Source organism: Camelus bactrianus, chromosome 31, assembly GCF_048773025.1.
Source record: "Camelus bactrianus isolate YW-2024 breed Bactrian camel chromosome 31, ASM4877302v1, whole genome shotgun sequence".
NCBI lineage: Eukaryota > Metazoa > Chordata > Mammalia > Artiodactyla > Camelidae > Camelus > Camelus bactrianus.
In genome coordinates, this window is record NC_133569.1 from 21552390 (window position 1) to 21692702 (window position 140313).

General features: G+C 54.6%; 1 protein-coding gene across 2 annotated transcripts; it reads left to right on the plus strand.

Annotated features, from left to right (window-relative positions):
• Nucleotides 1-27740: 27740 nt before the first annotated feature.
• On the plus strand, nt 27741-110388 carry GFRA2 (GDNF family receptor alpha 2). 2 transcript variants are annotated; one of them, XM_010955016.3, is made up of 9 exons: nt 27743-28538; nt 33664-33978; nt 39696-39779; nt 58850-59204; nt 96656-96765; nt 97446-97586; nt 99557-99729; nt 108128-108181; nt 108971-110388. In XM_010955016.3, exons 1-9 carry the CDS (start codon nt 28499-28501, stop codon nt 109094-109096), a joined length of 1398 nt encoding a protein of 465 aa, XP_010953318.1. In that variant the 5' UTR covers nt 27743-28498; the 3' UTR covers nt 109097-110388. The 2 variants fall into 2 exon arrangements, with proteins under 2 accessions (XP_045372639.1, XP_010953318.1); XM_045516683.2 differs by lacking the exons at nt 33664-33978; nt 39696-39779 and having other exon boundaries at nt 27741-28538.
• Nucleotides 110389-140313: the final 29925 nt, after the last annotated feature.

Genomic DNA, 140313 nt, shown 5'->3' on the forward strand with positions numbered 1-140313 from the left:
GTGGAGACAGCCACCGACGAGGGAGAGGGGGTGAGGCTGTGGGGCCATTTATTTGACCACAGGCCTCAGTGCTTAGAATTTCCCCCTTTCCTCCCTGCTGATGGCAGCTCTGTCTGGTTGTGGCTTTTTCCTCTAGAAAGGCTGAGATGTTTTCCATCACACCCTCCGTCTGAGCCATCTTCATCTGCCAGTAACTGTGCCTCCCTCCCTCCCTCCCTTGCCGGTAGGTAGGTCTAAGGGAGACCCACCCTGACAACTGTCAGCACCTGAGGCCTCCGTCCTGCTCCCCGTTTCTTCTGAGGGCGACTCAGTGTCTCTCTCTCTACAAAATGGGGAAAGTTACACGGCTTCCTGGGCTGAAGCAGAACAGGGTCTCCTGATACCCCTCTGCTGTGTCCTTTTCCATGGCTCCATCTCCTTGCCGAGCCCCTTCCCTCCTCCTCAGCTGGGAAGGCGCATTCAAAGCAGGTGTACATCAGTTGCGTGTGTGTGCATGTTCGTGTGCGTGCGTGCACAGACACACAGGTAAGGTCAGCCTGCTAAGCACACCCTCTGTCTGCCAGTGGCCCCATTTGCAGGGTCCCCGTCCTTCCACCTTGCATCACACCCTTATCAAGCTTTCAGAGCAAACAAGCCACGGCGAGGGTTTCTAGGCTGCATCCATCTGGCACTCTCGCCTGCTCCCCCCGACCTGTCAGGCTCCCCCAAGGCCCACATCACGCCCGATTTCTCACAGCCCTCTCCTTCTGGAATGCTGCTGCTGGAAGTCCCTGGAAAGACCTGACCCAGCCCCTTGCACTTCACGGGAGGATGCTGAGGCCAAGGGAGGGATGCAGCTTTCTGAGGTCAGAAGCTGAAGCCTGGGCCTGGACCACAGATGTACACACCCAGGCAGGGTATATTTTGGTGCCCTTCAGACGGGCTTTGTGAAATACCCTTTTTAAGGGAGATTGGTGCCGAGAGGAGTGGTGAGGGCTCCCACTCAAGCCTGTCCATTTCAGGGGGAGTGGGGACCAGGCTACTGAATAAGCCGTGTAGAGAGACCTGAGTCATTTGGTGCCACTTCACTTCTTTGTCCCGTGGATGTTTCTGTGTCCTTTACAGATTTGCGCCCAGTCGACCTGCCACGTACGTAATGCAGCCTTGGTGGCATAAGAACGCCAGACCCCTGACTCATTTCTCCAGTGCCACTTCTCTCAAATGGCAGCCTCTTGCCCAGGGCACTGGGACACTGTGTGCTACGTCCCTCTGCACCACTGTTCTCTTTCTGAGCTGCTCTGAGCTCTAAGAGGACGTGTTCACCTTCTTCTAAGCTCCTGTCCCTCTGTCCATGGTTTCTGTCATTCCCCGCACTCAGGAATTTCTTCTTGGTGGAGAGAATTAAAACTGAGAGGTCTGTTGCCTTTATTACCTCCTTAACCTTCTGGGGATGAAATTGTGAACAAGGCGAGTCAAGAGGTTATGAAATGCTCTGTTTTTATTTAGCACAGTGAGATTTATGTGCATTTGAATCATTGCTAATGTGTCCTGATCCTGGGCTGGGTTTGTGATCTGATTTAGGGAAGCATCATTTTTCTTCTAATATCTCAAACCTGTGGAAGAAGCGTCCGGGTTCACTCCTCACATCCCAAACCAGCGCGTGGTCCCGTTCGGCCCTGATCTGGTCCCGAAAGGCAGGTTGGGAAGGAGCAGGGATGCGCCTCACTTCACAGAGGGAAGAAAGTCTTGCTCAGAGAGGAGGCAGCCTGCCCGAGGCTTCACAGCCAGTCCCCAGCAAAGTCGAAAAGCAGAGCAATGTCAGCCTGCTGAAGGGTTCCATTGCCGAATCCTTGCAGGGACCCCAGGATTCCAGCGGAAGTCCAGACCCCATGCCAGCAGTTACTTCCGCTTAGCAACAGGCTTCCCCCAGCCCATCTTCTGTGAACCGCCTTTACCGACCCTCCCCTCTAGGCAGAGACGTGTTCTCACTATTTCTTGTTTCCAGATCTTCACATATGCTGTTTCCTCTGCTCAGAATGCCTCTCCTTTTCCTTCCTTTTCTAGATGGTATCCATGTTTGAGGTCCGCACAAGCCCCGGCTTCTCCATGAAGCCCTTCCTTCCCGGCCGTCCGGGTGAGTCTCCCCTTCCTCCGACTCCACAGCTGCCGTCGTCCGGAGCCCTTGCTGACGGTGGACACTAATGACACATTGTCTCATTACACCCAGTGCAGGCATTCAGCGTGCCCTGAGATCCCTTCCTTTCACTGAAAGGTCTCATGGGCAGGAGACCTTAGCAGTCTTTGTGTCCACGTCACACTCAGCCCAGCGCTTGTATGAGGAGGCTCTCAGTGACTTCTGCAGGCAGCTGGGAAAGAAGGAAGAAGGGAGGGAAGAGGGAAAGGAACAATGCTCAGTGCTGAACACCTTCCTGCCAATGTGTTGTCTCTAGGGAAGGACATGAGTGGGGAATGGGGGTGGGGAACGGGAAGGATCGGCTCTGTTCTGGCTGGTCTGGTGTACAGAGTGTGAGGGAATGTGTGGAGGGAAGTGGGGGGAGGTCCCCTTCCTCCCGTCACTGTATTTCTCCTGTCGTGGTGACTGCAGCTGGGCTGGGGGCAGGGGCTAGTGGCTGGGGTTGGGGGCAGGTGTTCACGCCTTTGGTGACAGGAGATAAATGGGTCCAGCCTAAAGAGCACCTCTGTTTCTAGAAATGTAGTAGCTCAGCTCTTGACTTCACGGCCTTGGGGTTTTAATTAAATGTCAAATATAATTTAGGACCGGAGCGCTGATAGGTGTATGGACACGAAGTCTAATGTCTCATCTTTGTGGGTCTCCCGGGTTCGTACCTAATTTGGGGGTTTAACTGGTCACTATTTGAATGCCACATGAGAAAACATTTGATTCTCCCTCTCCCCTCATCTTTGGTTTTGAAATAATAGTTGAAAGAGTTAAAAAAAAACCCCAAACCCTTGCGTATATGTTGTATATGTGGAACCAGATGGGGGCCTGGGTAACCTGAGGCCTATAGAAATATGTGTATTGGATCTGCAGTTTTTCTTTCCCATATCAGGTTTGGCATGGCATAGCTCCTGACCTATTTTCTCTGCTCAGTGCTTGGTGACTGAGGACCTGGCTAAAGCCACCAACCTCCCCTGCTCGTTTTATGAGAATAAAGAGGAGGGAGCCTGGCTGCCTCCCCTGCTTGCCGGGTGCAGCCAGTCGTGGTCCCCAGGATTATTGCAGAGAGTGAGGCTAAGTCCTGCACTTTCCTAGTGTGGATGAGGATGCTGAGGTCTGGAGAGGGAAGTGACACGGCCAAGGCCGTAAACTGGGTTAGCCCGAAACACACCTGAAACCTACCTGCATAGCTTCGGCCATTGATTGAAGCAGCGTATGGCACAGGGAAAGAACGAGGGTAACTCCATGGCAATTCAATTCAGTAAGTGTTAAATGGTGGCTGTACTGGAGGCTGCAGAGAATACAAAACAGGCCTGGGCACCACCCACCGGAGATCATCTATGTCTTTAAGGGGGTGATGGTTCTTCTTTTATGTGACTGATACAGTTATGTTTTGAAACATCTCATTTCTTTGCTCGAAACTCTGTAAACTTCTTTGAACTCCTTTGCATGGCAAAGTGGGCCTTTTATATTGTCCTTAACCTTCCTCGGTAGCTGCTTTCCCTCCAGTCTGTAACGCACACACCATCCTCCAGCCAGACCAAACCTCCCACCAGCCCCTGGTGTGACTGAGACAGGCACGAGTGTCCCTCTGCCTGAAGCCGCCGCTTGGGTTGGTTGGGATTGCGTTGGGCTGCAAGGAGAAGCCGCTGGAATAAGCGGGGCTTACATCTGGAGGACCTTAGACTTTTCACATGACATGAAGTTGCCAAACACTGGCTGTTCAGTAATACTGTCCAGGTCCCAAGTCCCTTCTGCATTTCCATGCTGCCATGCTTAGCGTGTCAGCATCTGCATCTTGTCCTCCTGCTCAACGCCTGATGGTTGCAAGATGCCTATAGTGGCTTCAGGCATCACATTTGCATTCAGGGCAAGAGGAGAGGAAGGGCCAGCAGCAAATCCATCTGTTCTTTGGCTCCGGAAAGCAAATGCTGCCTTAGGGCCCTCCCCAGCTGATCTGCTTTTACTTCCCACTGGCCAGACCAGGGTTACGTGACCACTGCTCGGTGCCAGAGAGCCTGGAAAACCAAGAATTCAGCAAGAGGATGAGGATTTCATAACTGGCTTATGGGAATGTGTTGCTAAATACTTGCGCTCCTTTGCCCTCATGTGGGGGTCATTTTGAGGTGTGCTTTGCACTATTTCCCAAAGCTTCTTCCTGGAATTGAGCTCAGATACCCACTGAGGTAGCTGGCTTCATAAAATGCATCTCCTGGTTCGCTTCCCTCTACCTGGCTGGTGCTCCCTGCACCGCCCCCTCCCCCCCCCCCCAGTTGGCCACGTGTGCTCTGGTCCTTGGCTCAGGGTCTCCTTCCTGGGTGATCCAACTCAAGGCACTGTCTTGGTCATCTCTGTATTTCCAGAGGCCAGCACAGTGCTTACTTTAGAGCAGGCCCCCAGAGCCCCGTGAAATGAATAACGGGGCGGGTGCAGAGGTGAGGTCTACACACAGAGTTAAGTGTGGCTAAGTAACAAGGCAACGGGCTCCCGCAGTGTTGTGGCAGAAACATTTACTGTTCTCCTGACATCTCTGCTTCTCTGTATTGCCCATCTTCTTTGCAGTCAGATGGGAGCTATGTGACAAGTCCTGGCCAATGGCTGGGAGGGGAGGTGACGTGTCACTCTGTGCAACATTCTAGCTCTCTCTTTCCTGCTATGGTTGCCTGGAACCCAAGCACGGATGCAGCAGGCTGTGTGATATGATGCAAGCGGCCCAGATGTCCGAGCTCCTGCTTGGAGGACCCCTGAACCATGAGTAGGAAACAAGCCGTGTTAAACCATGGAGATTCTTCTTTTGTTGTTAAGTAATCTAGCCTCACCTGCACCATCCGTTCACCTTTGCTTACTTTCAAACTCCTGCTATTTGGTTCTAGGTGCTGGAGAGAAAGGTACGGGGAGCGGCTGAAGCCCTGCCCTCGTGAGTCTGTCACTGTCACTGATGGGCAGTTCTGACAGTGTTTTACCAGCTTCCACTTTCTCTCCCAGGTGGGAGAGCCTCCAGCCTGCCCTCTTCCTCCTCTCTTCTCCATGACCTCCCTGCTGGCATCTCTGATGGAGTTGTTAGCTAGATTATAGGTTCTTGGTACTAGTGAGGGTGGAAGGCGTTACTAACCAATGTTTGTCAAAGAGTTTAACTGCAACTACAGTGAAAAAAATTTTTTTTTCCTCTGTTGCCTGCGCTGGGGTCCTGGAACCTGTGAGCCCAGATCGGGGAGCACACTTGTGGGGCAGGGACAGCTGGCTGGGTCCCCAAGTGCCACACCCTCACCTGCACCTGCCGCCGAGAACTAGATTTTGCATCACATCCTTGTGCAACACATGGACATGTACATGTGCATGGGTACGCCAGGATCAATATCTATCGCTGGCAACATATTCTGATAGTTTGTGTTCTATTCAATTTTGTTAAATACTCATGGTGACCCACTGAATTGATTTCTATGACCCTTAGTGATATATAACCTGCAGATTGAAAAAAAAATCAGTCTATGCAACAGAGACTTTAGGGAGCTGGAAAATGTTGGTAAACACCGTGGGTTAGGATGGTCTAGAAGGGCTTCCTGTAAGAAAAGGCCCTTGGCCAGGATCCGTGAGGATGGGCAGGAACTGGATCATTAAGGGAAGGTCATTCTAGGAGAGAAGGCTGAGCAAGGCCTTGGAGGATGAGCCTAGATGTTTGCTGAATGGTGGTCAGCCTACCTGTAGGGGAGTGAGCATATGCGGGTGAAGGGAAATATGGAAACAGGCAGGGGTGATATTCAAAACAGATAATGCCTGGAACAGCTCTGATTCCTGGAGGAACGTGGGCGTTGACCATCAGAACAAGTACCAGCTGTGCCCTCCTCAGAGCAATAATCTCAGTGTAAGCCTGACCGTCTTTCTGGAAATAAGATAGGCAAGGAAAAGAATTAGTTGTGAACGGGGGTGGGGTGGTGGCAGCAGAGTTGGAAATGGCAGGGTTGCTTACCGGAAGGCCCTGTGGGATAGAAAAACATCCCTATATTGTGCTCCTTTTAAAGGCGCAATCTGAGCATCCTTGCATACAATTCCAAACTCCTCAAGGTTCTGAACATCTCATCCCCAGGCGAGGGTCCCATTAGGCTGAAGCCTGGGAGAGCTGCAGGGCTCAGCAAAGGGTTGGGGGTGGGGGTACCAAATAGGACCCCCTGTGTGTGCCAGGGCAGGTAGGCAGGCGTCTGCTGAGCTGTGAGTGCTCAGGGTCTCTGACTACGGGCTGAGCGGGGCACCGGGGACCTGGCTTTAGGTCCAGTAACAAACTTCCTTTCGTATGAGTTTCAGCATTTAATAAAAGAAGTGTATTGACGTCTGCCCCACTGACCTCAGAATTATACTGTGAGCATGTGATGAGGCGCCGTTAGAAATCACCTTGAAATGAAGAATTGTGTTTTATGAGCATAAGCACCGCCTCGGGCTGGCAGAGGGAGCCCTTTCCTCCCAACTTGCCCGAGAAGGCAAATTTTTGTTTAAATAACACAAATGTAATAGAACTGTCCAAAGCACACGGTTCCGGCAATGAAATCTGTGGGACCTAACTCATGGTTCTCTTAGTTTTATAACAGTGTAAAAATAATACATTTTTCATCAGGATGGAAATAAAAACAATAATAAAAATCTAACATTTATTGTGTGCTGATTATGTGCCAGCCATGATAGCAGGTACTTTGTACCTTGTTTAATCCTCACAACCAACCAACCTGGGCGGTGCATGCTGTTACCATCCTCATTTTGCAAAGAAGAACCATGAGAAAGCTGCAAGAACTCAACCGACGATGACATGGCAACGGTTCCAACTTGTGGAGAGAGCCAAGAAAGCAGTGCCCCTCCGTCCACAAACGTTTGGTGGTGCGATGTCTATGTCATCCCTCAGCCCCACTCCCAGGTTGTGCAGGGCAGTGTCTTCCTCATAGATAGCCACCTTCTGTTCCCACCCCTCTCTCCCTCTCCTCCGTTTTCTCTCTGCAAGGCCTCTTAACTTCCCAAGAGCTTGGGCAAGCGCGTGCTGGATGGAGCCAGTGCCCCAGGAGCAAAATAATCTGGCCGCTTTCTCTGAAGTCTGAGCAATCCTCCTGTCCATTCAGAAGGGGGCGATGGGAAACGGGGAGGGAGTGGGCAGACATCTGGGAGTTAGACTGGGAATCTGCATTCCTTCTGTTTCCCTAGGAATAGCTGCCAACACCACAAGGCGTCTAATGGATCTTACTAGGTCTTCCTTGAGATGCCATCAATGCCAGGGTCCTCCCTGCTTCTATCTGACTTTCCAGATCCTCTCCCCTGAAGGTCAACTTCCAGGCATACCTTCTTCATGATCCCTTTCTCATCTCTTGTACTCAGGTGCATCTCTCCCTCCTGACCCTGTGTTTGATGACATTTGGCCACATGTGGTCCTTAGCGTGAAGGACATGTTGAGTTGAATGTTATCAGTGGAGACCCGTAGCTGGGACCGAGCTTTCACAACTTCTCCCACTGGGACCCTCTCCTGTGTTCACAAACCCGCTTAGACTTGCTCTGTCTGCCCTCAATGGACATTGTGAGAAAGAACTGTGTAATGAGCTTGAGCCCCCCGTCAATCACTCTCTGCCTACGTGACCTTGGGCAAGTCACTCCCTGCTCTCAAAACTGGAAATAGTGGATGTAAAGCACCCAGCACAGTGCCTGGCTTCAATACACGGCCCTGAGGTAGCAGAATAAATCAGGAGAATTGAGCCCTCGTCCTGGCTCTGAGACGGTCCCGCTGAACTTGAGTGAGTTACTTCTCTCTTTGGAGCCTCAGTTTCCACCTTCGTGGAATCAGCAGGTCCAGATGGTGTATGAGGTCTCTTCCGGCTCTAATACTGTCTCTGACCCACCCCAGACCCCACGAGGCCGAGACGACCAGCCCAGTAAGATTCAGCTTCCTCCCAAGAGTGGCGTTTCAAAGGCGCCGGCTCTTTTGGATGGAACTGGTTGGCCTCTCATGGGTGACCAGGGAAGGTGGGGCCTTCGGCTGTTGGAGGCCTGGCTTGGAGAGGAAAGAAGAGGAGGGAAGGAAAGAGGGAGGGCATCTGGGAGGAGGGCAGAGTGACCTTGACGATGGATCCCTGTTGCCATCAGCCCAGAAATGGCAGGTTAAGGAGGGGCCCTTCTCAACTTTAATTACTATAATTCTGAGAAGACTTGAGTCTAAGCTTTAGAATTCCTCCGCAGAAAACAGTGTCTTTGCAGCGTCCGCAGACAAGGACGTCAGTGAACTGGCAGTCAGCGCTCCATCAACTCCCAGCGCAGGGAGGGCCGCAGCTGACAGATGGAGGTGTGTTTGCGGCAGGGGTCAGAGCCTGCCTGAGCACCTTCCCGCCTGCCTGGCTCCCCTTCCCCCGGCCATCACACGGCTCCTCAGCCACAGTCACAATTACAGAGATATGAAGATGTCTGTTACCTCCTGGGGAGGGGAGGGGGTGCTGGAGAGAGGACAGAGCGATTCTGAATGAGGTGAAAAGACGGGGATGAAACGGGGGCGTTGACTTTGGGTGACTGCGTGACTTTGTGCTAGATGGCATGTCCATGTTGGAGGGGCTGCGGGGTCCTCTGAGTGAAGTCTGGTGGGGGAGCCTTATGTACGTTCATGCACGTGTGTATGCATGTGAACGTGCGTGCGTGTGATCACGATGGTGAGCAAGAGGGGAAGGAACAGCTGGCAGGGCTTGGAGAGGCTGGGTCCCCACTTAAGGATCTTACTGATTCATCAGGCCCAGAGAGCCTGAAACCTTTCCTGATTCTGGAAATGATTATTCAGTAATTTCAGTGTTGATTCTTGGCAAAATTCCAAAACAGATGCCTGAAACTGATGATTTGTGAGTTCTTAGAAAAGAAAGGTGATTGCTAGAAGCCAGCATGAGTTCACCTAGAACAAAGCAGATCGGCCCACCTCCTCTTCCTCTTTTTGACAGCTGTTAGATTGATAATCAATGTGGCAGAGTGCTTCTGCTCAGCCAGTGGTGGTGGGTGAGAGGTCACCCTTCTCCTTATGCTGTCAGTGTGTACATGGGACTCAGGTATGGGGTGGCCTTATTGGCTGTCCCCCTCTTAAATCTCTGTTTTTATCCTAAACATACAGGGAGCAGAGGGGCCCTCACAGAGACAGGAGATGGGACCCCATGCCCACATTGATGCATTGGATGGCCGCTGCTGAAGCCAGCAGGCAGGAGAGGACGGCACAGCTCCGTGCATGGAAACTCACCAGTGAAGAAGGGAGAGTCAGGCCCTGGCCAGGCCTCCAGAATCATCAGTGCAGTGGGGGTGGGGGACAGCTCTGGAGCCCTAGTGGCCCAGGGCCCTGGTGAGTCTGGGGAAAAGCTGCATACTTCCAATTACAGGTGCCAACCTTGGGTCCTGGGCAGATGTGACGTCCTAGCTCTCACCTTCGAGAGCCACCTTTGCCTCCACAAATCAGGCAGATGTTTAAGGCAAGGCCCCCTAGTTTCCACTTTCTTTGCAGTCAAAGCAGCCAGGTCGCCTCCAGGAAGGCTGAGTTTTAGATGCCCGTGTACAGTCCTGCGTGTTCTTGGGATATTTGGGAATCAGATCCTTGGGGAAGTGAGTGGGGACTCAGGGCCATTGTAACCTGGGTATGAAAGGATGTGACTGCACTTGATATTTAGAGGCTGGTGAGGTCCTCTACTTGGGTTGGTCAATCCTTGAGGAGACAGTGTAAAATCATTCATGGGAGCCTGTGAATAAACAACAAATAATGAAGTCCAGTTGAGTGTGCTCAGGTGGCCCTGTAGCTGCTGAAAAATTGTTCCCTAAAGAGGATTGCTTGTGGGGAGGGTGTAGCTCAAGTGGTAGAGCACGTGCTCAACATGAATGAGGTCCTGGGTTCAATCCCCAGCACCTCCTCTAAGAATAAGGAAATAAACCTAATTATCTCCCCCGTACAATAACAACAAAAAACAAAAACCAAAACCAAAATAAATAAAATGAACCTTGAAAATATTAAAAAAAAAAAAGAAAGGGAATTGCTTAAATCTCAAATCTCGGTTGGAAGTAGGGGTTCCTAAGTATTGTACAAGAGAACTCAGTTCTAAACCCTGTTCAATTCAATGATTTCATCTATGACGTGGGTGAAGACAGAGAGCAGGATTATTAAATTTTTAGATGACAGTTAGAAGGGATAATTGAGGCCCAGAGAGAGAGCTGAGGGTTTGAAAACATCCTGATAAGCTGAAACGATGCCTGAAACAAACAAGATGAAATTTAACAGGGACAAGTATTAAGCCCTATATTTAGGTAATAAAAATGAATCATGTAGGTACAGTAGAGGGAAACATGACTTGGGAGAATTTCAAATGAAAATCCTGGGGCCACAACGCTTTGAACGGCTGACTGCCTGGCGGGGGCAGCAGGGAGCAGCTGCTGTCCAGAGCTCACTGGTGGGGGAGTGGACCAGGCAGGTGAGGGACCCTGCCCAGGGTAGCAAGGGGCGCAGGGGCAGAATGGGACAGGAGTGATCAGGCAGCCAGACACAAGCAGGGGAGCGCTGATTCGTGGCACGCAGGCTCCAGGTATGTAGGCTGTCTGAATCGAAGTGAGGCTGGGCTCCTGGTCCCTTGAGCCACGTCTGTCCTGGGCCTGCCTGCTCTGGTTAGTCCTCTTCTCAGCTGGGGTCTGCCCAGTCTCCGAGGTGGTTCCCAATGGCAACTAACTCAGTGGGGCAAAGGCTGGAAGTGACACACTTAACAGAGACAGAAAACCATCAGTCTTCTGTTAGCCTGGGGCTGGGGAGGGGAAGGGGAGGGGAGGGGTCTGCGAGAGGGAGGAGGAGAAGAAGGGGCCTTTGAGTCAAGGGAATAGCTCTGCATCTTGGTCGCAGCGGTGGTTGCCTTGAATCGACACCTACGAGAGACGGCACTGAACTCTGCACACGTTGCACCGCTGTACCATGTCAGTTTCCTGGTTTTGCTATTGCAGGGGAGTTACGTAAACTGTAACCACGAGGGGAAACTGCATGAAGGGTCTATGAGATCCATCTGTACTATTTTTTAAACTTCCTGTGAGTCTGTTATTATTTGTATAAAAACAACCGCTCAGGTGGACTCTGCCACAGGTGCCCTAGGGGTGAGGGTGGACGGGCAGACCTCCATTCATTTCTGCAACAGGGCTGTTAGCACAGCCTTGTGGGGCGGGGCTTTGTATGCAGGAGGACCTCTGTCATTTGAGGCTCCTGTGGCAACTGGCCTGGGGAATGTAAAGGGCTGCTCTCTTGCACTGGGTTTTTATGGAGACCGTGAGGCTCAGAACTTCTCCTTGTTGGCTGAGCTGCTGAGAGACCATGGCTGGTTTATTCTGCTGCTTATTTCATGTGTTGGAAGATGGTCAAGGAGGGTAAAAAATGTGGTCCGGTTATGCCCAGGACTGTCGGAGAAGCAGCATCTGGGAGCTTAAGGCGCCAGACCCCATCACCTGAAGCAGGGTCGGCCTGATCTTGGCAGAATTACGTTGCTGGGTGAGGGGGGAGGGCAGCTTGCCTTGGGTGTTCCCCCACCCCTCTTCCTGAGCCCCATCTTGTCATCTCTCCCATCCCAAACATCCACTAGGCGGCCTAAGGAAGCCCCCTGCAAGGCTGCTGTTTCCAGACCAAATGGGGGCTGCAAACTCAAGAGCTTTTTGTGTCCAGATGGCAACATAGTCCTGGACGGTGGGGAGTGATGCAGTAAGGTGTGGTAGGACCTGTGGGGGGCCTGGGAGTCTGCATGCAGATACAAAGTGTGCAAAAACTCTACGTCCGCCAAAGAGGGTACGTTTGCAGATAGGATCTGCCAGCTACTGGTGCAGAGTTTTCTCTTATCCTCCTGCTCAGAAGGGACCGCTCCTGGTGGACTTCCTCAGAGTTCATCCCTCACTGATCCAGCCATGCCAAGGAAAGGGCAGGCAGTGTGAGTCAGGCCCGCTGCTCCTTGTGCAACTTCGGGCAAATACCTGACCTCTCTCTGCCTTGCTTTACTTACCTGTCAAATGGATGTAACGTCCTTATCCACTGGGAAGCTTTGTTCTCAGGATGAAATGAGAGAGTGTATTTTTAAAATGCATACCTTGCTTCACTCCCCAATGGATTTGGGGGAGCTTCTGAAAATACCTGTGCTATAAAGGGATAAAAATAAATAACATGTGAAATCATTTTGCAATTGTGTCGTAAATACATTTTCCTACCGTCCCTGGGAGCAGTGTGAAGGTGATAATATGGGTATTATTTCCTAGACTCATTTTCAATTTAACCTTGGCCTTCGGGGCCTTGATGAAAAGCAGGCTGGCATGGGAACCTCAGGCTGAAGCTGGCCATCTACTTGGCCCTCGAGCTGGGTTTGCCTGAAGGGTGCTTGGGTGGGGTTGGCTGGTGGTGGCCAGTTCTTCAGCCTCTTGCCACTCTGGGTCAAGGCTCTGTCGGCAGCTCCGTTGTCATTAATCCCAAATGTCCCCTGAGCATCCTCTCTGTGCCTGGCCCTGGGCTGGGTGCTCAGACACTGAGAGGAAAATGACCGAGGCTTGTCCTACAGGGGCTCTTAGGAAGGGACTTGGGAGGGCAAGTCACGACTTGGGAAAGTTGATTAATTCCTTCCTATTTCATTTCTTTGTCCGTCAGATGGACATCACAACCCTCGTCTTCCTCTCTCCCGGCAGTGCTGGAAGGATAAAACGAGACTGTGCTCTGATAAGAAAAATTGCTATGCAAATGTGAAAAATCATCATCTCTATTCAGGGCTGTGATTCAAAAGTGATTTCAAAAATAACAGAGCTATTAGGATTCGAGAGCCAACATGACCAAGAGAGTTTGCCTTAAATACTCCACCATGGAATTTTTTTGGGATCTGGGAACCCAGGCCACAAAGATGAACCCTTCCCGCAGAGAAGACAGAAAGCCTGTCCACTTTGGAGCAGGCAATGATACTTTAAGGCATGCCTGGCACTGAGACTGCCAGCGCGGGGTGGGCAATTGCTATGGGCTGAGTTGTACCCTCTCCCAAATTCCTGGGTGGAAATCCTGACCTCCCCCTCGGCCTAGCATCTCAGAATGTGATTATGTTTGAAGGTAAGGTCTTTAAAGAGGGAATGAAGGTAAACTGAGGCTATAGGGTGGGCCCACATCCAATCTTGCAAGGGTATCCTTATAAGAAGAAATTCGGACACACAAAGAACCACCAGGAATGCTCAGACACAGAGAGGAGGCGGCCGCCTGCAAGCTAAGGAGAGAGGCCCCAGGAGCAACCGAGCTACCGACGCCTTGACCGTGGGCTTCCAGCCTCCAGGATTGCGAGAGAACGAATTTCTGTTGTCTAAGCTGCCCTAACACTGCGGTATTTTGTTATGGCAGCCCTTAGCGAACGGCTACAGATTTACACAGGAAAGAATGAATCACTCACTCCTTTAATAAACACTTAGGAAGATGGGCACGGCGTGGTACAGGAGACACGAGGATGAACAAGATAAGATGAAGTTTCTGCTCTCAGGAAGCTTGGAGTCCAATAAGGATATTGTAGCTGCCTTCGAGATGGGGAGATACGACCAGCACTCAGAGAAAACACGATGGTATGTGATTATATGCATATACGCAACGGTTAAATTGCATAGTGCTGACTTCAAGTGATGGAAGTTCAGAGAAAATGAAAAATCTAAGAAAATCACTAGGGAAAGTTTTGTGAAGAGGGGGCTTGAAAGATGAGGGGATGAAGATCTGGGCAGCCCTGCAGGGAGCTTATAGGGTCCAGCAAGAGGTGCCCCATCTGTGCTGGTTTTACCCAGAAGGTACCGCTCCCTTGGGATGTCTCAGTGCTCCGGGTGACTGGCCAAGACGGGCTTCTCCCCTGCGAGTCACCACCACCACCCTCGCAGGCTGCCATCATCTCCTGCGCTCCAGAGGCTGGGGCTTGGCCCGCCCTTCTGTGGTTATTTGCTGCCGTTTCTGCAGGCAGATGGGGACTGCTGGCTGTTCATCAAGTTAGCAATTAACAAGTAATTCATTAGGTGCCTAATGAACAAATTATTAACCTGGCAAGCCATGTCCAGCCACTGACTGGGGGGAGAAATGGCTCTTAATAAGGTCTTGGAGTGGCAGCTGTGGTTTAGTGGTTAAGAGATGGGTTGGGTGACAGGAGATGTGGGTTCTGGGCTCTTGGGCCAAATCGCTTTACCTCTCCAGGCCTTAGTTTGGCTGCTCATGGGGAGGGAGTAATAAAGCCCTATTAGTGGGCAAATTGCATGTCAGAAGTCTGAAGAGATGCAGACCATTGAGTTATATAAACTCCAAAGCCCCTTCATTCTAACTTCTGATGATTCCGCCCCCCAAGCCAATGTCAGGCACACCAGGGCCACCCCCCCCATAACTCCGGTCATCGCTGCGTCTCACTCACTACTCCGCACGTGCCCGGGGCCCTGATCTGTGCCAAGGACTACGCAGGGGAGGGCAGATGCGTATTAAGTGTCCCTGTTTTCACAGTGCTTGCGATTTGGTTGTGGGTATCAAGACATTCACACGCAGCGAACTAACTAGAGTACAAAGCCATTTGCAATAGGGCTGAGAGCTACGGAATTTCAGAGGAGAAAGATAACTGTACGTGAGGGTGGTGGTGGGGCTTGCAGCGGGGCAGGGACTCGAAGCAGGACTTCATTGTGTTTTTCCGATTGTAAAAATATCACGTGTTCATTCCCGCAAGTCTCCGAGTAGAGAACATTGGAAAGAAAAAGATGAAGATAATCTGTAATCTCATCAGCCAGAGATAACCATGGTTGACAGTTTTGTGTGTATCTGGAGAGGATCTGATAGGCAGAGACGAGGGGGAGGATGTTCGGGTGGAGGAAATGTCTTGACTGAAAGCTCTCAGATGGGGAAGGGTAGGATCTGTCCTTGGCGCTTTGGGGGACCCGGCAGGCTGGAGCAGGGGTCCTGGGGCAGCATGGAATTAGAGGCTGGAGGAGGGGAAAAGGGCTGGGGAGGGCAGACTGTCGAGGTGGAGGGGTGTGTGTGTGTGTGTGTGTGTGGCAGTGCCTTGTACGCTAGACCAGGAGCACCAGCCAGCAGGTCAGACACTCTTGTCCTTTAGTCACACTCGTGATGCAATGGAACTGACTGATGTAACTGTTCCACTTCGGAGAAATACTGCAAAAACCTCTATAGGAAAAAGAAACGAATATGAAGCTGGGGCAGAATTGCCAAAGGGAGCTTGGGGCCAGAGAGAGAGGCCAGGAGGTCTACACCTGGTTGTAGTTGGCTGGTTGCCTGGGGCTGTCTCAGGGTGTCAGCAAGACTCCTTGGGGAATGAGGGACCTGTCTTGCTTTGTCCTCCAACCAGCAGGTGTGACCTTTCTTCAGACCCTTGCCTGGTCCCTAGGGGATGTCCAATCCACAGTTATTTTGGGGTCATGTAACAGCAGAGAAGTGTATACTTGACAAAAACTCTTTTCTATGGATAATTAAGAAATAATCTTTTGATTTGCTCAACCATCCCATCAGATAGGTATTTCTATTAATCCCATTTTATAGATGAGGAAGTTGAGGTTCAGAGAGGTGAAGTGACTTGCCCAGGGTCATACAGCCAGTGAGAATCCAGATCCTGGGACGTTGGTGGGAGATGGTCTAGTTTGGTGGTAAAGTGAGTGGTTTCTGGAGACAGGATAGTTCTGCATTCAACTTCTTGCTCTGTTATTTTACTCACTAAAGAGTATGAAGAACCTTGGATTCCTTTATTATCTTCATATATTGAGGCTAAAAATACCACTTACCTCTCTGAGTTACTGTGAGGCTTAACTGAGACCACACAGGTGCTATGGACTTAGTGCATAGTAAGTGCTCAATAAACGTTAGCTGTGATTATTATGTTTTAACTCTGGGCTCATCTGAGTCACAGAAATAACTGGAATCTTGTGGTTGTCCCCCAGTTCTCTGCCATGGCCAGTCACTCTGGAGTTAGGAAGGATTCAGGTCCAGTGCTGTGCCTCAGACACTGCTTGGACCCGAGGGGACTAGATATAGAGTTCCCTAAAGGACTCTTGGATTAGCCAAACACCCAACTGTTGCAGGATGAAGAGAGTTTTTCTCTGGTCCCTGTGATAAAGACACTGATGCCCCACCAGACATCTCATCGCTTCCCCCACCAATCCCAGTGCTGTTAGATAGGACCATGGAACTGGTCTGGCAGATGGGGTGGGGGTGAAGGTGACACCTATCCCTCTGGCCAGCTCCCTACATTCTAGCTCTCTCTCCTGCTTGACTTGTGTTCCAGGAGGTGGAAGAGGACAGCCCATCCGTCAGCCTGGATCCCTGAGTGACTGTGTGGAGCAGAGCCCCCTACATACCTACACCAAGCATGCGTGGTGGTGTCACCATCGGAAACTCCGCCACTGCTTGTTGCTGTAGCGTAGCCTCACTTAGCATCCATCCGTCTTGGCTGGCTGAGGTCTGACGTTCTGCATCAATAGTATAACTAGTACCTTGCACTGGACGCCTTCCAGCCGTTCATTACAGAGCAGGCTCACACCTATTACCTTTTTTGATCCTTGAAACAATTGCATACATAGGACTGCCCGCCGGTAACGGCTGAGTAAGTCCTACTTCTTTATAGAATGTCTGACCTAAAATCCCCATTTCTACACACACCCAGTTTTCGATCAGTCCCTCCTCCCACTGTACCCTAATTCATAGCTTCCAAACTCTGTTGCACTTAACTTGTTTGTACATCTGCCTCCCCCAGTCAGGCTGGAAGCTCCTTGATACCATCTTCCCTGAGACAGAGGCAGCGTCTTGTCGATCTGGTGTCTGTGTGTTTATTGCAGCAGGGGCTGTAACGGTGGCTGATGACCACCAGTTGCGTGAGGTCGGCAGGTAGGCTACTGCCCCCCTTGGGAGGCACATCGAGGTTAAAGGATGTGCCCAAGGTCACACAGCTGCTAAGTGACAGAACCAGGGGGAGCCCTGCCTTCTGACTGGAGAGCCTGACCTGTCCCCCCCCCCCCCCCCGGCCTGCTTGTGCACAGGCAGTTCTGAGGGTTACAGGAGATCGGAAGTGCCAGGGTGCTTTGTAAGGCATCCCACTGCATTGTGGCATTTCCTACTTCCAAAGGCCAGGGAGGAGGCCCACGTGGTGATGTCTCATTTGGAGACGGGCCTGGCTGGACCAAGGCAGTTTGTTGAGGAGAGGACTGGGCAGGGCTCCCTGGGGGAGGGGCCCAGTCTGTGGGACCCTCCACAGCAGGGCGGTGCCTGGAGCGCAGGTGCCAAATAGGTGTCCCCTTGAACAAACGGGAAGGAGGAAGCAGGTGAAGGGAGGTGGGAAAGAAGCTCTAACTTGAATTCTGAAGGCAGATGGGGTGTGCGGGGTGGGGGACGTGTGCTCTCTGGCTGCCTGCTGCACCCTCTGGGATCCACATAATGCCTGCCTCCTGCGCTGTGGCTGGGGTAACAGGCTTGACATGGTACCTGAACAGCCCACCCAAGAGTTCCTGAAGGCTCATTAGCAGACGTGACCTCAGCCTCCTCCGTCGGCCTCCCCACCTCCAGGGTGGAGGGGGCTGGTTGGGAGGGGGGCCCTTTCTCATCCTCTGGTGGCCTGAGTCAGATTCCAGGAGCAAGGAGAGAAAGAGATGGGGCTTCTGGGTGTGGTGGTCCAGCAGAAGCCGTGAGCAGCATCTCGGGGAGAAATGCCTCCTTTCTCAGGGCTGATAGGAGATGGAAGCCCTGGGACTGGTTTTAATTAGTCATCAGATTCCAACAGGGGCTGATTGTTTTTCTTGGCACAGTAGGTCTGCTCTAACACACCCCTTCCCTGACCTCCTTCGAGGAGTAGGGAGGTTTCTTTCTTTTGAAAAACCTTCTGGATGCCTGCATGGGAAACCCCTGGCATGGCCGGGCATCTATGGGGGTCAGCCCATAGTGTGATTTGAGCAGCCTCTCAGGTTCCCCCCAGAACCCCAGATCTTAGAACCGGAAGGCATTCAGAATTCATTGAGCTGCACTTGCAAATGGATTAGATGAACCTGCGTGCGGACTCAGGTGACTGGTGGCCGCGGCCTGGTGCGCTGCACTGAGAAGCTTTAGCTGCGATGAATTAACAGTACCTGCCACGGTTAGGAGAGGCGGGTGGCTGAGGATGCTGCAGATGCAGATTCGCCTTCTTGGATCTCATCTGAATCTCTTCTCCTGGAGCCTGATTTCCACTATTAGAGAGCCATTACCTTGCATTAAGGCCTGTCTGTCTGTTCATATTTCTTTAAAATGCATATGCATCAGACAGGAGTACCAAGAAGGTATTGAAGGATTCAGTGATGATTGATTGGGATTGATTACAGAAAAGATCATTATCAGTTTTGCTAGTTCTGGAAAATGCAAAAATGCTCTGGCATCTCTTAAAATACATAGATTAGACCTTAGCCTAGGATGGATTATCCGACTGCCTTCCAAAGTGGCAGCTGGCTGAAAGGAAATGGGAAACCAGTTGGGTCTGGTGGAAGGCAAGACTGGATACTGGGGGTCTCCCATCAGGGGTCACCCTGCAATGGGGACCCTAGGGGGCCGGAGCTGACCAGGGGCACTGACCACCTGCGGGCGGGCACGAGTCCAGCTCTACTCTTCCCTCTGTTCAGAAACTCCCTCTTGGGGGAGCCCCCTGCTCCTGGCACTGTGGTCTGTTCTCTGTGGGCTGTGCTGCTGTCACCCACTTCAGGGGGCCGGGCTGGCGGAGAACCAAAGGTTTCATACTCAGCCTGAAGTTACTGGAGTCACTGGGCGGAGCGTGGGGGGTGGAGCATCACGTGCTATCAAGTAAGAGAGTCAGTTCACTGCGTACATCGGGAATTCTAACGAGTCCGACTTCCGTTAATGTACTAAGTCTTTGCAGAATTAGACTTTCAAGTGAAGAGCGTAAGTCAATCTGGTTTGAAGAGAACATGAATGGAAAAAAAAATCCTCTGGTCAGATTTATCAATTTTCCCTAAGAAGAACAAAAGAGGAGGAAGGAGAGGCATTTAGACATGGGAGACTTACCCCAGTGAGTCCAGTGACAGGGGTTCGGTGCTTTGAACCAGGTCAGTGATCCCAGCTCGAGTCTCTGTACTAAGGTTCTGTCAGGTAAGAGGAATCATTGGTTTGCTAATTCATTCATTCATTCATTCATTCAACAAGCACTAACTTAGCACTTACCATGTGCCAGCCTCTGATGATACGCGGATGAAGAAGTTAGGTCCTGTCTACACAGAGCTTTGAGTCAATGAGGAGTAGAGACAGAGGTGTGGACTGCCCATCCCTGGAGCAGGTGGAGAGGGCGGTCGCAGTCATCACCCTGGGGTGTGGGCTGCCCCCAAACAGAATGACTGCTGTCTGCACCTGCACAGTGCCTCATCCATGTCCAAGCACGACCACATTCAGCGTCTCATTTGATCTTCCTTCTCCCTCGTGAGACTGGCAGGGTGGGGGGTTATCATCCTGGGGTGCCTAAGGTCATACTTGTAGCTGGGGGCAGAGCTGGAGGCTAGAACTCAGGGGTACTCTTTGCTGGCTCACTCCATGGGTTGCACTGGGTAGACAATAAATCGGGGAGTTAGCACACGGAGACAGAGACCAGGAGAGGACAGAGATTCCAACAGAACATAGTCCGCCCTTCCTTTCTCCTTTTGTCCTTTCTTCCAACTTGGAAATCTTTACTGAGGTCCTACTACGTGCACCGTGCTACCCCCAGACAGTACTGAACTCCTTCCTGGGCCAGCAAACCCAGGTCAGAACTGGAACTTGAACCCTCATCAGACACTCATTCCAAAATGCCACGCTTGCCAGTTATGGTGTTGTCCCAGGAACCAGCTGGCAAGAATAAGGAGAATGGGACCATCTGAGGGGCGGGAAGACTGCAGGATCCTGGGGCCCTCAGCGCTATCAGCAGTGCAGACCCCCAAGTGCAGCGAGCCCTGCCCTCTCCAAGGAGCGGGGACTCATCCATTTTGGAACAGGGGGGCAGCAGGCGCCTGGATCCCCTGGGAATGGCTCATTCTGGAGCCCCTTTCACGGGTGTGATGACCTCTTTTCCATGGTGATTTGGGCTGGGGAGTGGGAGGTGGGAACTGCACTCATGGCTCTGGTTGGGGCAGACACTGTTTGCACAGGGCTGCTGCCAGGGAGGCTGAGGGGCAGCTGGCTGTCCAGGGGCCTGTGCAACCTGAGGGACTTCTGGGAGACTCCCCAACACTTCCCATCCTTTGGGATGTGGAGTCAGGGGGAAGCAACTCAACCATCCAAGTTGCCTGGAACCTGGAAGGGGGGCCCCGGGAGCACCCTGCCCTGGAAAGTGTTTCTATGAAATGGTCTTACTTTTCATAATTAGAAAGTATTTTGTCTTGATTCTATTTTACTGAAGTGCTTAAGCAAAGGCCACCTCCGAATAAAAGGAGTCTGAAATCCAGGAGGACTGGATTCAAGTCCTAGGTCAGCCACCCACTGGCGGTGATCACGGACAAGTCACTGGGTGCCTTGTCTGGAGGTTTTCTCCTCTGAAAGGTGCCCCCCTCAGAGGCTGTTTGGGAGGCCTGAGGGAGACGAACTTATAGAAAAAAGCTTTGTGAGTTGTTGAGTGCTCTGCACTTGTTGGCTGTTTATTATCATTGTCATAAAAAGCTCCTTCGAAGCCTAAGAGCCTGAGGGCCCATGATGATTGGAATTCATTCTTTCCAGTTAAACAGTACTCCTGCCCCTGGGAGCAGGCAGACAGATAGGAGAGCAGGAAACACCAGCAGGTGAGGACTGCGGGGGTAAGGAGAAAACATTCTGGACGACCGGAAAAGAAGTTTCCAGGATGGGAGGCTGGGGTGAGGGAGGTGGGCATGCAGGGAGATGTTCTCATCTGGCCAAACTCTGGGTCGGGCCCAGGGGAGATGTGTCTGCTCAGAGAGGGGTGATCTGGTCCCCATTTTCTGTCCAGAGCCCTTGTGAGCTGCCTTCCAGTCCCTGGAGACGGAGCCGGGCCCTTCAAGTGACAGTCCATCTCAGGCCCAGCTCCGATGCTCCACCCACCTTGCCAGACTTAGCTAAATAAAGACATGGTCCCTGTGGGGAGCCGCTGGGGCTGAGAGCTCTCCTGGGGGGCTCCAGGCAGCAGAAGCCGGCTCCCCACAGCTTGGCAGAAGCAATCACTGCCCCTCTTCCTGGATTCTGCCTCTGACCTTGGGTAACCTGGTAGATTGCCAGCGCGAGACCTGGGGTGGGTGGGCGTGCTCAGGAGAGAGGCTGTGGGGTGGTTCCAGGCAGTCAGGGTCTGCCAAGTGCGGTGCTGGCACCAGCACAATGCAGGGGCGTGGCCAGGATGGTGCCAGCACAGGAGGAGTGCAGTGGAGTCAGGGCCAGTGGGGAGGAGGCTTGACAGTCAGCAGGGGATATTTTAAGCTGCCAGTAGCTCATCAGAAGGGCGGTTTACCATCTCAGCTCCTGCTGCCACTGGGGACTTGCGAAGGTGGCAGGGGAGGTACGGGGTTTCAGTGTTCTCAGGACACCTGCGATTTCTGGTGAAAAAGTTTAGAGAAACAGCCTTCCCCAGATCTGTCCTGGATGAAACAAACCACCGAAAAGCGATGGATACAGTTGCCCTCTCCTCGGTGATTCCCTTTGTGGGCGAGAGCAGCAGAGAGGCCGGGGGCCTTGGCTGTCTGCATGCTTGGTTTCTGTGTTAGAAGGTGAAACCTCACCCCGCCAGCGCGTGGGAGGACCTCATTTCCAGCCCTGGCTCTGCCACTTGCTGGCCGCATTGTGACCTAGGCCACGTCATGGGCCATCTTCAAGCCCACTTGGAGAGGATGCTGATTCTGTCATGCCTTCCTCCCAAAGGGAGCAGGGCTGGTGTAAGGGCTTCAATATCTGGGGGAAATAAGGTGTGAAACTGTGAGGCGTTATATCCACACAAGGTGGTATTGAGAGCTTCCAGCGAGTAACTCCCGCATCTGCATTCCTGCATCCCTGCTGAGCAGCAGTTCCTCCCCCTTCTGATGGGCTACCCTGGGGGCCAGGGCGGCCTCCCTCGCATAGGTGGGCTGCAGAGAGGTTTCTGAGGCCCTGGGGAGAGGCTAAGTAAAGCTAGATTCCCACCTCTTGCTGGTGTCTACCTCCAAAGAGGATGATGAAATACGGAGAACATTGACCGAAATCAATTAGAGGAATCAATGTCCCTGAGTGCAGTAAGCATTTCTTCCTTCCCACCCTGCCCCGAACAGCCCTGTTCACTCTATGGGAATCAGAAGGTTTAGTTAAACCCCTGACGGTCTCCATCCCTAGACTAGTTCGCTCTGACCAGGCTGGGCCTCGGGAATCTGGAGCAGCCCTGTGGGAAGGGAATGTAGGTGAGTGGGTCAGCCTGCCATTAGGAGGGAGACGGGGACGGGAACAAGTGCGCAGATGGTCCACACCTTGGGGCGCTGAGCTGGACGCTGGCCTGTGTCGTGATAAGACAGGGTCCTTTCTAGGCTCTAGACTTGAACTCCAAGGAAAAGGCCAGACACAGTCACAGGAAAGATAAAAAAGAAATTTCAATTCTCCTGATTTCTTTCCTCTGCTTCTGGACAGGGCAGGGAGAAAGGGAGTATTTCAGATGTTCTGAATTGGGACGGGAAAATTTATAGCCTGGAAAGCTGTCACTTTATTTATTCAGGGCACAGAGGTTACCAGGGCAGACCTTGGATCCCAACTGCCAGGGTTTGAATCCTGGTTCTGCCACTTAAAAGATGACCTTAGGCAAGTTAAATCACCCCCTTTTATTGGCCTTAGTTGTCTCATTTGTAAATTGGGGCTATGAATAGTAACTCCCCCTTAGAGATATTATAAGAATTAAAGGAATATCAACATGTATCTTGTCATAAAGTTGGTACCTTATTATTTTTTTCCAGTGACAAAGTCTGAGAAGTCAGGGCTGGTCACTTTACCCTGGCCTGGTCACTGTTTGAGTAGAAGGTAACTTTCTGTTCTTTGAATCTATCACCTGTGTTGAATTTATCACCAACATCTTGCTGATTCACCTTTGAGATGGAGATTTTTTCCCCCTTTTTGATGGGGGGAGGCAATTAGGTTTACTTCTTTATTTATTCTTGGAGGAGGTACTGGGGGTTGAACCCGGGACCCCACACACGCTAAGCACGCGCTCTACCACTGGAGCATCCGCCCTTCCCCTTGCTGACTCATCTTTGCCCCGTCTCTGACAACTCCCTCCTCCCGTCCAGGCCCACTGCCACCTCCCGTTTTGGACCCTCGTTACCTTGGGCCCAGACTGTTAAAATCACCTCCTCACTGGTCTCCTGTCTCCATCCTTCAAAGTGCTGTCAGATCAATCTTCTGAAACACCATTCTCATCATGCCACTGGCCTGCTCAGAAACCTTCAGCGGCTCCTAGGGGAGCAAGTGAGAAGGCTTCAGTGCTTGTCCTCTGCCGTGCATCCCAATCAGACCCCCCAGACCTTCCCCGCCAGGCCCCTCCCCGCCAGTGTCCTTGGTTCCTCCCAACTCTTGGACTCTTCTCCAGCCTTTCTTACCGCTGTGCTTTGCCACGCTGTCCCCTTCCCACAGTGCCCTCCTCTGTGTTCAGCCAAATCCTACCATCCTTCAGGGTCCAGCTTGAATCCTACTTCCCCTGGGAAGCCCTCCTGAAACCCACCGGTCCTAACCCTTCCTTTCTCTTATATGGCCCCAGGGTGCTTTCGGGTTGCTCAGTGCTTTCATGGGTTCCTGACCTAATGTCACCTGTGCTTCCATGACAAGGGCAGTCCTGCTAGGGGTCATATTCCCCATAGCCCTTGGCACTGTGGTGGGGGATCCGGTAAGTCTGTGCTGGTTGATGGATTGTGGGAAGCCCCTGGTGGGAAGCGGCTGTCCCATGGCTGAGGGGACCTCTGCTCACCAGCTCCAAGGTTTCTGACATGTCTTAGCTGGCACCTTCTTTTTATGCATGATTGGCTTAAAAATTTTTTGGGGGGGGGAGTGGAGGTAATTAATTAATTAATTAATTTTTAATGGAGATACTGGGGATTGAACCCAGGACCTCATGCATGCTAAGCTTGAGCTATACCACTGAGCTATACCCACCCTCTCCTGGTTGGTTTTCATCTCTGGGGCAAGGGAACCCTCTCGGCTTTCTTTGCTCTGCGGAAGGAAAAGAGGGGCTGAGATTCTGCTGGGAGCTGCACAGGTCTGGTCAGTTGAGCTGTGTGGTTAACGTGCGTGTGCGTGCGTGCATACTAGGGTGGGCCTGCAACCCTCCCTCCTTCCACTAGTCCTTCTGCTCCCCTGCTGCCCTTGCCCTCCAGAGAGTCCACTCCACCCGACATGGTGGCTTAAAGAGGTGAGGGGAGAGGAAGAGATTAACGGCTCAAGTGTCCTCTCTACCCCTCCCTGCACATGGTAACTCCTGGATCTGAGATGGCAGAGGGTCTGTCCTGGGTGGGCAGGAGGCTCATTTGCCCATGAGCTGAGGAGCAGCTGGGATGGGCCCTTGAAGGCTGATGCAGGGTAAAGTCCCGGGGGGTGTGTGAAGGTGTATCTGTGAACTTAAGTGTATGTGCTCGCGCCACCTGGGAGGCTCGCCTTTCTCCATGACTCCCTCCTGCAAGATCTCCTACCCTTGCCCCTCTACAAAGTCGTCTCCATTTCCCTTGAGTCCCCATTGCCTTTTATCACTGCTTCTTATCTGCCGCTTAGGGTTTTATGTCTTGTCATAGGTTCCTAATCCCTCCCCTGGATCCTGGAGGAAAGGGGTGACATTTTCTGAACAACCTTCAAAGAGCTGTTTGACCAGCTGGCCTGTGTACGGCACCTCATCTCTCCCAGGTTGGGTTTTTTTTATCCCCATTTTACAGATGAGATAACTGAGGCTCAGAGAGACTAAATTGCCTATGGCTAGTACATGTCTATCTGTATTTCCTCTGCAGATTTTGGGGGCAGGGGGTGGCAACCATACAGGAGATGCTCAGGAAATCGTGGAGTGACACTTGGACTCTGCCATATCTAAGAGCAGCTCAGGTGGAGGGTGGGGTCAGCAGAGAGTGAGGGGTAGTGGGGGATGCTGGTATGGACAGGAGGAAAGAGAGGGCCCAAGGTCAGAGGGCCCCAGAGCCGTAACAAGCTGAATGTTGGTCTGACTGATGTTGTCCGCTGTCCTTGTGAAGACTGGGTAACCCGGAGGCCCTAAAGGACCTCAGCCACTCATTTCCGGCTACTAGATTCCCCTCCCTCCGCCATGGGAAATCAGTGGGTGCCTCTCCTGGGTGTCCATCATTCCTCTTCAACAAAGCTTCCATATATGCTTCAGAGAATTTTCCTTCTTATGCCCAGACAGAGTTAAAAGAAAGCTGAAAAAAATGTTTTGAGGTGGAAGGAGGGAGAGATATGTGCTCAGCAGTAATTTTGGAGCTTGGAGTAGGGCCCTTGGAAGAGGGAAGGCGTGCAGTGGGATACCAAAATGGGGTGGCGGAGGGCATTTGGACAAGTAGAAGGCTCTGGAAGCAGAAATGAGGGAGAAAGTTCATTTACACCAGGCTTCTAGCCTCTGGCCTCTGGTCCAAGCCAACCCAGAAATACAGTTAACAGATTTTCATCCTTTAACCGAAACTTTTCTGAAGCTGATTCCTTAAGTCCCTCAGTTTTTGGAAATAAGTCAGGAGAAGCTTTCAGATGTGAAGGCATTTCCTAGAAGAGGAGAGGCCCCGAGGAATGGCAGGGAGGGCGCCCCGAGGGGACTTTCCCCAGCTCCAAGCCCCAAGCCTTCTTGGGCCAGGTCCTACACTAACCCGCTAGGGCCACGCCTCCAAGTGGGGACCATTCAATGGCAGGGGGACAGGATGGCACGAGGGCCGATGCTCCAGGACAGGCCAAATGGGAGGCGTTCGACCCTCGCTCTGCGCTTCCAAGCCTGGAGAAGCCGCGTTCCCGCCTAAATCCGCAAAATGGAAGTTGCTCCCTCTAGCTTTTCCACTAGCGAAGGCTGCCGGTTCTGCGAGTGACCCCTCCCTTCGCGCCCAGGTCCATTACTAGCGTTTACTCTCTTCCAGAGTCTTGTTCATTTAAAACTGCTTCTTAAAAGGCACTACCAAATCCACCTTAGATCCAGCCCAGATCCGGTTTGGGGTAGCGCGGAAAGTTTACGTACGAGGCACTGCGTGTACCCCGCCCCAGCACACGGGGTGCGTGCGCGGAGCTGCGTGCAGGAATGTGTGCGCGAGAGCCGGGGGATGCAGGGCAGCCCTAACGTAGCTGAGGATGTGTCAGGTGGGAGCGTGAAACTGGGGTGCCCAGTGTGCGTGGGTGTGCCCGCGCGTGTCCACAGCCCACCGCCTCGCCGCCCCCGCTTGCCGGAACGTGTCAGCAACCTCACCTTTTCTTCAGCCCTCTCCCAGCCAGACGCTTCCTTTTTGGTGCTTCTGGGCGTTTACAGTAAATTCCGTGACTAAAACACGCCGGTGAGCCCGGCCCATGGACAGATGGATCAATCGCCCCCTTCCCGGATGGGGGAGGGGACCCCCACCCGGAGCCTCGGAAGCGGGGAGCTGCCGGCTGCCTTGGGAGAACTCCCCGGAGCCCAGCCCACTGCCGAGCTCCCACCGCGGAGCCCGGCGCCAGAGCCCGGGCCCGGGTCGGTCCCGGGCGCTCCCGCCGGGGCTGGGTGCAGCCCTTCTCCCCGACCCCTTAACGCGCGGTTTGGGGAGGTTCCTCGGCCAACGAGAAGGCGGCCAGGGCGCCCCGGCTCGGCAGCCGTCTTTCTGCACCCGGGAAAGCGAGACAAGTCTCGAAGGGCTGCGCCGCTGGGACGTGCGGGGGTCGAGCGCGCCGCGGGCGTGCGGGGAAAGTTCTCGAGCCCCGCGTGGAGAGCACACGTGTATGCGTACGCGGGGCTCGACCCGGGCGGGCAGGCGGCGCGAGGACGCTGGGGGCTGGCGCCAGAGCGAGGGTCCTTCTCCCTTGCGCCTTCGGGGACAAGCTCTGCTTCGGCTCCCTGGCCGAAGGATGCAACCGCCCGCGGAGGGTGCAGCCCCCTCCCCAGACCCCCGCCACCAAGCTGGAGTTTTTCTACCGCCCTTCCCCCCACGCCCCCGACATGGCTCGGGCGCCCGGGACTCCACGCCCTCGGGCCTCCGCTGAGACTTCCCAGGCCGCCGGGAGCCGGCAGCCCGGAGCGGGGCGCGGGCGGGGGCAGTGGGGGCTGGAGGGCGCTGCCCGTCCGCAGTGGGGAGGGGGTGTGGGGGATGGCGCGCGACTTGGCGGAGGAGGATGGTGCGGAGGCTGTGGTGGGTTTGGGCTGGCGCCCGAGCCTTGGCCGGGGGAGCCGGTCAGTTTCCGGCTAAGGCTTCGGGTCAATCCGGGGAAGGGCGGGCGGCACAGCAGAGGGAGCCAGCGGCGGAGCTCTCCTCTCGGCCCGCGTTCCCCGGCGCCACCGCCACCGCCGTGTCGCCGCCGCTGCAGAGTGTCGCTGCTGCGCCGCGCGCCCGCGCCCCGCGCCGCCAGCGCCTGGGAACCGGAGCGCCGAGCCCCGGGTGGAGGAGAGGGGCGCGGGCGCGAGAGCCGCGGCGAGGGAGCCGCGAAGGGGGAAGGGGGCGGGCGGAGGGAGGAGCAGGGAGAGGGAGAAGGGGGAGGGAGAGGAGAGCGAGGGAGAGCCGGAGAGAGCGGGAGCAAAGAGCGAGAGCCAGGGAGAGAAGAGGGAGGGAGAGGAGAGAGAGACACAGGCACGCAGACACACACGGTCACTGGAATTCCATTAGAAAAAAGTGACACGAGCAAGGGTTAGCGGGAGAAGATTTTTTTGAATCTTTCCTTCGTCTTGTGCGAAAGAAGCGACTCCGGTCTCTCGTCCTCGAAGCTCCCACTGGATTGTTCCTAGGCGCTGACACCCGTCGGTGGATTTCTTCCCTATTTGCGTTTTGTTCTGACCCCCGCCTTCGCCGCTTCCTTCCAGCCCTTCACTCTCAGATCGCTTCTCCCCCACCTCCCCAGTCCCCTCCCGGGAAGCGCAGGGGAATCGGACCCGCGGGGACTCGCGCCTTCCTGGACGAGCCGAGGGGAGGGCAGACCTGAGGACCAGCTGCCGGCTTGAAAGCAGATATACACACAAATACGTGTATATTTGATTTTACTGGGCAAGGGGGGCGTCGAGAGGCAGCCCACCGCCCTCCATTCCCACACCCCCTCCAGCCAGAGGCGAGAATCACAGGACTCAGGATCTTCCTCGGTGGACTAGCTGGGATCTCCGCATTGGATTTGGGGCTGATTATCGTTGCTTGGCTATTATTATTGTTGTTGTTGTTGTTTTTATCCAAGGAAGAAAGACAAAAAAACTGTGGGATTTATTTAACATGATCTTGGCAAACGCCTTCTGCCTCCTCTTCTTTTTAGGTGAGTACCTGCGGGCGGCGAGGGCAGCGTGTCCGCCGGAAGCCTGGGGCGGGGGGGAGGGGGCGCCGCGCGGGCCGCGCGTTCGGGCGCGAGCGAGCAGTCGGGAACGCCGGGGGCGAGCGGGGTGCCGGCGGGGTACGGACCCGCGGGTGCAGATCGCGGCGGGGCCAGCCGGGCCCCGGCGCCCCGGAACCGAGCGGGGCGGGCGGCGAGGATGCGGGCGGAGGGACGCGAGCCGCGGCTGGCTGGTTACGCGGGGGATTGGGAAGGAGACTTAGAACACCCAGACCCAGACCGTCCCCGCACACACGCACGCACACACACGCTTGCTCACTCGCACGCAGTGGTAGCGCTCATTTGCCTCCAAATAATTGGGTTCAAATTGCCGCAACTTAAGGAAAAATAATCCAACTCTTGATCTGGAAGAGAGCAGGGGAGAGGCTCAGTGTTGGGGAGAGAAGAATCCTGCCAGCCCCCCCTTTCCCGGCGGCTCCCCTAGTCGATCGCGGTGGGGGGCATGGGTTTCTCCAGGAGCTCCTGATTGGACATCTGTGGGGGCAGCGCTGGCAGCCTTCCCCCACCTGCCAATCAGCCTCTGGAGAATGCACCCTGCTTACCACTCTCCGAACCCCTTCTCAACGGCTCCACTCCCTGGAACACTTTTCAAGTTTCTCCCCACCCTATACCCTCCCTCCTGCCCAGACCCGAGCCAGATGGATGGGCTGGAGTGGGGGGTTTCCAGCCACTGTTCATTGCCTTCCCTTTGCCACCTCAGGGGCAGGAGACCCCCTGGCTGGTGGGAAGGCACAGGAGGGAGGCCAAAGTTTGCTTCCCTTGGGTGAAGGAGAGGGGTGAGGGAAAAAAAATCTAACCAGAACAAAGACCCCTGCTCATTCCATAAGCCCCCTCTCCAAAGGGCAAGGGGAGGGGCTGCCTGCTGCCCCCAACCCTGTCAGTCTCTTTCCCACCCCAAATTCCCAACCCATTAACCCTCTTTTTGTGTGATACGAATTCTCAGCTGCTGGGGAAACAAGGGTGTAGAGTGGGCATTCTTGGGGGTGGAGGTGAGGAATAGGGGTGTTTGCAAGGCTGTGTGCTGACCTGGCTGACCAGGCTGCTGCCCCAGCAGGTGCTCCAGAGAGGGAGCTGGGTAACGGTGTGTGTGGGTCCAAGGAGCACACAGCTACTTCAGTGTGGGTGCTGCTCCCACCACCCTGGTCTGCCTCTCAGCCGGTGGTGAGCCAGGCTGCCCAGCTGGGGCATGAGGGCACCCTTTTCCTTCTGACGGAGGGGAGAGGGGAGGCTGGGGGGTAGGTGCTGGTCACTGAAAGACATGGGAGGGGCATCTAATAAGTGTCCTCCTGACTAGGACTGAGGATTCGAGTTGAGGCAAGGTTGGTTGGCCCTGGGCCCTTTGCCAGCCCTTCTTCTTCCCCCTCCAGCAGGCCCCAGGTCCCCAGGAGGCCAGGCCCTGCTCTAGGGTGTGGCCTTCACTGTCCTGCCTCCCTGAGGCAGAGGTGGCTTTTCTCCGGGCCAAGCGGGGTGGGAGGGGCTGAGGGAGGAAACTGGGAAGGTGCCCCGGGTCCACGGAGCTCCTGCAGCCTTTCCCGGCAACCCTCTGTAAGCAAGACTCTCTCTCGGAAGGGGCTATTATAAAACCTGACCTTTTCTCCCACTGCCGGTTTGGAAACAGCTTTCTGGGGCCAAAAAAAACCGAGCAGGGCCAGGAAGAAAAGAAAATTGTATTTCAGGAAAAGCAGCTAGATTGCCTGCTTCTAAGCTGGACGTGCCCCTGGCCGGCAGGGCTCCCAGGTGTGGGTGCCTTCCCTTCCCAGGACCCCGGGTGGAAGACAGCAGCGCGGTGGAGGGGGGCCTCCGTCACCTCCAGGCCCTGCCTTGCCCCCATGCTGCAGGCAAGCTTGTTCCAGCTGTGGGGGCCGAGGAGTGACTGTGCTCCTGTGCACGTGTGGGTGTGCCGGCGGTCTGTTCAGAGATGCCTTCCCAGGTGTCTGTGACCCTGGTGAGAGGAGGGGGTGACAGCAAGGAGGGTTGGTCGGCATCCTCTTCGGTTGGAGACTTTCAGTTCCCTTCCCTTGAGAAGTCCGTTTCTGAAGCTGGGGTGCGGGGTTAACTGGGTGACCACAGGACACTGATAGGCTCTGAATTAGGCCAGCCAAGATCAAGGGAGAGGTTTGCTGTTAAGGAAATTTCAGCCGCAGGGCCCTTTCCTGGTGAGGAGCCCGCAGTTAGGAGTTGGTTGGAAACTCCACTTTCGGGAGAGGTTTTCTGGAGCTTGCGAGGTGGTGGGCCGTTTGCGTTGGGGGTATAGGGAAGCCCATTCCTAAGAACCAGGGCCTTTGGCGTGCCCCTCCCCAGCTTCTGAGTGAGGTGTAGGGGTGGAGAGGCCTTTCTGGCCCAGCCATCTTGACCTCCAGTGTTGACAAGCTCAGAGAGAAAATGAGATGGGGAAGTGATGGGGGAGCATTCTTGCTGGTCAGAGGGCCCACCCGCCACTGTCATTCTAGCTCTTGTGGGGGCATTGGATGCATGAGGGGGATTTTAGTTCTGTGTGGTCTCCCTGCATCTTTAGAAATTGTTCCGCGTGTCTTTGCTTTTCTTGAGGGATCTGAGTTTCCTTCTGACCTAGAACTTGGGAGCAGCACCAGGATGCCCCACAACCTTTACTCTCCTAGAATTCTCGGCCAAAGGTGCCACGTTGCCGTGATTTCTTTCTCTGGCTGGCCTTAATTGGTTCTGGGGGTCATGACACCAGCCAGAAGGGTCAGAGACAGGTGGCAGTCAGGGGGTTTGGCCAGAAGATGCACCGGCTCTCTGGAGAGCATCTCCCTGCTCTGGGAGCTGGCGGGATGAGGGAAGCCCTTGCTTTTGGCTCAGGCACCCAGGATACTGTAAGGATCATCCCTTGGGGCTCTAGACCCCACCTGTAGGGCAGGGCAGAAGTGTCCCTGTTATCCCAAATCCCTAGGCTTACTTCCTGACCTTTAAGCCTGTGGAGGATGCCCCTTTCTCATTTTACTTAAGACAGTGCAGCCTCAGGCAAAGCCAAGGTGGCGGGCGGTCAGGAGCCTGCTGGGATGCTGGGGTGAGTGAAGCCAGTGAAAGACCCAGGGCTGGGCTGGTCTTGAGGCTCCAGCAGGCCGGCCAGCTGGCTGGCTAGATGGGGCAGCAGGTGACAGCGAGGCTGGCTCAGCTCAGCTGCTTCTGGGTGGCCCAGATGCACCCAAGTCCTGCTCAGGGGCCTAGGAATTTGCTGAAGTCGGGCAATCAAGCTGCTGCTTGGGCTCGGGTGGAGGACTCTTCTCCAGCCTGCGCCTGAGCAGATGCTCCACTGTCTGTGGCCACATGCCACGCTGGCTTCTTCCGCGATCTTAGCCTTGCTACAGCCGTCAGCTCCTCCTCTCCCGAGGCAGAGGTATGGTCAGCGGGAGAAGGGAAATCTTTTGCTCTGGACCCTGAGGCCTTCTCCCCTCCAGCCCCGCCCCCTGCTCTCCTCCTGGGGTAGCCTGGGTCTCTCTGTTTCCTTTCCCCTCGGCGGCTGTCGGGTGACAGGCTTGCGGTGCAGCTCTCTGCCTCTAGGTGTCGCTGTCTCCCTGCAGTAGCTGCCCCCTGAGCGGGGCCTCCTGGGGGGAAGGAGTGAGAAGTGGTCACTGTGGGTAGAGATGGGAGTGAGGCCGGGGGGAATCTACGGGATTCTGAGGAAGGGGGACTTCTGCCTAGAATCTTGTTATGTCTGGGGGCAGAGTGGAGTAGAGGAAGCCTCGCAGATCACTCCTTGAATCTTGGAAAAGCCAGTCTTGGCTCTGGGCGGTGATGTGGCCCTTTCCTGGGGGCAGGATCTGAGCCAGGGGCTTAGAGAAGACAGGGGACAGGGAAGGTGTCTGTGTCTAGAGGAAACCTTTTTGGGAGCTTGCTTTTGAAAGGTCCAAGTGCCTTTTCCCTGTCCTTCCCCCCGAATCTCCTTCCCCGACCCGTTCCCTTCCGGGGACTGTGGGTTTGGACATTTGGGGCCATGGGTCAGGAGGGTGGACTGAGTTTTGCTCGTTCACCATTGGGGAGGTGAGGCTCCATGTGCGAGGCCAGGGTCAGCTTGCAATTGACTTATTATTCGGCTTCTAGGAAGAAGGAAACAAAGGAGAGACAGAGGGGAGAGTGTTTTAGGGGAGGGTGGGGAGGAGAGGAAGAAAGAGAAAAATAATGGGAGAGGGAGAGAGGGCGAGAGGTGAGGGGGTTTGAAATGGAGTCCCTGGGCCCGCAGCATTCCCTGGGGCTGGGGCTGGGGTGGAACCTTCTGGGGATGGTGTGTGGTGCGTGCTGCCTCTGGCTGCACTGCTGGAATGGCACGTGTGGAGGGTGGGGCCCCCAGGAAAATGCCTCCCTCTGGGTTCACCTTGCCCTTGGGGTCAGGTAGTCTCTCCCCGTCTCCTCATGAATTCTAGGAACCCAGATGGAGAGACTGGGGGGTCAGAGGGGCCTGTTCAGCCTGCGTGTGACCTTGAGTTGTCATTTCCCTTCTTTGGGCCTCAGTTTCCCCAGGGTGAAGTGCGGGTGCGCGCTGACTGCCGTCTCTAAGGGCCTAACGGGCTCTGAGAGTTAAGTCATCTGCTGCTGTGTTCAAGGCTTAGCTCGGTGCCTCGGCTGGACCTGAGGTTGCCGGGAAGAGGCCTGGGTGCTCTGAAAGTGAGATGCCGCTCTGCGCACCCCAGGAGGCCCTGGGGCCACCAGCCCTCTGCCGAGGCAACCAGCTCTCCGCTGAGGCCGTGGCATCCTTCTCTGGCCTCCTGGCGTCTCAGACTGTCTGTGGTCTTGTTCGGGCCTCTCGCTTTTCTGTGCTGCGCTCCCAGGCCCAGGGAGTCAGGTGGAACCAGGGCAGAGGGCGACTTTCCTCCTTTGGCTTTGAGGAGGGATGGTGGCCTCGTGGGGTCCTTTAGCAGCCCTTGCTCTGACCCTCTGTCTGTCGGGGGGGGGCTGCCTTTAGTCAGCCTCGATGAGCGCCGAGTAGAATGGGTGCGATGCTCCCAGAAGGGCCCAAGCCCCCAGGCCTGCCTCTGGGGTGGGAGCCTGCGGCGCCCCTCATTCATGCTTGTCTTCCCTCCCCACCACCCAGACGAGACCCTCCGCTCTTTGGCCAGCCCTTCCTCCCTGCAGGGCCCCGAGCTCCACGGCTGGCGCCCCCCCGTGGACTGTGTCCGGGCCAATGAGCTGTGTGCGGCCGAATCCAACTGCAGCTCCCGCTACCGCACGCTGAGGCAGTGCCTGGCGGGCCGGGACCGCAACACGATGCTGGCCAACAAGGAGTGCCAGGCGGCCCTGGAGGTGCTGCAGGAGAGCCCGCTGTACGACTGCCGCTGCAAGCGGGGCATGAAGAAGGAGCTGCAGTGCCTGCAGATCTACTGGAGCATCCACCTGGGGCTGACCGAGGGTAAGCCCGGCGGGGCCTCGACGGAGGCACAGGGATGAGGGTGGCAGCCGCATGGGGCCAGGGTGCAGCGGGAGGGCCTGGTAACCGGGTGGACTGGCCAGTTTTCTCTCTCTCCACCTGCCTGGGGAACCTGGAACCCAGAGGAAGTAGCTGCCAGACCCAGGAGGGCAGCTGTTGTTTGAGACACAGGGAGGAGAGAGGATGAGGCGGTGGTTGGGGGAAGGAGAAGGGGCCGGGGGGGCAGGAGAGGAAGTAAACCAGGGATGGCTGGATGGCTGTGTGGAGCAGTAACGAGAGAAGGTGAGGCCAGGGTACCCAGGTAGATGGAGATGTGAGGACCGACAAGAGAGAAGGGGCAGGTGCCTGCGTGCAGAGCTGTGAGCTGTGTCCAAGAGCAGACCAGCCCCTGCCACACCCTGATGGGTCTCCTGCCTTCCTGCTCCCAAGAGGCCTGCCCTCAGGTGGCTTCCTGATCCCACGCCTGGAACTAGGCGGCTTCACCAGAGCTCAGAGCAGCCTGGGCCAGCCTGCCTCCAAGGCCCGAGGCAGACCTGCCAGCCCCTCCCCTGACAACCATGTCCCCCCTCCCTCCCCCTCCAGACTGGAGGGTGGAGGATTTGCATATAATGGGGGACGGCTGGCCACCTGGGTCAGATGTTCTTTTAGTAATTCAGCCCCTGCTTATGGAGAGTCAACTGCCTGCTAGGCATTGTGGGAACAGTCAGAACTGCCAGGGCAGCGTCTTCCTTCATGGAACTTGTAGCCTGGGAGGGTGCAGGTAAGTAAGGCGCTTTCTGTCTTTTGGTGGCGTGAAAGCGCTGGGTGCTGTGGTAGCTCCCAGAAGGGGCATCTGACCCCTTTTCACAAAATCTAAAGGGCCTTCCTGGAGGAGGCAGCCTCTGAGCTGGGACTAAAGAGTGAGCTGCAGCTACCTGGTGAAGGAATATGGGAGGAGTGCAGGAGGCGGAGGGAGAGCGTGGGCCAAGGCTTGGACGTGAGAGAGCTGAACTCGCTCAGAGGCCTGCCAGTCGCTCAGTATGGTCCAGGCGGCTGGGAGTGGGGCTGGGTGAGTTGACCAGCACGTCTGGAAGGTTGTACGTGATGTCTCGGCCTCAGGACAATGTTCACGTGGTTCCAATGAGGAGAGTAGGTGGGAGAGACTGGAGGCCGCCTCTGTGACGCAGGCCAGGAACAATGGCAGCTGACGAGGCGGTGGCAGGAAAGAAGGCTTTAAGTGCTGTTCCCGTGGTAGAGTCAACAGGTCTTGGTGGAGGGCCAGAGGAGTCCGTGTGGGCCCCCTGTGTTCTGTCCTGGGTGTGTGATGGGGCTGTTCACTGGAAGCCACGAAGGTTTTGAATTGGGGATGGGCTGGGAGATGATGGGTTTATTCTGGGGTGGGTGCGCCTCACTGGCCCTGCCTGCAGACGGCTGGATGTGCAGGGCTGGAGCTCAGGTGAGGAAGGGGGACTGGACATAGGGCTTTAGAAGTGGCCATCAGCCTGCAGGTGGTAACCGGGGCCAAGGGAGAGGGTGCAGTCACTGGGAGGTGGTCAGGGACAGCCCTAGGACTGCTGACATTTAAAGTGACAGCAGACTCTACAGGAGGGCCACTCTCAGAGGAAGGCGTGTCAGCAGCCTCCAAGACTCTAGATCCAGCAGGAGAAGGGTGGAATGTGTCTCTGAGGTCCTTGAGGTGAGCACCTGAGGTGGCTCCTGGGAGCAGAAGCCTGGTTGGGGGTAAGGGCTGGGGCGGCAGGGAGCTGGGAATGACCGCTGTGGACGACTCAGATTTTGTTGTGAAGATGGCAGAGGAACAAAAGATAACTTTTTAAAATAAAAGATGCGAGAGAGTTGAGCAGTGTAAATTCTGAGGGAGGGCAGTAGCGATGGAGATGCTCAGGCCAAGAGGAGAGAGAGGTGCTCTGTGGAACTGTCCCCTTGGGAGAGGGGAGGGGTGAGCCTGAGATCTGAGCAGCAGATCTGCCTCCAGCTCCCGGAGAGGAGGGAGGAAACTGGGCTTGGGAGAGGGGTCTGGATAGCAAGGGATTCCAGACCAGTGGCCCAGAGGGTTTAAGGTGCCCTGAAAATAGGAAAAACCCGGCATGGAATGATTAAGTGTATCACCACCATTAGTAACGAAGTGATTCCTCTTAAATTGGGTGGTCACCTCTCCCATGTCGAGCAACCTCGAGTCCCAGAACTAGAAGTCAGCAGAGAGAGGGAAGCGGCCACAGAGCCGGGCATCCCCTTCTCTGTGAGTCAAGGAGCGGTCACCCCCCAGGCTGACTGTGTGCCCAGAACATAAAGGGCCCTGGTTCAATGAGCTGGATTGTTCGAATTCTTGTTTTCTTTGGTTTCAGTCTGAGGGAGATGGGGCAGAAGGTGGGTGGGTGGGCTTGCTTGCTGCGGGTGCAGGATGGACCAGGAGGGGGTGGAAGAGCTGCAGGCGAGAGAGTCTGGTGGACCGCCCGAGAACCTTGCCATCGGAGGGGCTTCCTGGGCATCATTGCATCAGAGCTCTGGGGACCTTGGTCGGAGCCCTGGGCGACCAGACGGTCTGATGACTGGATTTATGCTGCATTCAGGGCCCCTTCAACCCAGGAGGGCCTGACTGGAGACGCTTAGTTCCAAGTCTTAAGATGGTTTGTCAGTTTATTTACTCACCCAACATCTGTTAAGCACCTACTGTGTGCTTCCGGGGGTGAGAGCACTGGAGAAGCCGTGGTCCCTGTGCTGGTGTGTGCGGCCTGGGAGACTCTGCCCCCGGTCCCACTCTGGAAGGACTGACTCCTGCCTTTCTCCTTCCTCAGAACTCCCTCCCCTTGCAGATGGCACTGCCCCCCCTCTCCCACTGGATCTTGGAGCCAAAGGTGGTCTCTGTGCAGGGCTGACCAGGGCCTTTTAATAGCAGGTGGTGTTCGTCTGAGGGATGGGATCTCCCTGGGCGGGAACTGTTCCTGGTGTGGGGCGAGTGGCCTCCCGGGGAGGCTGCAGGCTTTGCCTCCTTTTTCTTTAAGACGCTTTGTAACCTGGTTTGAGCTGGAGGTGGGGGGATCGCGGAGAAGAGAACCCACGTGGGTTTGCACTTTGATTCTGGCTTCACTTGGGTCCCTGCTGGTGAGTGCCATTCCCCAGAGACTTGGGCCTGGCTTCTCCCTGTCCCTGAGGCTGAGCTCAGCGGTGCAGGCTGAGGACCCCAGCACGTGGGCAGAGCTGGCCGTGGCGGGAGTGTGGCCCCTACTGAGCTCCTAGACAATGCCAACTGCAAAGCACCTGGAGGTCGTCAGGTCCCACCCCTGTTCTGGTGGGAAAGCTGAGGTGCAAGGAGGTAGGTCGAGGTCTTCCTGCAAGCAAGCTGGTGGTGGGGCCAGGGCCCCGACTCCTTATCCAGGCCCCTTCCCGCTGCCCTGGGGGAGAGCTGTGGCCTTGGGCCTGTCTTCCCTTCTGCCATCACTGCCTCTATAACCATCAGTATTTACGCAGTGAGGCTGTCACCGTTGGCTGCACGGGGAACTTGAGACCAGGCTTCTTGCCGTCTGCAAAGGTGACACTGACGTTCAGGGTCTCCCTGGGCCTGCAGACGGGAAGAGCAAAAACCTCTCCCACGAGTCATCTCCCAGGTCATGGCCCCGGAATCTGACATCCTATGTTTGTCTTCAGCCTGGCGGCTGGGCAGGTCTCAGATCTCCCCCTAGTGAATTCCGCTGCCAGGGCAGGCGACAGGAGTTGACTTAAATAAGATGGGCCCCTCCCAACCAGTCGTGGAAGAGGCTCTTTTCCCCAGAGACCCACCTCCTGCCCCAGTCAATCATGCTAGCCCATCCGTGCCCAGGCTCAGGGCCATGCCAGATGCAGGAGAGACGGACAGAGACAGGCTCTGCTCTGGGGTGCAGTCCAGCCGGCCGGAGACTGACATATGAGAAGTTAAGCAGCAATGGTGCTTGTGTAAGAGCAATTTGGTTTTAAAATAACACTTTTTATTTCGGGGGACAGTATTTTTAATGTTTAATGGACTCTGGAGCCAATTGCTTGGATTTGAAATCTGGCTCGGCCACTTACCAGCTGTGTGACTTCAGGCAAGTGACTTAATGTCTCTGTGCCCCAGTTCCTTATCAGTAAAATACGGAGAATAATAGTGCCTACCCTCTAGAGAAATTAAGAGGATTACATAGTTAGTACATCTAAAGCACTTTCGTAGTGCTGGCGCGGAAGGAGCACGATCTAACATCGTTTTTATTCCAGAATGGATTCCTAAGCTCTAGTGTTATTTGCCCCTAACAGATAACCTGGCTAGTCACCCCACCCCGGGGAGTTTCTCCAGGGCTGGTGGGTGGAGTGGAGGATGCTGAGATCATACAGGCCCGGGATGGCTCTGCAGGTCCTGGGGGGAGGTGGGATTGGAGACAGGCCTGAAAGAAAGAATAACCTTTGGATTAGGTGAGTCGTCAGGGACCAGTGGGCACCCCCTGTGCGGGGTGTGGCCGGGCATAAGGATGCTCCTGTGAGGTGAAGTGAAGAGCGGGGGCCACTTCTCCAGGGGGAGTGCTCCTCCTCCGTGTCCTCTGGGGGCCGGACCCTTTTCTGGGGGTCCGTACTCTCTTCCGGGTCTCTGCCTGGTTCTAGCAGACAGACGCCTGGTCTGCGGACCAGTGGATGGCTGGCTGAGCCTTGAGGGCTAGCGTCTGGGTGACCTCAGGAGCCTGGCTGAATGAGTCCCTTGCAGGCAGGTTCCAAGGCCCTTCTTCCCGAGGCCGGCACCTTCCTGCCGGTGGCCCCCATGGGTGCTGCCCCACGTGTGTTCCTCTTTACGCAGGGGTTACCTGCCTGTGGCCCTGGGCCCTGGGTGGACAGGAAATCAATGTGTGAGGCTGTGGGTCATCACCTGTCTCCCCCGTCCCTTTCACACACACACATTCTGAGTGATTATCCATCGATTTCTCCTCACCATCCAGTCTCGAGAGGATATTTCGTTTCCTGCCGAGGCGCTGGCAGAGGGGGCGGGAGCCCCGATGAGGTGTGGTGGGTCTCCAGGGCAGCCTGGTGCCATTTATCTCCTGTCACTCGCTTGCTTTTCTGTTCCCTGAGCCTCCGCTGCCCTCCAGAGCCTCCGGTGCACCCCAGGGCCCCCAGGAGAGGGCTGAGAAGCAGCAGGTGGTGGGAAAGACAGGTAGGGAGTGCAGGAGCCGGGAACCAGTCAGACAGGAGCAGAGGGTCTGGCCTCCACTCAGCAGACCTTTAACCTGGATTCTTTTGGTGACATGATGAGGAACAAAAAGGAAATCCTGTCCCCTTAGCTTGGGCAGGGCCAGCCTGGTGTGATGGGAAGGAGTGCTGGTGTGGGGGCCGGGAAACCAGAGTCTAGCTCAAGCTCTGACATGAGTTGCTGTGCGACCTCAGGCAGGTTGCTTCACCTCTCTGGGCCATCTCCTGTGAAATGAGGATGTTGTACAGAAGGTTTATGGAGGCCCTTTGGCTTCAAATCCTGGGATTTGTATCTGGCCTTCCATGGGCTATCTCCCTTGTGCCTTCTTTCCAGAAGCATTCAGAAGTCCTCAGAGGGCCGGATGTGCAGGGAGGTCATGAGAGAGACATACAGGCTGTTCTGACCTGCTCTGGTCAGAGAGGAGTGTTCGGCACTCCATTCCTGACCTGCCCCGTGCCGCGCTTTCCCTCCGAGAAGCCTGTGAGCCTGCGTCTCACGTGCTTCTCTCTTCCAGGTGAGGAGTTTTACGAGGCCTCCCCCTACGAGCCGGTGACCGCCCGCCTCTCGGACATCTTCAGGCTTGCTTCCATCTTCTCAGGTGAGTGGGCTCACTGGGGCCTCGCCAGATCTGCTCTGGTCCCCCGGGGCGGCAGATGGAGCCTGGGGCTTGGCTCAGGCATCCGCTTGCCAGCCGGCCCCTGAACACCTCTGAGCCTGGGGTCCTCATCTGTAGGAAGGAAGCCAGGTTGGGCGCGGCCTGAACCATTTATGGGAATTGCCTATAATTAGCCTGCCATGGGGTAGGTCTTGAATCCAGAATCTGGGATCGCTCGTCTATTTTGTCACCCATCCTGCCTGGCTGGGTCCTTCTTTCCAGCTCTTCTGCTTTGGGCAAGGGGCTGGACCTCTCTGTGCCTCAGTTTCCTCAGTTGTGCGACGGGGAGGGTACCTAATTCGAGGGATGGTCCTGAGGTCTGAGGGTGGGCTCAGTGTGCTACCGGGCACGTGGGAGTGGTTAGCCATGGTTGCCGGTGCCTCATATCACATCCATTCTGCTCCGGGGTTCCCTCTCTTCCCCGAGGGCTCCGCTGCTCACATCCCACTAGGTGGGGGCCTCCGATTCCCAGCCTGTCCTCCCTGGGCTTGCCGGGGAGCGAGAAGACCCATCTGAGCTCCAGCATTGCTCTCTGCAGTCTGTGCATAAGATCCCAGGGAGTTTTTTGGTTCTTTCTTCTTGGCCTGGTTCCCTCTGGCCTTTGGGTGACCAGTGGGCCCAGGGCAACCTGCCCCTGCTCGGGCCCTGGGGTAGGGGAGACGCTTTCCAGTCTTGGGAGCTCTGTCGGGGCTGGGATGAGCTCTTCCTGGAGTCACCACTGGTGCTTAAAGGGGGTCAGGGTAAAGTTGCTCATGGGACCCCTGAGTACAGGGCCCCAGGCCTCAGGCTTCCCGGCACTTTGTGGCGGGATGTGAAGCCTTCCAGAGTTTCCTTTGCTCTAAACCAGGGTTTCTCAGCAGCAGCACCATTGCCATTTGGCCGGGGTAATGCTCTCTGTGGCAGGAGCCGTCCTGTACACTGCAGTGTGTTGGGCAGTGTCCCTGGCCTCTCCCCACTGGATGCAGGCAGCAGCACCCCTCCACTTGTGACAGCCCAGTGTGTCCCCTGGGGGCATGGTCACTGCCAGTGGAGAAGCACCACTCTAAACTGGGAAAGGAGAGACTCTCCAGTGAGACCCCAGCCCTTTCAAATGAAGGATTCTCTAGGACAGTGTTTCTCAAGATTTTTCTTTCATTATTGCCCCTCTAAGGAGAAAAAAATTCCCTCTAACTAGAGAAATGCCGTCTGCTTGGGCTGCTGTAACAAGTACCGTGGACTGGTTAGACTTAAACAACGGAAATGTATGCCCTCCCAGTTCTGGAGGCTGGGGTCCGAGATCAGGGTCTGGCAGGATTCAGTTTCTGATGAGGGCTCTCTTCCTGGTTTGCTGACGGCAGCCTTCTCACTGTGTCCTCACAGGGCAGGGGTGGGAAGGAAGTGGGCGATTGGAAGGGGAAGATAGAGAAGAGAGAGGAGAGAGAAAAAAGGGAGAGAGATTGAGGGAGGGAGAGAGGAAGAAAGACTAAGAAAATGAATTTCTTCCTCTTCTTATAAGGACACTAATCCTGTTGCGTTAGGGCCCCACCCTTATGACCTCACTTAACCTTAATCACCTCCTAAAAGCCATATCTTCAAATACAGTCATGTTGGGGTTTAGGGCTTCGGCATTTGGGAGTGGGGAGGGGACACAGTTCAGTCCATGGCAGCAAATGACAAGTGATACAGTTTTGTCAGGTAGGGTTGAGTCCTGGAGGCCTGCAAACCATTGTAATGTCTACATTTTCTGGCCGACCCAGGAACCCATTTTTGCTCCCTTGCGGGTGACACCTTCCTCTCTGGTTGAGAATGTGTGCTCCAGGGGATTGAGATGGGCTGATACACATGTACCTGGTGGAGACATCCTGGGCCCCATGAAAAGGGAGGCACTGGCCAAAGGCTGACCATCTGGATACAACCTCGGGCCCTGGCGGTGGGCGGGAGTGGTGGTGGGTGGAACAGAGATTTCGAAGATGGTCTGTGCATGGAGTGCCCTGCCAGGGGCTCTCACCATCATCTCGGCAGTGGGGTGAGAGCTGAGCTTCCCTCCTGGCCCTGCCTGTGGGCTCTGTGCTGACTCCCTGAGGACCCTTGCGCATCCCTCAGGGCTGGAGTGGGTGATGGGCTGACTGAGGCCCCTCCTTGTGCACTTTCTGATTCTCACAGTTGCTGGTTAGTTTTGGATGGGAATCCACCTTGGGTCACTCCTTCTGAGACAGAGCCTGGGGGCCCCAGCAGATGGAGGAGATGGGTGGCACCCGTTTCCTGCCCTGCCAGGAGCTCAGATGCTACTGCCTGGGTGGGGGCCATTGGGTTTACCTCCATTGTTTTGTTTGCCTCCAGGCTTCGTGTTGCTCCCTGTAGGTTGAAGGGCAGAGGCCCTCACCTCAGCCAAGGGCCCTGCTGCTTCCCGGACTGACACAAGTGTCTTCCGAGCAGAAAATCTTTCTGTAACGGACTTGACACTCCGGGACAAGGGTGTTGACAGGACAAATGAGGAAATGACTGGATCTGCAGCTCATTGAATTGGCTTCCTTTACCTGCTGCTCAGACATAACTGGGCCTCAGCTGACCCTGGATCCCTGGGCTCTGGGGACCGCTCCCCACTTGTGGACAAGGCCCTCCTTGCTCCTGTGAACCCTGCTCCACCCACAGCAGCCCTGGGGTTGGTGTGTGGGTGGCTCTTTCTGGGGAAATGTGGCCACATAGCTGGTGGTCCGGCCACCAAGAAACCAAGTGAGCGGGCCATGGTTGGGGGGGAGCATATAGCAGAGAGAATGCCGGATGGGGAGCTGGGAGCCCCATTCCAGCGCATTCTCTGCATGGATCAGTTGATGGGCTTGGGCGGGCCATTTCCCTGCTCCAGAACTTACTTTTTTTCCCTGAAGAAGGAAGGTGTGAGCTTGGAGCAGCCTTTTCTCCCTCCAGGCTCATGGATGGTGGCCGTGTTGTTGGCACCAGGGGGACTAGGGCAGCTTGAACCTTAAGGTGGTCCCAGGCCTCCGCCTGGCTGCCCGGTGGCCTGAGAGGTGCACCTGTCACCCCACTGTGGCTCAGTGGCTCGGAAGGCCCAGCCTCGATGACCCAAGGTCCTGCACTGATTCTTAAGGATGGGCAGGCCGCCGCCTGGCAGGAGTATATGGAGCCCCTCCCCACCTGCACACACTTACATTTGGCTGTGTGCTGCTCTGTCCCCAGCACCGTCTCTGTGCGGAAGCTCCCTTAGGCCGCACGGCCCCAGTGGGGCCCAGGGACTCAGAGAAGGGTGCTCTTGTGTCTTGGGGGCTCGGTTGTTACTGTCCTGGAACGTGTGTGTGTTCTTCACCTCTGCCCGCTCTCTCTGTGGGGGTTCTTGGAAAGTCTAGCTGGGATTCTGTTAGCCAAGAGGGCTGCTGGGACCCCTCAACACTCTCTGACGCCGAGGCCCTGGGGGAAGGGCGTGTCCTCCCCTGCCCTCTGCCCGCGTCAGAGACGGGCACTGGGCTTGGTGACTGGGTCTGGGGGTCCTGGTGTCCAGTTAGTCCTGAGTCCAAGGCCAGGAGGGGAGCAGTCTCTCTGCCCTGAACCATGGGGACAATGTTGCTGGAGGCATCCGGGTGCCCTGCCTGGGGCCTTCTAGATGGGAAGGGAGATTTCACGGAGAAGAAGTGAGGTTTGTCCTGTTTCTATGGATTCAAACTTCCCCGGGAACCATGAAATGAGTGTTTCTGGAGGCAGCTACGTGCCCAGGAAGAGTGCGGGCTTGGAGCCAGACAGTGCTGGGTTTTGAATCCTGGCTCAACCGCTTAGGGCAGTGTGATCGTGGGCCTTGCTGGGCTTTTTTGAGCTGTAGTGTCCGTGTTTGTAAAATGAGAATGTGATGCCTGGTAATAGGGGCGGTCCAGAGGACTCCGTGAAGGTGGGCACAGGCAGTGACAGCCGTCCTCTCTGCTGAGGGTGCTCAGTAGAGGTGGGAGGCCTCCTGGGGGCTTGCCGTGGTGGAGGAGCTGAAGTTGAGAGTTCCTCCGCCCTCACGCACCTGTGACCCCATGAGTCCTGAATCCCAGCTGGTCCCAGCTGGGGAGGCAGGAGAGGATGGAACAAGGTGGAGAGAAGAGAGAAGGCTTCTCGGAGAGAGAAGAGATGGTTCTGGCAGAAAGAGGTTGCAGAGGGGTGAGGCGGATAGTGAACGAAGGGAAGTGCCCCATCCACCTGGGGTGAGGCCATCAAAGTGAGGATGAAGGGCAGTGGTTTCCCTTGGAAGCCGCTGGGCTCTACCTCAGGGAGAGAAGCAGCAGGCAGATGGCCTCTGCTGGGCTGTCAAGTGAGTGCGTCCTCTGTGTTCCTGGGGAGGCCAGGGGCCCCCGAGACCTCCAGCATCTGATATCAGCCTTGCCGGATGCCTGGGCACGGAGCCTCGTTATGCAAACACGTCTTGTCTTCTATAGCTAGAAGGGAACTCAGAGATCATCTAAGCCCACTTCTCACCTGACAGCAGTGGAACTGAAGCCCCAAGAGAAGGGACAGACTAGACTGGCATGCAGTCCTGCTTCTTCCGCTGCCCAGTGTGTCCCTCAGGCAGGTGCCTCACCTCTAAGTCCCAGTTTCCTCTTGCACAAACACGGGGCTGATAGCAACACCTACCTGCTCGAGTGTTTGTGAGGACTAAATGAGGATCTGCAGGGAGATGCTGGTCCAGTGTCTGGCGTATCGCACTAAAATATGTAGCTACTTAGAACTGACTGTGGAGTGGCTTCTCCAAGGGCTGCTGGCCGGCTGGGGCCGGGCTGGCCTGGAGCTTGTGTCTGGGAGATGGGTGCATGGCTTTTGGTGATGTCAGGCTGCTTCCTGCCCCCGATAGTGTTGGGCGGGGCCTGGAGTGGGAGGTGACTGAGTGATTTTCAGGGTCAGTGTGTCCCTCCTGCTGAGCTGCTGTGGCCTTAGCTGCAGCTAAGGGGACACAGGGAGGCTGGCAGGAGGCCTGGGCTTGGGACCTTTGTGGGTTGGGGGAAGAAACGATGAGTGGTGAGATCCTCAGTTGGCTGGCGAGCAAGCCTTGGGGGTGGGTCATCTTGCTTGGATGGAGCCAGGAGAGGCCTGGGGAAAGTTCTGGTTGGAGCTCCAGTGGGGGCTTAGGAGAGGAGGGAACCTACCCATGCCAAGAAGCCTTACTGATGGCGCCTGAGAGATACCACCCTTCTGCTTCATGTCCTCGCACTTGGTTCTTATTACAGAGCTCACACTCGTGTGCTGGGCACGCACGTGTGATTGTGGGTGTGTGTCTGTGTCCCTGCACCCACGCCGCTCCGTGTTCCCCGGGTGCCCAGCTCTGTACTGCGCCCCTGATGCGTGCCCACAGAGGGTCCTGGAATAGAGGGCGGAGGTGGGCTTGGAGGCCTGCTAGTCCTAGTTGGAATCTTGGCCTGGCCCTACTGGCTGGTGGTCCACAGGGTGGGTCACTGGACCCCTCTGAACTTCATTTTCTCATCTGTAAAATGGAGCCTGCAAGGATGGGCAATGACGCTTGCCCGGCTCCCACTGGGCACCGGAGCCCAGAAGCTCCCTAGATGGTGGCCACGGGTGACGCGGTCAGGGGCTGGCAGGAGCCAGTGGTTTAGTGTGAGCTCTGAGACCTGCACCAGGAAGGATCCAGTGGTCCAGGCAAGCCTGAGGTGCCCCGCATGGGCTGCGTGCCAGCTGTGCTGGAGGTTTTGAGAAGGGCGGGGTGCCCGTGATGGCTTCATGGAAGAGGTGGGGCTGGGGCTGGATCTCAGAGGAAACCTGGAGTCTTCAGTGTGTTCCAGACACTCCCTAAGACACTGCTTTGAAAGGAATCAGACCACTTCCTCACTAGCCAGCGGGGCAGGCAGACGCCACTTAGGCACCCAGTAGGTGGTTTACTGATGGCGGTAGTGTCACCCCGAGAGCTGGAGGGAGGCTGCAGTTGGCGGTGCTGGGGGGAAATCAGGAGGGTCTTGGAAGAGGAGACAGCAGGATCTGGGAATGACACTCCTGGCAGTACCGTGCCCGGAGGCCAGGCTCAGAAGGAACCACACACCTTCTGGGTCTCGTGGGCTTGGAGGACAGTGACTGGAGGCCCTTGGGGACTCCTGCCCAGCGATTCTCTGGAACAGAGCTCGCTCGGCGTGACTGCCTGGCAAGGGGGCCCGGGTCCCCGGGAAGGGGCTGAGCTGCCCTGGGGTAGGGGAGAGCCTTAGCCCGGGGCTCCCGAGTCAGTCCCTGGTGAAGGTCGCCTCGGTGGCTGTTGTAGGGGCGGGAGGAGGGCTGGTCTTGGCTTAACTCCGCTGGCGGCCCAGGGAGGCCCCCTCCTTGCCCTGGCACCACTGAGGGGGCGCCGAGCCTTTGCGCACCAGCCCCTCCTCCCCGGGATCGCTGAGCAGAAGGTGGGCTGGTGCCTGTGGGAGGTCCCGTGCTGAGGCAGCCCCATGAGGAGGTGGTGGGGGTTTGAGCAGGGAGGGCAGGGAAGGAGCGCGAGGAACAGGCAGCCTGCCTCCCTGCCCCCCTGCCCCCCCCCACATGGTGGCTCAGGCGATAAACTGCTTATCCTCAGGTTGTCTCCCTGAGCCGAATGCAGAAGCGTGTTATTTAAATTTCAAAATCACATTCTTCTTCTAACAGCTGTCAGAGAGTCTGAGTGTCAACGAAAATTGGGCCTTAGCGGCAGCCCTGTCACCTTTTACACCTCCCCCTTCAGGAAGAATTTGTCTGAGGGCCTAGGAGGGGGGTGGGGGGGAGGGAGTGTGAGGTGGGTGCGCCAGGGGACCACGGGAGGAGGCCACCTTCCCCACGGGGGGAGCTCCGCATGCAGTCCCCTCTCCTCTCCGTCAGTGCGGTGACCCCAGGCTCCTGCCCGTGGGCAGAAGGATTTGCTCACAGAGGTGTGAGCGTGCTGGTGACTTCATGTTTGCTTGCCTTTGTGTCCAAGGAAGAAATTGCGATGGAAAAAAAAGAACAGGAGAGAACAAAATTTAACCCCAGAGAGAGGCATTTTAGTGGTAGAATTTCAGGTGCCGTGGTTGGGGTGAGGTCTCTGCCCGGGGGGAGCTGGGGAGGTACTTCCTGGTCCCCTTCCAGTCGCATCTTCCGGGGCCACCTGCTGGCCTCCCCTTGGCCCTGTGAGGCAGGCAGACTCGGCCAGCAGCGGGGCTGGGGCGGCTCTGGGCTCTTCCGTGGCTCCTGAGATGGCTCTGCGGGGTTCTGTCCCCCCCAGGCCGGCTCCCCCGGCTCAGCCGGGAGCCCTGCTTGCTTCCTCTATCCAGCTGCAAGGCGGGGTCTGAGTAACCGCCCTGGGAGTGCTCCTCCCAACCGCCTTTTAACCCCGTGCACATGTAGACAGAGGAACACGTCTGATTGGGGTCCAGTGTGTGCAAGTGTGTAGTGTGTGGTACGTGCACGGGTGGTGCGCGTGTGTGAGGTTGTGTGTGGTGTGTGTGTTGGTATGAGGTGGTGTGTGTGTGGTGTGTGAGTGCGGTGGTGTGTGTGGTGTGTATGGAGTGGTGTGTGTGGGTGTTGTGTGTGTGGGATGTGGTGTGTGTGGGATGATGTATTTGTGTACGGAGTGGTGAATGTGTGTGTGTGTGGTGGAGTGTGTGTTTGTGGAGTGTGTGTGTGTGGTGTGTGTGTGTGGGGTGGGGTGTGTGTGCAGTGGTGTGTATGTGTGAGAGGTGTGTGTATGTGTGGAGGGGGCGAGTGTGTGTCGGGTGCTGTGTGTTTGTGGGTTTTGGCAGTGGCCTCCTTCTGCACGTGGAGGGGACGCAGGGGAGGCAGGCATGGAGAAGACCCGGGTAGGAAAGCAGAGGGGAGAGGTGGCCCTTCCCTCCGGGAGCAAGCATGTCCTCAGCCCCTTTCTTACTTCGCAGGGAAGCCCTGGGAACAGTGGTTGGGGGGAATGTGTAGGGGGGCTTTAGAAGATGGAAGTTTCTCCTCCTGATCAACACAGATCAGAGCACTGGACCTTCATGTTTGTGTTCTGGGGCTTCCTACTGTCTGGAGGTTATGTCCTGGGACTCTGGCCGCATAGGTGCCGTCCCTGCAGACGTGGTGTGTGTGCGAGTCCATCCCGCGGGCTCACGGAGCATCCCTGGCGTGTCATGCCCTGACCCGGGCGAACAAGACAGAGGGCTCTGCCGCTCTTACAGAGCTTATGTTCGATTAGCCTTAGACAGAGAAAAACCAAAGGAGCAACAAACAGATTATCAAAAACAGAAAGGAAGATGGTGATGAATGCTAAGCAAGGGCGAAAACAGGATGACGGACAGAGGTGCCTGGTGGCCACTCGGGATGAGGGATGCCAAAGTCTGGCTCCCGGGAAGGATCCAGCGTGGGAAGGTCTGGGAATGGCAGAGGGAACAGGAGGGGAGAGGCCCCCAGGTGGGGACCCCGTGGTGGAGGGTGGGACTTAGGGGTGGGATGGTGACGAGGTGGGGCGATGGTTTGGGAGGTGGCCACGGAGGCAGGCAGGGGCCGGATCCCGAAGGTGCTGCAGGCCAGTTAAGAGTCTGGATTTCATTTTAAGAGTAACGAGAAACCTTTGAGGATTTTAGATACCAGCGCGGCACAGCATGATTTATGCTTTTGGAAAGATGACTCGTGCAGAGGGAGAGTGGGTCTGGGGCAGGGAGAGCGGTAAAGACCCGTCGCAGCCGCCCAGGTGCTGAGCCGGCAGGAGAGATGGAGAGGACGCGTGGAGCCAGGAGCTGCTGTGGGCCGAGCTGAGGGGAGGCGGGGCTGGAGGTAAGGACGACTCTGCTAATTTAGATTTGAACAACCAGGGTACCACCATGTACCAGGATGGAGAAGACAAGGGAAGGAGCAGGTTGTGGGCAAGGAGTAGAAATCCAGAGTTCTCTTTGAACCACGTGAGGGCTGAGATGCTTGTTAGAGCTCCACCTGGAAATGCCACGTAGGCAGTTGGATGGAAGCCTGGAGTTCTGGGAGGGGTCAGAGTTGATGTAGAGATGGAAGGTCTTGAGCATAGAGATGGTGTTTAAAGCTGTGGAACCACGAGGTCACCTAGACAGAGAGGGAGGCTGGGGCTCTCCACGCAGAGCAGGACGAGCTAGCAAAGGAGGCTGAGACCAGCGCCAGTGAGGAAGCGGGAACCAAGTCAGGGTGGGAGGAGCCCTCCCCAGGCTGGAAGGCTGAGTGTGGAGCAGGAGCCACCGGGCAGGGTGCCCGGGGGGTGCGGGGAGGTGGAGCCGACAGTCAGCCGGTGTGCGATGATTCCTGAGAAAGGGCAGTGGGGAACTGGGGTCCGTAGATGACAGTGCCAAGGAGCAGTAGGGCGGTGGACTGGTGTCCGGAATCTCCTCGGAGGAGAAATGGTCCCGAAATGACTGTGAGGAGGGAGCGAGACTCCCACCACGTCTGGGCCAGGAGCTCAGCTGCCCACAGCCGCCCAGTGGTCGCTTCTTTCAAAATCAGTTTGCCTAAATGACCAAGTCACTGATTTTACCAGATTTATTGATCTGCCAGAACTTGTTTCTTTCCATTATTTTTAAAGCTTTTAGAAATTCACATTTGAATGGTTTTCGTGGCTTCTGAAGATTTTTGCAAATGGTCTTCATAGCTGGATTTTAAGATCTGTTCAGTTTTTTGGAATCTAAGGGTCGGGAGTTGATGTAGACTTCTGATGGCGAGAAAGGTATATTTCATAATCAGTAAAAAAAGAGTTAGCTTATGATTGGTGCTTCCGGTCTTCCCACGTCCATTCATCACAAGTGAAAAAAAGCTGACCGAGGATTTAGGTGAACCACATCAATAGGAAGTGCCTCGATTTTGGTTTTTAACTGTTATGAATACAAAATTAAAGCTGACAGGCCACTGTGGGAATTGGTGTGAGAAGGGTAAAAATTCTAAATATTTTAGAAAAGTGCACCCAAACTACATTTAAAAGGACACAGAGCCCTCAAAAGGGGCTGAAAAAGTTTCATTTAAATATGAAATAATGAAATTTTAATTTTTAATTGCTAGAAACAGAAAATTAAGACTAATGTGCCTTTTGAAGAATTGGAGAAAGAATTCTGACAGTGGTTAAAATTTGTCAAAATGTAGAACGATATTCAAAAGCAATTGATTTTCTTCGAATTGATTTGCAGTGACTTTGCCATTCATCAAATTGACTTTTGGTGGGTTGACCTACTTCCAAAAATGCAGATGCCCTGGAGAGTGCTGGGGTGGCTGTGGACTGTGTGGGGCTGGAGGTGAGGGGAGAGAGAATGGAGGATGCTAGGGAGCCGGGGCTAAGGCTGGGGTGGGTTGGGGGAGGCTGGGCACCCTGGCCACACGGAGCTGTAAGGGGTGAAGGCTGGGGTCCCGCTGGATCCCTGGGCCTCCAGTGATGGCAGAGGACTGGCAGGCGGGCGTGCTGGGGCTGGCCGGTCATTTCTCGGGGAAGCTGAGCCACCACTCTCATGCTGGATGGCGTGGAGCCCCTGGCTGGCACTCCCAGGGGTGTGGGGGCCCAGAGGTGAGAAAGGTCCCTGTCATCCTGCTCTCTTAGGCTTCTTGAATAAGCAGAGGGAGCTCTGAAGTTCTGCTCACCGATGGGAAGGCTGGGGACCCTTTTGTCTTTGGTGTGTGGTGTGTGAGGCTGGAGCGAGAGGCACATGGGACAGTCACTTTCTAGCAGGGCCCTGTGAACACGGAGAGATGGAGTGGAGGGTCTTTCCAGCCAGGGAGCACATTTTTTTAAAACACCTTTATTATGGTGTCATTATCAGGGAACACATTTAAAAAAAATTTAATACAATTTTTCAAGGTTACTTTACATTTGCAATTATTTCAAAATATTGGCTATATTCTTCCACATTGTACAATACATCCTTGAGCCCATCTTACAGCCCATAGTTTGTATTTCCGACTCCCCCACCCCTATTTTGCCCTCCCCCCACTGGTAACCACTAGTTTGTTCTCTGTATCTGAGTCTGCATCTTTTTTGTTAGATTCACCAGTTTGTTACATTTTTTTAGATTCCACATATAAGTGATATCATACTGTGTTTGTCTTTCTCTGTCTGACTTATTTCACTTAGCAGAATGCCCTCAAAATCCATCCAGGTCACTGCAAATGGCAAACTTCCGTCGCTCTCCACGGCTGGGTATCATTCCACTGTGTACACTACGTCTTCTTTGTCCAGTCATCTGTTGATGGACACTTGGGTTGTTTCCATATGTTGATAATTGTAAATGATGCTGCTGTGAACATTGGGGTGCATGTATCTTTTCTAATGAGTGTTTTTGGCTTTTTTTCTGGATATATACCCAGGAGTGGGATTGCTGGGTCATATGGTAGTTCTAATTTTAGTTTTTTGAGAAACCTCCATACTGTTTTCCACAGTGGCTGCACCAAGTTACGTTCCCACCTACAGCAGGAAACAGAATCTTAAACAAGCTTTCATTGTGTACTGCTGTGGGCTAGAAACTGCTTGTGATGTTTGCTTCCACATGATCCTGTGTAATCTTTAGTGTGGCCCTGTGTGTAGACAGGGCGGGTGTTGTATCCTTATTTTGCAGAGGAGTAAAATGAGGCTGAAAGAGGTTGCATAACCTGTGTATACTTATTCTGCTGGTTGGTGGCCCAGCCAGGTCCTCCACCTCCCAAGACACTGCTGGGAGTCCCGGCTCTTAATCACCAGCGCAGCCCCCAAGCAGGACAGCCAGGGATGCTCATGAAGCCCATGGGGACAGTTTCCATTTGTTACTTGATTAAAGTCTCTCGTTCGCATCGGAACGTAAGCCCCAGGAGGGCAGGAGTTCTGTCACTTGTGTTCATTTCTCCAGCAGCGTTCCACACATAGTGGGTGCTCAGCCCATGACTGATGTAAAAGTTAATGAATCTTGGGTGAGTACAGCTCAGTGGTAGAGTGCACATCCTCGGTACCTCTGTTAAAAAAAAAAAGTTAATGAATCTTGAGAGAGAGTTGGGCATGGGTGGCCTTGGAGGACAAGAGATGTGGAGGCAATGGTGGGGGTGGCTGCAACCCCACAGGGAAGGCGGGGAGTCTCTTCTCCCCACCCCTTGCTTTTCCTCCCCACCCTTCCTGCCTTCCATCCAGCCCTGGTTGGAGTTTATTTAGCCCACCTCTCCTGGTTGAGTGCCTCTCTGCTCCCCCTTGTGCCCCTGCTTATCTGGACTCAGTTGACTGTCCCCCTTTTTGAAACTGTCGTCTTGGCTTCCATCTCATTACCAGCATCTTCTGATTGTCCACCACCTCGTGGTCCACTCCTTCCCAGTGTCCCCTCCAAATGATGGCACGTGGAGCTCTGTCCCGACCCCTTTCCTCTTCTTTATTTTTGCCTTCAGCCTCGGCCACCTCATGTCGTTATGTGGCTTTAAATAGCCTCCAATGTCAGTGATGCTCAATTTTATCTCTAGCTCAGATCTGTGTCCTGAGCTCCAGGCTCCTTCATCCTCCTGCGTTTCAGCGTCCCCACGTGGCCATTTCATCGGCTTCTCAAACTTCAGTTGGAAACATTCCTTTCTGCCCCTCCTTCTTCCTTACAAGGAATTCCTGTTTTGCAAAAGGATTCCACCATCCACCTGATGCTCAGGCCAGAAACCTAGGAGTTTTCTTTGATTTCTCTCTTCCTTCCCATTCAGCATCCAACCCACCCTGTTGGCTTTATCTCTAAATTATATGCGGAATGGGCTCATTTTCTTTCTTTTGACATTTTTACACTCTTTCCAAGCTGCCACCATCTTCTACCTGCTACTGTGACAGCCTGTGCCTGGTGTCCACTTTACCCCCACCCCTTCATGCGAACTCTGTCTTCCACACATCAGCTAAAGCACATGAGGGGTCAGATGATTCCCCTCCTTAAAACCTGCTAAGCACTTTGCATCTTAGAGCAAAATATGAAGTTCTAACCCTGCTCTGCAAGATCCCCCGTGATCTCCAGTGACTGCCCCTCTGGCTTCCTCTCCCTCTTACTTTTGCTTCATTTGGGAAGCTCCAGACACCTTTCCCTTCCTTTTGCCTGTAAATACGCTGAGCTCACGTCTGTCTCAGGACCTTTGCACCTGCTCTTCTTTTTGCTTGAGATTCTCTTACTTCGTATTCTTTGCTTGTTTCACTCCTATCCATCGTTCTTTCTCAACTTGGATAGGTTCCCCCCTCATGGCCCACTCATTCTCTTCCAAATTCTGCTTATCGGATTTTCTCCATCGCACTTACCAGCGCTTTAAATTGCCTTATTTATTTGTTTTTGTGTTGATCACCAGTCTTCCTCTCACTAGAATCAAGGCCCCTGGAGAGCTGGGAACTCTGTCTTTTCAGTTCACAGCTGGATTTCTAGGGCATGAAGTCAGCACATGAAAACATCTGTTGGCTGACAGCTGTTTGATCGGCAGGGACCCGGTACCGTGCGTGGAGGAGGCAGGTGCGGTTGTGAGCCCTTGTGCGTGTGAGTGTGTTGCCGTGTGCACGCACGCTGTTCTGTTCGCCCAGGGCAGGCTGGACTCCCCTCAGCCTGCTCGTAGGAACAGGATGGGATGGGAGAGCTTCCTTCTTCCCTCCAGCCCTGAGTCTGGCTCTGGTGTGTGTGGGGTTGAGGGGTAGGCCGGGGAGTCTCGAAGTGTAGAAAACCATATAGGTCAAAACCTGTCATTTTCCCGGTGAGGAAACAGGACCCAGAGAGGGCCAGGCTTCGTGGGGGGTTTCCCACACCCGGGAGATGCAGACATGGAATTAGGGCCCAGGTTTCTGATTCCCGCTGCTGTGGCTGAGCTGCAGAGCATGGGCCAGGGGTCCAGGGTCAGCTTGATGGTGGATGTGGCCTCCTGAAGCAGGATTAGGGGCAAGTGACAAGCTTGGTGGTTTCCTGGAAGGCCGGAAGGGAGAGCTGAACGAGCCTGGGTCCCATTGGCATCGTGGAAAGGTGAGCATCTCATTTCTGCTCCTCCAGGGAGTGGCCTGTTTGTGGCTGGAAGGTCTGCCTTGGTGGGTTTCTTAGCTGAGGAGGGGTGAACCCCCCAGGGGACAAGCTCTGGTGACAACAGAGGCCCATAAACTCTGTTCTGCCGGCGGTGGGTTTGGTACACTGTGGGCTGGGTCAGGGTGTGTGTGTGGCTGGGGAGCAGACCAGGGGCAGCTCTGTGTCTCCCCTGAGTCTCTGGTTCTCTAGCTTTGGAAGGCAGCCCCTGAGTCACCGGGAGCTTGGGAAATCCAGCTTCCTGGGCGCCGGCCACCGAGCTCTCAACTGGAAGGGTCTGGCGTGGGGCTGAGCGTCTGTGGGCAACAGGCAGTTTGAGTGAGTCACAAATGCACCAAAGTTTAAGAACCTTGAGTCTACATCAGTGGCTTCCCTCCAAGGGCGTGCTCATTGCTGCCAGAATGGGAGATGGGTGTAGAGATAAATACTTTAGTTTGACGAGCAGTGCATTTTAACCTGTCTAGGAAAAATTCAGAATTAACATAGATGTTCTCATTTAGGCTAAATCTACATAGCTATTGAAAAATTTAAAAAGTAAGTCAGTTGAAGGGATTTAAACATGTCACTTAATTTAAGAAAGAAGGGATTTAAAGAAAAAATTATTAGTGCAGATGGTCAAATGGTATAGGTGGTACCCGGGTAACTGTGGTTTGGTAAACCCATCTTTATACAAGCAGATGTTTCAAGGATATGAGCTTGAAGTTCTAGGGACAGATGGTTGTTGGCTCAAGGCGGCACCCCAGGGGGGAAGAGAGGAGAGGTTCAAGGCTTGGCTGGGGTGGGGCAGCCTCTCTCCAGCTGGGCCCCCTTGCCCTGCTCTCACCGAGGGAGGGGATAAAGAAGCCAGAATGTGTCCCCAGGGGATGGAGCTGAGATTTCGGGAAGCACCTGGCGTGGTTAAATCCCACCGCCCTCTCCCTCCCAAGCAGCAGTTCTCATTTACTCCTTGGCCCATCTGGGATCTTCTCGGCAGGAGGCCGGGAGGGCGGGCTGGCCCAGGCCTGGGAGGGGTCCTGTGTGGTCTGTACAGGGAGGGGGCAGGGTGGGGGTGTAGCGTGGGCCTCCCTCCCCGCTCTTTGGACATTTTCATTCAGTGGCGGCGGCCCACGCTGGGCAAGGCTGGTGTTTGCAATCCAGCACCTTCTTCCTCCCCAGTGGGGACTCTTGAAGGTGAAAAGAAAGCCTTCTGGACCCAAGGTTAAGGTGCCTGAGTGCAGATGGATGTAGAGGCAGTGGATGGGCTGGGAAGAGGATGTCCCGGCATGGCATATGCTTCATCAGTCCCTCACTTACAGGAGAGCCGGCGCCAGGCCAGCCCCCAAGCCTCTCTCTCACCGCCATGGAGCCGGGCCGTTGTTGGCCCACTGGCCCCTGGCCCCACTCCAGGAGGATCAGAAGAGGCATCTTCCTGGTAACTAGGCGATTGCTGCGTTACTATCGCCACCTTTTTTGGAGTTTTTTTTGTTGTTGTTAGGAAATTTAACAATTTAGTTTTGGCCCAGGCATTTGCATTCCCCACCCCCTTAGCAAAAGCTTTCGCAGTTCAAGCTCCAAATGGAAGCCACTGAGGCTATAATTAAACTGCATTAGCTCCAGAACACGCCGAGGGGAGCGGGACAGAGCACCTGGGAACCTGAGCGCAGCCGCGGGCCGAAATTAGCTGCTGCTCGTTGGCGGCTGTCGCCCTGCTCCTCCCTGGGGTCCCTCACGTCCTCACTCTCCTCCGCCTTGGCCTCAGGCTGCTTGGCTGTTCGGTCCACCAGCCAGCCTCCCGACAGGTGCGCTGAACTGAAGGAACAGCCCAGCTGGCCCGGGAGAGCCCTCCCTTGGAGGCGGCGCCCGGAATAGCCTTTGTATAGACAGGCATCCTGGGGTCCCCACCTGGCCTGGGCAGAAGGCAGCAGCTCAGGGAACTGCTTGGGAGATCACGTGACACCCCACCCACCTTGGCCGAAAGCCCTTGCGTGGCTCCCCCAGCGTCATCTCTGGTGGGTCCCTCTTCCAGGCTCCATCTCCAGGCACCCTGCATTGCTGCCAGCTCCTCCCAGCCTGTGGCCCTGCCCTTTGTTCCCTCTGCCTGGGACCCCCTTTCCACTCTTTTTGCTTCCCCTTCCTCGTTCTGTAGGTTTCAGTAGAGCTATCGCTGCTTCTGTGACCCCCTTGATCTGGGCAGGAAGCTTTCCTTTCTGCTTCTTACAGATAGCACCCTGACCTCCCTGACGTATCAGCATCACTTCGGCCTTGACCCCAGCTGTGTGTCTAGGAAGTGTCTGGCCCATAGTCAGCCCTCCATGAAGGTTTGTTAATTGAATGGGTGGGAAGACAAACCTTGATTTTCTTTCTGCTCTAATTCCTCTTTTATTTTTACAAGAAGAGAGGGAACTTTTCTCCTTCTGCCTTCTGAGGGCTGTTGTTGGCTGGGCAGGTTGTTGGGGTGATGGCTCAGTCTTTGGCAATTGCTGTGTGGTCATGGGAGTGGCGGAGAGCTTTCTAGGCAGAAGCAGCAGCAAGTGCAAAGGCCCTGAGGTCAGGCCATGATCGGCATATTCCAGGAAGAGCAGGGAGGCCACTGTGGCTGGAAGGGAGTAAGTGAGCAGGGGACTGAGTAGGAAATGAAGTCATAGGTGGTAGCCCTGGCTAATGGAAATATATTATGAGTCCATATTTAAATTCTAAACTTTCTAATAGCTGTGTTAAAAAAGTTAAAAAGAAGCAAGTGAACTTAACCTTAATATGTTTGTTTAACACACTGTATTAAAAATAGTGCTTCAGTGTGGAATCAAAGTAAAGAAATATTTGAAATGAAATGCTTTATATTATTATTTCTTTCTTACTGAGTTTTCAAAATCTGGTGTGCACATCTCATTCGGGCTGGTGCCACTACAGGTTCAATGGCCACTTGCGGTAGTGGCCTCTGTGTTGGACAGCACAGATACTGAGCCTTGAGCGCCCTGGCAAGGCCTCTGAGTGAGACGGGGAAGCCCCTGGAAGCCCTGGGGTCCACGAGCATTATCTGCCTTACGTTCTAGGAGGTTCACGGCAGCTGTGATGAGAGGGGACTGTGGTGGGGGTGGGGGAGTGAAAGGACAGAGCAGGGAGACTGGAGGGACTAGGGAGGCCCTTGCTGGCATGCTGTGCTACGGCTTGGACCAAGGTGTTAGTGGTGGTGGTGAGAAGCTGGATTCTGCATGGATTCCAGATGGATTCTGAAGGAAGAATGGCCAGGTCTTTCTGATGTGGCGTGTGAATGAGAGAGCGAAGAAATGCCAAGATTTTCAGCCTGAGCCACTGGAAGGCTGGAGTTGTTTTCAGAGGGGGTGGGGACAGCCTTGGGGGAGCACATGGGGTGTGGTCTGAGAGGCAGGTGTCAGCCTTTCAGGTAGAGTTGCCGAGCAGGCAGTTGGACAGAGAAGTGTGAGGTCCCCGCCCTGGCTGGGGATATAAATTTGGGAGCTGACAGCTTATTGATGGCATTTAAGGCTGTGCATGAGTGGAGGGTCCCGGGGAGTGGGTGTCTATAGAGAAGAGAGGGGCTGAGCAAAGGAAGGTCCAGTCACTCCCCCAGGCCACGCAGCTTATCAGTAGCAGGACCAGGAATCAGTGCAGAAGCCTCAGTTTCAGAACATCCAGTCTTAACCAGTCCGCTGTTCTGCCTCTTGGTTTTCTAGCTGGATTTGTGAGGTCTTCGAGAGGGCCCTCCTCCTCCCTGGCTATGTCCAGCAGAGCACCCAGCAGGGAGAGGGCCGTGCGGAGGTGGGAACTCCATAGCTCTTTAGTGACCACGTGATCAGAGCACTGGGGCTGTGCAGGAAGTGCTGAGGGAGGGTAGATGTGGCCTCAGCACTCCTCACCCTAGCCCCTCCCATCCCCTGTGGGGCGGGGCCTCACACACAGGGGCTGGTGTTCAAGAAAGATGGAAAAGCATTTGTTACATGGATGGAGAATGACTGAAAGGCTATGGCTCAGCCATCCTATCGGTGGTTCTCCCTGGGTACCACGGTGCTGGTGGCATCTGGGCTCCTGCTCTGGTTTGCTGCCCCGTACCCATGCGGTGCCTCAGTTTCCTCATCTGTAAGATGAAGAGGTAGGGCTAGGTGATCTCCCATCCGGCTCTCACCTGATCATCGTCGTGAGGGGGGCCCTGTGCAGACTGGATGCCTGCCTCCCCGCTCTGTCTGTCATCAGGATGGACAAGGGGTGCTCTGTGGGTGGGAATGGGCTGGTGGTGGGGGGTCAGGTGGTCCCTCTGCCGTGGGTTCCCTTCAGAATGGCTCAGACTTGGGGAGTGGGGTGGCCACCACAGAAGGAGCCTGACAGTTCCCCAGAATTACAGCTTTGTGCCCAAGACGTTCTGCTTCATGGGCAGTGGCATGAAGCTTGAAGCCACGGCTGTAACACTGAGGTCCGAGCATCCAGCACGTCTGCCCTTCGGTTGGGGAAGGGCTCAGCCCTGCCGGAGTCCCGGGCTGGCCTTCAGCCCCCACCTCCCTCTGCCGAGCTCCCAGCCTGGCGCTTGCTTTTAGTGGTCTCGGCACTCGCTGGCCGCAGTCGCACCCTTCGAAGCACGTGGGGGCGGTTTCAGTGGCTACAGTGGTGGGGGCGAGGATGGTGCTCTTGTCCCCTGGGTGCTGAAGATCCCATGATGAGAACTGCCCTCCCAAGGGCCAGCAGTGCTCCCTGACCAGAAGCCCTGCTCGCCGGTGCAGCCGCTGGGTACCCAGGGGCCCGTCTTGGCTTAACTGCTACCCAGTTGCATGCCCTTGAGCCAGTCCATTAGTTTCCCCACTTCCCACTTTTGCACGCAGGGCCATGGACACCTCGTCGCTTGCCTTTTGGGCTCATGATAAGTTTTAAGTAAGACTCTGTGTTAACAGTCGTCATCCTAATAGTGCCCCGGATGTACAGCTTGCTCGGTGCCAGGTGCTGTCCGCAGCACTTTGCAGACCTGACTGAGTGAACTAGCTCATTTGGTCCTCAGCTCCGCCTTGCAGGGCGGGCCTGCTGAGTGATCCCCATCTCACAGATGAGGGAGCCGGGGCACAGAGCAGGTGGGCCTGGGCGGTGTCCCCAGCCTGGGCCTCTGACAGTCCCCTCCCTCCCCTCCAGGGACAGGGGCAGACCCGGCGGTCAGCGCCAAGAGCAACCACTGCCTGGACGCCGCCAAGGCCTGCAACCTGAACGACAACTGCAAGAAGCTGCGCTCCTCCTACATCTCCATCTGCAACCGCGAGATCTCGCCCACCGAGCGCTGCAACCGCCGCAAGTGCCACAAGGCCCTGCGCCAGTTCTTCGACCGCGTGCCGGGCGAGTACACCTACCGCATGCTCTTCTGCTCCTGCCAGGACCAGGCGTGCGCCGAGCGCCGCCGCCAGACCATCCTGCCCAGCTGCTCCTACGAGGACAAGGAGAAGCCCAACTGCCTGGACCTCCGCAGCCTGTGCCGGACGGACCACCTGTGCAGGTAGGGGCGCCGCAGCCCTGTGGGGAGTCGGCCAGGTGCGCTGCCTGCTCAGCGCTCCCGGGTCCCCTGGGCTACAGTCCTGAGCCCGGCAAAGAGGGTGACTCAGACGTGTGCAAGATGAATTGTCATTCATTCATTCATTCATCTGTTCATTCATTGATTCATCCATCCATCCGTCCACTTATTCATCCATTTCATCCATCCATCCATCCGTCCATTCACTCATCCATCCATCCATCCGTCCATCTGTCCGTCCGTCCATCCATCCATTCATCCATCCATGCATCCATTCATCTATCCATCCAGCCATTCCTCCATCCATCCATTCACTCATCCATCCATCCATCCGTCCGTCTGTCCATCCGTCCATCCATCCATCCATCCATCCATCCATCCATTAACCCATTCACTCATTCATCCATTTCATCCATCCATCCATCCATCTGTCCGTCCGTCCATCCATCCATTCATCCATCCATGCATCCATTCATCTGTCCATCCATTCACTCATCCATCCATCCAGCCATCCATTCGTTCATCCATCCATTCATCTGTCCATTCATTTATCAGCACAGGTTTATTATTTGCCTGCTGGGTGCCCAGCTTCATGCTGAGCACCATGGGGAAACCAAGATAAACCTTCCAAAGAGCTCCTAATTTAAAATCATAGATCCTAGAGGCTGGAATCAGAAGGGATCTTCAGTGACTTGAGGCCCACCTCTAAGGGAAGCCCCACCCCACATTCCAGTGAAGTCCTGTGGCAGCCAGGGAAGGGCTGTCATATGTCTGAGAGGCAGCTCCTTCCACACTGAGAGCTGAGCCCGGCTAGGGTTGGGGTGGAGCATGGGGGGGCTCTGATGGTCCTGGGTTTGACTCGTGGCCTCTACACTTAATACCTGTGTGACTTGGAGCAGGTTTTTCAAATGGCCTGAGTCGCCATCCCTTCACCCATGAAACAGGAATAAAAGTACCCACAGCACAGCGTTATTGTGAGGGTTAGATGACATGTGTGTTAGAGCTTAGCACAGAGCCTGGCATACAGTCATTGCTTAATAAGTGTAGCCTAAGTATTAGGAAGTTTTATGTTTTGTTTTGTTCCGGTGACTTGAAACTCGCCTCTTGTGTGTTTCCCGTCTGTGGTTAAGCATTTATTGAGCTCCTGTAGCATCCAGCGCATGGTTCGAAGGCCTGGGCATGCAGAGGTGAACCCAGTCCAAAAGGAGAGACAGAGGGGGAGAGCAGGGATCCCAGTGCAGTGGGCTGAGGGCTGCGGGTCCCCAGAGGAGGGAGCGCAGGGGAGGGGCGCCTGCCTCAGCCTGGGGGTCCACAGGACGGGGCTGTGAGCTGAACCTTAGAAAATGAGGAGAAAGCTAAGGAATGAGGCCGCAGGCCAAGGCTGGAGGGAGCGAGAGGGCCTGGACTCATGAGCACCTGCGGGTGGTGGGTGCTCGTGGAGTGTGGGCCACGGGGTGTTGAGGGGCTGGCCAGAGGTGAGGCTGCCGGGGAGACGGATCCAACTGAGCAGATAAGCAGAGATTGCTTGCTGTATACAGACAGTGGCCTATTGGGTGGTTTATCCCATTAATCCTTGCAACAAGCTTACAAGGTAGGTACTGTCATCAAACAGAGACATAGACAGGGACTTGTTCAAGGTCACCCAGCTCGTGTATTTCAGGCTGGATTCGATCTTCAGTGCTTTCCTTCCACTGCAGCCCACGGGCCTGGCCTGAGACAGCGGATGTGGGTGTGGGGAGCAGTGTATCAGTTCAGCAGGGATTGGTCAGTAGCCTCCACAGGACTGGGTGACTGGTTGAAAGTTCCCTGGAGGCAAAGCCGTTTCTGTTTTGTCTCCTTCACACCTTGTCCTGCGCAGAGCCTGGTGCGCGGTGAGCTTTCCATAGATGTTACTAGAATGGATGCATGACTGGTGACCGCCATGTTTCCTGGCTGAATAATTATGGGGCAACAGACCCATTCAGTGGTGAGGGGTATTGGATGCGCAGCATCTGAGGGTTGGGGGGCATTACCATTCTCATGGCAATGCCTGGGGGGCATTTGGACCTATGGGCCTGGAGCTCAGTAGAGAAGCTGAAGTGGAGAAATGGGTTTGGGCATCTTGTTGGTGATTAAAGCCATGGCAGTGATGAGACGGTGCAGGGAGGGTTGGTGGAGCCCAGGAGGGAGTCGTGCCTGGAAATGCCTGAGGATTTGGGCATCCTCTGTGTTCTGGCAGTGAGAGAAGCTGTCGGTGTGGACAGTGAGGCAGAACTTCTGGAAACACCCGTTCTTCAGGGAGGGGTGAAGGAAGTGGAGGCTGTGACAGGGAGGCTGGGGGGTGGAAGGACAACCAGGAGAGAGCCGGCCAAAATCCAGAAGAGAAAGGGCTCCTGAGGGAGGGAGGGAGTGGCCGCAGCATGGTGCCTCACAGTGTGCGTGCATGCGTGCGTGCGTGTGTGTGTGTGAGTGGGGAGTGTGGAAGCCCATGGCAGCAGGTCCAGCCCCACGGGGAGACAGGAGCGGAGGCGGTGGGTAGCAGCCACCTTGTTGCAGGGACCTGGGGACCAGCTGTGGTGGGAAGGGCGCATCTTTGTGTCCTGGGAGCTCGGGGCCTGTGTAGCTGAAGGGGAAGCGCTACCTTGGTTTGGAAAACGAGCTGGAGTTCTGAGAAGGGCAGATCCCTGGAGCTCACAGGGCTGGGAAATCCTGAAGAAGGTAGTCTCTTCTCTGCTTACTTAAAAAAATACCTTATTGCGTACAAAAAAATGATTGGGGCGATTTAAAGTAAAACTATGTGAAGAGGAGGAGGGTTAGGAGGAGACACCGGGGCCCACAAAAGGCAGTCCGGAGCAGAGGCCGCACGTGCGCTCTGGCGGGGCTGCTGGGCTGAGAGAAAGCGACTTGATGGGCCACGTGTGACGGGAGGAGCTGGCTCATTCTTGGATGGAGACGCAGTCTTGCCTTGTCCTAAATGCTAAACCGTCTTTGTCAGACGGTGCGACACGCAGTGGAGGTGGGACAGCAGGTTGGAGGAGGGACCGAGGGGCTGGAGGGCCAGCCTGAGTCCCAGCCCAGGGACGGCCAGCCGGGGCGGTCAGGACCGCGCACACCCGTGGGCCAGGTGCCCCAGCACCGGCGGGCAGCCAGCCTGGCGTCAAGGCTCACGCAGATGTCTCTCTACAGGGGAGTCTTGAGCAGAGGAGCCTTGTGAACGCCATCTGCCCCCTGTTAGTGGTGTTCATAAAGAAGGACAATATGTGCAGCTTCTAGGGAGATGGGAGAGCTTGGAGCAGGGTGATTTTGGTGGCCTGTGTGACATCTGTGTCTCTTTAAAGAGCCTGGGATGGGTTCTGTTTGTTTTTCTGGGGGTGAGAGGAGCCAGGAATGGTAGAACTGGGGGATAAATGTCATGTGGTAGAATCAGAAATGATGTTTAAACAAGACCGAGTATTGGGAGAATCAAGGATGAGGCCATCCCAGGATGTACGGGCTGCTGGTTTCTGAGAAGCACAAGACAAGCCTGTGAGCTCCATGCATCCTGATGTCAAGTTAAATGCAGCAACCACAGGACTGATGAGCGGTGCTGGGTCTGGATTCTTGAGGGTCCTGCGTGGAAAGTTCCAGGCGCTCCCGGATGTGGCGGGGTGAGCTCCTGGTCTCGAACCAGGGTATCCCTCTACCTCTTCTTCCATAACTCCCATCCCTGTGCTGACTTGAAGTATGTTCCTGCCAGTGGGAGGGCAGGGATGAGGGCAGAACCCACGTTTAGGCCGAGTCTGGCAGGATTTAAGGGATTGTGAAGCGTGGCCGAATGTCCTTTGGGGAGCTCTGCCGGTGACTCAGAGTGGGTGGGAAAAGCGCACGAGGGAGAAACAGAGGCAGATGGGTGGCGGGTGGAGGTGGTTGCCATGGTGACCGTCTGTGCTCCCCCTGTGCCTGGTCTCCCAAGTGGTCCTGGATGGACCATTTCACCCTGCATGCCCTCGGCTTCTTCATTGATCAAACAAGGATGCTCCCCATTCTCCGAGGACCCTTCCGGGTCCTTGGATCTGAGCCTGCCACAGCAGCTTCCCAGTCTGCCTTCTCCCCTTGCGCCTCCACCTGAGGTCATATTCCCAGAGAGGGGAGCTCTTAATCCAAGAGGAAGTGATCAGAGGTGTTTCGTCAGGGCAGATGGTGTGGGAGGGCAGATCTGGGAGAGGCGCTGACTTCTTTCCACACTCTTGCAGGCCTGACTTGCTAATGCCTGGACCGTGTCCTTGTGGTCTGTGGAGGAGCCTGGGAGGTGGAACAGAGCATCGGAGAACAGGCAGTTCTCCACTCCGCTCAGGAAGGGGTGCTCTCCCTCCCTTCCTGGCCTTGGCTGCCTGCCAGGGTGGGCACCACAGGTGGAAATCTTGACTGTGAAGTGGGAGAGCCCAGTGGCTTGGTGTTTGGAGCAGGAAGTGAGGAGCCCCAGGCCTTCCTTTGCTGGATGCTTTAGCAGGCAGAGCTGGCCTTGGTGGGGGTCACGGGCGAGCCCCTCTGGGCTGACTCTTTGGGAGTGCGTCCCTTGTCCGCGGCATCTCCTAGGACACGCCCTATGCTCTAGCGCTGTAGCGCCGTTTCCACCTCACTGGGCCTGCCTGGCCCCCTTTACCCTTCATCTTGGGGAGTCGGCCTGGCTGTGCCCAGGCTTCTCCCTGAGTGTATCCTGGCTCAGGACTCCCCGCGGGGGGGGGGGGCAGCTCTGCCAGTCCCGCTCACCCGGCCCTGCATCAAAGCAAGCCCGCGGGTGTGCCGTGTGGCCCGCCTCGCGCCGGGCCTCGAGCGTCCCCTGGGTGGTGTTTGACGGCCCCGCCGCGCTGCCTGATGAGATGGCACTAACCACAAAGCAGACGGGTTTGAAGACGCCTTGGTTCAACAAGGACGTTCTCTTGCTGGGGCCCGGGGCTGTTGGAGGAGTTTCTGCACCCTCCCCCTGCTCTTTGGGCCAGGGTCAGCTTGGGGTCAGTGACCGAGGGAGGAAGCTTCGGCGAGGGGGAACTCCCTGCTCGAGCTGTGGGTCCGGCCAGTCTTGAAGCTGCAGCCCGAGAGCCCACATCCTACCTTCTGCCTTTGTTTCTGTCCCATCGTGGGCCTGAGGGCTGCAGACGTAGGACCGGGAGAGGACTTTCCTTTAAAACGCTTCTGATATGGAGTCTGGAAAGCCTGGAGAATCTCTTGGAATGATTCCATGGGGTTTGGCTGAACTCTCTTTCCCCAGCCCCCCAGTGGGCCATGACCTACTATTTTATTTTAAACACAGTCTTCTGGTTTCTACTCTCTCAGCTTACACTCATTACAAGGATGGTCCAGATTGTGCACACATGCCTGTGTGTGTGTGTGGTGTGTGTGGTTGTGGGAGGTGCTGTGGGGAGGAGGATTGTGATGTCCTGTAAACCGTGTCCCTCCAGGTTTCGTTTGGAGAGGCCCCCTGAAGTTCCCTGTTCCTCTTGGTCTGCCAAGAGGATATAAATAACTCGGCGCTGGCCTTGTGCCACATCTCAGGCTGTCATTTAACCTCTGGGTGCCGAGGATGGTTATAAATAGATCCCAGCCTGAGGCTACCCTGGCTGCCCGGGCCCCTTTGTGCAGTGGACACTGTCCTTGTTCGAGAGGACTGCTGGGAAGGCAGAGGGTTGGGGTCCCCTCCCTCAGCTGTCTGCAGGGACTGGGGGAGGAGTCCCTTCAGCAAGACCCCCGCCCCCCTTGCCTAGCTTGGGCATGTCTGGTGTCTGTAGGCAGGTGGATGGACAGCTCTGGTTTGATTCTTGGCTCCTTGGGGCTGTCCCTCAGCTTCCTCTGGACTCTCTGTAGAATCTGTTGGCTGATGTTTTTAGCAGGTTATCTCTAAATGTCAGCAAAGAACATCCACATAGAGGTAGGTGGGTCGTGGGGCTTTCAAGCCTTTACTTCTTCAAAGGAGAGGGTCTTGAATATCTTGAAATCATGTGTAAACTTTTGTATGCATGCTCTAGAGAGAAACTTGTTGCTTTCATTAATTCTTGAAGGACTCCTTGACCTCCACCAACTTAAAAACCTCTGCCTCCTCTAGACGGCCAGCTTGGATTAGCTGCCTGGAGGATTGTAACTCGGCCTCCTGGCTCAGCAGCAAAGAGACCTGTGATTGATTAGTGATGCCTGCCACTGGTATGGGAGGGGTGGACTAGGTGCCTACCTGCTAGAACCCAGCCGTCACTCCTGGGACCAGTGGCTCGCCAGTAGCAGGAGGAACGGGGGTCTTGAGGCCATTCCTATACTCATTTGATGACTGTTTGTTGATCGTCCATTCTGGGCCAGGCCTCGTGTTGGGACTGGAGAGTTAATGAAGTAGGTAGAGGTGCTTACAGTCCAGTGATGGGACACCATGCTTATTGTCTCTGTGATGGGCTGGAGCCACGTGGTGAATTACATGACAGTGTTTCTACCCAGATTCTCTTGAAAGCCCAGGTCTCCTCTGTTTCAGGCCTCCCTGGGTCACTCTGGTGGCACAGAGAGCAGCTGTTTCGTGGGGCAGATGAGCCACAGACAGAGGAACCTTGTTCAGGGGCCTGTCTGGCCTTGAGCAGATTTCGGAGCCCAGCAGCTCCATCTGTCTCCAGAGCAGACCTGTGTCCAGGAGTGCCATGGGGGTAGAGAAGTCACCATCCTGAAGAAGACTTAGCCAGCAAGGCTGCAGTGGAGGGAGACTGCTGGGAGGGGCGTGGGGTCCTCTGCCCTGCGAGACCCTGAGACGCATCTTCCCCTTGGGACCCCATGCTGGCTTCTGCTGCTGTCCTCAGTAGGGCCCCTGCTCACCCCTGAACTCTGGGCCAAGGGTGCCCAGGTTATTCCTCTTGGAAGTTCCTGTGGCAGATCGACAGGAGCCTGGGATGTTGAACATGACTAGAGACCTAGTTTGCAAGGCAGGGTTTATGTGGCTTCCTGCTCCGGCTGCTGCAGGGTGCTCAGCACGGCTGAGCAGGGGAGGCCTTGACCTTCGTCCATCCAGGCTGCTCTCTGGGCACCTAGGCTCCGTAAAACTCACACCCTAGAGAGACGAGGTGCACCCCTTGTCTGGCTAAGGCTCCCGCTTGTGGAGTTCTGTGTGAGAGCTCACTCCATCATGGGGTGATTGGTGGGAGGAAATGACCCACTGAGGAGAGAATCAGAGCCCACGTCAGTGCGGCCTGTTCACACGAGAGGCATCACCTCCAGCTGCGTGTGTGCGCGTGTTCACGTGGGGCGGGGCACGCTCTCAGCTACCCAGCTGGCGCTTCCCTCCCCAGCTGGCGCTTCCCTCCCCGGCTCCTTCATTACTTCTGCTTCCACTCGGTGACGCGGGCTCTCTCCTTGCTGCTGTCTTTGTCCACTGGGCCTGCTGTAACAAAATACCATAGACCAGAGGAAATACTTCTTTGCAGTTCTGGAAACTGGAAGTCCAAGATCAACGTGCTAGCACGGTTGGGTTCTCGGTGAGGGCGCTCTTCGAGGCACGTCCTCACGTGGGCTTCCTCGGCGCGTGCATGCGGTGTTTCTTCCTCTTTGCATGAGGGCACTGATCCCATCACGAGAGCGCCACCCTCTTGACCTAATTCCTTTTCAAAGACTCCACCTCCAAACACCATCACACTGGGGATTAGGGCTTCATCATATCAATTTGGGAGGGACACAGACGTTCAGTCTGTACCTCCTAGACTTACATTTCATTCAAAACCTGTTTTGTCTTCGTCTTCCTGAGCCCTCCCTTAGCTTCTCCTTCCACGGACGCTTTCAGGAACTTGTCTGTATCCTTCGTGTGGCACTGGTCACACTTTATCTTCCCAATTAGGTCTCTGTTTTCTTAATGGAAGCGTGGTTGATTTACAACGTTGTGCTAATTTCAGGTGCACAGCGTAGTGATTTAGCTACACACGTGTATGTATATCTATTCTTTTTCAGATTCTTTTCCGTTATAGGTTATTACAAGATACTGAATATCAGTCCTTGTGCGACACAGTAGGTCCTTGTTTATCTAGTTCATATGTAGTGGTGTGTATCTGTTAATCCCAAACTCCTAATTTATCCCTGCTTCTCCCTAAGTCTCTAATTTGTCCCTCCCTCCCCCTAACTCTCTGTTTTTTATGTTCTTATATATACCTACCATATATATGTATGTGTGTGTGTATATATATGTATCTATAGTGTCGATTTATTTATTTAACAAATATTTACTGTGTGCCAGGCACTGTGCTAGACACCAGATATAGACAGTTACACAGAGAACACAGTTAGAGATGGTCCCCGCCCCACTGGAATTTACAGTCTAATGGAGGAGAAGGACAGTGAGCAAAGTAAACAGACAAGTATGTGATTAACATCTTTGAAAGGAGCAGGATGTAGAGATAGAGAATAATGGAGGAAGCAGGGAGGGTCTCCTTGGACAGAGCGATCCGGAAAAGTTTATCTGAGGAGATGACATCTACACTGAGACCTGAAGAATGAGGAGGCAGCGGTCAGACAGGCGGGAGAAAGAACAGCTCACGTGCAGGAGTTCGGGAGAGGGACAGAACCCGGCACCGGCGGAGCGGTGAGAGCAGGCTGGTGTGGCTGGAGCACAGGGGACTCAGGAGAGACGGGCAAGCAGGGCCGGGTCCCCTGGGGCCTGGCAGGCAGGACACGGAGTTTGGATCTGTTCTGAGTACAGTTAGAAGGAAGCTTCTGAAGCCAACTAGTGACATGATCGAGATTGTGATATAAAAAGACGACTCTGGCTGCTGTGTGCAGCATCTTAGTGGAGGAGGTAAGAAGGACCTCAAGGAGACCAGGGAGGAGGTTATTTTCTTATCAGTAGATCAGAGATGATGGCAGCTCAGACCAGGGGGGTGGCCATGCGGAGAGAGCTGAGTGGGTAAATCTGAGGTATTTCGGAGATGGGAATGATAGACCTTGATGTGGGAGCGAGGGAGACAGAGGAACTCAAGGGTAACTCACGGACTTCGGGCTTGAGCAACTTGGTGGGCGATGGGGCCATTTTCTGAGATGGCGCAGGCTTGGAGGGGGAGACAAATCAGGAATTCCATTCCAGGCATGTTAATTTTGAGTTGCCTTTGAGACATTCCTATCGGGAGTTTGGCCGGAGGTATAAATTCTGGGGACCATTAGCATATTTATGGTGCTTCAGGCTCGGGGAATGTGAAGCATCTCCTGGGGAGAGGTGAGCGTGGGAGGAGGCGCTGAGAACGTGCCTGGCCCCCCTGTAAGTGCCCAGCAAGTGTTTGGGGGTGTTATTACGGCGCCACAGAAGTCACAGGAGATTTTTGAAAAAGAAGGCGTGGACAGCTGTGCCGGACGCTGTTGAGAGGTTAAGAAGGATGAGTCACCACTGGATGTGGGGAAGTGGAGGGCGGTGGTGACCTCTTCGACAGCAGTTTTGATGAAGTGGTGATTTCAGAAACCTGATCAGAGCTGAAGAGATGTTTGTTGGTTGGTTAAGTCAGAGCTTCCCGGGAAAGATCCTCATGGAAAGAGTACCCATCCAGCACGGAGAACTTGCTCCAGTCCCTTCAAAGGAGAATCAGCCGAGGAGAACCCAGCACTGGCTTGGCTTTGGGAAGTGTGGGGTGGGGGTCCTGCCAGCATGGGCAACCCCATGGCACTCGGTGGGTCCTCGGACCACACCCTCAGCCAGGGTCAGTCTGTGACCCTGAGGTCACGCAGGCTTGGGACAGCCCGCGGTGTGCATCACTGTGTGTGATGGTCTTCGATGCTGACTCGTACACTGTGACGTGATTAGGACCCTGATACCCCCACCTCCCATGCCCTCCCTGGGCTCTGAGGGGCCACCAGACAGTTGCCCCTGATGCAGTTTCTCCAGCCACAGCCAGACGTGGGAAGAGAACTTCCCCTAAGAGCTCCGGGCTCTTCTGAGCTGGAAGATTCGGAGACCTACGGGTAGCTCTGTTATCCCAGGGTCTCTGAGGCGGGCAAGCATATCAGACCACTGCTGGCACCCTCCCGCCTAGCGCAGAACCAGGACGCTGAGTTACGCACCAGGGAGCTGTAAGATGCTCACGCAGAGCGGAAGGGGACTGCGGGGATAGCTGCTCGCACTTCAGCCCTGGGTGCATCGCGCGGGTCCAGCAGGGGTCCGCGTGAGCGTGTGTGTTCCCCGTCACCCCGGCCCGTGGTGGGCTGGGGGTGCTCTCTGAGCACGGGGACGCGCCCAAGGAGAGACTCCCCAGGTGTGTTCTTCAAAGGGCGGCGTGAAGAGGCTGGAGCCGCAGTCCTGGGTTCTTTAGCGTCGTGGATCCTCTGTGCTCCTTGTCAAAGCGAGGACTGTTATGCCTACGTGGAGCCTGGTAGCTCACCCTTAGGCCTTCCATGGGGCTCCGTTTCTAGGTGCTCAGTGCCCAGGAGGCCGAGGTAAACCACAGGCCTGCCCACGCAGCCCCCGGGCTAGTGCTGGCTGTGAGGTGGAGGGCTGCCCCCAGGCTTGGAGGAGGCGTCTGAGCTGGAAGGTGGAGTCGGCCTGTTCCAGCAGGCGGCCCTTCTGGTCCTTGCAGAGGGACTGTGTGTGTTAAAAGATGGGGGTGGGGGCGGTGGCGAGGGACGCAAGGGAGGACCAGCTCATAAAACCTTTGCACATTTTGCCAAGGAGTCTGCTTTTCAACAGAAGACAATGGGGAGCCATGAAGTATTTTAGGCAATAGAGTGACATGATCCAGCTAGTGTTTTAGAAATATCCCCTTAGCTGCTGTGTGCACGGTGGGCCAGAGGAGAGAGAGAGGCTGGAGATGGGGCCTGCTAGGGACCCACTGTGATGGGGCCTGAGATCAGGGGTGGGAGGGGAGGGGCCGGATCTGAGCCCTTCAGGACTTGCTGGATGTGACCAGCTGGCTGGCGGAGCCATTCCGAGAGAGGAGAGGGGCAGGGGGTCTGGGCAGAGGGTAGATGTTTGGGTTTTGACCTTGTTTGTTGGGAAGCCTTTGGAACACACAAGTGGGAATGTTTATGTGGGAGTTGGGAGAGAGGCCGGAGCTTGCGGTCAAGATTATGGGATTAAGTGAACTAACGCAGGAAAGGCGGTGAGCGCAGGGCCAGGCCCACGGGCCCACGGTAAACACTGGTTCCTTCAAAGAGCTCATAAGCTCATTTGGGGAGACAAGGCTCACGCGTGTGGAAACATTTAGTACGAAGAGGAGGCCCTGTTTAATTAAGTGTTGTAAGGATTAAACCGCGTGCTGCAGGCGTTCAGAAAAGGGGAGTGGGGTGGCCGGGAGAGCCACAGGAGGTGGCGTGGAGCCCGGGTCCTGCAGCTGGGCTGGGAGGGAGGCTTCCAGAAGGGGCCAGGTGAGGCAAGCAGGCCTGGGCACGGCCTGTCCCAGCAGAGAGGGTGTCCTGCTCGGAGCACAAGATGCCAGTGGAGGGAGGAGCGCGTGTGTGTATGATCAGAGCTTTGAGATGCCCTGGGGAGACGCTGGGCAGACAGGGACTCCCGCAGCCCCCCAGCCTCCCGCCTGTCGTTCCCTTTTTTCATCCGGCTCAGGGTTCTCCAGCCTGGTCGCTAAATGAGAGGAAGAAATAGAAGCAGGAGAACAGAGTCCGGGGCCAGGGGCTACACTAAATCCCAATACTACTGCAGTGCACCTCTGCCCATAACCGCCTCTGTGATCTGGTGGGAAACTGGAATGAGTTCCCCATCTACAGAGCAGAGGCTGGAGGCCCCTTCCCAGGCCTCAGGTGGGTGTCAGGTTGGTGACTTTGCAGGTCCCTGCTGAGCTGGTGTAACGTGGATGTCCCGCCTCTCGGGGTCGAGTGAAGGGGGTGGCTTATGTGAACCGGGAGGCTCCCTCCCCTCCCTCTGCTCTCTGTCTTCTTTTTCCCGATTTTCCAAATGAAGCTCGCTTGACTGCTTTTGCTGGTTATAAAACTACGCACTCACTCTAAAACAGAATTTCAGCAAGACGGGAAGGTATACTCAAGAAACTAGAGAGCACCCTCAATCTTAACACCCTCGAATAACCCTGAAATTAGTTGATGTTTTGGAGAATGTGTACTTCCAGGCTATTTAAATATGCATATCCATATTTTAACGAAAATGAGGTCATGTAGTACATGCTGTTTCGTAAGCACCTTTTTCTGTAAACATACTGTTAACATTTCAGCCTTGGTTAACGTCTCCACACGTCCAGGTTTTCTGGTTTTCGTGGTGGTCTCGTTCGTCCTGTGGGTGACATACAGAGCGTGTCTTGGTCCCCGTGCCCATTCAGTCTGTCATGTAAGGAACGTGTGTCTGGATTGGAGCCTGCCACATGGAAGGGGACAGATATTCTGGGCCCCTGGGAGGGAAGGGGTTATTCGGGCAACAAGAGAGCTCTTGGCTCCCCGACCTGGGACTTCGTCGAGGGGAAGCGGAGGACGGGACTGGACTGAAGCGGGGTCCTCACAGTGGGTGGGCGTGTTTCTTGGTTGTTCCCATTTGTGGGTTTGCGTTGTTCTCCACTGAGGGGCCATTAAGGAGAGTGGAGTCGGTTTCTTCTGACTTCGTGGGGCGGTACGCCGGGCGAGGGCTGCACCGAGCAGTGAATTTTAGAATGGAAAATGCAGGGCCCTCATTAGCAGCCGTTCAAAGACAAGGAGAGCTGATGCCCAAAGTGGAACAGTTTAGGAATCGGTAGGTGTGTCAGCATCATCAAAAGATGAGCCGGCGGGTCACAGTGAGAGCAGGGCTGCGCTCCGCGTCGGCGAGGGCTGGAGAGTGCTGGCGGGCTGAGCCTGGAAGGAAGGTCGCTCCGGACTCGTGGCATGTTTCCTCCACTTGGTTCTCCTAAGTGTTTGTTTCTCTGGGGGAGTTTTAAGTAAACCAAGCAAGGATCGTTGGCTGCTACTTGCTAATCCTCCCCTCGTTCCAGCTGGGACGATTGGAAATCCCTAAGAAATCAACAAATAGAAGCTACCAAGTGGTAACCAGTAAGCCCCGGAGACCCGGGGCTGCAGAGCAGAGGCAGGTGGGCTGCCAGCCCGACCTGGTGCTAATGGAGGGGGGCGTAGAGCTGTGCTTGGAGGACAGGTGGCTCTTGTTTCCTGGAAGATGCGTGGGGCGGGAAGAAAGCAGGGCAGGTGGACAGGTCTGGGGGACCCCCACCCCCTCCTTCTCCCCGCTGGGAACTCATCCACAGGCGCCCAGCGGGGAGGAGGAGGCACTTTGGCCACCTCTTGGCTACCTCTTCTGCCTGTTTCTCCTTTTGCAATTTCATTGTATTCTAGTTGCTTTAATTAGGGCCTGTGTCTTTAAGAAGGATGAGCTGGGAGAGGGGGCCTCAACCAGAGCAGCTGCACTGGCCGAAGATGGGGGAAGAGAGGGCCCTGGGGACCCACTGGCCTGAGCATCCCGCCTCCTGCATGGCTTGAAGGAGGCGTGGCTTGGAGAGACCCGCGTGTGAGGGTGTTAACAAGGGGCGCTGGCACAGGTGGGGCCTTGGCTGCTGTGTCTCTGACGTGCCTCTGCTTCATTCATGTTGGGAGGAAGGTGTGCTGTCTGGAGAGGTGGCAGCAAGCCATTGCTATGCCTGAGAATGTTTCTGGGGATCCATGACTCCACCTTGAAACAGAGCTGGAGGAGGGCTTAAAGCTCATCCCAACCAAATTTCATTTTTAAGATGAAGAAGCTGAGGCCCAGAGAGGTACAGTTATCCACCCACAGTCACACAGCTAGGGAGTGGCAGGACTCAGGCCTAAAGGCCAGATCTTGCCTCCCTGGGCAGTGCCCTGTCCTGCAAGGCAGCTTGGCAGAGTAGAGGGCTAACTCAGCAGGGAGTCGAACACCGGGTCCCAGACTTGGGACTTGGAACGTCTCTGAGTTTCCTTGTGTAAAGAATGGACAGAGTCAAATCTGTCCACCTCATGGGGCTGCCATAGAACAGAGAATGAGAGAAGATCTGTGAAGGTACTGGCAATGCTGCAGAGAATCCACCCCCTCCCTGGCACCCTTCCCTATGATGTTTAAAAATGTGATGTTTCCCAGCACCGGGTACTGGCCCATAACCTGGAGAGGAAGGTGGGCAGCGGTGGGTAGGCCCCCCAGAGCTGGGAGGGGCGGAGTGTCAGGGGAGGCTTGGTGCTTGAGTCCATGCAGAGCCCTGCAGATGGCTTTTGGTTTCTGGCCCTGGACAGAAGGTCTGAGACTAGTTGGATTGTGGGCTAGACCAGACCTCTGCTGCCTTCCAGCTCTTTGCAGGGAGCTTGTCAGACAGTCCTGAGTCCCTGTGGTCCTGCCAGAATCCCAGTGCTTCGGTCTAGGGCACATTGAAGGCTGGGCAGGAAGGGGTGGGGCGTGGGGGTGCCCATCTTGGGGAGCCCCAGTCCAGAGCCCCCTCCCCAGCCCTCCCTTTCTCCATCAGGGCTCACACCTGCATCGCTCCTGTTCCCCACTGCCCTCTCCCCTCTGGATCAACCTCTCGGAGGTCAGTGGCGGAAAGGAGCGGGGAGAAACAGAAACGATGACGACTCTGATTTTTTTTCTCCTGTCGGAGCCTGGGGAGGGTGGTTGTTTTGCTTCCTGGACCTCAGCGGAGAATTCTCTGCCAGACAATCATCTCGGCGCTTTCATTGCTTTCTGATGCTTCTCTCACTGCACAGGGTCGGCTATTAAATGGTCATCAAACCTCAGCCTCTATCCCATCAATAGTCATAAAGTTGGGGAGATAAAAGCCATCACTTCTCCATTATAGCTGAAAGCAATACTGTAGATAGCTATTTTCTGAATGCTGCGGATAGATGTATTTTAACTGGAGCAGGGTTTCCAGTGGCCCCCAGCTCCGCCGTGGGTCCTGATGGGTCTGGGATAACCTGCCAGGTGGTTAAGATGGAGGAGGGGCCAGGGCTTTCTCTCTCTTTGTCTCCTCTCTCCTTGGAGGGTTGAGAGGGCACATTCTCAGGATATGGGGCTGTGGGCGGCGGCTGCATTGGTGGGGCTGTGGGCTTCTCCCCTTCGTTCTGACCAGATTCCATGCATAAATGCAAGGGTTGTAACCTGCTCATTCTGATCAGAAATGACCAGGCTCTGCCTGATCTCTGGCTGCGGGCAGGCCAGGGGTGGGCCCAGGGGAGGTGCCTGGTGATTCGAGGGGGGATCAGGGCCAGCAGGCTGGGTCCCAGTGGAACCGGAGAGGCTGCAGCCTGAGGAAGCTGGGAGACGGATGCGGACCAGCGGGAGGACGCCTGCTTCTGATGTACGATCCCGGTAGCTTCTCACAGACGAGCAGGCCATTTGGAAATGGATTTTGCAATCAAACAGCTCTCCAGTGAGCAGCCATCAGATAAGTCCTCGGAATGAGCTTTTCCAAGCATTCCAGCCCCAGGGCTCTGTTGCTCTTGGTTCTGTAAGAATCTGGGATCTGCGACCTCATGCCCCGGATCCCCACCTGCAGCCTCCTCTGCTGGCCCTCTTTGCAGGTGCCTGCGCCCAGGCGTCCCTGGACGTATACTTGCCTCTGCTTTTCCTGCCTCTGGGGTTTTGCAGGGACAAGCTCCCCTGCCTGGGCCTTCCTCCTGACAACTTGGGAAGTGCCCATTCCTCTTAGGAGACCCTTCGAGGTCGCCACTTCCTTGAAGCCTCTTCGAAGCCTCTCCGCCTTCCTGGCAGATGTGTTCTCTGTTCCCTGGGCTCCAACACCACTTGTCCCAACCCCGTCAGAGCTGTTCTGAGGATGCACTGCAGTTGTAAAAGTGCATGGAGTTTAATCCACAACACTCTGGGGTGAGACCACCTTTCCTGATTTTTCTAAATGGGCTACAGTTTGCCGCCTTCCCAGCCATGCCGGCAGGAAATGCAATCCCAGGTCAAGGAGGTGCCCCTGACGGTGGCCTGCAGGGTCCAGGCTCAGGGCAAGGGAACCTGCAGGGGGAGGGGGAGGGGGCTGCTCCTGCCGGCCTCACAGTGCCACTGGGTCCTTCAGCATCCGCTGGGCACCCCGGGCCCCACAGTTGTAAACGCCACTGATCTCAGACTTGCCTAGAGAGACGCCCACCTCCCACCAGTCACTTCCCTCAAGGCCTTGGGGCTCCCTGTTCGGCAGTTCCCAGTGGTCCCACATGTGGGCCCCCAGGCAGAGGGGCCCAGGTTGCTTCTAGCCTTCTCTCCTGCACCAACAGCCTTCTCTTCCCTCTCCATCCCCAGGCCCTGGCGCCTCCAGCTCTCCGCCTGCTTTCACAAGGCTTCTGAAAATAAGGCCTCTCCTTAGCGGCAGGGACACTCAGTCCTCCCGGCCTCAAAGTCCCGCTTGCCTTCTAGAAGGGGCACGTGGGTGTGGGGGGAGGAAGGGAAAGCACCTTTCACATTGTAATTCTTTCCTGTGCTTCTGGGCCTCCTCCCCCACGTCGTCCGGCTCGCAGCCGGCACGTGGCCTGTGCACCGCGGCCGGTCCACTTACCCCTGCGCCTCGCCCAGCGCCTGGCACAACCCGGGGTGCAGGAAATCCTTGTTGAGCCCCGGGATGCTCTTTGTTACCTCTAACAGAGATTTAGGAGGGAATGTAACCTTCTCTTTGCGACACGGTGCTTGCTCCCTGACTGCCAGTTAATTCGCACAGATGGCGTACGGCGACGCCTTCGGGTGTTACCGACTTACAGCGGACTGTTGGCCCCTGCGCTAATTAGCCCCAGACACTGTGAGTTTTGAGTCACTGTGCTTTGCTTTTTCAGTGTTTCTGTCTCCTCTGCCGTGTTTGCTGCCACTTCCCACTGAAGGTTCTGTCTGCCCTGGGAGATCCCCTCCGCCACTGGTTTCTTTCGCTGGATTTCCGCGGAACAGAAAAGCCGGTCACCTGCGTGCTGGGCTTATGTGTGCAGTAGGTGCCATCAGGCTCTAAGTGAACAGAGAAAGGATTTTCTTAGGAGTGAAGTATCTGCTTTAGTGCACAAACTTTATATTCTCTACACAGGCTGCTTCCTTGTTCTTGGCGGGCTGCCTGAGGGGTGACCTACAAAAGTGTCATGGTGGAGCCTTTCGGATTAAAAATATATGTATTTTAAGATGACTTTGGAAAAGGGACAGAAGAGCCTGTTAAGGCATTTTGGAATTAGAGCTGGCTACGCAGATGGGTAGAGATGGGTGAACTCCGTCTTCTCTGTAAAATAACACGGCCACATCTTCGTTACCTGCAGTTTTTCCCTGATGACCTTGGGTAACAACAGTTTGACTTTTTTTTTTTAATCACTGATGGTGGGCCTGGGGATTCGGATGAGGAAGGCTTTGGCCTGGGAGGGGTGGGGTTGTGGTACCAGCAAAGGACATCGTCTCATCCTGGAGCTGTCCCTTCTGCACTGTGTGATGACAGGCACCTGAGTTGGTGATGGGCATGGGGAGGCCCGTCCCAATCAGGGTGCTGTGAGGACCAGGTAGAGACGGTGTGTGGTGAGGGCCTCTTTGCAGATGCAAGAAAAGTGTGAGCCAGGGTGGTGTCAACAGTTTGACAGACAGGACCAGCCCTGGGCCAGGATTCCTGGGTCCTGCCCCCAAACTGTCCCCGTTCCTCTGGGAACCCTCCGAGGCTCTCTGCATCCTCTCGGCATTTGCTCCTTTATCTCAAAGCAAAGAGAGTGAAGGAAGTGATGCTTATCTCAACTTCCATGTTTCCTGGACTATTTCTTGCCTGATTTCTGGAATGTGGGAGGGAGAGGAGAGAGTATGGGACTGAGGACAACCTTGGGTTCAGGGCCTCAACGAACTTCCTGCCACCCAGTGAGGTCGGAAGTCTGTCTTGTGGTTCAGAAGTTTGTATGAGACGACGCAGGCGGTGCGTGTGTGGCTGCATAAGGTGTGGGGACAGGGATACCAAGGGGGGTGCGGTACGAGCGGCTGAGCTGGTGGGACAAGGGCTTCTGCTTGGGGCCGGACTGCTGCCTCCCCGGTGTGCAGATTGGAGCTGAAACCAGGGCCTCTGGGCGGCCGCTTCCTCACTTCTGGTGTGAGGGCGTTGGGCTCACTGGTCTCCAAGTCTGGACCTCTGGACCCCAAACACTGAGAACCTGAGAAACCCCTTTATCTTCTTTCCTCTTCCATCCAAGGGGGGATGTCTAGGGTCTGCCCGATGGGCCATCGTCTCCTGGGATTCTCTGGCTGGGTGCATAGGATGGATCATTTCTCTGGAGCATTCTGGGCACTGCATCTCCAATACCAGGTTTTCCAGGTCTGAGCGCAGGTCCCTGGGCCCGCCGGCTATTCCGTGTGGCATTTTGGGCTTCCCAGGCCCAGCAATCCGGGGACCAGGCAGACCAGGGTGGATGTGGCTTCCTAATTCTTGTGGCCAGAAGAGCAAAGAGGAGGGAGCCACTCCCTGGTGACTCTGTCCAGGGTGCTTTAAGCCCTCTGGGGACGGCGGTGGGGAGGGAGGGGGACAGCGTGCGTGTTCTCTGGGGGCGGAGGGTGGATTCAGAGGAGGGCATGTGTTGCCGTGGAAGAGGGCTGGTCTGCGTGAGCGGGGCTGTGTGTGGGCTCTGGGTTTTATCAGCTCGCTCCACCAAAGTGGTTTTGAACTGCAGGTGCTACTTGTGTAAAGAAATTGCTATCTTCTTCAACAGTAATGCAACGCGGGCTCTCGCATTTGTAAAAGGGGAGAATCTCTAAGTGGAAGGAAGGGCAGGCGGACCTCCTGGGCCCCACCCTCCTCTCCCGGGGCCCCTTTCCCTTGGAGATCTCCATGGATGACCACCTCCACTTCCTGCCCGTGATGGGGTGGGGGCTTCGCTACTCCTTTTTAACCCCGGGCTCCAGAGCGGATGCCCCTGCATTTTCTAGTACCTCACTGCAGAACTGGGATCGGGCTGAACTGCTCATGACCCTTAAATGAAGGCTTGGGGAGACGAAGGAGAAGCACAGATGGCAGCCTGAGTCTGGGTTGTCTGTTTCCTCGAGGCCCGGCGTGCTCTCTGTGGCTACCTGCCCCATCCCCGTCGTACCCAGGTCCTGGACTCCCTCCCTCGCATGGGAGAGGCCATTTAGGATCTGCTTCCCCGGGGAACAGGACTCAGACTATTTTGTTGTCCAGACCCCAGAGAGCAAGGCTGCCAGAGGGGACCTGTCCCTTCCCCTTGTAGCTGATGCTGCGGACGCCGCCCCCTAGGGAGACCATGCTTGCTCAGAAGGACGTGGCCTTCCAGGGCAGGTTTCTGGGGTTCTTGTGTGTGAGGTACCCGTCACTGAGAAATTGTCACAACCACCCAGCCTCAAGGGCTTTCCCAACCCTTTGAGGCCGGCACTAGTATTATTTCTCTACGTTCAGGAAAGGACACCGAGGGCCAGAGATTTTAAGTGACTTGCCCAAGAGCATACAGCTGATAAGGAGGTGCAGAAGTCTGAAGCGGGGCGGGATCCAAAGGCTGTATTTTCACTGTTACTCGGCAGCTTCTCCAGATGTGGCCCGGGTGCTCGCACGTCCATCACTTGCGGTTCTTACCAAGATGCTGATTCCCAGGTCCCTCCTAAAACCTGCTGAGACAGCTTCCTAGGTTTCTGGGCCCAGGAATCTGCTTTTCCCCAGCTCCCTGGGTAATTGTGTTCACCGTGAGGGGTGACTGGAGTTGGTGCGGGATGGGGTCCTGCAGAGAAGGTCCTGGATGTGCAGCCTGGCAAGCGAGCCTGCTTTGTTGGTGCCCCCGTGAGTAGGAGGATGTTTGCTGGTGTCTTGTCCTTCTCTGTGTGCTCTCGAATTCTTCCAGCGGTGCCTGGGTTGGAGAGGGGCCCAGATTTATCTGCCGTCCGCTTGTGTGGAGCATCCGAAAACTTCGATTTTAATATGCAGCTGGCGTTTTTACTATTAAAAGGACCCCTGCTTGTTTACCTTTTGGAAAACAATCAAAGTATTTGCTGGGAATCCACACACTCGTTGGAAACGGGATGTTAGGGCAGAGAGACCACTGTGGCGGGAGCAGAACACATGGCTGGGCCCGAGCCTTGAAGGTGGAGTTAGGGCCAGCATGGAGGCCGGATGAGGATGGGGAGCGCTCCTGCCGGGGTCTGGCTGACTCCCATCCCAGCAAGTCTGCTGCCGAACGCCGCATCCTGCACAGCCTCTCCTGCTCCTGTGCTGGGGCCCGCCTGGTCCTGGGGGGACGTAGGATTAGAGTCTGGGAACCTGAGGAGGTGAGGCCTAGGCCCCACAGCTGTCCTTGCCTGGGGAAAAGCACAGTGGGAATCGCTCCCCAAGGGTGTCGGGGCTGCAGGGGCAGAGGAAGAGTGTGACCCCCAAGGCTTGCGGGCCCTGGTGAAGTTCGTGAGTTGATTTTGCGTGCGGCAGGTAGGAGGGGCCTCCGATGGGCAGGTGCCGCTCAGAAAGGCTGGGAAATGCTAGGGGAGCTTTCTGAGGACGGGGAGAGGGCGTGGGACGGTGGGTGCCCTGGCACTTGGTCGGGAGGAGGGGCTGGGATCCGTCTGGAGTGAGTGAGGGGTTACTGCGGTTTCCTAGGCAGGGAGAGGAGCTGGGGAAAGACTGTAATTTTGAGGGCAGAGATGAAGAGCAGCAGGTGGGCTGTAGGCCTGTCAGGGACCAGCCTTCCTCACGGTGACAAAACCCAGTGACTCTGGAGGGAAAAGGGGCCGAGCGTGTTCAGGGCCAGGCAGCAGTGGCTCTGCACCCGTGACTGGCCCCACCTTGGAGCCCCTCGCTTGGATTCTGCTGCCGCCATCATTCCCAAGCCCGGGGTGATGTCCCTCCCGCACGGAAGCAGCGGCCCGAGCCCACCTGCCCCTCTGAGAGGACTGGCGGCCTCGGGCTTGTAGCCAGACAGGCCAGGGGTCAGGCCCCAGCCCTAGCATCGCCCAGCCGTGCCCCAGTCCTTTCTCCAAGCCTCGGTTTCCTTCTCTGTCTAGTAGGGGAGTTTCTGAGGATTAAATGCCTTAATGCCTTTAGAAGTGCTTAGTGGACACACAACAAATGCTCAAAATCGTGAGCTGTTATTATTTACTATTAGTTGGGTAGGTCTCTTGAATGCAAAGGTAGGACTGAAAGGAAATAACTACAGAAAACATAAACAGCATAGAAACACAGGTTTCCATGGTACAGGTTTCAGATCCCAGGATCTGGACTGATTCATCACATCCTCGTGGCTCTCCCTGCTCCGGGTGGGTCATCGGGCTTCTGTGAAGGTTTCCCTCTGACCCCCTGCCTTGGGGACATCTTAGTCTCTTGCTGCTGGCGACTGGTAGCCCGTTTTCTTGTGGCAGGAGCAGGGCTGCAGGTCTGGTTCCTTGTCAGGAGCTGGATTGGAACGACCTAGCTCTGAGATCTCAGTTTTGGGAGAAACTCAGAAACCTTCTCTAGGCTGAACTAACTGGTATTAATCATTGACTCCCCAACTTCTGCAAGCTGGTTGGCTCTACTCTGAAGGTGGGTGGCAAGGATGTGGCTGCTGCTGCCCGCCTCTGCTCCCTTCCAGAGCAGGAGGGGTCAGAAGGGATGGATCTGGGGGGAGGTCTGCTGTATGAGGGTGCGTGGAAGCAAGTCCTAGCCTGGAAGGCTGGTTGGTGTCTGGAGATTGTGCCTGGGCCACGACCGCATTGCAATGGGCCATTGTCTCCTAGTGAAGACACTGAATGCGTCCCACAGAAACTTCAGCAGGAATGGCACCTCGTGTGATGCCGGTACGTGTGCTGCCTGTATTTGAGCCTCGGGGGTGGTTGGGGGCATCCTCTACCAACTTCCAAATGTCCCCTGGGACGTGATTATCTTTTTATTTCATTTATGTTCAGTTCCGTGCACACGGACTTACCATAGTCTTGGGGTCCTGGACACCTTTATTAAAATGGCAGCCTTCACCCCTTACATATCCTTTGTCTGCAGATCAGCAGCCACCTGAGTGCCTTTCACAGTTAGCCTCCCAGTTCGGGAGGGCTCTGCTGAAGGCCTTCTAAGAGCCCATCTCTATTTGCAGACCTGCTACCGCAGAGGAGTATACTGGGTACTCAGGGGGTAGCCCTATCCACTGTCCAGCTGGTCTACCTTCCTCATTGCCACAGATTCATTCACGTATGTTAAAACCCACTGTATCCCATTTCAGTGCAATGGTAGATTCTACTGTTTCCTTTGGACACGAACATCTCCATCACTAGTGTATCCAGGTGAAATTCAGCTTGCCTGTAAGGACATTTAATTTGTGTCCAGTAGGCCCAGGGCAGCAAGAAGGGGCACCAGGAAATGCCAGGCCCCCATTAAAGACTGTCTGCAGGAGGGGATGTGGTCAGGCTGTCCTGTTGGGACACATCACCTTCCTGGGCAGGAAGCCGGAGGACGCTGCCTGGGGCTTGGGGTCAGATATCATCAGCCTGATTGACTGATGTGTCCAGGCTCTTTGCCTCTTAGGTTGTCCTCTGGTGGCTTTCTTTGAGCAGACCCTGACTGCACATGGCCCCTCTTGTTTCCTGGAGGGCCTGGGCCATGGTCTGCAGCTTCCACCCACTGTGCCCATCAACCTCCATTTCTTCTTCCCCGTTTGACTCCCTGCACTGGAGCCTTGTCTGTCAAGTCAGCCCTGCCATCTGCCAGCTGCCATCAGGATCCACCTTGGCTAACACACTGAGATGCTGCCTCCTACTTCCTACCCCAGGTGCCTATTGCAGGAGCAGGCTTAGGGAGCTGGAGTCGGAGGAAGTGGTGGTTGCCCAGTGATGTGAAGGCCAGCCTGCTTGCTAGCCTGCTGGGAAAAGGGCTGAACGAGCAGTTGTGGGGACGTTCCCTCGGTTCAGAATTCCCCTGGGGGCTTACAGCTTTCCAAGTGGGCCTGGGGAGCCCTGCCCGCTACACTCACTGAATAGAAGCAGGGCTGGGTGGTGAACTCTGTCTTAGTCTATTTGAGCTGCTGTAACAGAAATACCATATCCTGGGGGCTTATAAACAACAGAAATTTACTTCTCATGGTTCTAGAGGCTGGGAAGTCCAAGATCAAGGCACTGATGGCAGTGTCTGGTGAGGCCCGCTTCCTAGTTCATAGATAGCTGTCTTCTCGCTCAGTCCTCAGGTGGTGGAAGAGGTGAGTGAGCTCTCTGGGGTCTCTTTTCTAAGGGCACTAATCTCATTCATGAGGGCCCCACCCTTATGGCCTAACCACCCCCAAAAGGCCTCACCTCCTAATGCCATCATACTGGGGACTGAGTTTAGATACATAACAGTCAGTCTACAGCAGGCCCCTCGGAGGCTTCCTTTTGCCCTGGAAAGGCTGTTCTTTGCATCCAGACTTGGGGACATTACTCTAGATTCTGCCTCAGGAACCCACTCATTCATTCTCTCCCTTTGCTGGGCCCAGTTCCCTCTCTGCTGCACCGTTGGCCCTGTTGGCCTTCCCTCTTCTCCTGCGTCTGCCCCTGCCTGTGTCTTGATTTCAACTCAGAGGCTTTTATTTCCCCTTTGGACCTTGCACTCTGGTCCCCTGTCCCCTACTCCTTGAACCGCAGCCTCCGCAGAACCCTGCAGAGTGTATGTGAGAGACTCAGTGGAAGCAGTGAGGAATTTTACCAGGCCTCAGGATCAGATTATTCTGAGATAAATGCATTCAAACACTTGGTGAGCTAACTAAGAGTCTTCTCACTCCTGACCTGGTGTTGTGTGTTTACGTCAAAGTCCCCATCTTTTTTCTGCCCCACGGGATGGTCCACCTTCATACTTTATCTTTATATTTGAAGCCAGTTCAAATCTCAGAAGCTCTGGGGGTCTGATGTTGCACTGGCTTATAGTAGAGGTTTCCAGAAGGCTGGTGACTGATCCAGTGGGGCCCCGTGACCACCTGCTCTCCTCAAGTGGCTTTCCGTGTCCTCTCTGATTTCCATCCAGCCCACTCCTTGTGGGAGGTGCTGGTAGAAGCTGACCTGTCTCAAGACCGCAGCAACCTGTAACCAGCGTTGGTGCGTGTGCTGTCCAACAGGAGGGGCACGGCTCCCAGCCCTCTGACGTCAACCTGGAGTTGTCACCTGTTGTGGAGTTGGTGGGTGGAAACAGGGAGGATCTGCCCCAAGTTCAGGGCTTAGGGGAAGGGCCTGTGAGTGGGAGGACTGAGGACTTTCTACCTGGGGTTAACGGAAGACGTGTGCGGTGCGTCTGCCCGGGCAGCAGGGATCTTCACGTGGGCATGTGTACGGGGACGTGTGCGGGCTGGAGTCCTTCTTGCAGGTGAGTCCAACGGTCCATGTTATCTCTTCTTTGGACGCTGGGTTCTGTGTGCTTCACCTTAAGCTGACAGGTTGGAACCCCTCCGTTTATAGATTTTATTTTTTCAAAGCCTTTTTTTGTAAAACACTAACCTCAGCGAAGGAGAAAGAAGAAAAGGAAAAAAAAAAGCTGAGTTCAGCAGCTGTAGTTTGCTGTATTTTTCATCTTGCATCAGCAAGTTGGGACCACAAATAATCTGGTCTTACATGCTTCAGCGATGCTGCCGCTTAAGACTCGGGCCTCCTCCTAAGGCAGTGTTTTCCTGGGAGCCCGCGGCACTCCCGGTCTCTGGCCTGCTGGCTCAGGTGCGGGAGTGGGGGGCCAGGGCCGGGGGTCCCAGTGGGAGGCGGAGCACAGCAGGGAGCTCTGGCCAGCAAGGGGGTGGGTCATTAATTTCTGAACGGTTTCTGAAATCAGCTAAACATTTCCTTTTAACCAGTTTCCCCAGCCTCACGTCCTTTGTTAGTTCAGGGAAAAATGTCATTCATAATGGATGTTGCCTTGATAAATTGCTCCCGGGAAGCAGAGCGTTCTCATTAGTCTGTATAATGAGAAAGACTCCTAGTGGTGGCATAGCTGCCCAGATATTTGCCTGATGGGAAAAATACTTGTCTATGCAGTCGTTTCTGGAAGACCCAGAAGGAGGATGCTGGGGGACGAGGCTGAGAGCTAAGGTCCTCTGCAGCCTCTGTGGCTCCGAGGTGGGGGGTGTGTTCCCCAGTACTCGCCGAGCGCAGACCCGGACCCCCTGGTCCTGGTGGGTCTGGGCTGCAGGGGGCAGGCTTCTCCCCATCTCTGCCTCACCAGCCTCCTGTCCCTGCTCTCACTCCCTGCACATCTTCTCTTTTTTAATTATTCCTGGGAAAAAAAAGAGTAAACATGTGCAGGGTGAATTCTGTTTTTCAGAAGTACTTTTGCATATGTGGTTTCACTGTTTGCTTTTGCACAGGAGTTTTATTCCAGCCTTCTTCTGTGCAGGCGTCAGGGCTATTCTGACACTAAGAGGGGCAGTGATGTTTCCAGGTTTATGGCTTGTAAGCAGCGGGAGTTTTGACCCAAATACTTCACCTGATCCTGATTCCCTTTGCCCTTCTGCTTATTTGGAATGGACAGTTTCCCCGGCCTTTCTGCCCAGAGACCCATTTGATTTTCCTCTGTGGGTCCCCAAGGCACTTGTTCACGTTGAGAGTGGTGCTTAAGGATGTGTGTTAATTCTTGTAGGCCACTGGGGCCTCCTTTAGTGGATGGCTGTTACCAGAGATAGCAAAGATACTTTTCCAAGTTCCTAACAGCCACCAGGCAGGATCTGAGGAGGGGAGGGAGAGAGACCCACTCAAGGACATTTTGGGGGGCTGACCTGTCTTGGTGCCCAAGTGAATGCAGTGCCAATGCATTTTGCTCTACTATCAGCTGAATAATTTTCAGCTTATAATTTTATTTTTCAGCAGGAGGTGTTTGGAGAGTTCTTGGCTCTTTTCCTACTTAGAGGAAAGCCTTCTGTGCCTTCAGATACAGTCTCCATCCATCCATCCATCCATCCATCCATCCATCCATCCATTTATTCTTTCCTCCTTCCGTCCCTTCCCCCTTCCCCCCAAAGGCTCTTGGGTCCCTATTTGCTGTCAGGTACTCCTCTGGGCACTGAGGATTCAAACACGAATAAAGTGGTTTCTATTCTGAAAGAACTTGTAGTGTAATGGGAGGAACAAATACAAAAAATATAAATTATAATATGGTTGGTGGGGCGGACATATTAATTGGAGTTTGTGAAACATGTTTGGAGTTGGGGCAAGGCATTCCCAGAAAGTTTCCTGGAAGAGCCGGCACCTCCTGGACCGGGTTTGAAAGGGTGAATTGGAAGAAGATTTAAGGAGCACGTGGTTGGAAGAGGGCATTCCCGGCAGGAGGAGCACTGGAGGATAGGATCTGTGAAGCATCACTGTCGGGGAATGGGTACCCTTTGATATTGCTCCAGGGGTGTGGGTGGAGAGAGAGGAGGAGGGTGAGGACAGATGAGATGATGAGGTCAGCAAGATCCTGATTATAGGGGGTGGTTCTGGGGAGGAGGCAAATGAGGGGCTCTTGAAGCCCAGGACGTTTTCCTTCAGGGGCATCAGTGGGGCTGTAGTCACCAGAATCAGAAAAGCCAACGCCAGCGTGCTGCGTGGGAATCCAGGTTACTCTTCCCAGAAATGCCTAGACCTCTTTTAGGGATGAGGATGCCCCGGGTGGAGTAACTCACCCAAGCCGGTACTCCCTTGTGACTTGCAGAGCTGGGGCTTGAACCCAGGTCGTTTGGGGCCTGGGACTTTGTCTTTGTCCCTGTGCCCCTCCCCCTGGTCTGCAGTTTAGGCCAAGTTTTCTTCCATCTGTTGTGCTTCGGGAAATACAATTTGATTTAAGAAACTACCTGAATCTCTGTAACAATGTGCCACAGAATCAGAGGGTTTGCAGGGACTTCGAAGGCTGAGAAATGCATCCTGGGGAGGTCGGAGGGAGGGGAGGTGCTGGGAATAACAAAGGTAGGGAGGGATCTGGGTCTTTGAGTGGGAGGTGCTCAGCTTTTGGAATAGGAAGAAAAAGGGTTGGACATGCTTGAACTGAGAACACAAGAACTTTAGCCAACGAGGCTTCAGGTGTCAGCGTCTTAGGACCACGCGCTGCAGTGAGGGTGCTGATGTGAGATGCAGACCAGCACTGGGACCTTGCCGGCTCCTCGGCCCCCGTGGACTTGTCTGCTACCCCCGCCTTAAGGGAGGGGACCAGAAGCTTTCTTTTCCAGAGCAGGAGAGAGGGTGGCAGTGGGGAGGGAGCGAGGGAAGAAACTAACCTCACACCACCGGCCAGAACCGTATCAGCATTCAGAGAAAGTTGAAAGAAACCTTTCAGCTGGCTGGCTACCTAGCTCAAGGCTAACCACACTCTTAACACAATAATAAGTCAATCCTCACTGAATAATTAAATAGAGAGCCTTCATAAGTATTGACTTAATGTGACAGCAAGTCTATAGTGATTCGGGGTTTGCTTATGTAAACACAATCTCTTGTTCAGCTTACTTAGCAGTTCAATGAAATGGAACAGTCCTTCAATTAAAATCAAATGATGCATACGTTTAATTCTTTTCTCTTCTTACCGGGTAATAATAGGTTTGGAACATAGGTGAAGGGATTGGGGAAAAATGAAGAAAAAGGTTATCTGCCCGTCTGCCTGGGTTTTTAGAGGACATGAAGGAGTGTATCCGATGGCACCCGTCTCTCCGTCCCCGCCGGGAGACCCATGTGGGCTCGGGTTGGCTTTTGCTCCATCCAGACCCTCCCAGTCCTCTCCTAGAGCAGGCTTCGGTGGGCCACTCCAGGCGGTGTGTCATCTCTCGATGGTGGCCTGGGTCCAGTTGGTTGCGTCTGGTCAGCTAGGGTCCAGTGCTCCAACCACAGCCCTGTGCAGGGAGTTTCCTACGGACGCCCTCATGGCTAACCTGGAGGAGAGAGGGGATGCTGGGTGAGCTCCGGATTGGGTGGAAAAGGGGGGAACCAAGGAGGAAGGGGGTACCTCCCTGATTCCCTTGGGTGACATCAGAAGAGAAATAAGCCTCCTTCCTTCTGAGGCTTCAGAATGCGGGGGGGGGGGGGGGGGGAGGGGGAGGGGGTTGAGGAAGAGAGGGCTGGGGAAGGGTGGGGACGGCGGGGTGGAGGGGAAAACCCACTGGCTTTGGAGCTCAGATTCGAAGCTCGGCCTTCTGCCTTGCTGCTGTGATATTAAGTGAGTTAATTAACCTCTGCATGCCTCTATTTCCTTATCTGTCAGACAGAGGTAATGACGCTCACTGCGGAGAATTGTCAGAATAAAGCATGATGATGTGAGTGGAAGCACTTGGTGCGACTCTGTACAAATGCAGGAGGTGCTGGTTAATAGATCAGAGATGTTGCATTCCTTTGGCCTGAAGGGAGAGAGCCCTCTCTTTACACAGTGTCCCAGGCTCAGAACTGGCCTGCAGAGTCCCCTAATCTCGACAATAGCGTAGCAAGCGTTTATGGGGCGCCCACCGTGTGCTGGGCACTATCCACGCATTTACGCCCATTCCCTCATTCAGTCTTGTCCAGATCATGCAGGGAAAGTACCATTATAACCCCCACTTTGCAGATGAGGAAACGGAGGCCTGGAGAGGCTTCATGACCCAGTCAAGGTCACACAGCTGCTGAGTATCTGAGCCGAGGTTCAAATCCAGCCAGCATGACTTGATGTCAGAAGTTGGACCTCGTGGCCGGGTCTGCTTCTGCGGAGGGGCTGGGGTGGAGAGATGGGGTTCTCGAAGAATCCAGGACCTCCTGGGGAGGAGATCAAACATTTCTCCTGGCAGGTGCCTGCCGTGAGGTCATGGTCACGTCCAGAAGGGTTCAGTCTGCATTTCCCAGCGAGGTGTCAGGCTCTGTCTTCAACCCGCAGCTCCTAGGGATCGGAGCTGCCCTTCAGTGAAGGACCAGCTCTCTGAGATGGTAGCTTTGCTCTCTCAGCGTGTTTCCCTTGGGACCCAGGGTCAGTTGCAGTTTTTAAAAAAATTTATTTATTTTTTGAATTTGTGTGTGTGTGTATGTGTGTGTGTGTTTTGTTTAGGGGGGAGGTAATTAGGTTTATTTTAGTGGAGGTACTGGGGATTGAACCCAGGACCTTGTGCATGCTAGGCATGCGCTCTACCACTGATCTCTATCCTTCCCCTTTTAATTTTTTTTTTGATTGGAGATATTGGAGATTGAAGCCAGGACCTTGGGCTTGCTAAACGCGCACTCTACTGCTGAGCTGCATACCGTAGTCCCCCCAGTTGCATTTGTTGATGCTTCTGGAACCAACAACATTTTCTCTCATCAAAGATTTCAAAAAATCACTGTTTATAACAGCTCAGGATTCCTGAGGCCTCATTCAGTTAAACTTAAAGAAATAATTACCATCTGAAAGCAAGTTTATTAAATGAGAACATAATGAACAGTGTCTTCTATTAGCATCTTTTGAAATTTACTTCTGGATCTTGTCAGTTCACACACTTGCCATTTTCCCTTGTTTGTAATGAGGGCACATAAACTATATTGCCTCCTGCTTTTTATCCCTTAACATGATTGTGTGTCTGAATTTTCATATATTGGCACAATCTACGTCCTTGTTGTTTTTATTAGCGATGTGGCTTTCTGTGGCTTATCCACCTGGGCCATTTTTCTCTAAGTGAGCTGGGGGAAAGAATCCAAGGCCAAGTCCGTCTTCCTTCATGAATTGTACCATCATCCATTTTCCAAGTGGCTCCCGCCCAAGTGCTCCTGCAATCCTGCCTGTTTCACATGGTTCCACAGACCCTTTGTGGGCTTGTGTTGAGGTGGGTGTCCTTTTGAGTGTGTGGTTTTTCTGGTTGCTTTGAACTTGGACAAAGAAGATCAGATAAAAGCAGAGAGCAAAGCGAAGCAGTAGTCAAGAATTTTTCTGTTTAAAGCGACAGAGACCCAACTAGTTTAAGAAAAATTAAACAGGAATCTGTTGGCTTCCAATAAAACACAGACAGAGCAGGCGTGTATTCCAGCACTCAAATAAAAATGGGTCTCCCACTGTCTCTCCCCGCCTCTTGTTTCTGCTTCTCTCTGCAGGTTAGCTACATGTTTATCTTTCTTGTGTCTGTGAGGCTAGAACTATGGTCCCAATTTATCTGGGCTCACATCCGTGGTGTCTGACAAGCAGAAAGAAAAGAATGTCCTCCTCTGCTCCATTGGGAAAACCTCAGAGAAGGGCCTTCTTTGGCCTGGCTTGTGTTACTTCCTGATTGCAGTCAGTGTATGACCAGCCACTGTGGCCGGGAAGAGTCGTGTGGTTGGCCCAGCCTGGGTCATGTGTTTACCTGTAGCCCAGCAGAGCAGAGAGCCATGGTTGACAGCCTGTAAGAACTACTTGACCAGAGGAGGAAGTCCCCAACCCACCCCTAAGGGGAGCTGCTATGCTGGCCAGAAAGAGTAAGTGTCCACTCACACTTAAAGAATAAACAGGGATGTCCCAACACCACTTGCCAAAGAGACTGGAAGCAACCTAAATGTCCGTTGACAGATGACTAGATAAAGAAGATATGGTACACACACACACACGGGAATACTACTCAGCCATAAAAAAGAATGAAACAATGCCACTTGCAGCAACATGGATGGATTTAGAGATGGTTATACTGAGTGAAGTCAATCAGACAGAGAAAGACAAATATATGCTGTCACTTATAGTGTGGAATCTAAAAAAATGACACAAATGAACTTATTTACAGAACAGAGACTCACAGACATAGAAAACAAACTTATGGTTACTAGGAGGGAAGGGGAGGGGGAGGGATAAATTGGGGGTTTGAGTTTAGCAGATACAAACTACTATATACAGAATAGATAAACAACAAGATAAACTGTTGTGTAGACAAACTACTGTGTAGCACAGGGAATTGTAATAACCTATAATGAAAAAAATATGAAAAGGAATACACACACACACACACGTAACTGAATCACTATGCTGTACACCAGAAACTAACACAACATTGTAAACCGACTATACTTCAATTAAAAAAAAAGAATAAACGGGGAAGGAAGCCAGTGGATTGTGGATTTCATGAAACAAGTGGTGACAGTCTCCAGGAGGAGGCAGGGAAGGACGGGGGACCAGGCTGTCTGCCGTGAGCCCTGGAGGTATCAGAAAGCAGGCGTGAGGGGGAGACCCATTTCCCCTTCCTCAGCGTCACGTAACATCGAGCCCGCGTAACCGCGCCCTGCACCGCACTGCCGGCGAGGACCTCCGAAAGCCATTCCGAAGGCACGTGCGTCTGTTAGAGCCATTTCCTCTCCATTCCCAGAAATCGTCTGTGAAGCCCATCAGAAGTAATTTGCATTTCTTGGGGACCCTTCTTCCCCTCCATGAAATATTCACGTGCTCTGTTCATTAGCACGTGGCTGTGCTGGTGGCCCCCTGAAGCACTGTGAGCAGCGGTGGGTCACAGCAGCAGAGCTGGAGAAAAGACCCTGTCCTCACTGGCAGGCGCCTCGCCCTGCTGAGCTGGCTGTCGGGTGTGTGTGACTGTGTGACCCGCCTCCTAAGAGCTGCCGTGTCCTTGCTGTGAGATGCGTCTCCTTTGTGGTGGGGTTGTTCAGAAAGGTCAGTGAGATAACCATGTGTGGCTAGTAGCACGTAGATCCTCAGTAAATATTCGCTTTCTTTCCTCCTCCTCCGATGCTACGACCAGTCGAAACCATAGCAGGTACAACAGGGTAAAGGGAACTTTGTGAAGCTGACAAGGGCTTTAGACACAAAAGCCAGGTGTGGATGAGCACTGGGGTTCTGTGGAGCAATCTACCCTCGTATCCTTCCAGGCCAGACAGATTTGAGAAAGTCTGTGTGTTTGGGAAGGAGTTTACAATCTGGACCAAGGGAGGGATTCATGACCAAGAGGCGCCCATCCATTCTCTTGGCTAAGGGCAAAAAGCATGGAAGCAAGAGGTGTGTATCCAAGTGTAGCTGTATATCCGAGTGGAACTGTGTGTCTGTGTGGGGACGGGGGTATGAGTGCGTTTGGTGTGTGTGTACAGACATACTCTTAGCCATGTAACTGCGAGCCTTCCTGGGCTGTGGCCTGAAGCATTTCTCTGTTCCGCTGGCTGGGCTGGAACGTGAGCCTGTTTAAAGCTGAGACCAGGGAGTGGAGTCTGAAGGGTACCCATAAACCCAGCCTTCGTCAGAGTCATCTGGAGGGCTGGTTAAAGCACAGATTGCTGGACCCCGCCACTGGATTTCAGATCTGTTAGGTCTAGGGGGGATATGGAAAATTTGCATTTCTACTAAGTTCCCAATTTTACGCTGATGCTGTGGGTCTGTGGACCACACTTTGAGAACCCCTGAGCTGTAGGAAGCCCACCCCCTCCCTTTCTCCTCGCCCCCAAATCTGGTTGATTCCACATGTGTGGGCTGGCCTTTGCGCTGCCATCTTTGCCTCTTTGCCCTTTGCAGGAGCGCATCTGCCCATCAGATAGGGTTGCCAGATCTTAATACAGGCTACCCAGGTAAACTGGAATTCCAGATAAACAATGAAACACTGTTCAGTATAAGTACATCCCAGATGTGGAATGGGACGTACTTATACTAAAAATAATTCATTGTTGATCAGAAATTCAAATTAACTGGACATCCTGCATTTAATCTGGCAACTGTTTAATCAGATTGGGGGTCAAGTGTCTGTCTCTGCCTGTCTTGCTGCTTTCCTGTGATTGAATAGGTTGCAGCTGCTGATGAAACAGGCCCAAAGAAGGTTTGTGTGTATCGGGCAGATCCACCTGCTGCCCGGAGCTCATTTGGCAGTCTTGGTGCAGCCTCGCTGAGGTGGACCTGGCTTGTGTTCGCTGTTGGTTCTCCTGCTGGCTCTCTGTTTCTCTCTTTGTCTCTCTTTCTCTCGAGCCTTCTTTTATGCCATCCCTCTTATGGGGGCTCTTCAAGGCAGAAAGCTGAGAAGTGATGGGGCTGATTGGGGAAAAGTCTGTTTCTGCCAATGAGAGCGGAGTCCAAGAGACTGGTGACTTCACGGCGTCTGCAGGGACAAGAGGCATCTGGCTGGGAGATGGCTCAGACATCCCCAGCTGGCTCGTCACACACTGTGAAAAGGATAACATTTGCCTTGGAGACTGGACCTACCGGGACTGGGCTGATTCACTCGTGGTTGGAGCTGAGCGTCTAGGGCTGGAAGGAAACTGACACCCCTGGTCTCTGCTGCTGATGGAGGGAGCCGGCTGCCGTGGACTTGGGTGTGTCTTGAGGGAACATGAACGATCAGAGGCCTCCCGGTGACCTGGATGTGGCGTCCCCCTAAATGGCCCTTTGTCACTCTGGCTTGCCAAGCCTCCTGGATGCTGAGAATGGAGAAATAGAGGAAGAGAAAGCCCAGCCATTTCCCCCCCTTCCCTCTGCTCCTCCTGCCCCCTCCCTGTGCTCTGGGGGGAGCCGTGTGGCGCGCCGTGGGGGAGGTGGGCCACAGCCTCGGAGGCGCAAGGCGACTCTTCCCCGTGCTTGCCCCCGGCTCTGGCAAAGGGGCCTGTGCTGCTCCTCCTGTGTCCTCAGTGTGGCGTGGAGAGTGACACGGCGCTCCAGCAGGGTGACTCTGGAGCCTGGCGGAGAAAGAGGAGAGCCATCTCCCCACCTTGGCAGGGTCAACAGGTATCTTTCTTCTCCATCAGACACAGGAAAAAGCCATTCCCTGTTTGCACCTGCCAGTGGCAGGCACAATGCTGGGGACAAGACATCTGGTGGAGAAGAAAGATAAGGGCAGTGCCCCCCCCCCACCATGTACCCCAGCTCCCCCGTGTACCTCCTGGAGAGGGAGATAGGCAGGCACGGCCCACCCTGGGGATGCTGAGCACAGAGACACAACTGGCCTGCCCAAGGTCACACAGCAGGCGAGTGGCAGGCAGAGCGTGGCCATGTGACAGCTGCTCCCCCCTCTGCCAGCAGCTGGACCTGCCCCTCCCCTCCTCACTGAGGGGTCCCACTGGCCCGCAGCACCTGGTGGTGGAGCTCTTTTACCTTCTATTTCCTGGCTTGCTTCCTGTACCAGCCCCCTTTCTCCGGATGACCTTGTCTCTCTCTGCGTGGGCTTCATTTTCTCCTCATTTTCACACTTTCACTCGCCTCCAGCCTGGGGCCCAGTGACATTTTGAGAGGCCTCGTGGATGGTGAAGCTGGCAAGGTCCTCAAGGTTCCCGCTGTCAGTGACTGGAGAGCCAGCCTTGCAGAAGGGAGGCAAGGCTCTGTGTGCAGGTGGGGAGTGGAGCTTTTGGGAGGATGGAGCCAGGCTCTCAGGTCTGGACCAGTGGGCAGCTTGCTCCCTCGGGACGGTGAGCCAGCACTGACCTCTCACGCAGCCCTGGACCTGGGCCTGGTGGGCACTCTGCCCTGGCCCCATCAGCTGGGATTTCTTCTCTGACATCACATCGACATGTGTGCCATTCCCATCCTTAGTCTGTCAGTCGCGTGGCAGGGGCTCAATACATATTTGGAGACAGGATGAGTGGATGTCTGCCACTTCCTCCTCGCCCAGAGGAGTTTGGAGGAGATGGATGAAGAAATCAGTAGAGTCTGTCACTCTCGGAATGTCTGTTCCAGTTGGAGAGACCACACAGGGCGATATCAGGAAGGCTCTATGCGGTTAAGTGTGGAATTGCCTGGTCCAGACTGTAGGTGTAGTTGGAATACAGAGGTGGGAGACGTCCGCATGGCTGGTGGGGCAGGAAGGGCTTCGCGGGAGGGACTGCCGTGAGCACTGGCGAGGTGGTAGGAGGGGTCAAGCCCTAAGTGTGATCAAATGGTGTTGGAATAGACTTCTGTTTCGGCTCAGAGATGCTGTTTGAACATCTCTTTGGTGGGGAGGAGAGGGTGACTAGCATCTCTCCTGGTAATCTCGCAGCCCCCCGCCCCGAGGTGCAGGGGCTCAGTTCCGGCTTCACGCCACCCACCCGCAGCCCTCCTCCCTGCTGGGGCCTGACCGGTTCCCTTTGGCTCCTTCCACAGGGAGACATTTGGCCACAGTGAGTGACAAAGTCACTGACGGTGCTGAGTTTCCTGTGGCTGCCGGAACAAAAGGCCACAAACTGGGTGCCTTAAAACAGAAATTGATCTTTTCACAGTTCTGGAGGCCGGAAGTCCAGAGTCGGGGTGTCAGCAGAAGGGAGCACCATCCCATGCCTTTCTCCTAGCTTCTGGAGTCGCTGACGGTCCTTGCTGGTCTGGGCTTGTAGGGACGTCCCTCCAGTTGCTGCCTTGGCCCTCATGTGTGTTCTCACTGTGCGTCTGTGTCTCTTCTGTAAGGACACCAGACGCTGGATGTTGGGCCCGCCCCAGTCCACTGCTCATCTTGGCTGCATCTGCAGAGAGTTTATTTCTGAGTAAAGTCATGTTCATAGGTACCAGGGGTGAGGACTGCAACGTAGCTCTTGGGGTGACACAGTTCAGCCCACGCTAGCTGTTTAGAGATTTTGATTTGTTTGCCTCCAAATCCCCTTTGCTATGAAAGTCTGTGTCCCCTGCTGGCCCCCCGACAGGTGTCTGGAGGTCTGGGCCGTGGGCAGCGACCACCCCCCACCCCACATCACCCCATTCATCGATCTTTTCTCGAACTTGCTGGTTCACGGAGCGGGGTGGGTGTGGGTCTTGCTGTTTAAGACCAAGTCTTATTCTGTAGGGTTTGGTGGCTTGGTTGGAGATGCTGCTTTTCCCTGTTTGGGGGACTGTTTGAGGAGACAGAGGGTGTATTTATGGGCAGGACAGAGGGCCGAGACACTGCAGATTGACAAGGTACCTCTACAGAGGAGCAGGATGTGGGCGGCGGGACCGGCCGGAAGGGGCAGCCCCAGTTGTCCGTGTTCTGGGCCGGAGTCCTGGCTCCATGGCTCACTAGTCCTGCGGTCTCGGGCCAGTCAGTCAGCTTCCTCCTCTGTGAAGTGGGATCATGGTAACAACCGCTTGACAGATCTCACAGAGTTTCTGTGAAGATTACATGATAAAAGGTAGACATGGAAGGACCTCTTCTTAGGTAATGTTTTTATGGTCGTCAGTGATGCATGACGTAAAACTGACCCTTTTCTCCACGTTTAAGTGTCCAGCTCAGTGGCTTTAAGAGCACTCACGTTGCTATGCAATCACCACCACCATCCATCTCCAGAACTTTTTCATCTCCCCAAACCGTGAAAATACTTTTTCATCTCTAAACTGAGAGCACTTTTTATTCATTTGATAAATAAGGAAAATGAGTCCTCAAGAAGCAAGGGCCCCTCTGAGGGCTCCCAGCGCGTTCGGGGCGGGGCTGAGGTGAGACCCCGCCCCCAGCTCGCAGCTGGGAGCTCATCTTCCATCTCCTGCACCTGCTGCCCCTGCAGGTTGTGGGGGTCTGTTTGCATGAGGCCTCACTGGGGTCACATCCCTCTGGAGAGCTTCCTCCTTCTCCCAAACCCCATCCCCCAGGACCGTGGGCCCTGCAGGCGAACCAGGATTTGTCCCCTAGTGGGACCCACGCAGCCGCCTGTGTGGAGGGTTTCTTCTTTGATGGTCCTGGTTCCTGTCAACCTCTTGTCTGTCTGTCTGTCTCTACCTGCTCCTTCGTCATATGGACGGAGTTCCAGTGGAGAAGCTGGGGAGCTGGATTCAGGGTGATCTCTGGGATGGCTTTGTGAGCTACCTCGTGGTGCAGACAGAGCACAGGCAGGGAGGCAGATGGCCTGGGTTCTGGTCCTTCGTGTGGCTACCACGGTGTTCTCACCGAGCCCGTGTTGTCGAATTCCTGCAGTGTGCCCATCATGGGGAAAGTACCCGTGAACAAGACCTTAGTGCTCGCTGCCTGCAGCTGCTGTGAAACGTACATGATGTGGCAAAGGGCACCCGCCTGTAGGAAGCCATGGCAGGTGGGGAGGAAGGCGATGCCCCCAGCCAGGCTGGTGGTAGAACCCCGGGGCTAGGGCGCTAGGGCAGGGGGAAGAAGGAAGGAGAATGGCCGTGCAGGTTAGGCTTGCGTGCCCTGGGCCCCTCATGCCCCTCGACGTCCCGGTGCTGGGGGCTGGGGACAGACCCGGGTAAGACAGTGGCTGCCTTCAGGCGGCTCACGGTCGAGTGGGGAACACAGAGCTGCGTGCCGGTGATTCTGAAGGCACTTCATCCATGCCGACAGAGGAATGGATGATGACAGGTTACATTACCAGGGGAAGGAAAGGCTGATTTTGCCTCGCGGGATGGGGATGCTGGTGGAGGGACGGCAGGGGAGGCTTTGCTTTGGTTTAATACAGAGGAGACAGGTCAGGAATACCCATGAGATGTCTCAGCCCATGGGGTGGGGTGGGGGGCCACTGCTGTTTTAACCTCCCTAGAGGCTGCCCCTTTGCCCACCAGATGGATCCTGTGAGGTGGCTGGACAGGGATTTTTGTATCCATTCTGTGGGTGGGAGTAGTGATGTGCTGAAAGACTTGGGAGCAGAGCCCTGGGTCCTGCCTGGGTCCTGCCTGGGTCCCAGGTGTTCTCAGCAAACCCACCCCGGGTACCCTCTGTGTTTCCCTGACTGAGACCCACGCAGAGCGGGCCTGGCATCAGCTGGGTGCCTGGCTCTCCAGGAAGTCTGGTCCTCAAAGGCCTTCTAGCCTAAAGCCCCCCAAAGCCTGGTGGTCTCCCTGGCTTCCTGCAGCTCTGGGAGGCTCCTGGAGGGCAGCCCACTAACCTGCTCTCTCCAACGGGTCTTCTCCTGACACCAGGTCCCGGCTGGCCGACTTCCACGCCAATTGTCGGGCCTCCTACCAGACGCTCACCAGCTGCCCGACCGATAATTACCAGGCGTGCCTGGGCTCCTATGCCGGCATGATTGGTAAGCCGCCCCGCCTGGGCTCTCCGTGGCTCCCAGCTGCTCCAGGTTCAGACAGAGGCCGAGGCCCAGCTTGGGGCCAGCACGTGAACAGCTTGCCCTTCTCTGCACGGTTTCAGAGAGCTGTGATGGAGGCCGGAGCAGAAGCCAGCTCTTTATCACGGGGGAGGAGGCCCCAGGGGCCTCAGGAGGCTTCTGAAATTAGAAGAAAGTGTAGCATTCCTTCCCTGACACAAGCAGTTTCCGTGAACCATCTTATTTAATTCTCACAGCAGGGGTTGGTGTCTCCACTTTACAGGTGGGGAAACTGAGGCTTAGGGAAGCTAAGTAACTTGTGAAGGCTCACCCCACTACTCCATGTCGGTCCTGGGGTCCAAGCCCAGGAATGAGCCACGGTCTTCCTGACTCAAGGACGCACCCTCTGCTTGTTGGCACAGGAGAAAGCGAGGGCCCGTGCTCTGGGAGGGGGCTCCTGGGTGTCCCCTCTACTGTCCTGGTCTGTCCTCTATGCCATGCCCCACCCCGCCCCCTGCCGACCCCTTGATTTGGATCATGAGCTGGGCTGTGTGTTTAGGGGACAGGTGGGAGGGAGAGAGGGGTCCCAAGCCTCTTTTCTGTTGTGTCTGGGGTCTGGGGGCCCGAAGGGAAGTCTTACTGCCCCTCGCTCCTCTCTCCCTGCCCAGGGTTTGATATTACACCCAACTACGTGGACTCCAACCCCACTGGCATCGTGGTGTCGCCCTGGTGCAGCTGTCGTGGGAGCGGAAACATGGAGGAGGAGTGTGAGAAGTTCCTCAGGGACTTCACCGAGAACCCGTGCCTCCGTGAGTCCTGTGGTGTCCCCCGCACCCCGGGAGCCCTCCCGCCCTTCACATCCCAGGGGACCCTGGAGCTCTGCCCCCGCCTTTCCCTCCTTCCCCCTGGGTGACCGATGACATCTGTGGGGCTTCCCCCGCATGGCGGTTGCTGACGTGGGCTTTGTGCCCTTGGAGAGTCACGGCAGAGCTGTCAGGAGGCCAGCCTGCGTTCCCACTGGAGGCCTTCAGCCTCTGTTAAGTCAAGGCCAAAGTTTTCTGGTCTATTACCCTGACAGTTTCAGCCAGGTTCCTTTGGGGACAGCCCTGTGGTGGGGGTCTCAGTACCTGCCACTGCTCCTTTTAAGGACTGATTTCCCCTTGGAACTGGACTTTGAAATCATCAAACTCAGTCCCGAGGCTGGAGAGTGAGAGGTCAGCCGCAGGCTCCGTCTGCCTGGTCCTTCTGGTCTGACACCCTTGCTGCCCGCACCTGTCTGAAGATCTCCTCCCCTCTGCCTTCCCTCCTTTCTTTCTTCCGTCCATCTGTCCATCCACCCTTTCTGACGGGGGGTTGGGGGTGGAAGTCACGGTGCCTGTCATTGGGCAGCTTGCCGTCCGGAGGAGATGTCGTCAGGGGGTCAAGATGATCACAGTGCGAGAGGAACAGTGCAGGGGTGGAGGTCTGCACGGGGCTCTTCAGGAGCTGAGGGTGGGGATACCAGGTCAGCCTGGAGGAGGGGGCCTCTGAAGGTATGCCAGAGGCTGACCCCCTGGGGGATCGCTGGGCACCCATCAGCTGAAGAGGCAGGGAGGGCCTGCCAGTCCACCCTGGGCAGAGGTGGGCTGTGGAACTGCAGACCACTTAGCCTTGCACAGAGCACAGGCATGCCCAGGGCCATCTGCACAGGTGGCGAGAGCCCTCCTCACGCGGGGCCTTGCAGACCTGAAGGCGTTTGGATCTTAGGGTCCTGCAGGTGGCGGGGCTGGTGTGCGGGTCACTGAAGGGGTGTCACAGGTGGTCATATCCGGTGTCGGAAGGCTCACTCTTGGGTTCTGGTGTGGAGGGGGTGGGGGTAGGGGTGTGGTCCTCGCAGGTGACAACACCGAGTCTGCTGAAGGATGCAGTAGGTGCTCACAGGAGAAGACAGTGCCCGCTGAATCAGAGCAGTGGAGGCAGGGTGGAGTGGAGGGGCGGAGAGACCTCTCTCTAGGCGGTGGGTTCGGGAAGTGTCCTGGGCGACTCAGGTTTCAGACATGGGAGACCTGGGTGGAGAGAGATGGCACCTTCAGTGCTGGAAACACAGGGGGCCAGTGTTGGGATGGGAGGGCGTGGTGTCTCGTTCAGGTGGTGATGGGATGAACTCGAGGTGCATCTATAGGATGGATACTTGGGGACACAGTTTTGTCCAAGATGCCCCATTAGTTAGTTGGTCCTGAGTGAATTCGTGTAACTGATCGTGTGGGGGTGGGTGAGGCCACCTGGGGAGGGGGGCTGCGTCTGGGGCCACCAGAATGTCAGCAGCAGCAGGGAGGGAGGCCCAGAAGCATCTGAGCTGGTGGGGGAGCCAGGAGAACATGTGCCTAGAGGGCTGGGGGTGGGGAGGCTCCTGAAGGGGTCGTGGTCTGCAGCGCTGAATGCAGCCTGCCGAGAAGACGGGGCTCGGGCTCAGCGCTCTGGGCGCTGTCCGCTCCTCCCCTCCCAGCTCCCCAGGCTCCCGCTGCTCCTCCTCCTCTATTTTTCTTCTTCCCTCCTCATCCAGTGCGTTTCCTTCTATTCCAGTTTCTCTTTTCCACCTTCCCTCGTGCTATTTTCTTCTCTAGATGTGAGACTTTGTTCGGTATCTGAAAGGGAGCTTCAGCAAAGTTAGCTTGGGCGAGTTCCAACCTGCCCCCAGCCCTGGGTTGTTACCGGGAGGGTCACAGTTGGGATGGCGAGGGGCAGAGTGATGGAGGTGGCCCTTGATTTCTCTGTGTCTGCCTGCTCTCTCCCCCCACAGGGAACGCCATCCAGGCCTTTGGCAATGGCACAGATGTGAACCTGTCCCCTAAAAACCCCTCATTCCAGGCCACGCAGGCCCCTCGGGTAGAGAAAACGCCTTCTTTGCCAGATGACCTCAGTGATAGCACCAGCCTGGGGACCAGCATCATCACCACCTGCACCTCTGTTCAGGTGAGGGACCACGCCGCTGGGGAAATGGAGCCGGGGTGGGCTGAGGGCTTAGAGGAGCACCAGGTGCCAGAGGCAGGGTGGGAAATTAGACTGGGAACTGGGGACAGGGCACACAAGTTCCTCTGTTTGGGTCAGGGCCTGAGAGGCAGAAAGAGCTGGCGGGGGCTAGTTATCCGTGCATTCGTTCACTTTGCATCACCTTGCAAGCATCAGACACCTGTTCTGTCACAGGGCTGTGCTAGACACCACGGGGGTGCCGGAGGAAGGTCACGGTTACCATTTATTAACCATCTGCTAATTACCAGGTACTGTGCTAGTAGACTCTGCCTATTGTATGGAATTCTCACACAATGAGCTGGGATTCTAGTTTTACACACAGGAAACTATAACCCAGGGATGTTAGGCGGCACACCCAAGGTCACACAGCTGGCTGGTGGTGGAATAAGATTTCAAACCTGCATCTGACTCCCAAACCTGTGATGATCATTTGTTTGTCTGCATCCATCCCTCCCTCCACCCACCCACCCACCCACCCACCCATCCATCCATCCATCCATCCATCCACCCACCCATCCAACGTGTGTTAGGTAGTCACTGTGTGCAAGCTCTTATGCGAGATGCTGGGGAGACATTGGGGAATGAGGCTGACATGGTCCTGTCCTGTTTTGTGGTCCTTACAGTCTTGTCGAGGGTCAAACAGTTCAACGAGTACCAGACTTGGGCTCCAATCAGTACCACAATAGGGGACGACATGGGTGGTACAGGGGACACACATCCGGGGCTCCCCACTCAGCCTTCTCTCTGCCGAGCTGCGCTCTTGCCGTCACGCCATTTGCTACAGTAGATTCTTGGCTTAGGAGGTTGGTTCTAGTCAGACCCTCCAACCTGCCACACACACACACACACACAAACATCTAGAACAAAATGTTTAAAAGAGAACCTAATGCAGAATATAAGGGAGAACAGAAGAGGGCGGGAACAGCGAGGTGTGGGTGGTGGGTCATAGGGGATGTTTTGGCAGGAGTTGGGGCTGGAATTGCTAGCGAGGTTGCTGGGGTCTGGAGCCCAGCCCGTGGTGGGGGGCGCAGGGTAGGCAGCTGTGGGGGTGGGGAACACAGGCCTAGCCCTGTGCAGCAATGGTGACATCAGTCTGAATGAGCTGGGCTCATGGGGTCACCAGTGGGCACGCACTACAAATGTAGTTTCAGTCTTGCAGGATGTGTAAGTCCCGGAGAGCTGGTCACAGCGATGTGACTGTCGTTAACAATATTGTGCTGTGTGCTTGAAATTTGCTGACCTTAGATGCTCTCACCACAAAAAAGAAAAAAAAAAAAGGAAAATGGCAGAGGTGCGAAGTGATGGATGTGGTGATTGCCTCGTGACGAATATTTCACAATGTATGTGTATATCAGGTCATCAGGTTGTGCCCCTGAAATGGATACAATTCTCAGTGGTCATTCGTAACTTCCATAAAGCCAGAAATAAAGGCAGAAGGCATTCGGAGTGCCCGGATGAGACCTGAGCAGGGGTGAGGCCTGGTGGAACCCGTCACACCACAGCAGCCGGTGCTGGTGCCCGTCCTGCTTGGGAAGCCCGCCCCCTCCCTCCCCAGTGGGCACCCTGTGCTGTTAACAGCTGACCTCCAAGTGCCCTCCAGTCAGTCCCAGCGTGGGCCCCTCCACGCCCCGCTTCCCTCCATTAGGCTGCCCCTCCTGACTTGGGCTGAGGGGCTGTGTCACCCTTGGGCGGCCCCTAATTACACTGGGCATGCTTGAGCGGCTGCCGGCAGGGCTGAGGGTGGCTCCGCAGACGGTACCGGCTCAATTTCATGCTAGAGTGGCGGGCAGCCCGGCCGGCCAGGGCTGGGCCACCTGTCAGGAGACTGGGCTCCGGCTTGGTCCACATGTCCCTCTGGGGACTGCCAGCCCCCCTCCCCAGCCCCTCGGGGCTGGCTCACCTGGGGAGATGCCCACTCAGCAGGGGGCTGGGGACCTTCCCTGAGGCTGTCACTGAGTCACAGTGGGCGTGGAAAAGTTCAAAGCGGTGGCCTCGTGCCCACTGCAGGCCCCTTGGTGCCTGATGACTCTGATCCCCCCCCCCCCCCCCCGTTTCCCTCTAGCAGTTTGCTAAACTGTTGCCTGGTTTCTTTCAGCCCCAGCCTGGTTTTCTGCAGACTCACCACCGTCTGGGAGCTTGTCTTCCACTTGGCTTGATTCCAGTGGAGTTCACGCACGACCTGTGTGTGAGATGAGTGTGTGTGGGTCCCTGCATACGTGTTAGGTGTTTTGAATCCCGGGGGGGCTGCCTGGCAGGGGTATCGCCTAGGCCTGGCTCCAGTGACGGTCCATTCGGGTCTACGGACTGAGTCACTGTAGGCAGGACAGCCAGGACGGCCTTCGCAGGAGGAAAGGAAGAGAAGGAGCCCTCAGAGGGGCCCACCCACCACCAGCCCCTGCCCCGGCTCCTCTCACAGGCACTGGCAGGAAAGGGCCTCTGATTCTGTTTTAATTACAGTCTTTTTAATGAGCACCTACTACTCCTTGCCAGGTGCTGGGACTGCAGAGGGAATTAGCCCGGGTGCCCACCCCCCAGCTCGGCTGGAGGCTGGCCTGGGGGGTGGGTCTGTCTTCCCCGCCACACTGCCGGACGCCCTCCCCAGCTCTGCTAGCTTGGAAGGGCTCTGTGGTGGCTGTTGTGGGGTCCTTGGGAGTGACAGCCACCCATGCTACATAAGGGAGTCCCTGAGTGAGGGCGGAGACTGGAAGCTGAGCTGGGTGGGAGGGAGGGTGGGGGAGGCTGTGCACCCCAGACAGCCCTGGAGAGAGAGGCAAGGCCACTTACCTCTGTCCCCATCCACAGGCGGGCTCTTGGGAAGCCTTAGGGACCCTATTCACTGCCCCAGGGATGGCAGCCAGCTGGGGACCCCAATGTTACGATGCATGGGCCCTGTGAGATTTCCTCCCTGAAACCCAGAGGATGCAAGCCCCATGAGGACAGTGACTTGTCCACAGCCCCCGCCCCTGGCTCCTGGACAGTCTTCTTCTGGCTTCACTGAGCTGCCTCCTCCTCCACATCTGCTCCCCAAAAGACGTTCCCACAGTGGGGTGGGGGCTGGCCTGGGGGAACTCTGTCCCATCGAGGGGCTGCTGGGCAGGAATGGGAGTGTCTTAGACACCAGAGAGAAGCCAGGAGCTTGGGGGCCCCCAGCTGGCCCACAGGCTTCCCCTCCTGCCCGTGATCCCCTCTCTAGTTGGCTCTCTGGGACTTGGAGAAGGTGTGGCAGGACCTGCAGGACGGTCTCTCCCTCTGTTCCTGCTATACACGGGTGCATGCGCGCGTGCACACACACACACCCCCTGTGTGAATTCCCTCCCTCCTGATGGTCCCCAGAGCAGGAAATCTGTAGGAGGTGGTCCATCCTGTACCCTCGTCCACGGCCCTTTGTTCTGAAGCCCAGCGGGGCATCCCCGGTGGAGTCCTGAGGGCCAGGCTGAGCACGGTGCCGCCCTTGCACTTGTCGGTCCCTCTGGGCGAAGGGCCGCTCCCAGCCCTCCCTTCCCGCCTCTGCTCTTTAGTCCTACGCAGTGTTATGTCCTGGGTGGCCTCCCTGACTCTGCTCAAGGAGGACTCGCTTAGGGCTCCCTGTTGCCTCGCTCCGGCCCCCATCACGATGTGTTCTGCTCTCACCACCAGGAGAGCATCCCTGGGGAGGGGCTGCATCTCACCCCCTTGGGAGCCCTTATGACTGAGTGCACAGTGCCCAGCGTGGGGTAGGTGCTCCACGCAGGTTGAGAGAAAGAGCCCAGAGTCCCTGATTCGTTGGATTTTTTGGAACTTCCTGCTCTCTGTTCTAGCGAATGGTCTGTTCTGTTGCCCGCAGGCAACCCTGTTCAGCCTTCCTCCCTCTCATAGACGCCTTCTGTGGCTGAGAGGGTAGGATGGGAGCCGGCTTTCTGTGGAGGATGCGGGAAGACTGGGTAGGTGACTCTTGTCGCCTGGTGGGCCCTGGGCTGGGGCGGGGCCGGGGGGCAGGGCAGACGGGCAGTGGGTTTGCGCTTTCCCTGGCCCTGTTTGTTTCCAGCGTCCTTGGCACTCCCCGCAGGCTGCTCTGGGCCGGTTTTCAGGGCCGGGTCAGATAACCTGGAGGCTCAGCTCTCCTTGTCTGCACCAGCCAGTTTCTGCTCTCACCCTTGGTACCGCCCATCCCATCTGGGGGATTAGAATGGGTTTATAGGGGCTGCCATGAGCCGCCCTCACCACCCGCCTGCAGCAGACTGAGCAGCCGACAGCCACCTCCGTCTCCTCCTCCTCCCTGTTCCCTGGATGGGTCTCTTATCTGGCACACGGGCCAGTGGCCATCACCGCATGGGACCCAGAGGGCCGTCAGTGTGCCTGTGCGCCTATGAGGCACCCATTTCTGACTTACAAATTTGGTTTGTTTCAAAGCTTTGAGAGGCTGGAGCACTCCTTCTTTTCTTCCCTCCCTCTGGTTCCCCTTTGTAGCCCTTCACTTACTCATCCATCATACATTCTTACTGCACATCAGTCTGTGCCAGGCACCGAGGCTGACGAGCATCCTGGGCCAGTAGCTTGGACGGACAGGGTGCACAGTCAGATAATTACGGGGCAGGAAGTGACAGGCACACCGGGAAGACTGATAAGGTGTTAGGGGATCCAGAGGAGGGAGGCTGCTTTGGGCTGGGAGTGGAAGCACAGGGCTCATGGGCCAGGTGAACCCTGCCGCTTGGAGGAAGTGGGAGAATTGAGCAGGTAAAGACACAGAGATGCGGAATTGGGTGGGGTGGGCAAGGAGAGCGCAGAGGCAGGGAGTCAGGGCAGTGCAGAGCCAGCTGAGGACGAATCTGGCCTGCTGCCTGCTTGGGGAAATTAAGTTTTGCTGGAACACAGCCACACCCTGTGTTGTCCGTGTGCTGCGGGCAGAGTGGCGTCAGGACAGATGCTACGGCCGGCAAAGCCTAAAACAGTCATTCACTGGCTTTTTGTAGAAAACGTTTGCCTCCCTCTGACCTAGAGGACACAGGCCACGGGTTTGGGAGGACACAGAGTTCAGATATGGAAGGAGAGGGTGAGGAATGAAACCTGATTTGCAGGTTGAAGTGGGGAGTGTGGAGAGGCTATTGAAGGCCTTTGAACAGGGAGTGTCTTGATGAGAACCGTGATTTGGGAAGATAATCTGACAGCAGGTGGGGATTGGTTGTCAAGGGAGAGAGGCTGGGGGACCCGTTAGGAGATCTTTGCGATAGTTGATAGTCATCAGAGGTAAGAAAGGTGGGGTTGTACCAGGTGGACGGCAGGGAGTGGAGGAGGATGAAGAGATGTGAGTTACCGGAGGTGGGTGTGTGCAGAAGGGAGGCGGCCAAGGGCTCTGAGATTTGGGGATGGGGCCAGGAACAGAAGCAGGGGACACAGGAGAGGGTGGGCCAGCTCCCGCCAGAGGTTTTCCCTTTGAGACAACACTGGACCTGGTCCCTGGCACCTGGACCAGACCGGCAAGACTCTGGGACTCCGAGACCCACGCAGCTTTGGGAATGTGAACAGAGGTGGCGAGGCAGAGGAGGAAGATGATAATTTCCTTCCAACTTCCTGGGCAAAGGGCTCCTCTGGGAGGAATTTCTGAAAGGATGAACCTTGTCTTTGCTTCCATTCTCCCTCCCTGTGCCCACCACCAAGACAGTCAGGTGAGATGGACACCGGGAGTGGCCTTAGCAGGGTGTGGCCTCAGGGGACAGCCTGCAGCCTGGGGGGCTTGGGGGGGACGCAGCCTCTTTCCCACCTCCCGCTTACTGAACTGGTGGGAGGTGACTGCGGCTGTTTATTTATTTCTCTCATCGGGGTGTGAGCAGGGCTGTGACTGGCTCATCTTTGGAACCCCTGTGGGGAGTGGTGGGAGAGTTACTGACGAGGGAGGCGGTGGGTGAGTTTGAGCTTAAAGCTTCGCCGCTCGGTAGTGGAACCTTTCTGTCTGCGTCTCCGGAACCCACCACTTTCAGAAGAGTTGGCTGATGGGCGAACACCAGCACTGACCTGTGTGTCCAGGGTGGGTGAGGGGGCCTGGGGTTTGCCTTTGGGGAGGTTCCTGCAGTCTTTACTTCCTCACTGTTTGCTCTGCTTTCTGGACGTCAGGTGGAGGGGGGGTCCACCGGGGCCGAGACTTCTCCCTGGCTTTGCTGCTGGGCCCCCAGGCCCCCAGCTGACCCGGATAGCCCCTTGCGGCCCCAGTCCTGGGAGTTTGGATGCAAACTCCGCTTGGCTCAGCATCAGGCTGTGGATTAAGGAGCGTTTATACTTGTCCAGAGCTTTGCTGCGCCATATGCACCATTCACATATGGTCACGGAGGGTCAGTGAGGTACGCTTGACTATCACTATTTTATAGACAGGGAAACCGAGGTGCCAGTAGATAAACAGACTGAACCAAGGGTCAGAGGCTGAACCGAGACCGGCGTCCCAGATTCTGGCCTCTTGGGCGCTTCCCTTGGATCAAGGGGCTGTTCCACAGGGAGGGACGCAGGATTAGAACCCTGCAGTCTGAAAAGGAAAGGCTGGGATGGGTCTACGAGGACACAGTCTTCAAGCTAGATGTTGAGCACTTGAAGGAGGTACTTGAGGGCAGCAAGGGGACACCTGGTGTGTCACCTGGTCATGCAGCACGCGTCCTGGAGCCTGCCGGGCTGAAATGCCATTGGTTCAAAAGGGCTTGGGCAAGCGCTGTGGATGATGGATCCAAGGTGGGTCACTTATTGGGCACAGGAGGGGTCCTGTCCTGATTCTTATGGAGGCCAGTCCTAATCCCCAACCAAGTCCCTGCGACCCTGTCAGAAGCCACACACTGAGTCGGATTCCCTTGGGGTTGCCCCAGGGAGGTACTGTCTCTTTCTCATGGAAATTTGAGCTGCTAGGAAGAAGACAGGGATCCTGGAGGGGCGGGGACAGAGCTGCTTACCTGCACCGGTTAGAGCTGGAAAGGATACCAAGAAGAAGAGGTGCTGGGCTGCGTGGCACAGACCTTGACAGGCATAAGATGTCACAGGTGGGGACCCGGCAGGAGCTGGGAGTTTGTCAGGGAGGTGATGGAGTGAGGATTAGGGGGCAGTCAGGTGGAAGGCAGTGGTGACAGCACAGCCTCGGTGATGGGGTGGACAGGCTGCATCATGCGGTGACCTCCCGCAGCCCTCTTTGGAGCTGCAATTGACCCTGGGTGGTAGAATGCAGTCCTTGGGTCTGGAAGGGCCTTAGAGACACATCCTTCTTTAGGGACACAAGCTGGTTGGTGGCTTGGCCAGGCTGGATCTTGGTGCCTGGAATCGCTGGTACTATGGTCTTAAGTAGGACGCTCCTGGGTGGGGTCCCGGTTCCATCTCAGCTGTGCTCATTGTCACGGTGGTCACGTCTCCACCATTGGTAGTGACTCTGCTCTCGGCTGGGGCCTTTGTGTGACAGCTGGGGTCTTGTTTAGCTGACCAGATGCCCTGAGTGCAGATTGCCTATGACGTTGAAGGGGTTATTACCATTTCTGGCCAAGAGCAGGGATTTAGGCCTAATTTCTTGGGCTTCCCAGTTGCTTCTGTTGGCAGAGCCATTTGAGGCCAGGCTAGAAACAGCACATCCCTCAGCTGGTTCCCATGAATCATGATGATGATGGTGACAACAAAGGACTGCTCTTCATGGTCCTGATCGAAGGGGTGATGCCAGGGGTAGAAAACCCAGGGGTCATCACCAAGCCAGCTTTCCTTTTTCACTCCTCACCTGGACCACAGAGCTCCCAGGTGCCACACATCTGTTCAGGCCGAAATGGCCAACACCTGGCACCATTGCCAGATGTCCGCCTGACGTGCGCCAGTGGCAGACATCACTAATCGATCGCAGCTCTCTTCCCCATGAACACAGTGAGGACTCATGGTCTTTGTATTACTCGGATGCCAGTTCTGATCTGTGGCATTCATTCATTCACTCACTCATTCATTCGTTCATGGACATGTTAATAAGTGTCAGTTAACAAACGTTAGCTGAGCGTAACATTTATTGAGCTGCAGTGAAGCAGGGAGAGAAGACATGGTCCCTGCTTCACCAGGAGCAGCTCTGGGTATGGTGGACAGACACGGGAGCGGCTTGTTACTATATTATGCTGTAAATTGGAGAGCAGAGTTAGACGTCTCTTCTCCAAGAGCCCAGAGGAGACAGGACCTGATCACTGCAAGTATCAGGGAAGGGCAAGGGTCTCTGTGTTGCCAGTGCTCTGTGTGAGTACCCTGTGCTCAGTGATGCCTGCGGTGGATGGCGGGGCCGCGGGATGTTTGTTCTCATCTGAGTCATGGGACAAAGCCCAGCCAGAGACCCAGCCCCGGTGACCCATCCTTACTAGTGTCTTCTCCCCAACAGGAGCAGGGGCTGAAGGCCAACAACTCCAAAGAGTTAAGCATGTGCTTCACGGAGGTGAGTGAGGGGCAGAGTTGGGGTGGGTGCATGGGGCTGGGCCAGAGCGGGTTGTTTGCCAGGCGAGCCTTGGACTTAGGGCCCCCAGATTCCATTGCATGGGCTGGGCTTGCTGAGCTGGTGGCTCGCCTGGACCTGGATGGGGGCTCACTCTGCTGGGTGGAGGGATGTGGGTGCCACGGCTGTGGTCAGGGCCCTTACCTGTCTCCTGGGGTGAGACGCAAGAGGCTGCTCTGAGCAGAGGCCCTTGCACAAGTCTTCCTGACTCTTTAAGACAAGTGTGCCCAGCAACCTGCCCTGTGCACAGGAGTATGTCTGTGACTATATGGTATATGTATAACTTAGGTGGGAAGAAAAGACAGTATAAAAGTTTACAGAAGGGGAGAGAGCTCAGATAGGATGTTCAGGGAAAGCTTCATGGAGGAGAAGGGATTCAAACAAATTTAGGAACAAACAAATTTAGTTTCTCACGCCTCTCCTCTCTGGAAGCAGGTCCCTGTGGGCCCTGGGGGCTTCACCCCTCTCCTCGCTGGTCTGCACCTGCAGACCCTCTTCCTCACTTGGCAGCGTCAGCCGGGCAGGGAGAGCAGCCCGTTCTCCTGGGGACTGCTGCCCTGCCTCCCGGAGCAGCCAAGCTGCAGCCCGGCTCCGCGGAAGCCCAGCGGTGGCTCCGAGCTAGCGCGAAGGGGGGTCCCCCAGTGCCCGGGAGGGGTCACTTCCAGGGTCCTCTCCTTTGCCTGATGCTGGCCCTGCTCTCTCTGCTTCTGTCCCCTCTCTGCCTGGCCGCAGCTCACGACCAATATCATCCCAGGGAGTAAGAAGAAGGTGATCAGACCTAACTCAGGCCCCCACAGAGCCAGACCGTCGGCTGCCTTGACCGCCGTCTCCTTCCTGATGCTGAAACTGGCCTTGTAGGCTTCGGGAGCCGCATCGGGAGGTTTCTGAAAGCGGCTCAGACGAGAACACCCGCCTGACAAAATGGAAACACACACAGACACACACAGACACACAGACACACGCGCACACACACACCTTGCAAAAAAAAAGTTTTTTCCCACCTTATCTCTGAACTTGTCTCCTTCCAGGTTTCTTCTCTGGAAAAGTTTTTCTAAACCAAATAGGCAAGCAGGCGGGCAGCCTGAGAGCTGGCCCAGAGGCCCCCTGGCAAGGGACACCCAGCACCGAGCAGGGCACAGGGTGTAGGAGTGCCCGTCACTTCTCCTGGTGTGTTTCTCTCTGGACCCGGGCAGGGCAACAGCCCTGCTGCCCAGGGGACTTGGGGCTGTGCCTGACACGGGCGGGGGTTGGGAGCAGGATGGCAGCCACTGTTCTCAGTCTGCTGACTCTGGGGACCTGCTGGGGGCTGGCAGGGGGTGTCGGGTGGCAGAGCAATGAGGCCGGGCTCCTGGAGGTCCACCTGGGCACCTCCAGCTCCTCCACCTGGAGTCAAGGTTGGAGTTTATTTGGCCCCCTTCTCTGCAGGCTGGGCAGGTCTGCGTCTGACCTGTGCAGGGGTGGGGCTCTGAGTCCCTGGCCCCCTAGTGTAGCATGAGGGACCGGGCAGCTCCAGGGGGCTTGGGAGCTCAGCCCACCTGGGAGATCCCGTTGCAGGTAGGGGGTAAAACTTGGGTACCAGCTCAGGCTGCTGCTTCCTCCTTGATGGCAGGAGTTTTGAAATCAAAGAGAAATGATTCTTTTTCCACTTTCTTGGTTTCTCATGGGTCCCAATGGTGGGTCTCCCTTCGAGGGGAGGGGCCGTCGCCGAGAGGGGCCGAAGAGACCACGGTGGGCCGTCTACCTGTCCCCAACCCCGGGCTCTGCACCCCGCTCCTCCTCTCTGCTCCCCGCCCCTCCCCCGCCTTCCCTGTCCTCATGTCCGAGACGTCCGCCAACTGTATGTACATAACACGCTCCTCTCAACATATATGTATATACACATCCGTATACATATATCGTGTGGTTCTCCCTCCTTTCCTTTTTTTAAGAAGCAAAACTATCGAAATAATACCCTAACAGGCGAGCGAAGATGTATTATTGTAAAGTTTATTTTTTTTAATGATGTTGTCTATAATGGGGAAGAAGGAGACTGGCTCCCTGTGTCCCCCCGCAGTCGGGCTGACCAGGCTGCGGAAGGGGGCTCCTGATCCGTACCACGCTTAGCCGAGGCGCCAATAAACGTACTAGGACGCGGCCTGCCTTCTGCCTCACTCCCGGCGTGCCTTCTCCCCTGTTTTGTTCATGGCCCGGTGCCAACTTCTTGGCTGCTTCCCTGGGGCTCCTGGTGGGCCTTGGGGAGAGTGTGTGTATCCGTGTGTGCGCTCGTGTGTCTGTCCCGTGTGTGTCCTTGGAGCAGGTGATGGAGCCCTATTAGGAGATGGTTTTACACTTGGTGGGTCTGAGGTCCAGGCTGTGCTGAGCCTGGGAGGCCACTCACCTGTCATCTCCTGCCTCCCTTCCCAATCTGTGCCAATGCCTGCTGGCCCCCAACTGGAAGAGAATCAAGTAGCCATGGGGCTGAAGGAGGGGACAACTTGATGTCACATCTTCAGTATGTTTTTGTTTCAAGGCTGCCTGGGCGGCTGTGTTGGGTGGACTGTCAATCTTATGTAGAGCGGGTGGTGTCTTCCCACTGGGACTCCTGGTGTTTTTTTAAGGTTCTTGGTTGTGAAGGCAGGGACCTTGCCTCTTGGGTCCCGGCAGAGAGGGAAGACCATTGTGGCCCATCCCTTCTCTTTCTCCATTTGCCACCCAGGCTCTACCTGGACACTGCGCCTGCCACATTCACCTGGCGAGATTCTCCCCAGAGAAGACCAGGGGGATGCCTGCTGCCTTGTGTGTGTGTGTGTGTGTGTGTGTGTGTGTGTGTGTGTGCATGCTCATGGGTGTGGGCTTGCGGGTGTTCACGTGCACCTAAGAGTATGCACACAGCCGGGGGTGGGGGGAGACTGCCAGGAGGCGGTTGTTCCCACTGGCAGCATGACCTTCAGGGCTGCACATGATCCCATCCTGTCACCACTGAGATGCTGCTTTCCAGTCTCCCAATCCTGGGTCCCCTCAAGTGGCTCTTGTTTCTGGCTGCACATGTGCTGGGAACATCAATCCACGGTGGCGATCGGCGCGGTGTGCTAGGTTCCAGCCTCTGCGTGGTGGGACCGTAAGCCAGCCTGCACTCTACCCCAGCCATCTGTGGGTAGAGTAAGACAGAACGGCGTGGGGTTCACTTGGGAATTCATGTTCTTTGCAAACAGCAAAGACTGGTTAACATAGAAGGCTTTGTGGGGATATGGCTCAAAGAATCAGTAAGAGGTGGGAGGACCCAGGGAGTCTGGGGCAGGAACAAAAGGACGTTTGAAAGGACAGGAGGCAGAATCTCTAGGGTCAGGATGCTGCTGCCTCTCTGATGAACGACAACCAACTGTCATGCAACTGGCCGAACCGGGGCCCCGTGCCCACCTCCTGCCCACCTCCTGCCCTGCTCGGGTGGGAGAGGAGGCTACGTCGTGTCTGGTGTTGCTGATGGGATATAAGCCTTGGCTTGCGTAATGCGGGAGAGGAAATTTCCCCGAAGGAAATGGGGGCGCCGTTCTGAAGAAGGAATAGAGCCCGGGCAGCTTTACTCTGCCTTAAAACATCTCCCCACATGGGTATCACATAACTGCAGTTTTACCATTAAATATTCATTCCTCTGGTTGAGACGATTCCTATTCTCTCTGATCTTCTCAAAATGTACAAATAAAACTGGGAAGAATAAAGTTTTCCTATCTTAATGCTAACTAGTTTAATGGTTTGAATGAATCTTAGTAACATTAAGACATTTGGGCCTAGACATTGAGATTAGGCTTGGGGGACCGATAAGGGGAGAGAAAAAAGAAAGAAAGCAGGAGTTTGGTAAGGGCCACCAGAGGTAGACCTGAAATTAATTCAGAGTTTTTGGGAAGAGTCTTCCATACGAAGTACATGTGCCTTTACCCCAGAGGCAGCAATGTCTAGAAAATGAGGGGTTTTTTTTGCCACTAGCTTTGTAGGGATTCATGATCTGGGGAATCACCTATCTGCAAAGCTGTCTTATCCTGTTTTCTAGGCTCTAGTACCTTGTCAAGACTGAAACCATCTAGGGGTGCTTCTCCCCTCCCCGGAGAAGCTTCTAGCCCGGGACAATTTTGGTTCTGCCAAGAACCCAGGCTTCCTGCCTGGCGCTTGCCCTGACTTCCTGCCAGCTTCCTGCCTGGCGCTTGCCCCTGCTGCCCTCCTCTCAGTGCAGTTAGGACCCCTTGGACGGGACCTGCAGCAGCGGCGGGGGATGCCAGCTCAGGAGCTCAGAGGACTTGGCATCCAGTGAGCTGTGCCCTGGTCCAGGGCGGCCCCCGTAGTGTGGGCCACGTGTCTGGGTCCCTGCCTTGTTATGAGATGAGACACACAGCTGTTATCTCGGTTCCCTGCCCCCCTGGCCCCACCTCTATAACCTGCTTGGCAACACAGGTTTCCCAGGACTGCCCAGCCCTGCTCTTGTAGGTCATGCCAAGGACTTGATGCCAGGGCTAGAAAGAGGAGACATTCAGGGGTGAGGCAGACCTGCATTTGAGTTTCAAATCTGCTGCTCACCAACTGGGTGACCACGTTCAACGTGAGCTTCAGTTTCTCACCTGTGAAATGGGGATGGCGGTCCCTGCCTCGCAGGAGGGGTGTGGGCATTAAAGGCCAGGCTCTACTCAGCGCCGGGCATCAGTCATGCCCCTGTCCTCCCCAGCGGCCACGTCCCTGGGCCTCTGTGGCTTCTTGGCACGTGCTTGGTCGGCCCCGGCTCCTCCTTTTGGCATCTGGAGGAGCTGTGCTGGAGGTCCATCCCATCTCCCTTCCTCTTCCTTTTTTCTGTGCCCCGAGATGCTTTCCCGGATTCCCTGCAGTGGACATGAGAGCACGACCACTCTCAGGCCCTGGACTGGGCTCTTGGAAGCACTGTCAAATGGAGTTAAGAGGGTGGGGAGAGAAAAAAAGGAAACTTCCTCTTATTTGTAAAGCAGAGTTGATTTGATCTGCGAGTCATCGGGGACAGCGGCTACAGAACGTCCACATCTCACGCCCCCCCAACACCACGCCGTCGGCGCACCAGCTCAAACCCGAGAACAGGAAGCACTGATTGGCAGTGGCAATTGATGGGGGTAGGCTGGTGTGGGGTCCCTGGTGGGGCTCAAGGCGAGACCAGAACAGCTTAGCTCCCAGGGGTTCTCGGGAACTCCCTGCAGGGAGGGAGCCCCAGGCCTCCAAGCCCAGGTTTTGGGAACAAGTCTGGGGTCACCAAGAATGCTTTGTGAGCAGACTCATCTCTGCCCTGTGGAAAAAAGGGCTAGCAATTAGGTGAGGGCTTGATGACCTATGTAAGTCCATATTCTGTCCTCCAGAAGTCTGGGGTGTACTGGAAAGGGTGTCGGGAGACCTGGGTTTAAACTCTGGCTTTGCTGTCCACCACCTAGCGACCCTAGCTAAGTCACTGAACTCCCTGAGCCTCAGTAAAGTTGCTCTAGATTGGGGATTGGCAAACGGTTTCTGCCAAGGACTGGGCAGTAAATATGGTAGGCTTTTGGGCCATGCCACCTTGGTTGTCCTAAGTACCATGTTGGCCATTGCAGCTTGAAAGCAGTCAGAGGCGCTATGTAAGCGATGGGGCCTGGCTGTGTTCCAGTAAAACTGGATTTGCGAAAGCAGGCCTGGGCTGGGGTTGACCCGTGGGCTGCACGTTGCATCTCTTACTCTAAACGATCTCTGAGACCAAGCTCTCCATCCCAGGCTGTCTGACCACGGAGCTTCGGTGGCAGGGAGTGAGGATGGGTGACAGGGCTGAAATCGCCCACATGTTGGAGGAAAAGAGAAAGCAGTTCGCCATTGTGAGGTGAACATGTTGTTTGAGGACTCGGAAGAAAGGCCCTACGCTGGGCGCAAGGTGCGAGGGCAGGGACCAGCCTGTGGGCCGCACACATGGTCTGGAGCATGGGAGCTGCGTGAACGATTATGAAGCTGTGCTCTGTACAGGGGGACAAATGGGCTTGAAATTCGGCTGCTCTCAATTCACCCATCTGTGCATCCACCTGGGCCTCAGCCCTGAGGAAGGGGGGTCATTCCCTGGTTTGCAGAAGGAGCTGTGTGAGCTGGAGGAGTACCTGTGGTCCAGAGCAAGGGAAGCTGTCACTCTGGGGTGGCAGAGGGGAGAAGGTCACGCGTGCACGCAGAGAAGGCGCGGCCTGGCAGTGGGGCCCCGAGAGCCCCTGCGTGGCTGCGGGCAAGTCACTTAACCCGGCTGGGCCCCACGTTCCTTGTCTACAAAGGGAAGGGTCAGAGGCGCTGCTCTACGTGGTCCCCGTCCACAGTAGGCTTCTGTGATTCTATGACCGTCAGCTATTTCTGAACTCACCAGCCCAGCGCAGAATAACTCGGAAGGAGATTGAATTCATCCCTCTTTCAAAAAGCACCGCCACCCAGCTCGGTTGCTTTAATTTTTCACCAAGCATCTTATGCAGAACCGTGGATTTCTCATTCTGCGCGAGGCTGATGGTGCTTTGTTCCATTCATTCCCTTTTCCGGAAGACAAGGTTTCCTGGAAAATACACTCCCATCAGGGCTACTTGGAGCACCCGCTGAGCCGGCCCTGACCTCCCTTCCCGGGGAGGACGCTCTCGAGTCACCACCCTGTCCTGGGTCCTGCTGGGCAGTCAGAGGTCATGGAGCCTCCTCCACTGGGGCCACCCAGGCAGAGGTGACTAATTCTCATCTACCATCCCCGTGGGAGGCACTAGTCCCACCACCACGGGGCGGAAGCTCTCGCGGCCAGAGAGAGGCTTCCAGGAAAGCCTCCCCCTTGATTATTCCCCGAGCCTGCCCCGTGGGCTGACCTCTCTCCTCGCCTCTCCCGCCAGCCCACAGGCGGGAGGTTGACAATTTAAAATAAAAGCTGTAGCTCTCACTCGGCTCGATTTCTGAACCGGCGTCCAGCCTGCTTGGCCAAACAAATCCGTGTGGGACGACACCGCTGCCCTAGCCCATCCTTCACATTTGTCCTCGGGGGAAGATGAAAGGCCCTTTTCTCAGGGGCTCCAGCAACCTGAAATCACTCTTAATTCTCACCATGTGAGAAGGCTGGGGGAGGGTGAGGCCGCAGTGACGCGAAGGGCGAAAAGGCCTGCCTCCCGGAAGCATATTTATAGCATCTCTGCTTGGGGGCTGCCGTAATAGCCTTCTCTCCCAGCAGAGGAGATGGACTTTATTGATGATTGGAAATGGTCCAGAGGTGCTGTCGTCCCGGGGGATGGCGATGACCCCTCATGAGCCCCTTAAACTCACCCGAACCCGTGCATCTTTCTGTCCAGCCCCAGGGCAGCTCTGGGCTGTCCGAGGAACAGCCACACTGCTGGGTCCCTCCCTGCCGCAAGTGGGCCTGGGGCTCAGCTGGCGCTCTGGGCCTCATTCCTCTTTGCTGTCAGCTGGCAGGAATTCCTACACGCCCTTCCAACAGCTGCCCCGCATCTGCCCGGGCACAGGGACCCGGCAGAGAGCCGGCAGGCCGGGACCTTCTTCCCCACACATCGGGGGACGGCTCTGAGTGGCCCCATCCTGGGCATCTCCATGGGGACTCAGGCATCCACAGCCTCTCCATGAAATGTGATGCGGTCAGGACAGCGGGGGACTCAGGGGTGCTCCTTCCTCTAAATCACTGTAACTGATCATGTGACTGATTTCCGGTGGGAGATGGGTGCTCCCAGGGGATCCCCTCAGGTTCTGTTCATCTTCTGCGGGACCTCTGACATTCACCCCTGGGGGCTGCTCCCCCAGAGATTCTGCCCCTCCTTCTCCGCTCCTCACTCCACCCTCTGTTGTCAGGCCGGGGCTGTGTCCTCGGACACCTTTCCTTGCTGAAGCAGTCCCAGCACCTCCATCTTCTGCAGGCAGGCGTGAGGTTTTGACGGCGGATATGGACTCTGGGTACGGCTCTGGCTATGCTTTGAGGTCAGCTGGCTCCCCTCCGTGCCTGTGTTCTGTTTGGAATTCGGTTTGGCACACACTTAGAGTCACAAGCACCCTCTTCCGGGAACTGTCTTTCATCCTCCTCCTCTCCAGCCTTCTCCTGCCCGGCTGGCTTCCTCCGGCGTCACCTTCTGGTGCCGGCGTTTGGTTCAGTATCTGCAGGCCCTGGAGAAGGAAGGCTTTCCTCCTCCTCTGCTTCAGGCCAGCTTGCTCTTCCCCTCAGCGGCTGGACCCAGTCGAGAAGCATCTTGGGGGATCGTCCACCCCAAGTCCCTAGACAACTTCCCTCTGGCCCTGTCGTGACCATCGCATCGGCATTCTTCCCATTGTCTGGTCTAGCCCCCTCACAGAGCCCTGTCCCCTCCACGAGGAGTGGAGCTGAGAGCAGAAACTACGACGTTCACATCGGTATGTTAGGCAGCCTCACTCCTCTCGGGTGATTTGTCCAAGTGTTGCCACGCCCCCCCTAGTTTTAGCCTCTTCCGATTTCATTGTGCACTGTCTGGCATCCCCCGTCAGTCTGGGCCCAATTTCCTCCCGTTTGAATTAATTGGGAAGTTAAGGGAGACTCATCTAAATGAATAAAAAAGATCTTAACTATAGAGTCTTGCTTAACAGATGCAGTGTAATCTCTGAAGTAGGAGAGAGCCTCAGGGGCCTGGCCTGGCTGTCCCTCCCACCTCCTCTCCAGCCACTCTCTCCCCCGCGCACCTGCCCCCGCCTCCTTGCTCTTCCTTGAACACCCCTGGCTGGCTCCCACCTCGGGGGCTTTTCAGCGGCTGTTCCATCTGTCCAGGATGCTCTTCCAGTCAATATGGCTCCCTCCCTCACTTCCTTCAGGTCCCTGCTCAGATGCCAGCTAATTAAAAAGACCTTCTCTGTCCAAGGTGCTCCTCCCTGCCCCCTACTTCCCATCTCAAACATCTACTTTCCCAAAGCACTTATCACCTTCTGATAGACTACACTCTGAGCACACATATATATTCATGTGTGTGTGGGCTGTGTTGGGTATTTAAGATCTATCTCCTTCCATGACAGTGTAAGCTCCAAGAGGGTAGGACCTTTATCTATTTTTTTTTCCAGCACCATGTCCTTAGCACCTACTATGGTGCCAGGCAGAGAAGGACTTTAGCCAGTGTTTGTTGATTGACTGAAAGAAAGTAGATTTGGAGTTTCAGTGGGTCCCAGGGGAGTGTGAAGGTGGAACATTGAGAAAAAAATGGGGAACCAAAATCTTGAATTGCCATAGAAGCCCAGAGAGTGCTGGCCCGGGTCACATTTTCCCTGTTGCTGAAGCAAGTCAGGGGTCTACACTGCATCCCAGGCCACACAGCACATCCTCAGCAGCAAGGCTGCAACTAGAGCCCTGGACTCTGCTTCCTAGTCTGATCCACCTTTGGTTTCTTCTCTTAGGTGGTGACATCCTTACCCTGGAATCTCATTTAAAAGAACTTAATTTGCCTAGCAAACTCTCTTCTGGTGGGTAGGACAAAGGGAAGTGTCGGTGGAACCTGCGAAGCGCCATGGATTTTGGCCTGGCCGGATGTGATGAGGGTGTTGAAGGGAACCCTGTGGGGAGAGCATCTGAATTGCCGATGGAGCATCGGACATCTGTTTAAACAAGTTCATCTGAGCTCCTCTGTGGGAGGCTTATCCTGTAATCTAGCTGACTGCCATCTGCATTTCTGCATCCTGTCCCTTTAAATAACTGCGCATCCTGGAGTGCCCAGTCTCACCCTCCTGGTTTTTTTTAAATGACATTCCAGCGCAGAAAAGCCAGGCCTCTGCATGTCTCTTTCTGAATTTGCACCAAGAGCGCGTTTGCTCTGCCCTGCAGCCAGATGTCTTGGTAAACAAATACTCCGGGAAGTTAGTCTGGAAAAATCTGCCAGGGCGTGAGCCTGAGCGTGGACGGGTCAAGGAGGAGCCTGGACAGAGAGGGAGGAAAGCGGGGCAGGGGGTTTATTTACCCAGTGGCCGTTACTGAGGATAAAAGGGGAAAACCTGGGCTTGCTTGCTCAGGTGTGGGACTGAGAAAGGCCGTCGGCAGAGGGATGGAGCCTGTTAGAGATCATCACGCCGTTACAACCAAGATCCGCAGCTGCCTCTTGAGATGGACAGGAAATAGATCCAATCTCAGGAGGACGGTGAGATGGGAAGATTCCGGTGCGCCCTGGTGAACCAACTTCATGAAAAGCCCATTTGGGAGAGCGGCCTCTTGGTGGTAATTGTCCTCCCCGCCGTCGGTGATGGAGAGTGAGGCACCTTGGTCGGGAGCCAGGGCCAGGGGTCAGGGGCCAAAGCTCCTCCACTTCCCTCCTGTCAGGGGTCACAAAGATGCTGACTTTTTTTGTTGTTAATAGCTGGGTTTTTTTCTTGTTGTTGTTAATAGTTGGGGTTTTTTTTTTTTGTTGTTGTTGTTTTGTTTTGTTTTTTTCAAGACGCCATTGGTTACAGGGAACGGGTGAAAAGGATTTTAAATATGCAGATATTTGTCTCATTGTTCTCTAGCTTTGTTTGTTTGCTTTTTGGACGGGAGTGATTAGGTTTATTTATTTATTTTTTTTAATGGAAATACTGGGGATTGAGCCCAGGACCTTGTGCATGCTAAGCACATGCTTTACCACTGAGCTCTACCCTCCCCCTGCAAAGATGCTGACTTTTAAAGACAAACGAAAAGGGAGGGGTCAGGCATGGCTGGCCCTGCGTCTTAAGTTTTCTAAACTTGCTGACAATCCTGTATTTAAAAGAGTGGAGCTCAGTGGATCAGCTCGTCGGTTTCCGGCCTGTGGGACCTCACGTGTTCTCTCTTTTCCACGCTCCCCCCCCCCCCCCCCGCCGTGAGGGGCCCCGGGGGTATGAGCGCACTAGTGAGTATATATGTGTGCAGACACACGGAAGTTTCCTGTTGTCAGAACATAGATGGTGAGTGGAATTGCTTACTCGTGTGCAAGTCTCTAAACCAAACCCCAAGTTCCTTTGTGGGAATCTGACTGATTAGCAAATCACAGAAGGTGGACCGAGAAATGACTGGACCTTTTGAACTTGGCCTCTTCGGCCGGACCCTGCATCCATCCAGCAGCTGGAGGTCTCGGGTGACCACGAGGACCACGATTGGTCCTGGCAGTGCCGGGGGGCAAGCGCACTCAGCCGGTGGTTCCTGCTGCCTGTCTGCCTGCCTCATTGTCCAGGGCCATTTCCCTCAAGTCCCCGTGAAGGCATTCTTCCTGCGATAATTTGTAACTAGTGAAGAATTTCACTAAGTCCGTCACTTGGCTTTTTAAAATGCCATTAGGTGTTTGCATGTGACCTCAGAGAGAAATCAGAGGGAGAGTGGGCGGGAAGGGAGAAGCACACGGAGGAGGCTGGTGGGAAGATTTTCCCTCTCACTTGGCCTTCCTGCACTGGGTGGAGATTGTCTCCTCATAAAAGATGGGTGGGATTTTTGGATACTGCATCCCTTTGGATAGGGTCCAGGATGTGTTCTTCCTTTGGGGAATTCTGCCCCTGGCCCTCAGGGCTGCACCAAAGTGGCCGTGTCCTTGAGACGTAGGGCAGGCAAAGGGCACCTCACAAATGCCTCCCTGCTGAGAAGTCCCCGTGAGTGGGGACACTTGGCTGGCTGCTCCACCAGGATGGGCCAGGCCTGGAGGAAAAGGTGTGAGGGAGAAGATTATCTGCGTGGGAGTCATGAGAGCAAGGCTGTGGTCCCCCTCCTGCTCTAGGTCACCTGCCTCTGTCAGCCTCAGCTTCCTCTCCCATCAGGTGAGTGGTTTGGACCAGGTGCTCATCCAGAATGTGCAGCACAGGTGAGAGCTGTGGTGGCCAACACACAAAGCTGGCCCAGACGATGGGCTTGTCTCAACAGGGCTCAGCTCAGTTTCCAGGCCTTCAACAGCAAGCGCCAGCGGTGTGACCGCGGGAAGGCACTGAACCTCTGTGTGACTCAATTCATCACCTGCAAATGGGGTTAAGTGACACTTACTCTGAAGAGCTGGGAGTATTGGATGAAGCACCTAGGGCCGGGCCTGGTACACAGCAGGCGCTTGAAATATAGGTTCCCTCCTCCTTTCCTTGTTTCCTCACGGCCCCCTCCTACATTCTTCTTGCTCAGCTGCTGCGCCAAGTTGGAGAACTGGAAAGCCGCATAAGGCCCCTGCATTAGTTCGGTTCCCTGAACAAGTGTGTGCACTGGGGATGCTCCGGCCTTCCACCCTCGGCTCCGCTGGGGGATTGCTGGACGGGACAGCCACTTCACGGAGGTTTGCATTGTCTGCAAACCCATTCAGGACAGGCAGTGCCCCTGAAATACGGATCTATGTGATCTTAGACTTGAGTACAGGGCAATGAACTCCCCCTGGATGTTAGACCGCTGTGGAACCAATCATATGTCACCGTTTTGTTTTAGTTGCCAGAACACTCAGTTAAATTGTGTGCCTAAGAGCTGTAATGTCTGGAATATTTGTACTACCCAACCCCTCTCACACATCCTTCAAGGAAGCTTTCTCTGACTCCCCAAGTCTGGTTCCATGCTCCTGGGGTTCATGCTTCCTTTCAACAGAACACTGTGTCAGGCTGTATCATTTCTCTCTCTACACACATACACACGTGCGCATGTGTGCGTGTTCATGCACACACACAACTTTAAGTTCCCTGAGGTCAGGGAGTGAGCCTCTCAGCTCAGTACACGCAACACAGGACCTGGATCGGGAACTTACGACGTACTCAATAACTAGAGAGATGGATGAATGAACAAGTGATTCAGTACAATCAGATGCAATCTTCTTCCCTTTCTACTCTCTGAGGTCTGATCTTTTACGATTATTGCAGGTCTCTTAGGATCAACACGACTTCAGCTTTTTGGAATTATGTGGGGTGACAGAAATAAACGAACAAATAAATAACTGCATTTCTCTTCCACGAAGCCTTCTTGGCCAACCCCAGCGGGTGCGCACCTTGAGCTCAGGAACATTGATTTTGGAGGGAGGCAGGACATGCATTTTCTGGCTCTGTCATTTACCAGCTGGGTGAACTTGGGCCAGTGGCTTTGCCTCTAAGCTTCCATTGTCTTATTCATAAAAATGGAGCTGATGGAATTTCCCTCGCGGGATAGTGGAAGATTCAACAAGATCGCGTAAGTAAAGTGCGTAACAGAGGTCGTGGCCCAATGGAAGCGCTCAGCACACATTTTTATGACGAGCGGCGGAACATCTCCAACACCATGTGCCCCACGTGTCCTGTGTTCTAACTTGACTTTTAGCTCCTGGAGCCAGACACCTCGCCTGATGCTCCTCTTGTGTAAACTTGACCACCTGATTCAGTGCTCGGCTCACTGGCTCTGCAAATCCCCAAATAAACTTCTGATACCATCGGAAAAAGTGACCAGGCAAGTATCAGTCTGTTTCCACGTGCCTTGTAGCACGTAGCTCTGGGAGGGGCCCTTGAGGCTAGGCAATCTGACTCTCGTTTTATAGTGGGAGAAACTGGGGTCTAAGCAGTTTCTGCTAAGCAGGCTGGCTGGGACTCTGGATCCTGACATCAGGCAAGAACACCTTCCCTGCTGTGTGTTGCCCCACTTGGCCGTAGGCAGAGACCCTTGCCGGGGACAGGCTGAGCCTGGCTGAGGATACGGGCCTCTGAGCACGTGGCTCTGGGAAGCTGTCCTGAAGCTGCTGTAATTACCCTTGTGGAGCTCTGTGTTTCCAAAGGGCTATTTCACAGCCATGATCTCACTTCCTCCTCGCAGGAACGATGTGAGGTAGGTTGGTGGTGGTTTTCATCTGGATTCTCTGAGAGAAACCCGAGGGCCAGAGAGGTTAAGTGGTGGGGTGGGGCCCCCCTAAACCAATTAGTGGCCGAGCTGGGGTAGGAAGCTGTAGCCTGGGACCCCGGTTCAGTGCTCTTTGCTCTGTGCCCGGTAGGGATGCCACCAGAGGCTGTGTCTAGCCGTCGGCGCCGTCTCTGAAGTTTGCTCTGAAGTGGATCAGAGCCCGAATCCCAACCAGCCCAGCCTGCAGAAGCTGAGAGGGCCTGGCCTTTTGGTGAGGCCATCTTTGCCCGTGGCTTACAGGGGATAATGGCATCAGGGGAAGGTGAACTTGAAGGCCTTGATTCGTCTCTGGGGCTGAGTTCAAAGTCAAAAGCTCTGACAGCATTGCCAAAGAGAGCATGAGCAAAGTGGTCCTGTGGGGGCTGGGCGCGTGTGCCGAGCGAAGGCTCTGAAATTTGCCTCTGAATCTGTGTCATGTCTACACATGCCTCCATTCAAGGTGGCCACCCGGACACCCACATGCATGGATTGGCATTTTGCAACTTTCCAAATGTGAATCACAGTATAAAATTAAATTCACATTTAAGGGCCTTTAAAGCATAGCCTTTTTATTCAGCAGCTTTTTATGAAGCCCTCACCGATTTATAATCTACGTGGGTACTCACTCCACAGGGCTGAGAGCTGGGTGTTAACCCTTAGCTGGAAGAAACACATCTCCCGGACTCAGATAGATGAAGTCCGGTGTTGCTTCTGACTCAAGGAGGCAGGTGATCTGCCTGCCACTCTTCCCTCCGCCCTGGTGACCTACTTTTTCTCCGGGTTCTCTGGAAATCAGAGCCTGAGATGCAGGAAAATGTATTCATTTAACACCGCTTATCCAGAGTCGGTTTTGTGCTGACCACACGGAGCCCACAAAGCAGCTGCCTTAAAAAGTGCCCGATGGGCTAGCCAGCGGTGGGCGCACCCCCTTCCAGTGCTCGGGGACGGCCGGTGCCCATAAACTCTTGCCCTTCACCGAGGGGCTGGAGGAAGACCTGGCAGTTGCCCCACCCCAGCCCCACCCACCGTGGGAAGGTCCCCCGGCTTTCGTCCTGCTCCTTGGGGTTGATGGGCTGTTCTCGAAGGTTTTCAATGACGTCTGTTGTAGGGAGGAAAACCCTTTCCCGGTACTTGGGCTAGGCAAGCGACTTTCTCTTCGGTCTCCTTCTGGAGAATGACTTGGCCCTTAGGGGGTGTTTCTTCCACTTCTGTTGGGGAGCATTTGTGCTAATTATTTGCCATCTCGGTTACATAACGGGCCTTTGTCAGCGGTTTTCCGATCAGACCGTCTGTGAAGTTGGGATTTGCTGTGCTGTAAGCATTTCTGACGAATGCTCTGGAAAGCCCACGGTGCTGTAATTGTGCTTCTGTCCTGATGGGCTCCGCTTGCCACCAACCCGGACCTCAGGCGCTCTTGTCACTCTGACAGCTGCTCTGAAGGGTTCTCGATCCGGGAAACGCTCTGAGTCCGTCTGCATCGGTGGGGCCCAGCACACCTCACTCTGGCCTCAGCCGGAGCAGGAACATTTATTGGACGAAGCAGAAAGAGCTCCCCTATAGAAAATGCAGGCCCAAGCTCGGCCCTGGACCCTCTTGTTAAACGTTAGGCTCAAGCTTCAAACTTCATTAACTAAAATCACACCGATGGCAATGACAGTGGCCAACATTAATTAAGTTCCTTTTAGACATTCTACGAGTGTTATCTTCCTTAATCCTAACAATAGTCTTGTGAGGAGGTGCTATTATTCTCCCCATTTTACAGGCGTGGAAACTGAGGCTAACAAAGGTTTATTACCTCGTCCAAGGTCACTTAGTTGTGCTAAGTGGTGGTGCTGAAGTCCTCAGATTTGAACCCAGGGCCTCTTGCTTATTGCTTTGTTAGCCCATCCAGTTTTACGAACACATATTGTATGTTTTCCATGTGTCCAGCACTGAAATGCAGTGGAAGTCTTTGCCCTGGAGTAGCTCAGTGTCTAGTGGGAAGGCCTTCTTTGAAGCATACGACTGGGCATAGCCCAGGGAACAGTACCCTAGTAGAGAGGCTGCACAGAGCACACAGTGTCGCAGCTGCCCCAGGAGGTTGGCTGAGGGTCGGGGTGGCTTCATTGTGGCAGTGGGGTGTTTGAGCTGAATCTGGAAGAATGGGCAAGAGATGCCAGGTGGCCAAGGGGGAAAGGGTAACCAGGGCGATGAAACAGCACATGCAAAGGCACAGAGAGATGAGAGCCATCGCTGCCTCTGAGCCTCTTGGGTTACTTGGTGTGGCTGCAGTATGACCTGCCCCATGCCAGCAGGAGGTTTGTATGTCTGCAGGGGCAGGACCTACATGAAAGACAAGGGGAAATTTCGTAGATCTCAACGTCTTGCTGAGGCCCATCTCTATGATCCATAAATGCTCTTCTCTCTAAACTTTCGGACTAAAAACCCATTTTGCATGTCCCCTTTGGTGTCGGTGTCCCAGGATTCCGCCCCCTGCATTGGGCAACTACAAACTGCTGAAACCAGTTATATGCTCTGGGGTGTCTTGGAATCTATGCCTTCTTGCAAAACCCCACCCCCAGCCTTAGCACATAGGAAGCACCCACTAAACTTGTAACTTGTCTTCCTCTGTTCCCTCACCCCCATCCACAGTGACAATGAGCAATTTGAAGCCTAAATTGGATATGTTTAGTGTGCCACATGTTTAGTGTGTCCGCTAAACTTCTTCAATATCTCTTATGTCCTCTCATAAAATCTCAAGTCATAGGCGTGAACTAGGGACAACTGGGGTGAACATTGGCCACAAACAGGAATGGCTGGGGGAACATGGTAAATTCAGACTTAGCACTCACCACACTTATCACCCCATCACACACCTGCCTCAAGACCCTGCAGGTGGAACTCATCCTTTTCTCCCACCCCAGCCCCTGCCTGTGTTCTTGGATTGGAAGATTCCATGCCATGAAAAAGTCAATTGTCCCTAGATTCATTTATACATTTAATATAATCTCAGTAACATACCAATAAATTTTGTTTTCCCCCTGGAACTAGGTAAGGTATTCTAAAGTTTAATGGAAAAATAAATAAGCAACCCCCGCCCTGAGAAATAACAATAAAAACAAAAGAAGACCAATATGAGGAGACCAGCTCTACCAGACAACTTGAAAATACTTAAACAGTTTCTGTAGTGAAAACAGTGCGGCGTTGGAATAGATAAATGGACCAGTGGAACAGAACAATCCCAAGATAGCCCAGAACATACACAAGAAATTCGTAAATGATACAGGTGGCATTTCAAGTCAATGTGGTAAAGATGAATCGTAAATAAAGATACTGGCACAATAGAATAGCCATTTAGGAAAAGACAGATTTGGCTCCGTACTTCATAACATGCATTGGGAAAAATCTCCTAGTGGAGCAGAGATTTAAATGTTAAACACAAAGATAAAAATGCTTTAAGGAAACGCGGAGATCACCTTAGACAGGGATGGCTTTTCCAAACTATAACTCAAAATCTAGAAGCCAAAGAAAAGATGGAGAAGTTTGACTGTATAAAAATTAAAAAAAATTGATGCACGGCCCAAACATCGTAGAGTCAAAAGACAAATGACAAATGGAGAAAACGGTGTTTGCAACGCATATTACAAAGAGCTACTCCCGCTAAGAATTAAAAATAATCAGAAATCAAGAAGATCCAGAACTCAGTAGAAAAAGGGGCAAAGGACACGAACGCTGAGTTCCCAAAAAAGAAATGCAAATGGTCTTTTACCCTCTGAATTGATTTGCAGCCTGTTCCTATTGGGAGGGATGCAAATTAGAAAAACTCCCCAGAGAGAGACCATTTCTCATCTCTCAGATTTGGCCAAACTCTGAAATCATGACAAAACACAGTGTTGGCAAAGTTGTGGGGAAGCACTTGGTCTCTGCCATCGCTGGCGGAGCACAACGTGGGATAATCCTACAGAGGGAGCACTGAGAATGTCTACCGTCATCACAAATGCATCTTCCACCCAGCAGCCCTGCTTCTGGAAATCTGTCCCATAGACACAGCTGCACAAGCGTGGAATCACATATGTACAGAATCACTCACTGCAGCATTGTTTATGAAAACAAGACTGGCCACAGGGCCTGGGTGAATAAATTAGGGTACGTCTGTCTACCTAGTGGAGAGCTGTGCCGTGGTCTGAACATACAGGGATCATCAGGGCGTTTTTGGTAAGTGAAAAAAACAAGGTACCGATCATGAAAATAGTACCATATTTTTTGTGAAAGAATTGGAGGAAATAAGAAAAAACACGTTCCTTTGTGCTTATATTTGCATAAAGAAGCACTGGAAAGATAAACAAGAAATGGATCAAAGGGGTCTCTGTGGTGGGGACGAGGGGAAGTACCAAGCAGGGCTTCTCTGGGTACATCTTGTTACCAAGCTTGGGCTTTCCATGAATACAGATGTGTTTGCCTGACTTGTCCTGGAAGGCTGACTGCCCTGATCCAGCCAGATCATAAGAATCATTTGGATGACTTGTTAAAGTCAATGCAGGTCCCAAGCCCTTGTCTGTGGTGGGCCCTGGGAGCGTGTGTTTTCCCATAAGCACCAGGTTCTCCTTCGAGGGGGAGGTTTGGTGAAGTGCTGAATCTCATCCTTGGCCCCACGGAGCCACTCGGACAAGACCGTGCCCATGAAGGCCTTGACTCAGCGCCATGGTTCTTAAACTCGGAAACCCAGGTCCACATGTGATGGACTTGAAAATCTCCTCCCATCGCCTGGGGATCCCGCTCTGCTGCCCCACGAGCCTGGTCCTCGCATCCCGCAGAGAATCACTGCACCGTTTGAGGCTCGCGTCCAGCAATCAAAAGCGCGTGGCTGCGCTTTATCTTCCACAGTTTGCATTGTGAAATGACATACGTTTACCTTTGTTTTTAAATATGAAATTATATTACTATGCTCTTGAGTATATATTTTCAAACTACAGCCCACCTTGCCCAGTTCCCCAGGGAATTCTGAGAGCTTTGATGGCTATTCCTACCCATCCACCCAGAGATGTCACTCACCTACCCCCCAAATCTTGTCCAAGAAAAACTGATGGAAAAAACTTAGAAGAGGTCCCTCTGATCCTTTCTCTTCCTCCAGGAAGTACTCCTGCCTCCTCTGTAGAGGAGATAATGCAGAGGGGGACCCCAGTACTGAGAGATGGCTGGGGGTCCGCATGACAGCCCAGGGGCCTTGGGGGGAGTTCTTGGCCCTTTCATCTCCCTTTCCTCTCCTTCTGGAGTTTTTATCCCTGTCCCACAGGCTGTGTGTCCCACAGGCTGTGTGTCCCACAGGCAGGTCATCTTGGCTGCCTCGCCTCCTTGCTGACTCTGGATCTAGGCACCAGCTCGTTCGTTTTGAGAGGTTTACAGCTGATCTTCAGAGGGGAACAGCAAGGACTGTGAGGGACGTGTAAAGTCTGGGGAAGCGGGACCACGGTCTTGGTCCTCAGTTTTGAGGCTCTGGGATGTTATCTGGAAGTTAGCGAGATGTTTGTGCAGATGTTTGTGGATGCCAAGCGTGGGTCCCTCAAGTCCCTCAGCCTCCTGAGGATGCTGCAGGGGGGACCCAGGAGGCCTCTGGGTGAATAGCCTTCCAGCTGGACTCTGCAGTCCCACAGCCGAAGGGGCAAGATGTTGAGAATCATGCTCTGAGCCTTGGAGACTAGGCATGGTCCTCCGAAGCCTGGCCCTTTATCCCACCCTTTCCCAGCCACCCTTTTCCAACGTGGTGTATTTTGGAATCAGGAGGAAAAAGTCTGTTTCCGTCTTGTTTCTCCTCGAAGTCCCCAAGGACTAACGAGAGCACGTCTTGGAAAGACTTGGGGTTTTTGATGTGCTGCTGACAGCAAGGGATTGGGGGCCAGAGCTCAGCCTGGGCCTGTGGTAGGTACTGGGTGGGAGGTGCTGGCAAGGGCAGCGGCTTCCCCTCCGTGCCTCCCCGACACTCCGCTCTGCCTGGATCCACCCGTGACCCTCACACCCCACTTGGCTGCACGTCTCCGCGTAAGTCGAAGGGAGAAGTGGCTGTGAGACGGGGCTGCCCCGCTGCGGGCCTCAGCTTCCCGCCCAGGGAGCCGGGTGGAGCGGGGGCTGCTCCGGGTTGCCTCCGGATCGCTCCCCAGCTGGAGCCCACGCTGCTGCCGGGCCCCCGCCCTGCGCTGGCAACTCTCTGCAGGCAATTTGGGGTGAAGGGAAGCCTGTTTGCGAGGCAGCATCTCTCGGCCTCTTGCCCAAGAGGCCAGAGCCGCTCTTGCTGGACTGCTGCCGTGGTGGGTGAAGGGGAGGCGAAGAGGCTCCAGCCGTCCCCAGGCTGACAGCAGAATGCACGTGGGGAGGCCCGGGCCCACCCACCCACCCACCCCTCCTGGGCCTGTTCTTGCTGTGGTTCTGCAAACAACCCCATCTGGAAACAGATTTTTTCCCCAGCCCTGTTTTCTCTAAATTGGGGTAGCAGTTCAGGCCCCATTTCCTGCCACCCCCTCACTGTCTCCTGGCCCGTTCTCCCAGATTCTGGAGCCAAAGCATCAGGGGGGATCCAGGCTGGTGAGGCCGGGCTGTGGCTCTCCAGGGGCCCTGTAGTGGAGGGGGGTCGCCACGTCCACCCTCTCTTCCCTGTCCTGCCTTCAGCTGTGTGAGCTCAGGGGGCTCAGGGAGGGGTGTTTGGAGCGACGCCACAGAGATGGGAGCTGTTGGGAAAGTTCTCATCCTCAGCGGGGCATCGAGGGCTCTGTGATCACAAATAGACCCGTGCACGTGAAAGGTACTTGCAGGAAACTGCTTGCAGGGAGGATCTTGTGGCAGCTGAGGAAGGATGCCTTTAGGACATCCCTGCTGCCTTTGGGGTCCCTCCCAACCTTCTAGGGTCTCCCGCCTCTGTGAGCCTGTCTTGACCTCTCACACTTGCTGACACAAGTGCCCTGTTTCTTGAGTCCCCCACCCCCGACAGAGCCCACCCCCCAACGTCATGTGCTCGTCTCTTCTTTCCAGGCCAATTAAGTTCCTCTGTGCGCCCAGGGGACACAGCCCTGCCCTGGAGGAGCTGACGGTCAAGTGGAGGAAAAGATTGTTATTATACAAAAGAATGAAATAATGCCTTTTGCAGCAACGTGGATGGACCTAGAGGTGATCATACCGAGTGAAGTCAGTCAGACAGAGAAAGACAAATATCATATGTTATCACTTACATGTGGAATCTAAAAAAAACACAAGTGAATTTATTTACAAAACAGAAATAGACTCACAGACATAGAAAAAAAATAATAGTTATAGAAATAGACATAGAAAACAAACTAATGGTTATCAAGGGGGAAAGTAGGGGCGGGGGACGGATAAATTAGGAGTTTGGGATGAACAGATACACACTACCGTATATAATATAAACAAGGACCTACTGCATAGCACATGCAACTACATTCAATATCTTGTAATAACTTATAATGGAAAAGAATCTGAAAAAGAATATATAACTGAATCACTTTGCTGTACACCTGAAACAAGCATACTTTTTTTTTTATTAAAGCGTAGTTATAAGTCAACTATACATCAATAAAAAAGATCATTAATAAAGTGATGAATGCCACAGGGTCTGCCCACACAGTCCACGGTGTCCAGGAAAGGCCGAACATTCTCTCCCTTCCCACCACGCCCGTCTTCCGGAGGAGAGCAAACCAATGGATGCGTTTGCTCCAGGATTATTTCCGCCCCACGCAGAGGAGCTCGTCAACCCGAGAACCACATGTCCCGGAGGGAAGGACACTTCCTTGTGGCTCTCGACGACTCTAGTTTCTGTCCTTTTCTTCTTCAGATCCTTAACCTGCACCTCACTTCTGGAAAGCGGCTAAGATCTCATACAGATGAACAACATATGGTGGGTACGTGTGCGTGCGTTTGAATACTATTTTTGGAAGGAGGCTGGCGTTGGGAGTGCAGAAGCCTGGATTTAGATGGCTATTAATTAGCTTTGTGACCTGGGGTGATTCATCACACGTCTCTGGACCTCACCTTCCTTGTCAGGGAAGGCAGTGCTACCTGCCCCGCCTGCTTCCTGGCAAAGCTACTAGGGGAGGATTAAAGAGTGTCTGTGTGGGTGTTTTACCAACGTTGGACAAGGTGCTCTCCGATTACTATGGGGTCACGCCTGCCCATCCTGGCATGTACCGTGACACAGGCCTTGCGCCATCTGGCAGGTGGAACCAAGTAGGAGCTGGGGCTCTCCCTGCCCACATCCCCTCGGATCCCCCTCCTGTGAACGCGTCTGTGAGTCTCTTCCTGGCTCCCGTGAGCTTTTGCTCCCAACACTTGCCCCCGAGAAGGATGCCCTGGCTTTGTCTGTGACTGGCTGTACCGGGTAGAAGCTCCGGCTCCCGGTCCCACCAGCAGGACAACTTTGATGTATCGCTGACCCCGGAGGCATCCGCTGAGGTCACCTTCCCGGGCCTTGGCCTGAGGCCCTGCTTGCACTGGTTCTGGCCCCTTCACAGGCTTCTCCCAGGAGAGGGCTGTCTGAGGACCCTCCTGTCCTGTCCTTAGAGGGCCCTTTCCGCAGAAGCTTGGAACACCGGGGTCTGCTTCTGGGGAGCTCGATCTCGACCTGGAGGCAATGAGCTCTTACGTTTTAGCAAGGAAGGGTGAAGAGGGAAGAGAAATGGTCGAACAGCTATTTAGCACCTACTGTATGCTAGGCACTGGGCCGGATGTTTACTACTTCCCCCAAAATCTAGGTGATTGCTACACTCGCCCCTTTAGAGTTGAGGAGAAGCTCAGAGAGCTGAGATAACTCAGCCAGGTAACGATTTAGTTGAAGTCTGGCCCTACACTCTTTCTCCTTCATTCTGCTGCCTCCCTGGTATGCAGTGGTTTAGGGGTTCCTGAGGCTGGCTTGGGGGGTGCGGGTGAGCCCGGCATCTCCTTGGGCTGGCCTGGGACCCAGAGTCATGGGACTAGGACCAGGAACGCGGGGCAACCTTCGGAGCCATCAGCTTCTCCTCTGGAGGGCAGTGTGTGCATGTGCGTGTGTGTGTGCGTGTGTGTCTGTGTGTGTGCAGGGGTGGGGGCTGGGGAGGACGGCATCCTCTTGCCCTCGTAATGAGGTTTAACTACCAGTTGTTTTTCAAGGGCTTTGAAGGCCAAAAGCTGCGGAGAGAAGCTGGTTTCTAACCGTATCTGTCCTAAACTGCTTGAACACCAATCAGACGCCTTTTGTCTCCCCATCTTCACCGACAATGGCCAGTTGTCGCTCTCCTGAGCAGCCACAGACACCCTGCTACATCTCCTGCCAGCTGGAGGGCGTGGGAAGGGGACAGCTCTTACCTTTTATTTTCTCCCTGCCTGGTCAAAAGACAGGCGAGGTGGCTGTCCTCCTGGGGACAGATGATGAACAGAAAGCTATGTGCCCTTGGCCACTCTCACTTTCTGGGCCTCTGTTTCCCTGTCTGTAAAATGGACATGATCACACCTGCCCGGCCTTCTTCACGGAGTCGGTAGAGGAAGCAAGGAGAGAGCCGGCACAGAAGGACTGGCAGGGAGACGGCTCCAGCCCCCCTACACCAGCGTGAGAACAGCGGGCTTTCCCGGGGTTGCCCTTGCTGGGGGCGGGGGGCGGGCAGAGTCCTTGCTGCAGGGTGGACCCTCCGTGGGGCAGGGCACCGGCGCAGAGCAGCCCGGCCCGCAGCCTGAGGGTCCCCCGCACGCCCCTCCCCGCACAGCCCTGGGCTGAACTCTGCACGGGCCTCCGTGGTATTTGCCAGATATACGGTGTCTGCGAGAAGGGCCTCTTATGAGTCAGCGTTCAAATATGTTACCGGCTCAATAAACAGAGGTTTGTTGTAAATTAAGGAAAGGAAGCGAGGTGCCCGCACCAGCCCTTGTTCATCTACTATTTTCTATTAGCAACACTTTCCCCTTAAGTAGCGCATAATTCCCTGTTCTGGTAGGGAGGCAGCTTGTCAGGGCGCTGTGGCTGTTGGTAGCTAGACCTACGCAGCAAGGTCAAGAGAGGCAGGGCCGCCCCCGGGGGGCTGGCTGGGCTCCCTGGTTGCCCGGCATCCTCTGGGCAAAGTTAGGGCTGGGGGCGGGGAGGTGAGGGGCAGCAGAGGCTGGTGAAGGGAGGAGCAGCCTGGGCAGGGGCGAGGGGCAGATCTAGAAGACAAGGCTCAGACCCTCCTCTCTGGGGTGAGGTGGGCATTCCACCGCTGAGGTCATGGCATCTGCGGGAACCCTGCGCTGGCCGATCGGCAGGCTGTTGGCAAGGCGTGGCCCTTGCTGGGAGAGATGGCTGGTGGGTGCTGGGGCTGCCAAGACACAGGGCTCAGCCTAGATGAAGGAGGCCTGGTGGCGGTGGGGAGGGGTTTAAAGTGAGAAATGCTCTTGAGGGGTGGGGGACTTACGCATGGAACCCTCAAAAATCCAGCCAGGCTGTGCTTGGCTGGGAGGGGACTCTCCGGGGAGCTGGCTGGCTGGTGAGCCTCAGACTGGGAGGCATTTTCTGGCATGTTCCACTCCCCAGCTCTTTCCTGGCAGATCCTACAGGGCCCCACCCCACCCACAGCCCCACACTCTGAGGCTGGAAGGACTTGAGTGTCCCAGCCAGCCTTTCCCTCCCCTGCCCCCATTTGCATGGGACTCTAGGCTCCTGAAATGTTAGGGATGTGGGGAGGGGGAGGGGAGGCCCACCTGGTCCTTGACACAAATGCCCACGCAGGTGACACTGAGCTGTCGCCACTCCTGTCTGTCCCTAGCCACCATCCCTGAGGTTGAGGCCGGGGCACCCCTGGTCCCACCATCGGCCCTTTTAGATGTGTCCCTCTTCTCCCCTGTTTGCTGGGGACGGAGGTAGAGGAACATTATTTAGCAAGGAGGGAGGGCAACCTTAATCCTCAGTCATGTAGGCAAACCCCAGAGTCTTGTTTGTGCCTTGAGGATGCAAGCTTCTGACACTGCAGGGGCGGGAAGAGGCTCAGGGAGACGTGTTTGTCCTTCCCCTGGGGCGATGCTCAGGGTGAAGCCCAGCAGCTTGAATGAAAGTGGGGAGGAGACCACAGATGGGATGGAAAAGGGGGTTCCACAGCATTTCCCCACCATCATCAAGCAGCCAGAGTTAATGGGGACTCCGGCCAGCTCCTGGTCAGCCCCCTGAGTTTATGGATGGAGATCCAAGGTCCACAATTTGACAGCTTCTTAGTGGCATGGGGTACCCTTCCCCTGGCAGAAGAGTTTGCAGCTAATCTGCTGGAAAGGTAGGTGCCCAATACATTTTAGTTGGATGGATGGATGGATGGATGGATGGATGAATGAATGAAGAGTGGGATGGCCTCTGGGGGTGGGTGAGGAAGGGGGAGGTCCAACCAGAGCCCCTGAGCTTCCCCGCTTTCCCCCTTCCTCCTGCCCTCCCTTCCAGAATCATGGCGGGCACAGGCAGTGAGAACACACTGGAATATATGGGGGCAGCTACTGGCAGCCAGAGGCCAGCCCCCCCGCCAAGGACTTCTAGGATCGATGTCTCACTCATTTGCCCATAACTCTTGCTCCAATGCTGTGCCACAGCCGGCTGGTTGGGAAGCTCTGGGTGCCACTGTGCACCATGGGACTGGGGAGCTGGCTGGAAGCAGGGGCAGGCTTGAGGGGTTGGAGATCCTGGCCTGGATGAATGGGAGGAGAGTCTGGAAGGTTCTACTCCAGGCTTCAGAGGAGAAGAGAGCCTCGTTCTCTAGTGACACAGACGTTTTTTCCACCTCTGATCACGATCACAGCTTCTCACTGGAGCAGCTTGGTGACTGAATGCCTGACTTGCCACTTCCTGGAGCACTGATGCTGCCCGCTGCAGAGGGAACCTTATCCCACTGCCCCTCCCCCACCTCCCTCCTCCCCCCCCCGCCTCCCCCTCCCCAGCTGAGCAGTTCCGCTCCATCACTCTGAGTGCAGAAAAAGACCCCCCCTTATGGTAGACATGAAAGGCTCTCTGGGTTTGTGGGATGGAAAGAGAGCTCACCTCAGTCCAGTTAGGGGTCAGGGGAGGGCTTGGGAGAACTTCTGATTCTAGAGGCCTCTGTCCAATGTCCAGTCTTACCTTGCCAACTTGATTAGAAGTCTGCCTTCCCTCTGTGTCTCTTTTAAAATTTATACTCTATTTAGCTAAGTCTTCTCCACACCCGAGGATGCAGTTTCTCACGTGGAACCTCTGTGCCCCACATCTTGGGGAACACCACCCCCCAGGCTGGTGCTCCAGGCCTGCCCTGTCCCTCGGCCACAAGCCTACGGAGTCCCTGACCAGACTCCTCCAGACGTCCCTGACTGTCCCCCTCCGGTCGGGGGCTCACTTCAGTGTCGCCATGGGATACAGTGGGAAGAGTGTGGGCCCAGGATGCACACGTCTCATCTCAAGCCTGGCCCTGCGCTGTGATCGTGGGCAACTCAACTGATCTCTCAGGGTTTTTTTTTTTTTTTAAACCAAATTTAAAATAGATAAAATAATTTCCTTCACAGGTTGGGGTAAGGATTATATGGCAGTCTATTTGTAAAGGGACTTTGCAATACTCTAAGCCACTCTGTGACTAATTAATGCTTATGGTTGTTCAGCTGGACCCGGGATCTCATGGTTCTAGTCAGTGTTTCGCTAGCTGACTTGTCAGAGGAGCCAGGCTGTGAGGACAAACCCCAGCTGGGGGAGTGTTGGAGTGAGATTCTGGGCAGCTCCTAAGGTGAGCGCCCCTGGCTTACCCTTGGCCCTCACTAGACACACACTCCATGGATAATTCACACCTCCTACAGGTCTCCGTCCTTGGGACACATCAGGAGACAAATAGACACGTTCGTCCAGGTCCAATGAGAAGATCACAGTGAGATTAGATTTGCTGAGGAGGAAGCAAGGAAAGGCAGGGAGAGCCTCCACACTGATGCAGGCCTGACCCCTGCAGAGGGAGGAGGGGGCGGGAAGGCGGCTTGGGGGAGGAAGAGCTTCAGACCGAAGTGCAGTTCAAGAAGCAGCTGGGCCCGGCTAGTGGGGAGTTCTTGAACCTGAGTCGGCCATCCGAGGAGTCTTGCCTTTTGGGAGGTTGGGCCTGTCTTAGTACCTGCTGTGCATGGTGGCTGGCTGGGGGCAGCTCCGGGAAGTGTGGCCCCAGTACAAACGTGGTGGTGGGTCCCAAAGGGCAGAGCCAAGATGAGGGGGTCAGTTACACTTCTGGCAGCAGGGGTCTGAACAGTACATTTTCGTGGCCACAACAGACGAATGTTCTTATTCTCATGGAGTGAGGGAAAACAGACAATACTCAGTACCCACAGTAAACAAACAAACAAAACGGTCTGTTGGAAGTTTGTAAATACTATGCAAAAAATGGGGCAGTGTTAAGGAGATTGGAAGAGCCAGGGTGGGGAAGGTTACAACTTAAATGAATGGGCAGAGCAGGGTCTCCTTGAGAAGAAGACACTCAGGCCAAGCCCTGAAGGAGGTGAGGGAGTTAGCTGTGTGGATAGGTGGAGAAGAGTGTTTGATGACGAGGGAATGGCTTGTGCAAAGGCCCTGGGGTAGAAGTATGCCTGGTGTGTATGAAGAACAGCAAGGTAGCTGATATGTCTGGAATGGAGTGAGCGAAGGGGAGACTGATAGAAGAGGGTTTCTGAGGGGGGCAGGCCTGTAGGGCATTGCAAAGACTTAGCTTTTACTCTTGAGTGACAGAGGAGACTTTGGAGGGTTTGAGGAGGGGAGTAACATACTCTTACATTTTAAAAGGATCAGTCTGGCTCTGTGTTGAGAGTAGATTCTACGAAGCTAAGATGGAAGACTGGAGACCAATTGAAAAAGATGACAGCAGTTCAGATGAGAGATGCTGATGGCTCAGACCAGGGTGGTGTCCGCGTGGAGGTGGTGAGAAGAAATAAAGGGCCAAGTTCTGCATGGATTTTGAAGGTAGACCAAAAGAATATTCTGATGAGTTGTTGAGGGAAAGAGGGGACTTAAGGATCCACATTTTTGGCCTGAATAACCAGAGGATATTAGTGCCAGAACCATAAAAATAGAATGTAGAGCTTTCAAACCAGCAGAGAAAAATTTATCTATCCAGTGGGAGGGAGGAAAGAAGGAAGAAAGAGTATGGAAAATGGGAAATGTGAAATAAAATGGCAAACATAATTCTTACTATAACATCCATTTACAATGATGTAAGTGGATTAAGCTCATAATTCAAAAAATAGAGACTCTTGAAGTGGATTAAAAACACAAGATTTAGGGTTACACTTTCCACCAGAGACACAAGGGGCTGGAAATAAAGTGGTAGAAGAAGATACAGCCAGCAAATACGAACAAAAGAAAATTTATAAGAGGGGAAAAAATGGAACATTCCAGTAAGAGGAATAAAAGATCAGAAAACTATAACAATCATGAAAAATATATAAACATCTAACAATATACCATCAAATATATATGTGTGTGCTTTTACACAAGCACACATATAAAACAGCTAAAGCTACGTGTAGGGAGAAATACATAAACCGACCATTTCACTTGAATATTTTAAACATATTTCTTTTATAACTTGATAGAGCAAGCAGATAAGATTGATTAAGTCTATAGAATATTTGAATAGCTTGTTTAATAAGCTTAATGTCTGTGTATATATGCACACATATAACTTTATAGCTAACAAACGGAAAATACACATGTAGATTCTTTTGATTCTATGTAGAGTCACAGAAATGACCATAAATCAGGGAACAAAGGCAGCCTCAATAAATTCCAAAGAACTGACTTCATTCGAATAATGTTCTCTGACTGTAAAAGGATAAAACTTGAAATCAGCAAAAAAAAAAAAAAAAAAAAAAAAAGAAAGAAAAAACACCAGAAAAACCCCATGCCAAAACCACGTAGGTCTGGAAACTAGAAAAAAGGCACTAATAAAAAGCCTTCGGATGAATGAAGGAATAATACAGCAATGGCAAAATATTTAGAGCTAAGTGAATGGATAAACCGCATGATAGGATTTGTGGGACACAGATAAAGCCGCACTTAGGACAAAACGTATAATTTTAAATCTATTTATTAGAAGACAGAGGAGGGCAGGAAACAGATGAGCTAAGCTCTTATCTCAAGAGGCTGAAAAAGTAGTGATGGAATAAGCCTAAAGAGAAAGAAGGAAATAATAGACATAAAGGCAGAAATCAATAAAGAGCAAATTGCAATTAAAAATCACAGAAGTTGGACGACGCTGATTGTAGGTCTTTGGAACAGATTAATAAAATAAGCAAACCTCTGGCAAGACTGAGGGGGGAAGAAAGAGATGTGACAAGATAAAACTGGAAGAGTAAACTGACAGACAACCGATTTTTAAAAAAATTATTAAATAGTATTCGGAACAAATATTACAAGACACGAATCACTTTGGAAAATCAGATGAATTGGATAGCTTTCTGGGAAAAGGAGAAATGCCCAAATTGGCAAACAGCAGACAGAAAACTCGAACAGACCAGTCATGAGTAAAGAACTTAAAATTATAGCCAGTCTTTCCCTTTAAAACCCTGGGCTCATGTCACTTTACAGTTGAGCCCCACGAAGTATTTATAGAGAAAAATAACCCCCGTTTTGTAGAAGCGGGTCCAGAAAACAGAAGAAGGAAGAAAAAAAAAAAGCTGTCTGATTGATTTAATGAAGGTAGTTTAATTGTTACTCTTAAACTAGACAAGGAAAGGAGGAAAAACATTATAGGCATGTATCACTTGTAAAAATGGATGAAAACAATACTAAATAAAACATTAGCTCATCGAGTCCAGTAGTGTATTAAACAACCACTGCGGTCATCTCGGGTTTATCTGAAAGATGCAGGAGTGATTAACCGCAGAAGGTCCCGCAATTCACCACATTCATGGACCAACGGAGGAAAAAAATCATATGATTAGCTCAAGAGATGCAAAAAGCATTTGATAAAGTTAAATACCTTTTTTTTTAAACAAGGATAATACTAATTAAAAAGATGTTCAACACACATTTATAACAATAACCATCAACATAATACATTTCACAGGAAACTAGGAATAGAGGGGACTTTGCTGACTCTGGGAAGGCTGCTTATCCCGAACCTCCAGCAACTCCCTGCTGAATGCAGAAGCGTGAGCATCATTGTTCTGTTTTTCAAGAAGCTGATATGCGGACCCAGGTCTGCCCGGGCCACAGATCTCATGCTGTTTCCTGCCTGTGGGACAAAGGCTGAGGCATAGACAGGCTCTAGGAATGTTCTCTGGAGCAAGACAATTTTGGTTGATGAGAACAGAAACTCAGTTCTGCAAAGAAGTGGGGACTCCATCATGGATTTGACAGGGACAAAAGCGTTAACTTGTAAGTTTCCCTAACGCATAACGTGTCTTGTCTGTGAGCAGGAGCCTGTCTGTCTTGACGTTGGCTCCCAGTGGCTCTCACTCGGTGTAGCGGGATTAGTGAGTGAGCCACTTTTCTGGCACAGGAGTGCTTGGTGGTGAGCGGAGAAGTGATGTGACGTCCACAGATGCCATCTGGAAGCCTTTGGTAGACAGAGGAAAAGCAAGGGGTGGAGAGATCTGAGCAGCAGTCCTGCCGGGGGCCCTGAGAATAGAAATCACTGAGAGCATTTTTAGACATTTGTGCTGATACTGGTGGGTACAGCGCCCTTTCTCTTTAATTTTTAAGAAGAACTCTAGTCAAGACAACACTATTTTCAACCTTTGAGTCTTTTGCTGTTCTTGTGGAACCCAGGGGCAGGAAGTGTAGCCTGGTTCCCAGAGCCCGAGGGGTGGCGTTGGGGGTGGGGCGTGGGGCGTGGGGGTGGGGGTGTCCTGCCCCCTCCCTGCCTCTCCCCCTGAGGCCTCGTGCTGAGTGTTCTCTTCACTCTCTTTCTCCCTCTTGCTCTCCCCCCACCAATCCCGTCAGATCCACGAACATTTAGGAGCTGGGGAGCAGCAATCTTGTGCAAAGTGCATGAATATTTCACATCCTTGACTTAAGGGACCAACAGAGTCTGGCTGATGCCTCTTTGACCCAAATTCAAATTCTTGTAAGAAGGACTCTAATGGCCTTAGCTGGGGTCAGGTGTCCGCTCTGCTCTAAGCTGTGTGGTCAGCGATGGGACAGTGAGAATGGGCGGGACAGAGTCGCTGGCACAAACATGGCTAGAAGGGCTCATCCGTGGGATGGGAGCTTGGACCTCAGAAAAGGAGGTGTGGGGTGGCCGAATTCCCCAGGTTCACTCTGTACCAGTCTTAAAAGACAAAAAGAACAGAGTCTTCTTAAAAGCCAGAGTCTGGCTGAAGATTGATGTCATGTGACTGCACATGTGGAGTGGTCCTAGGATGGCGCCAACTAAGAAACGAACCATCTAGAAGCCATGTCCAGTTGCTGCCTGGTGAGTTCTGAGGACACAGAGCTAATTCTAACTGGGAAGGGGCAACACGTGAAAGAAAAGAATTCATAACAGCTTGACACCCTCCGGGTTGAATCCAGCAATTTTATTTTTACTTGTTCAGGAGGGGGGAAAAGCCACCGCTAATTTCACAATTACTTCATTCCAGAGTACTTGTGAAAAATGACTTCAAGTGTAAAATATTGTCTACTAAAGAATTAACTTAATAGATAATTTGGATTCAATTATTGGCTCAATAGTAAAATTTGCTGGGAAAAGCGCAGGCAATATTTTATGACTGTCACATGATACAGCGGTTGTGAAATTAGTTATTAATGACCTAGGAGAGAGACACTTAAAAAAAGTCAGCTGGGGGAGGGAAATACATCACTTGGGCCGGCTCCAATGAGAGATTCTGCCTCCTCCATTTCTCAAGTGATTCCAGTTTTGCTGACTGAACCTCTTGCCTTGGCTTCTGTCCTTCCTCTCCCCATGTGTGCGATTTGGGGCTTGAATCATACGTGAATTCTTTGGCAGCAATTAGGAGCTGAAGGTTGCCACCATCCATCACGTCAAGGGGGACGCCGTCTCCACCTGCCTTAAGATCTGGGGGCGACCCCTCACCCTAGCTGCCTGCCGTTGAGGCTCTCCGGCCAGCGCTGTGTGAGCACCAGGTGGACTTTTAAAGCTAGTGTGAATGGCACGCCATTTATTATCATTACTTTCCGCCTGTAACCTGCCTCCAAGTTGAAGGGGAAATTTTGTTCAAGTCCCCCGGGCTGTCTTTGAGGGTGAAGATGATGCACCTTCATTAGCGCTTTTAAACCTGTCGTGGAAGCTGCCTTCTAAATTCACTTTAAGTGGCATTTGTTCTTGCTTCCCCAAAGTGCTTTTTGGGTCCCTGCTCCATGCCCCGCGTCGTCAGGGACTGTGGGGAGAAG

Bases quoted from the DNA above. Each gene is read 5' to 3' on its own strand.
- GFRA2 (XM_010955016.3), top strand. From the start codon at position 28,499: ATGATCTTGGCAAACGCCTTCTGCCTCCTCTTCTTTTTAG. The intron at 99,730-108,127 runs GTGAGGGACCAC...TCTCCCCAACAG, and splicing joins CCACCTGCACCTCTGTTCAG to GAGCAGGGGCTGAAGGCCAA. The intron at 108,182-108,970 runs GTGAGTGAGGGG...GCCTGGCCGCAG, and splicing joins TAAGCATGTGCTTCACGGAG to CTCACGACCAATATCATCCC.